Raw genomic sequence first — 117,625 nt, 5'->3', positions numbered from 1 at the left:
ATCTGTCCTATTTTTCTATTCCTTGCCTAATTAGCTAATGGCACTGGTCCACTTCCAGGTCCTGCTTTTCAGCCTCTTTCCTAACTCCCTGTACTCACTCTGCAGGACCTCATCATCTTTCTACCTATGTCGTTTGTAACAAAGTTCACCATTGTGGTGAGTGACAGTTGTTTTATTGAGTCAATGTGTACTATCTACAACACTATCTGCAAAATATCCTGCAGGAATGCATCAGTTAGCACCTTTCAAACTTATCTACCATCTAGAAGGACAAGGGCAGCAGATAACTGGGAACAATATTGCTATTTGATATTGTTTAAAATGTATTGAAGACATAGAAAATTGCTTTGCTATATTGAAGTGAGAATCTACTTATGGAAAGAGCTTAAAGTGGCATCAGTATATTGGCAAGAACAAAAACACATAACAGGAATAAAAACAGCATTAAGATAGTCCAGAATTAAAAAGCTATCAAGTAAGAAGAATAAATAATTACTTTAGGAAGAAATGACAGCAGAAATAATACTGCCTGACAGATTTAAAATCATAGATGGGCCAAAAAGGACTCAGGATCAGATAACTTGGAGAAAACAGTTCTTAAGATGCAAAATTACTTCACACAAGATAACAATTCACAAACTTTAACAAGTAAATACACTGTGGTATTCAATAAAATCTGATAATGTTGTGATCGTCGAGACATAAAGAAAGCATTGTTGCTTCCGGTGATGTTCTATAAGGTTTGGACAATTAATTGAATCTGAGAATGAACAAAATTCTTGAAAGAGCAAGTTTTTACAGTTCAGCATCCAGGAGTATCTTTGGATAATTTAATTAATAATTTTAAATAGCTTAGTGAAAGACTTGAACAACTGAACTTTGAAATCAGAATTCATGAAAGAGAGAAAGGTTGGAATTACTGATTTAAAAAAAAATTCTCATGGGACATGGACATCACTGGCTGGCTAGCATTTATTGCCCATCACTAGTTGCCCTTGAGAAGGTGATGGTGAGCTACCTTCGTGAACCACTACAGTCACGTGCTATAGGTTGACTCACGATGCCCTTGGGGAGGGAATTCCAGGATTTTGACCCAGCGACAATGAAGGAATAGCAATATATTTCCAAGTCAGGATGGTGAGTGGCTTGGATGGGAACTTGCATGTGGCAGTTTTCCCATGTATCTGCTGCCTTTGTCCTTCTCGATGGAAGTGCTCATGAGTCTGAAAGGTGCTGTCTCAGGATCTTTGGTGATTTTTTGCAATGCATCTTATAGATAGGATGTGGAGGTGCCGGTGTTGGACTGGAGTGAACAAAGTTAAAATCGCACAACACCAGGTTATAGTCCAACAGGTTTATTTGGAAGTACTAGCTTTCAGAGCGCTGTTCCTCCATCAGGTAACTAGTCAGGCAGGATCATGAAACACAGAATTTATAGCAAAAGAGCACAGTGTCATTAAAGTAAAACAATATAGAGTCATAGAGATGTACAGCACGGAAACAGGCCGTTTGATCCAACCCGTCCATGCCGACCAGATATCCCAACCCAATCTAGTCCCACCTGCCAGCACCCAGCCCATATCCCTCCTAACCCTTCCTATTCATATACCCATCCAAATGCCTCTTAAATGTTGCAATTGTACCAGCCTCCACCACTTCCTCTGGCAGCTCATTCCATACATGTACCACCCTCTGCGTGAAAAGGTTGCCCCTTAGGTCTCTTTTATATCTTTCCACTCTCACCATAAACCTATGCCCCCTAGTTCTGGACTCCCTGACCCCAGGGAAAAGACTTTGCCTATTTATCCTATCCATGCCTCTCATAATTTTGTAAACGTCTATAAGGTCACCCCTCAGCCTCCGACGCGCCAGGGAAAACAACCCCAGCCTGTTCAGCTTCCTCCTGTAGCTCAGATCCTCCAACCCTGGCAACATCCTTGTAAATCTTTTCTGAACTCTTTCAAGTTTCACAATATCGTTCCAATAGGAAGGAGACCAGAATTGCATGCAACATTCCAACAGTGGTCTAACCAATGTCCTGTACTCAATACTCTGACCAATAAAGGAAAGCATACCAAACGCCTTCTTCACTATCCTATCTACCTGCGACTCCACTTTCAAGGAGCTATGAACCTGCTCTCCAAGGTCTCTTTGTTCAGCAACACTCTCTAGGACCTTACCATTAAGTATATAAGTCCTGCTAAGATTTACTTTCCCAAAATGCAGCACCTCGCATTTATCTGAATTAAACTCCATCTGCCACCTCTCAGCCCATTGGCCCATCTGGTCCAGATCCAGTTGTATTCTGAGGTAACCCTCTTCGCTGTCCACTACACCTCCAATTTTGGTGTCATCTGCAAACTTACTAACTGTACCTCTTATGCTCGCATCCAAATCGTTTATGTAAATGACAAAAAGTAGAGGGCCCAGCACCGATCCTTGTGGCACTCCACTGGTCACAGCCTCCAGTCTGAAAACAACCCTCCACCACCATCCTCTGTCTTCTACCTTTGAGCAAATTCTGTATGCAAATGGCTAGTTCTCCCTGTATTCCATGAGATCTAACCTTACTAATCAGTCTCCCATGGGGAACCTTGTCGAACGCCTTACGTCCATATAGATCACATCTACTGCTGTGCCCTCATCAATCCTCTTTGTTACTTCTTCAAAAAACTCAGTCAAGTTTGTGAGACATGATTTCTCAGGCACAAAGCCAAAGTTCTTCTGCAAAAGAAATTCAGGAAATTTGTGTTCTTCAGGTAATTGTCCAATTATATGGTCTAGTAGGAATGACATCCGAAAGATAAAAGGATCTCCAGTGCAAAGAGACCTTAGAGACCGTGAAGGGTCAAGTACACAATTAAGGTCTCCAGGCTTCAAACCAGTGTCTCACTTCAGATTCTGAACAGACCACAGTCTGATAAATTACACAGCCTTCAGACCACATGAACTAGTAACGTCAGAGACTGTAAGGGAAATGAGGCATTCATAGATGTTTTTTATTAACTATTTACATTAATATATAAATTTTAAACATGGGATAAAAACTGGCTGAGAAAGAGGCAGGAAGAAGATGTTCTATAAGGTAATGATGATTCTGAAAGGGAAAATGTTGGCTCCTCCTGATCTTATGATGTCATAAATTCTTGCATGGGGAAAGGCAGAGCACTTTAGAATCTTGAAGGGGAAATACATTTATCTACAGATCTTCCAATAGTTTTAGTAAGTTTGCTGATCACACAAACTTAACTGTGGGGAACAAGTGTGGCTCAGTGGTTAGCACTGTGCCTCACAGCACCAGGAACCTGGGTAGGATTCCCACCTCAGGTGACTATCTATGTGGTGCTTGGATGTTCTCCCTGTGTCTGTGTGGGTTTCCTCTGGCTGCTCGCTCTGGTTTCTTCCCACAATCCAAAAGATGTGTAGGTTAGGTGCATTAGTCAGGGGTAAATGTAGAATAGTAGGACATTAGATTCCCTACATTAGATTAGATTCCCTACAGTGTGGAAACAGGCCCTTCGGCCCAACAAGTCCACACCGACCCTCCGAAGAGTAACCCAACCAGACCCACTTCCCTCTGGCTAATGCGCCTCACACTATGGGCAATTCATCATGGCCAATTCACCTGACCTGCACATCTTTGGACTGTGGGATGAAACCGGAGCACCCGGAGGAAACCCACGCAGACACGAGGAGAATGTGCAAACTCCACACAGACAGTTGCCCAAGGCTGGAATCGAACCCGGGTCCATGTTGGACCGAAGGGCCTGTTTCCACACTGTAAGGATTTTATGATACTGTGCGTTGAGGAGATCAGGAGGCTGCAAAAGAACTTGGACATGGTTGATGAATTAGGAGATCAGTAGCAAATGGAATACAATACGTGAGGTTATGCACTTTGGTAGGAAGAATAGAGAATAGACTATTTTCTAAATGGGACAACTCTTTGGAAGTCTGAAGTAGAAAAAGACTTGGAGTCCTGGTTCAGGATTCTCTTAATTTAACATGCAAGTTCAGTTGGCGCTTAGCAAAGCAAATGTGATGTTGGCATTCCTTTGAAGATGGCTGGAATAGAGAAGCAGGAATGTATTACTGAGGCTCTAAAAGGCTCTGGTGAGAATGCATTTAGAATATTGTGAGCAGTTTTGGGCCCTGCATCTAAGGAAGGATATGCTGGTTTTGGAGGGGGCATCACAAGGATATTTACAAGAAAAATCCCGAGGATGAAGAGCTTGTCATATGATGCATGGTTGAGGACTCTGGTTCTGTCTTTGATGGAGTTTAGAGGAAGGGGGGGGGTGACCACATTGAAACCTGCAGAAAATTGAGAGGCTTGAATAGAGTGGATGTGGAGAAAGCCTCAGAGTGAAGGGGCAATCCTTTAGAACTGAGATGAGGAGAAATTTCTTCAGCCAAAGAGTAATTAATCTGTGGAACTCATTGCTGTAGGAAGCTGTAGAAGCCATGTCATTGAGTGTACTTAAGACAGAAAGATAGGTTTTTGATTTGTTAGGGGATCAATGCTTACGGGGAGAAGGCAGGAGAATGGGTTTGAGAAAGATATCGAATGGCAGAGCAGACTCAATGGGCCACACGCCCCAATTCTGCTCTTATATATTATGATCTTATAGTAACAGACTCAATGGGCCACACGCCCCAATTCTGCTCCTATATATTATGATCTTATAGTAACAAAGAAAATCTTAGAGAAACTCAGCAGGTCTGGCAGTATCAGTGGAGAAGGAAACAGAATTAAAGTCTGGTATGACTCTTTTCCAGAACTTGCTTCAAAATTAACTTACTAATGCGACTTGATTGCCGTCATTCTATCAACTGATGTCTGTGTTTTGGACATATTTACCAGCTTCTACGTAAACTTATCTTACTTGAATACGCTACATGTGAGAAGAATAAAGGGATCAGTGTTAACTTGCAATTCAACGAAATTTTATGCAAAATACACATAAGACACAAAAGGGGTCCTTTGGCTGAATATTACCCTAAACCCTGCTGTTTCCCAATTCTTACTTTAAATACCCCATCAATTGCAATGTTAGGTTTTGTTGCAATCCTTCTCTCAACTACCGCTGGCTACGGTAGTACCTGGCAGTTAAACTTAGCCAGGCTGCGCAACAAAACCAGTCTCTAATCACTTGGTGAAGTTTCATCTCGCAAGTGGCCATTTTCTCTCTCTGTCCAGGGGGCCAGAGCTGGACCAGTTGGGCCAGTTTGAGTATTTGGTGAGGGAAAGACCATCAGTATCCTTTCTTCCTCCTCCCTGCTGCATCCTTCCAGAATGTTTGACCCACAGCCAAATTGATCTTTTCCAGATCAAGGTCACAGTGTCTAAAGGGATTCCCGATGTCATGTATGGAAGACGCTATCCTCGGCATCCATTCTCCGATGTGTCAAGAGCGTGTTGCCCTCTTATATATGGTCATGACAAGAACCCAGGATGCCAGTGAGTCTGCTTGCTGTACTCCAATACACAATCAGTCTCATTTTCCAAGGCAATTCCTTGTCTGCCTTTGTCTTATGTGAATGTTTTGTGCTTGACCTGTCCTGAATGTCCCATCGGGCCTGGATGCTCAAGTGTTGCACATTCTAGTTTTGGGCCTAGCCATTTAGGGCCATGGGCTATCCAGCCACAAAACTACATATTGTTGAAGATAGGAGCCACGTCTTGGCAAAACTCATGGATGTTTTTTAGTGACCAACCAATCCCTTAGATCCAATCAAGGAGGGAGGATGGTGGCAGCAAACTATCTGAACCACAGGCTGGAATCACAGTATACACAGAACAAATACAACAGGAATAAATATAATGTCAGGACTGAATGGTTTCCATACTAACATTTTAAAGGAAGTGGCTGAGAACATTGCAGGTGCCCTGGTTATAATTTTCCAAAGTTCCATTAACCTTTGAAACATATCATTAATTAGAAATTAATATCACATAAATATAGAAAGGGAAAGCAGGAACGTATGGACCACTTAGCCTAACATTTGATGAGAAAATTGCGGACAAGTTCAGCTGAACAGAAAGAGCCAGAATAAATCAATCAAAGGAAGATCATGTTTGAAAGGATGTAAGGCTTCTTGTGAGGGGGCAGAGGAGATTTGCTATAATGGTTCCAGGAATGAGAGTTATTTCTGACAAAGATTTGATTCAAGAAGCTGAAGCTGCTCTGCTTGGACCAAAAGAAGATTTGTTTAAGGACAACAGATTACAGCAGGATTGGATAAGGGGGACAAAAAAACTGCACCAATAAACACATGGAATAAGGAATGGGGATCATAAGTGAGTCAGTGGAATGCAAGGAGAAAAGTTTTTCTTACAGCAAGTGGTAACGATGTGGAAGTCATTGCCTACAAGGGTGGTGGAAATGGAAAAGATATAGGGTGTAGGTTTGCTCGCTGAGCTGTAGGTTTGATATCCAGACATTTCATTACCTGGCTAGGTAACATCATCAGTGGCGACCTCCAAGTGAAGCGAAGCTGTTGTCTCCTGTTTTCTATTTATATCTTTCTCCTGGATGGGATTCCTGGGGTTTGTGGTGATGTCATTTCCTGTTCATTTTCTGAGGGGTTGATAGATGGCATCTAGATCTATGTGTTTGTTTATGGCGTTGTGGTTGGAGTGCCAGGCCTCTTGGAATTCTCTGGCATGTCTTTGCTTAGCCTGTCCCTACAAACCTACACCCTAAACCTCAACCTGAGCTACAAGGGAAACAGACTTGCCTGGCAATAACATTTATAAGTTGAATGGGTCCTGCACTGATTGGATTACTTTACAGAGTCAATATAGGCTCAATTGAGGCAAGTGGTCTCTTTCTGTTCTACAGTGACTTAATTGTAGGAACTAGATTAGAAAGTCTCATTTATGCAGTGATCTTGGATGTGAGGAGGTCTTAATGATGGAAAAAATTCAGGACTGGGGAAATTATATCGATGGGAATGAGTCAGCTGATGGCAATGTCCCATGAGAGGCAGTAGTTCAGGAGACAGAAAGTGTCCACTGCAGGCATCTGCAAACTTACTAACTACACCTCCTATGTTCACATCCAATTCATTTATATAAAATGACAAAAAACAGTGGATCCAGATCCTTGTGGCACTCCACTGGTCACAAGCTTCCAGTCTGAAAAGCAACCCTCCACCACCACCACCCTCTGTCTTCTACCTTCGAGCCAGTTCTGTACTCAAATGGTTAGTTCTCCATATATTGCATGTAATCTAACCTTGCTAACCAGTCTACCATGGGGAATCTTGTTGAACGCCTCACTGAAGTCCATATAGATCACATCCATCTCCAATCCCTCATCAATCCTCTGTTAAGTTAATGGTGACCTTCCAGAAACAGTAGATGAATACTGGAACCTTCAGGAGATTAAGCCAAATGCAAGTGAAACATTCAAAGCTATCCAATTATGTCAAATCAGCCTACAGAAATGCCCTATCCTGTGTTCTCATCTGGTTTGCAGACCACTCAGCACGGTTGTATGTGATTAAAATGGTTTTTCAATAAAAGACTGACAAGCTGAATTTCTTCCTGTAGACAAAAAACAAAGAACATTACAGTGCAAAAACAGGCCCTTCAGCCCTCCAAGCCTGCGCCGATCCAGATCGTCTATCTAAACCAGCTGCCTATTTTCTAAGGATCTGTATCTCTCTGCTCCCTGCCCATTCATGTATCTGTCTAGTTACATCTTAAATGATGCTATCGTTCTCACCCTTGTCACCTCCACTGGCAACACGTTCCAGGCACCCATCACCCTCTGCGTAAAGAACTTTCCACATTTATCTCCCCAAAACTTTTCCCTTCTCACTTTGAACCCATGATCCCTACTAATTGAGTCCTCCACTCTGGGAAAAAGTTTCTTGTTATCCACCTCTGATGATCTTGTTGACCTCAATCAGGTCCCCCCTCAACCGCCTTCTTTCCAATGAAAATAATCCTAATCCACTCAACCTCTCCTCATAGCTATCACCCTCCACACCAGGCAACATCTTGGTGAACCTCCTCTGCACCCTCTCCAAAGCATCCACATTTTTTTGGTAATGTGGCGACCAGAACTGTATGCAGTATTCCAAATGCGGCTGAACCAACTGTAACATGACCTACCAACTCTTGCACTCAATACTCCGTCCGAAGAAGGAAAGCATGCCGTACGCCTTCTTGAACTGCGTTGCCATCTTCAGGGAACAATGGTCCTGAACACCCAGATCTCTCTGTACACAATTTTCCCCAGGACTTTTCCATTTACTGTATAATCTTGTAAATCCTGTCTTGTCACACTAGCAGGTTGCCTTTGCCAATCCTGAAAATGAAGATTGCTAGTTTCCTTTTGGGGATTTGTCGTTGAGATCTGAGACCATAATTTTTCCAGGGTACAAGTTCTGCTCACAGTCACTGTGTTGAGACAAAACAATCTGATATAAATACACCTGCATAGTGTGTACAGTCTCTATTTTTAACTGGATGTTTATTTGACATCCAGATGTTACAGTACTGAGCAACGAAGCTGCTCTGTCCCTTGTGTGAATGATTATCAGGTTATAAGACCAGTTTGTTGGGAATATTTCAGGCTCCTGGGTGTAAGGAATGTTATACTGGCAGCTCTTTTTTAGTAAATAAACCTGCTCAACAATGGAGAGAGTGTGTCTTACATAATCCAAAAAGGACTGAGTTGTGAAAGATATTGCAATACTAGATACTAGAGCAGGCATGTGAACAAGCAGATAGGCCCTTAGCCCTTCATTGAGTTGTAGCCAATGTAGGGCCAGCTTTATTTTGTGTTGATAGTGAAAAGCTACCAAGAGAAGGCTAGAGTTAATTTTCCCCACTTTAGAATAGAATAGAATCGCTGCAGTGTGGAAGCTGGCCATTTGGCCATCAAGTCCACATCATCCCTCCGAAGACCATCCCACCCAGACCCACCAGCCTAAACCTGCATTTCCCATGGCAAATCCACCTACCCTTGCACATACCTGGACATGAGCGGCAATTTGGCATGGCCAATCCATCTAATCTGCACATCTTTGGATTGTGGGTGAAATCTGAGTACCTGGAGGAAACCCATGCAGACACGGGGAGAATGTGCAAACTCCACACAGACAGTCATCTGAGGTTGGAATTGAACTGGGTCACTGGTGCTGTGAGGCAGCAGTGCTAACCACTGAGCCATCATGCCACTTGATCTTACCTTACCTAGATGATGCTGAACAGTGAAACTCAACACGTCATCACTGAGCTGCAAGCAAGATTTGATTGTTGGCAAGTCATATTTTTAAGAGGTACAGGAAGTTTTTTTTTAAATGAACACTGCTGATAAAAACTGACTTTTATTGTATATCCTCAATTACCAAGTAGTGGTGGACCATGTTCAACTGCTTAATAGGAAAAAGTGAGGACTGCAGATGCTGGAGAGTCAGAGTCGAAAAATGTAGCACTGGAAAATGTGGCACAGCAGGTCAGACAGCACCTGAGGAGCAGGAGAGTCAACGTTTTGGGTACAAACCCTTCATCAGGAATGCGGAGGGGTGGAGGAGACTGAAAGATAAATAGGAGGGTGAGGGTAGGGCTGTGGGGGAAGGGAGCTGGGAAGGTGATAGGTGGACCTATCCATTCCACCCTCCCCACTGAACTATCACAATCACCCCCCGCCACCTGCATCCACCTATCACCTTCCCAGCTCCCTTCTCTCCCATTGATATTAGCTTTATCATTCCAGATTTCTTTTTAATTGAATTTGAATTCCATCAGCTGCAATGGTGTCTCCCACAGTGTTAGCCTGGACCTCTGGATTGCTGGTCTTGAGGTTCACTCTAATACTGTGGGGGACATCACTGCAGCTGATGGAATTCAAATTCAATTTTTAAAAATCTGGAATGGTAAAGCTAATATCAGTCATGGTGACCACAAAACTATAATCAATTATTGTAAAACCCATCCCACCCTTGGCAGGACATACAGAACATGCTAAAATCCAAGTGTGAGGCCTTCAGATCAGGAGACCCACTCGAATATCAGGAATCCAAGTATGACCCTCACAGAGCCATTAAGACAGCCAAGGACCAATACCGATCCAAACTAGACCCGAGGCAGACATTCGGCGACTACGGAAAGGACTGAATGACATCACAGTGCAAGATAGCAGACGATGACACATCCCTCCCAGATCATCTCAACGCCTTCTATGCTCACTTTGGCAGAACTTTAGCGGAAAGGTAGCAGCTATTCTGACAACTGCTGACAAACCTATCCCAACAGTCACTGCATCGAGGTCAGATCAGTTTACCTTCGGGTGAATCCAAGGAAAGTAATGGGACCAGACGGAGTACCAGGCCATGCACATGCAGATCAACTGATAGGAGTCTTCTTGGACATCTTCAACCTCTCCCTGCAGCAGGCCACTGTCCCTGCCTGTTTCAAGGGGGCTCAGGCAGCATGTCCCAGTGATTACCGCCCAGTGGCCCTAACTTCAGTCATCATGAAGTGCCTTGAAAGGCTGGTCATGGCATTAATCAGCTCCAGCCTCCCCACTACTCTTGACCCACTCCAATTTGCCTATTAGACCAACAGATCCACGTCAGATGCCATATCATTTGTCCTTCACCCCTCCCTAAAACAACTTAACACCAAGAACAGCTACAAAAGAATCCTACTCATTGACTGCAGTTCAGCCTTCAACACTATTATCCCCTTGAGACTGATTACTAAACTTAGTGATCTCAGACTAAGCCCCACTCTCTGCAACTGGATCCTCAGTTTCCTGATACACAGGCCACAATCAGTGAAGATCAGGGACAATATTTCATCCTCACTAACATTCAACACTGGAGCCCCCAGGGGTGCGTACTCAGCCCCTTCCTGTACTCACTGTATACCCATGACTGCGTCGCCAAATACCAGACTAATGCCATTTACAAATTCGCTGATGACACCACCATAGACTTTTGAATCTCAGATGGTGACGAAACAGATTACAGACGGGAGGTGGAAGACCTGGAAAAATAGTGCACTGAGAATAACCTCGCTCTCAATGCCAGCAAAACCAAGAAACTTATTATTGACTTTCAGCGGGATGTTACTCATGCCCCCCTACACATTAACTGCACAGAGGTGGAACAAGTGGAGAATGTCAAGCTCCTGGGAGTGGTCATCCACAACAAGCTTCCTTGGACTCTTCATGTAGACGCACTGGTTACAAAGGCCCAACAACATCTCTTCTTCCTCAGACAGCTGAGAAAATTTGGCATGGTGGTGAATACCCTTGCCAACTTTTATAGTGCGCCATCGAGAGCATTCTGTCTGGATGTATCACTGGTATGGCAACTGTACCATTCAAGATCGGAGACTGTTACAGAGAGTGGGGAACTCGGCCCAGACAATCACAAAGGCCAACCTCCCATCTATAGAATCAAGGAAAGACTGCCAGCATTCTCAACGATCCATCCCACCCTGGCGATTCTTTTCTACAACCTGTACCAGCCTGAACATACGCATCAGCCAGTTTCAAAACAGTTTCTACCCCACTATTGTTAGAATACTGAATGGGCTCACAAACTCTTAGCTTTCGCCTGCACCTGTGTTTTGCCGCTGTTTACCTAACATTTCCTTACCTATGTTATTTAACTCTGTGATCTGCCTGTATTGCTTGCAAGACAAAGCTTTTCACTGTGCCTCAGTACACGTGACAATAAATTCAATTCAATTCAATTCAATTCAATCTGGTTCACGGATGCCTGTTAGGGAAGGAAATCTGCCATCTTTTCTAGATCTGGTGTACATAAAACTCCAGAGCCACAGGAGTGTGGTTGACTCAACTGACCTCTGGAATGGCTGTGAAAGCCACTTGATTCAAGGGAAATTGGGGACAGAAACACATTCTGGCTTTGGCAGCCAAATCCACATCAAAGGAAAGGATAAATAGAAACTGCAATTCTTTGTAGTTCCAGTTCAGTAATGTCAAATTTGATTATTGTTTGGCAATAATATGGGCCCTTCACACTTTCTCACTTTCACATTTCCTGATCTTGGCTGAAGCAGCTGTTACAGATCTGAAAATAACCACATTGGTTAATAATTAAAAGATTGTTATAAGGCAGTTGGTATTCCAAGCTGCTTCACAGTAGTATTGACAAACAAATCACACAGTGCCACAGGAGACAGTAGGACAAATGACCAAAGCTTAATCGAAAAGCATCATAAGGGAGGCAAGAGAGGCAGTGTGGTGTGTGGAGGGAATTGCAGAGTTTAGGATTTTGGCAGCTGAAAACAAACTCACCAATGTTTAATGATGACAATCAAGAGGACAGAAGAAGCAAGAGGAGCTTTGAGAGCTCAAAGAGTCTAAAGCTGAAGAAGATTATGGGAAGTCAGAAAGTGGTAGTGTGCAGGAAATGACACGCAGGAGAAAGAGCCAGAACATGGGGACTAAGGACACAAGATTGAGGGACTTAAAGGCAGGGGGGTAGTGAGAGTGCTAGGGAAGGAAGCGGTAGTAGGGTCTGAGGACCAGAGACTTTGTGACAGGGAGCTCCAGTTTGTGTTAGGTTGCTACACATTTCCCATCCTGCTGTATGCTTGGGTATTCCAATATATACGCAACGTTACACTTCATAATAGCAACTCCCAGGCCATAATATTCAACCTAACCAAACTATTAACATACTCTTAACCGCAATACTGATTGCATCCTAAAATACTCATTCTACTATACCTGGGAACAGTGGCATAGACAATTAAAAAAACAGGTCTCTTATGGGTGGCACAGTGGTTAGCACTTTTGCCTCACAGCGCCAGAGACCCGGGTTCAATTCCCACCTCAGGCGACTGACTGTGTGGAGTTTGCACATTCTCCCCGTGTCTGCATGGGTTTCCTCCCACAGTCCAAAAATGTGTAGGTTAGGTGAATTGGCCATGCTAAATTGCCCATAGTGTTAAATAAAGGGGTAAATGTAGGGGAATGGGTCTGGGTGGGTTGCGCTTCGGTGGGTCGGCGTGGACTTGTGGACTTCCACACTGTAAGTAACCTAAAACAAAAGTAATCTAATTGTGACCATGAAACTACCATATTGTTGTAAAACAAAATCTGGCTTATCAAAGTCCTTTAAGAAGTAAAACTTGTTGTTATCTGATCTGGCTGACTTCTCATGCAGGCCTACAGCAATTTGGTTGAACTTCAACTGCCCTCTGAAATCAAAAGTAAAATCGTGCAGGTATCGGACATTAGAAACAAAAGCAGAGAATGTGGGATACAAATCAGGGAAACTGAGTGAACATTTCAGGTTGGTGAGGTTCTAACCCCATAAGAAACAGGAAGAGGAGAAGGACATTTGGCCCCTTGAGCCTGTACCTCCATTCAACATTCCTCACAAACACTTTCCTGCCTTTTCCCCATAAGCCTTGATTCCCTGACTGATCAAGAATCTATCTGGAGCTTAAATATCCACAAGGACTCTCTCTCCACAGTTCTCTGTGACAAAGAGTTCCAAAGATTCTCAAATATCTTTTAGGCAGAGGATGGTGAGACCTGGAATACACTGCCTGGCTGGGGAACAGAGGTGGGAAACCTCAAGTCCTTCAAAACGTATTTGGATGAGCACTTGAAATGTCTGGAAGGCTATAAAATGTAGGGTGAGATGCTGTTCCTCAAGCTCACATTGAGTTTCTTTAAACAATAAGGGAAGCTGATGATTGAGAGCTCACTGTGGGGTTGTCACAGAAACATGGCAGAGGCCATGCAGCCCCTCAAGCCTGCTCCATTATTTAATCAGATCAGACAGTTTCCAGAGGTGTGTACGTGTGGTGATGGGTCTAAATGGGTCTGTGTGGGAGGAGATGAACCTAGTCAGAGTCAGAGTCATGCAACATGGAAGCAGACCCTTCAGTCCAATCTGTTCATGCTGAATATAATCCCAAACAAAACTAGTCCCACCTGCCTGCTCCTGGCCCATATTTCCTCCAAGCCTCTCCTATTTTTGTCCGTATCCAAATGTCTTTTCAATGTTGTAATTGTACCCACATCTACTATTTCCTCAGGAAGATCATTCCTCACACGAACCACCCACTATGTAAAAGCTTTGACCCCCCCCCATGCTTTTTTTAAAATCTCTCTCCTCTCCTCTCCTTTTAAAAATATGCCCCTTGTCTTGAAAGCCCCCATCCTAAGAAAAAGACAACTACCATTAACTCTAACAACTCCGACAGGGTAGTCCTACCACACTAACAGAGACAAATCACAGAGCACTGGGCCAGGATTATCAGCCAGTAGCTCCTGTCAGAAACAAATTGTAATGGAAAGGGGCTTTACATTAATGTCCATTACTCTGACAACTCCTGTGTTCTTGTTTGCCAGAGGCAGTTTCCAGAGTTGGTCAGAAGCAACACATGAACCTGGAATGGTTGTCCACTAATTTTGGGAATACTTGCTATTTGGATCAGTATTCTCTTCGACTGAATCAGAAAATCACAGAGAAGCACAAAGGAAAAATGGCTGTGACAACAACATAAGAGAAGAGCAGATTGAAGTAACATATAATTTCGTCCTAATAAATAGGTTCTCTGCACCACACTATATAACATGATAGCACAATGCTGCCTCACAGCGCCAGAGACCCGGGTTCAATTCCTGCCTCAGGCAACTGTCTGTGTGGAGTTTGCATATTCTCTCCCTGTCTGCGTGGGTTTCCTCCAGGTGCTCTGGTTTCCTTCCACAGTCCAAAAATGTGCAGGTTAGGTGAATTGGCCATGCTAAATTGCCCGTAGTGTTATGTGAAGAATGGGTCTGGGTGGGTTGCTCTTCGGAGGGTCGGTGTGGACTTGTTGGGCCGAAGGGCCTGTTTCCACACTGTAAGTAATCTAATCTAAATCTAATCTAATCTAAACTACTCACACTTGCACCAAAATCCTTCTGCATTAAAATGAGGGCAAAGTCATTTTAGGCAAATCAATGTCATAGTGGGCAAGATGTGACAATTTGATAAATCTACAGATCCCAAACCCCATTCTGAGGAGATGAGAAGGGCTGAATGCAGTCTGGAATGAGGATATTCTGAAAGGGGAGGGTAAGCATCCAGAGGTTGTGATTCATATTGGTACTAATCGCATAGATTAGATTCCCTACAGTGTGGAAACAGGCCCTTTGGCCCAACCAGTCCACACTGACCCTCCGAAGAATAACCCACCCAGATCCATTTCCCTCTGACTAATGCACCTAACACTGTGGGCAATTTAGCATGGCCAATTCACCTGGCCTGCACATCATTGGATTGTGGGAGGAAACCAGAGCACCCGGAGGAAACCCACACAGAGAGAAACAGGGAGAATGTGCTAACTCCACACAGACAGTCGCCCGAGGCTGGAATTGAACCTGGGACCCTGGTGCTGTGAAGCAGCAGTGCTAACCACTGAGCCACCGTGCCATCCATAGGCAGAAAGAGAGATGAGTTCCTGCAAAGAGAGTTCAGGGAGTCAAAAAGTCATTGAACATGGAAACAGGCCCTTTAGACCAACCCATGCTGACCAGGTTTCCTAAACTGAACTCGTCCCATTTGCCTGTGTTTGGCCCATATCCCTCTCAACCTTTCCTATCCATGTACCCGTTCAAATGTCTTTTAAATATTGTAATTGTATCCGCCTCTGCCAATTCCTCTCGTAGCAAGTTGAAAAGCAGGACGTCTCGGGTTGTATTTTGGCATTCCTTTGGCATTACTTCTTGTGTGGTGTGACACGAGGCTAGAAATAGGAAGATAGGACAGTTAAATCAAGGAGATGTCTTCCGGGCAGGTGGCACCTGTACAACCAGGATGGGTTACACCTTAAGGGCAACAATATCCTGGAAGGAAAGTTTGCTACAGCCACTTAGGTGGGTTTAAACAAGTGTGATGGGTTTGTGGGAACCACAGCAGTTGGCCAGCAAGTAAAATAACTTGGGAGCAGTCAGTCAGAGACCAAGGTCAATAGACTAAGAGGAAGAACAGACAGAGACAGGTTACTGAAATGTGGTGGAAATGGTGGTGTGAGGTGTATTTGTTTTATTGCAAAGCATTATGACAGGTAAGGCAGATGAAGTTAGACCTTGCATTAATACATGTAATTATGATGAAGCTATTACAGAAAGTTGGTTGAGAAATGGTCAAGACTGGCAGCTTAACATTCTGGGATTTAGATGTTTCATGTGATGGAGGGCTCATTCAACGAGACCATATGGATAGAGTTTAGGAATAGGAAGTAATCATTTTGATGGGATTATACTGTAGGCCGCCCAACAGCTAGCAGGTGATAGAGGAACAGATTCTGGAAAAAACATAAAACCAGCAGGACTGTTGTGGTGGGTGATTTTAAATTCCCTTATACTGACTGGGACTCGCTCAGTGCCAGGGGCTTGGAGGGGGGGGAGTTTGTGAGGTGCCTCCAGGATGGATTTTTGAAACATTACGCAAATAGTCCAATCAGGGAAGGGGCCAAGCTGAACCTGATATTCAGGAATGAGGCCCGACAGGTGGTCGAAGTTACATTTCGGGAACATTGCCCATAATTCCGTAAGTTTTAAGTTACCTATGGATAAGAATAAGAATGGTCCTCCGGGGAAAGCACTAAATTGGAGAAATGCTACTTACTGCAATACAGAACATTGGTTACCTGAATGAAATGAATTTTGTTCAGATATCTGATCATGGTTCCCATGGCGACGACAATAGCAGGAACAGGGTTTCCGTGGCGACGACAATAGGAGAACAGGGTTCCCGTGGCGACGACAATAGTAGGAACAGGGTTCCCGTGACAGCTGCAATAGCAGGGACAGGGTTCCCGTGACAGCTGCAATAGCAGGGACAGGGTTCCCGTGGTGATGACAATAGCAGAACATGGTTTCCATGGCGACGGCGATAGCAAGAACAGGATTCTCATGGCGATGGCAATAGTTGAACAGGGTTCCCGTGGTGATGGCAATAGGAGAACAGGGTTTCCGTGGCGACGGCAATAGCAGGAACATGGTTTCCATGGCGACGGCAAGAGCAGGAACAGGGTTCCCGTGGTGACCCTGCTCCTGCTCCTGCCAACAGCCCAGGCTGCCCAGTCTCGCTGTGCTTTTATGTAAATTTAACAAAACTTTCACGGGATGTTGAGATCTTTTTCGGATAATCCGAAATTCAGATAATTGATGTTTGGATAACCTAGGTTATTTTGTATTAGGCAGGAACTGGGGAATGTGGATTGGGGGTGACTATTTGAGGTTAAATCTACTTTTGGTATGTGGGACTGTGTTAAAGGCTAGGTGATAAGAGAAATTGTGAGCTTAGTCAAAAAGAAAAAAGAAGCATACGTAAGGTTAAGGAAACTGAAAACAGAGTCCTTGAAGATATCAGGGAAGTCCTCAAACAAGGGGCTAAGAGGGCTAAAAGGGCCATGAAATATACTTGGCAAACAGGATTAAAGAAAACCCCAAGGCTTTTTATACATATATAAGAAGCAAGAGGTAGCTAGGGAAAGGGTAGGTCCACTGAAGTACACAGGACAGAATCTATGCATGGAATCAGCAAAAGGCTTTAGATCCTTTGAAAAGCATTAAGGTAGCTAAGTCCCCAGGACCTGATGGGATCTATCTCAGAATGCTGAAGGAGGAAGTTGAGGAAACTGATGGTGCCTTGTAGGAAATCTCCTTAGTCACTGGAGAGGTTTCACAGAAGACTGGAGAATGGCCAATCTTATTCCTTTGTTTAGAATAGAATAGAGTAGAAGTTTGTCATGTACTTTTACATGAAAAATACAGTGAAAACTCAGCCCCACTACAGCACCAACAGCAATGACAGAAATCATACATAATTAGATTAGATTCTCTACAGCATGGAAACAGGCCCTTCGGCCAAACAAGTCCACACTGACCCACCGAAGAGTAACCCACCCAGACCCATTTCCCTCTGACTACTGACAATTTAGCATGGCCAATTCACCTAACCTGCACATCTTTGGACTGTGGGAGGAAACCAGAGCACCCGGAGGAAACCCACGCAGACACGGGGAGAATGTGCAAACTCCACACAGACAGTTGCCCGAGGCTGGAATCGAACGTGGGACCCTGGTGCTGTGAGGCAGCAGTGCTAACCACTGAGCCACTGTGCCGCCCCATAATAATAAAGAGTAAAATTAAGACAAAGTTCATCATTGTTCAGTAAACAATTCCTACACTTCGGGAAAGCTGATTTAGGAACAATAGAACATATCTGGGAGATGCAGCTGGGACAAGATAGTCACACTGGGCTGCTGGATACAATGCCAAAGAAGAACATAATTCCGGGCCAAGAGCACCTGCCAGGGCATTGGAATACCTGGATGCCGAAGACAAAGAAGACCTCCACACATGGATGAGACCTGCATGCCATGAGACTGCCATGTTGGGCCAAGATCACCTTTCTCCTCTGTCAGACAGCCAGGCCTAGCTGCAGACCTGGAGCCTCAACATAGCCTGTGAATCTGGGCTGAGGGGTCAGCCTGGGTCCTGTCCTTCACTTGCCAGGCTAGGATGGAGCCGTGTCCGGCTTGTCCAGGTGTTGCTGCCTTTGTTGGCGGAGGCTTAAAAGAAAAGAAAATGGAGAGATCCAAGATGGCGGCGACCCAGCAAGTCTGAGTCAATAGTGCTCTGCCCAAGACTCAGGCAAAGTGGGCTGCCTGGCTCCACCACACCTGCCAAACCATTCAAAATAACTTTTATTCAATACGGTTAGTCATTTTGCATCAAACTTGAGCAGTTTGGTGCTTTGTTAAAATGATTAAGGGAAAGAATGCCCGCAGCTCACAGCACACAGGAACCCCTCCCCCAGCTGCAGCAGAGGCTTCCGCAGCCGCCCGGGGGATTTACCTACAGTGGTAAACCTTGTTGCTGTAATTACCAAGCTGGAAGAGAAGATCGACGTCTTCATAGAGGAGTCCAGAAGCAGGTGGGAATTGCTTTTGGTTGCGCTGCAAAAGCATGACCGAGATATTGAAAAAAATCAAACATCGAGTCGGAGGGGCGGAGCTAAAGGCCGCGACCTCTGAGGCTGCTGCAGAATCGGCCGTGGGTCAGGTCCAGACTCTCGAACAGCAGGTCCGGGCCTTAGAAGATCACATCGACGGCCTCGAGAATCGGGGTTGTCGAAAAAAGTTCGTTTGCTAGGCCTTCCCGAACGGGAAGAGGAAGGCCAGCTTGCAGTGGGTCCCTCAGATGTTGAAGCTGGAGGCTGGATCAGGCCAGGTAAGGGTAGAATGGGCCCACCGGGTTGCAATATGCGGGCCTGGGTTGGATCAGTGCCCCGCACGGTCCTGTTCCCGCTTCGGTGTTACAGGGAGAAGCAAATGCTCCTGGAAGCCTCCAGAACCCTTGGGAAAGATCCCCAGGCCATGATATAGAAGGGATCTAGGATTATGCTGTTTCAGGATTTCTCCCCAGCTTTGGTCTGCAAGAAAAGGGCATTTGATGAAACGAAGAAGCGTCTAAGGGACTTAAACATCCAGTACTCCTTACGCTACCCAGTGATGCTGCGTTTTAACCACAAAGGATCCATCTATAACTTCGGATCACCTTTTTTTCCCTTGTTTCCTTTATTGTTTAACATAATCTCCGAGGGATAGGGAGGGGGCCTTATTTGTTCTCCACTATGCGATTTCCTATTTTTATAGGCCGGGTGGTTTAGTTGATTTAGGTGAGGGGGGGGGGGGGGGGTGGGTTTGGGGGCCGTTTGCTTTGTCCTACCTTACTTCTTTCTTTTAGAGCAGGGTTTTTCCCATTTTTTGTGATATTGTACTTAGTTATCACCTGCTGAGACTGTAACTTTATACTTTTATATGTGGTATTATTGTTACTAAATGTATGTAGGTGTTAGTATGGGTGGGGTGGGGGGGGGTAGGGTACTCACCGGTAACTTTAGCTTTATAGTACATTTGAATTTTTCTATTTTATTATGGGTCGAGCGTGGGGCACTGGTTGGGAGAGGATACGATGGGTTTTCAGATAGAAAGTGATGCCCTCTGGAAGCAAGGGGGAAAATCTCCTTTTACATATGTATTATATTTTTTTTATTTAGAAATAGTTTTTTACCATATTGGCGTGAGTGTATTAAAGAATCTCTATTTTTGTGAATTTTCTGTGGTCTATGCTTGGGGTGTTTTGGATGGGGTTCTTCCTCCCGGGGGGTCTCAGACTTAACCGGACGATTATGGTTAGTCATTCGATTAAATGGTGCACCTGAAAATACTATCAAATCTCAAAAAAGAAAGGGTTGATATCACTCTCTTACAGGAGACACATTTACTGGATAATGAGCACTTGAAATTACGACAGGGTGGATTTGATCAGGCCTTCTTTTCATCTTTCAGTTCACAAAGTAGGGGAGTAGTCATTCTTATTCGGAAAAATCTCCCTTTCAAAATCTTAAGTCAGATAAAAGATGAATCTGGACGATACATACTGATTAAAGCCTTATAAGTGGAGAGGAATATAGGATTTTGAAACTTTATTGTCCCCCGGCACATCCTTTCAAATTTATAACGGAAGCCTTCTCCAAACTGATGGCTTTCAGGGCTCATTACACAATTATAGGAGGAGATTTTAATTGCATTATGGACCCAGAGATAGACAGGATACCCAAGAATACTGTGGGTATATCCCCCAGATCCAGGCAATTGGCGGATTTGAATAAAGAGCTAGGATTAGTAGAAACCAAAAGAGAAAATGCTGGAAAATCTCAGCAGGTCTGGCAGCATCTGTAAGGAGAGAAAAGAGCTGACGTTTCAAGTCGAACTGATCCTTTGTCAACTCGAAATGTCAGCTATTTTCTCTCTTTACAGATGCTGCCAGACCTGCTGAGATTTTCCAGCATTTTCTCTTATCGTTTAGGATTAGTAGATGTGTGGAGGTGCCTCTACCCACAAAGCAGAGATTTCTCTTTTTATTCTAGCCCCCTTGACCTTTTTGAATTCCGTATTATCCTGCAAAATAGGTAATATAATAATTTCTGATCACGCTGCAGTGTATATGGAAATCAAGACTAGGAACAATGAGACGACGCCCCGACATTGGCGTATGGATTCTTTCTTAATGAAGGATAGTAAATTTGTAAAATATTTCTCTCAAGAGTTCAAAACCATTTGGAAATGAATTCAGGTACGGCTAGTAACCTGTCGGTGATGTGGGAGAGCATTCAGGCTTATGCGCGGGGTCTGATCATTTCATTCTCGGCGACCCAGGAAAAACTAAAGGGAGAACAACAGCATCTACTTGAGGCTGACTTGAAGGCAGCTGAGACAGCGTACATTGATAGGCCCTCTGTTGCTAAATTACAAAGGATTACAGCCCTTAGGGCAGCCCTGAATATCGCGCTTACCCAAACGGCAAAGAGGGAAATATTATTTGCAAAGCAAAGATTATATGAATATGGCAATAAACCTGGTAGATACCTAGCGTTTCTCGCAAGGAAGAAAAAGGCCCCTCAAGCTATCGTGTCCATCAGGGAAAGTGCTGGTACTCTGACTCACGATCATAAAAGTGCTGGTACTCTGACTCACGATCATAAAAGTGCTGGTACTCTGACTCACGATCATAAAAGTGCTGGTACTTTGACTCACGATCATAAAAGTGCTGGTACTCTGACTCACGATCATAAAAGTGCTGGTACTCTGACTCTGATCATAAAAGTGCTGGTACTCTGACTCACGATCATAAAAGTGCTGGTACTCTGACTCACGATCATAAAAGTGCTGGTACTCTGACTCTGATCATAAAAGTGCTGGTACTCTGACTCACGATCATAAAAGTGCTGGTACTTTGACTCACGATCATAAAAGTGCTGGTACTCTGACTCTGATCATAAAAGTGCTGGTACTCTGACTCTGATCATAAAAGTGCTGGTACTCTGACTCTGATCATAAAAGTGCTGGTACTCTGACTCACGATCATAAAAGTGCTGGTACTCTGACTCTGATCATAAAAGTGCTGGTACTCTGACTCACGATCATAAAAGTGCTGGTACTCTGACTCACGATCATAAAAGTGCTGGTACTCTGACTCTGATCATAAAAGTGCTGGTACTCTGACTCTGATCATAAAAGTGCTGGTACTCTGACTCACGATCATAAAAGTGCTGGTACTTTGACTCACGATCATAAAAGTGCTGGTACTCTGACGCACGATCATAAAAGTGCTGGTACTCTGACTCACGATCATAAAAGTGCTGGTACTCTGACTCACGATCATAAAAGTGCTGGTACTCTGACTCACGATCATAAAAGTGCTGGTACTCTGACTCACGATCATAAAAGTGCTGGTACTCTGACTCACGATCATAAAAGTGCTGGTACTTTGACTCACGATCATAAAAGTGCTGGTACTCTGACTCTGATCATAAAAGTGCTGGTACTCTGACTCACGATCATAAAAGTGCTGGTACTTTGACTCACGATCATAAAAGTGCTGGTACTCTGACTCTGATCATAAAAGTGCTGGTACTTTGACTCACGATCATAAAAGTGCTGGTACTCTGACTCTGATCATAAAAGTGCTGGTACTCTGACTCACGATCATAAAAGTGCTGGTACTCTGACTCTGATCATAAAAGTGCTGGTACTTTGACTCACGATCATAAAAGTGCTGGTACTCTGACTCACGATCATAAAAGTGCTGGTACTCTGACTCTGATCATAAAAGTGCTGGTACTCTGACTCACGATCATAAAAGTGCTGGTACTCTGACTCACGATCATAAAAGTGCTGGTACTCTGACTCACGATCATAAAAGTGCTGGTACTCTGACTCACGATCATAAAAGTGCTGGTACTCTGACTCACGATCATAAAAGTGCTGGTACTCTGACTCACGATCATAAAAGTGCTGGTACTCTGACTCTGATCATAAAAGTGCTGGTACTTTGACTCACGATCATAAAAGTGCTGGTACTCTGACTCACGATCATAAAAGTGCTGGTACTTTGACTCACGATCATAAAAGTGCTGGTACTCTGACTCACGATCATAAAAGTGCTGGTACTTTGACTCACGATCATAAAAGTGCTGGTACTCTGACTCTGATCATAAAAGTGCTGGTACTCTGACTCACGATCATAAAAGTGCTGGTACTTTGACTCACGATCATAAAAGTGCTGGTACTCTGACTCACGATCATAAAAGTGCTGGTACTCTGACTCACGATCATAAAAGTGCTGGTACTCTGACTCACGATCATAAAAGTGCTGGTACTCTGACTCTGATCATAAAAGTGCTGGTACTCTGACTCACGATCATAAAAGTGCTGGTACTCTGACTCACGATCATAAAAGTGCTGGTACTCTGACTCACGATCATAAAAGTGCTGGTACTCTGACTCTGATCATAAAAGTGCTGGTACTCTGACTCTGATCATAAAAGTGCTGGTACTCTGACTCACGATCATAAAAGTGCTGGTACTCTGACTCACGATCATAAAAGTGCTGGTACTTTGACTCACGATCATAAAAGTGCTGGTACTCTGACTCACGATCATAAAAGTGCTGGTACTCTGACTCACGATCATAAAAGTGCTGGTACTCTGACTCTGATCATAAAAGTGCTGGTACTCTGACTCACGATCATAAAAGTGCTGGTACTCTGACTCACGATCATAAAAGTGCTGGTACTTTGACTCACGATCATAAAAGTGCTGGTACTCTGACTCACGATCATAAAAGTGCTGGTACTCTGACTCACGATCATAAAAGTACTGGTACTCTGACTCTGATCATAAAAGTGCTGGTACTCTGACTCACGATCATAAAAGTGCTGGTACTTTGACTCACGATCATAAAAGTGCTGGTACTCTGACTCACGATCATAAAAGTGCTGGTACTTTGACTCACGATCATAAAAGTGCTGGTACTCTGACTCACGATCATAAAAGTGCTGGTACTCTGACTCACGATCATAAAAGTGCTGGTACTCTGACTCACGATCATAAAAGTACTGGTACTCTGACTCACGATCATAAAAGTGCTGGTACTCTGACTCACGATCATAAAAGTGCTGGTACTCTGACTCACGATCATAAAAGTGCTGGTACTTTGACTCACGATCATAAAAGTGCTGGTACTCTGACTCACGATCATAAAAGTGCTGGTACTCTGACTCACGATCATAAAAGTGCTGGTACTCTGACTCACGATCATAAAAGTACTGGTACTCTGACTCTGATCATAAAAGTGCTGGTACTCTGACTCTGATCATAAAAGTGCTGGTACTCTGACTCACGATCATAAAAGTGCTGGTACTCTGACTCACGATCATAAAAGTGCTGGTACTCTGACTCACGATCATAAAAGTACTGGTACTCTGACTCTGATCATAAAAGTGCTGGTACTCTGACTCTGATCATAAAAGTGCTGGTACTCTGACTCACGATCATAAAAGTGCTGGTACTCTGACTCACGATCATAAAAGTGCTGGTACTCTGACTCTGATCATAAAAGTGCTGGTACTCTGACTCACGATCATAAAAGTGCTGGTACTCTGACTCACGATCATAAAAGTGCTGGTACTCTGACTCACGATCATAAAAGTGCTGGTACTCTGACTCTGATCATAAAAGTGCTGGTACTCTGACTCTGATCATAAAAGTGCTGGTACTCTGACTCACGATCATAAAAGTGCTGGTACTTTGACTCACGATCATAAAAGTGCTGGTACTCTGACTCACGATCATAAAAGTGCTGGTACTTTGACTCACGATCATAAAAGTGCTGGTACTCTGACTCACGATCATAAAAGTGCTGGTACTCTGACTCTGATCATAAAAGTGCTGGTACTCTGACTCACGATCATAAAAGTGCTGGTACTCTGACTCACGATCATAAAAGTGCTGGTACTCTGACTCACGATCATAAAAGTGCTGGTACTCTGACTCTGATCATAAAAGTGCTGGTACTCTGACTCTGATCATAAAAGTGCTGGTACTCTGACTCTGATCATAAAAGTGCTGGTACTCTGACTCACGAACATAAAAGTGCTGGTACTCTGACTCACGATCATAAAAGTGCTGGTACTCTGACTCACGATCATAAAAGTGCTGGTACTCTGACTCACGATCATAAAAGTGCTGGTACTCTGACTCACGATCATAAAAGTGCTGGTACTCTGACTCACGATCATAAAAGTGCTGGTACTCTGACTCACGATCATAAAAGTGCTGGTACTCTGACTCTGATCATAAAAGTGCTGGTACTCTGACTCACGATCATAAAAGTGCTGGTACTCTGACGCACGATCATAAAAGTGCTGGTACTCTGACTCACGATCATAAAAGTGCTGGTACTCTGACTCACGATCATAAAAGTGCTGGTACTCTGACTCACGATCATAAAAGTGCTGGTACTCTGACTCACGATCATAAAAGTGCTGGTACTCTGACTCACGATCATAAAAGTGCTGGTACTCTGACTCACGATCATAAAAGTGCTGGTACTCTGACTCTGATCATAAAAGTGCTGGTACTCTGACTCACGATCATAAAAGTGCTGGTACTCTGACTCACGATCATAAAAGTGCTGGTACTCTGACTCTGATCATAAAAGTGCTGGTACTCTGACTCTGATCATAAAAGTGCTGGTACTCTGACTCTGATCATAAATGGATCAACACTAATCTTCAGACGGTTTTACTTTGATTTGTATAAATCGCAGGATTGTGAAGATAGAGCCAAGAAGATGGAGTCCTTTTTTAAAAGCCTGGCCTTTCCGGACTTAACCCCGGAACAGGTGTCGATCCTGAATGCTCCCCTAACAACCCAGGAAATACTTGATGCAATCAGGCAGCTTCAGAGCGGTAAGGCACTTGGCCCAGATGGATTTCAGGTTGAATTCTACAAAGAATTTACAGGAGTATTAGCTGGTCTACTTATGGACAAGTACAACTACTCATATAGTCAGGGCTGCCTCCTGCCTTCATTGAGATAAGCGAATATTTCTCTCATTCTCAAAAAAGAAAGGACCCAGAAGATTGCACATCATACATACCAATATCTTTGCTAAATGTAGATTTTAAAATTCTTTCTAAAACATTAGCATTGAGGTCAGAGAGGGTATTGCTATATATCATAAAAGAGGATCAGACGGGGTTTATCAAGGGCTGTAGATCATCTAATAATATTAGAAGGGTTTTGAATATGATTCAAGTCTGTCGTCAGGAAAGAATACTGGGAATAGTCGTCTCGTTGGACGCGGAGAAGGCATTGGACAGGGTTGAATGGTCATACCTGTTCTATACACTGGAAAGGTTTGGCGTTGGAAAGGTATTTGTTAAATGGGTCTCAACATTGCTTAATGACCCCAAAGCAGCCGTGATCACCAATGGTTTAGGCTCGGATAGCTTCAGTGTGGGTAGGGGCTGCCGTCAGGGATGTCCTCTCTTACTGTTACTATTCACGCTAATAATTGAGCCACTAGCGGAAGCTATACGGGCTGACTCTAATATAATGGCCCCGAGGGTTGGCACGGGTAAACATAAAATTACCCTTAATGCAGATGATGTTCTCCTTTTTCTTAGTAATCCTCTGATGTCCGTGCCCCACCTGATCCAAGTTATTAATTTATTTAGTGCATTCTCAGGTTACAAAATTAATTTCTCAAAATTGTAGGCCATGCCAATGGGTGATCTCGTTAGTATGTCCCACTTTTTGGACAGATCTCATTTTCCCTTTCGGTGGTCTCTGGGGGGTTTTTATATTTAGGTATTTTTTCACCCCAGTATTTGGTCAGCTGTACAAGGTCAATTTTGTGCATCTACTGGACAGGATAAGGCAGGACCTTCAACGTTGGGGGGATCTTCCAATTTCCTGGCTAGGTAAAATAGCTCTACTTAAAATGGGTGTCTTGCCCCGTCTCTTATACCCTATGAGAATGCTCCCGGTGATGCTGCTGAGGCCGGCATTGCGCAAATTATATGGTGGCTTGGTTCTTTCATCTGGAATCATAGACGGCCCCTCATTAAGTTAAAGAAGCTACAGCTTCCCCAAGCAAAGGGAGGGCCGGATGTTCCAGACTTTAGGAAGTATCAGCTGAGTTCTCTATTAAGTTACAAAGCCGATTGGGTGTCGTCTGACCTGCAATCAATTTGGCTGGACATCGAGGCTTCTCAAGCAAAGTGTCCTCTTATGAACCTCTTGTTTTTAGATAAGATGAAAGTCATTATGGACCATTGTAGAAACCCTATAGTATTAAACACAATTAAAGCCTGGAAGATAATGCAGCAAAACGAGGGTAATTCACATAAAACCTCCCCTTATACTCCTATAGTGGGGGCATGGGGTTTTCAACCGGGGCTCACAGATGCCACATTTAAATCCTGGAGGTCCAGGACTATCCCCTATTTAAGGGATCTGTTTGATGAGGGGGTCATGATGTCGTTTGAACACTGCACCAGAAATTTGGACTACCTCATGGAGACCTCTTTCAATACTTCCAAATTCGAGATTTCATTCAGAAGAAGACTACGTTATTAGATATCCTTTATAAATCAGATAGGGAATGAAGAGTATTGTGGCCAATGGGTTTACCCTCGGTCAGCACTCTCTATCATTTATTACATAATGAATTTTCAGAAGACATGGAACAATGTCACAGTGCCAGAGACCCGGGTTCAATTCCCGCCTCAGGCGACTGACTGTGTGGAGTTTGCACGTTCTCCCCGTGTCTGCGTGGGTTTCCTCCGGGTGCTCCGGTTTCCTCCCACAGTCCAAAGATGTGCAGGTCAGGTGAATTGGCCATGCTAAATTGCCCGTAGTGTTAGGTAAGGGGTACATGTAGGGGTATAGGTGGGTTGCGCTTCGGCGGGGCCGTGTGGACTTGTTGGGCCGAAGGGCCTGTTTCCACACTGTAAGTAATCTAATCTAATCTAATCTAAATTGCTTAGAACATGGGATCAGGAATTGGGATTGGAAATATCCACAGAAATGTGTGATGACATCTGGGAAATTGCCAGAAAAATTTCCACCTGTAATAGAACCCAAGCCATTCAGTTAAACATACTCCTTAGGACTCATATAGCACTGGAGCTATTGGCAAAATTTAGGGCAGGAGCATCTCCAATATGTCCCAAATGTAAAACAGAGGTGGGCACTCTCACACACTGCTTATGGACATGTCATAAGATCCGCAAATACTGGGTCAGAGTAGCAAATGCTTTGACAGAAATCTTGGGAGTGGAAATTAGAGTAGATCCAGTATCTCTTTGGGGGTGGCATGGTGGCTCAATGGTTAGCACTGCTGCCTCGCAGCACCAGCGTCCCAGGTTCGATTCCAGCCTCGGGTGACTGTCTGTGTGGAGCTTGCACATTCTCCCCGTGTCTGCGTGGGTTTCCTCCGGGTGCTCCGGTTTCCTCCCACAGTCCAAAGATGTGCCGGTCAGGTGAATTGGCCATGCTAAATTGCCCGTAGTGTTAGGTACATTAGTCAGGGGGAAATGGTTCTGAGTGGATTACTCTTCGGAGGGTCGGTGTGGACTGGTTGGGCTGAAGGGCCTGTTTCCACACTGTAGAGAATCTCTTCTCCTGGGCTTTTCGAACTTGCCTGGATGTGCAAGGGAGGGAATTATTTTCCATTCTCTCCTTTTGTGCAATGAAAAATATCTTAGTAAACTGGGTAGCTGAGGGCCCTCCAGGACTTTCGAATTGGTATAGGTTGGTCATGGAATGTATTCCCTTGACTTCCTTACAAATATGGTGCACCAAAAACTGAATTATTCTATAAAGTATGGCAGCCCTTCCTGAATAAATATAGATACAGATATTTTCAGCCATTTTATTCAAGGGCTTTTATCTAGTTGTGGTAGTGGTTCTGGCTGGTCCGGGGGCCCTTGGGAGTAGGAATCCCGCATGAATACGGGTTTTATTATGACTTGATGTTGATTCCTTCTGAGCATGTACTTCACTATTTAATTACTATGTTATCCTTTTTTTTCTCTTGAGTAATGTAAGATATTTTATTATACGCTCTGGTTAGTTATAGGTTAGATTAGTGGTTAGTTGAGTTTTGTTTTCTCCTTTTTTTTCTTTATCTCTTCTTTTTGTCTGTTAGGTTTTGGTTATTATTTATTTAATATTGAATTGTATATTAATGTTTGTATTTGTGTGTATTATTTTGTAAGTTTGTAAAAACGTGAAATTTTCAATAAAAATATCTATAAAAAAGAAAAGAAAAAGAAAGAAAAAAGAGAAGGGAGAAAGTAAAAAGAAAGAAAGATATTTCTTGAAAAAATGAATTAGCAAGGGCAACAGGGATAATCTTGGAAATTATGGACCAGTGAACCTTACTTAGGGAATTTATTAGAGACAATTCTGAGGGACAGGATTTACTAACTTTTGGAAAAATACAGACTTATTAGCAATAAGCAGCGTGGATTTGTCTCACAAACTTGCTTCAGTTTTTTGAGGAAGTGACAAAGAGTGTTGATGATGGCAGGACAGTAGAAGTTATCCACATGGACTTTAACAAGGCTTTTGATAATGTTCTTCATGGCAGGCAGATTCAAAAGGTGAAGTTACATAGGATCCTCAGTGAGTTGATAAGCTGGATGCAGAACTGGTTTAGTCATGGAAAACAGACAGTAGCAGTGGGTGTTTTTCTGATGGAGACCTGTGACCAGTGGTGTCCTGCATGAATCTGCACTGGGACCCCTGCTATTTTAATACATATGTAAATGATGTGAGGAGAATGGTGGTGGCCTAATTTCTAAGTTGACAGACAACAATGGCAGATGGAGTTTAATCCAGACAAATGTAAGATGATGCATTTTTGTAGATCTAATGTGGGACAAAAGTATAGACCAAATGGAAGAATCCTTAATAGCATCAACGTAAAGAGGGATGTCAGCGTACAGGTCCACAATTCCCTGGAAGCGGCAATATAAGTGGATGAGATGGTCAAGAAGGCATTTGGCATGCTTGCCTTCATTGGTTGGGGTATAGAGTCTAAAAATTGGCTTGTCACGTAGCAGCTGTATAGAACTTTAGTCAGGCCACGTTTGGAATATTGTGTACAGTTCTGGTTGCCACACTATCAGAAGGATGTGGGGGTTTTGGAGAGCGTACAGAAACAGTTTAACAGAGTGTTGCCTGGTTTGGAGGGTATTAGTTATGAGGAGAGATTGGACGAATTTGATATGTTTTCACTTGAATGTCAAAGAATGGGGGTAAATCTCACAGAAGTTTACAAAATTATGAGAGACATGGATAGAATGGATAAGTCAGAGTCTTTTTCCCAGGGTAGAACCATCAATTACTTGGAGACACAAGTTTAAGGTAAAAGGGAAAAAGTTGAAAGGCAATGTGAGAGACAAGTTTTTTTATACAGAAGGTTGTAAGTGCCTGAAATGCACTGCCAGAAGAGGTGGTGGAGGCACGTACAATAGCAATGCTTAAGAGGCATCTTGCAAGATATCAGAGTAGGCAGGGAATAGAAGGAAATGGACCACATAGTGGCAAAAGGTTTTAGTTAAGAAAGGCATCGTGTCAGCACATTCTTGGTGGGCCAAAGGGCCTGTTCCTGCACGGTACTGCTCTTTATGCTTTGTTCTCTTTGTTGTTGAAACCTACCTTGAGATTTCACTGCAGTCTCCAGTATCTGCTGAGAAAAATAAAGTACATGTATTAATAACATAGCTTGATGAATTTTTACCATTTTATCCCCTTCATCAAGAATGTCAGTTTAAGTCAGTACTGGAGAGACACAAATATTACATTACGTATATAGCTTAACCCATCAAATAACTACTCAGGTAAGAGTTGAGTAACACGTTTAAATTTGAAACTTAATTTAGTTAAGTAAAGTAAGGTGTGAATGACAGGGCATGGGGTGTGTTGCAGCTATTGTATATTGGCACTGGTGAGCAAAATGCTCCACAGTAACAGATCAGTGAAAGTAACTACAGTTTGGCTCAAATGGACACTTAAATTTCATACACTATGAAACATCAACGAGGGAAAGTTATCTCTACACTTTGCCGCAGGGGACAGTCCCTTAGGCTAGGTATTTCTGATTTAATTTATTGTCAGGAACAGGAAAGTGCGAAGGCAAATGAGGTATATAAAGGGACGCAAGAAGTAACGAGGAAGAAGCCTCAGCCCTTATAATTATTTGACAGGTTTGATGTTTTTGCAGCATGCGGATGAGAACAAGGACTGTAGGAGTTTGAGCAAACAGGCCATGGAACAATGGTGTATGGAAACACTCACGCTCAGGGAGTTAAAAGGAATGTTAGGGACCAGTTACGGGAATAGGTATAGCTCACTGCAGTCAAGGGCATGAGTCCCATAAGGCCATGCTCCCTACACGGCACTAAGATTAAGGCCTGGTTAGCTCAGTCAGGAGAGTTTGAGATTTTATTTTGGAGCACGTTGAAGCAGCTCTTAATTTCTATCTCCTCCAGCTGGAATGGAATGTGGAGTGACAGGGTAAGAGAAATTTGTTATGATATACATACATAGTGACAATAGAGGTAAAACTAAGAAAGATTCTGCCAAAGGAGTATGAGCATCTACAGCTGGATTGAAAATCAGAACCTCAAAATAATAAGCTAATTAGTTTGGTAATATAACCTGAGTGATGAATGAACTCTGAGTCATACAGCACAGAAACAGGCCCTTCAGCCGACTATGTCTATGCCAAACACCAAAATATACTAATCCCATTTACCTGCATTTGATCCATATGGCTTGGCATTTTAAGTGCTCATCCAGATGCTTTTTTTAAAGATTTTCGAGCTTTTTTTTTAACAAAAATACAAAATTAATACAAAATAGTATATCCACTTTACAGTATAATAGTGGCACCAATATAAAATTAAGAAAACTAACAACTAATCTACTCTACAAACTACCAAAACACAAAATAAGATATAAGAAAGAAGACTATATATAAATAAAAGACCTCAGTTTCGTACATTACTAACAACAAAAAAATCAGAAAAAAAGGTAAACAAATAAATAAATATACATTCAAAATAAAATTATATCAATCATAACAAAACCTGTACTTATATGGGATTCTTCCTCCCAGGGACTCCCAAACCAACAAACATCATCCTCACGGCTAAACAAAAGCCCTAGACAGTATGGCCAATACATCTGCATCGGTGTAGTTCAAAAAGGGTCGCTATGTTCTATAAAATAACTCCATTTTTTGGTGCACCATATTCGTAAGGAAGTCCAGGGGAATATATTACATAACTATCCTATGCCAATTCGAAAGTCCTGGGGGACTTTCCGATACCCAACTTACTAAAATGCTTTTCCTCGCACAAAAGGAAAGGATAGTGAATAGTTTCTTCCCGTATGCATCTAGAGAAGGAATCTCCGTTCCAAAAATCTTTGCCAAGACATTTGCTACACTGTCCCAATATCTACTAATCTTATGGTATGTCCACAAACAATGAGTGAGAGTCCCAACTTCTATTTTACATATAGGGCACATTGGGGATGCTCCTGCCTTAAACTTTGCAAGCTGCTCTGGTGCCATATGAGCCCGATGAAGTATCTTCAATTGAATAACCTGTGTTGTATTACAGATAGTGATCTTCCTGGCATTTTTGCAGATATCCTCCCACATCTCTAAGGAGATTTCCATCCCTAATTCCTGATTCCAGGCTTTATATAGTCTTTCCATGTCCTTCGATACCTTATTACTTAACGAGTGATAGAGAGTACTGACCGAATGTGCACCCATCGGCCAAAGCACTCTCCTTTCCATATCTGACTTGTACGGTTTAGTCATCAATGTGGTCTTTTTTTTGTATGAAATCTCATACTTGAAAATATCAAAGAAGATTCTTCCTCGGCAACCCGAACTTCTAATGCAACTGTTTGAAGGACATCATGACCTCCCCATCGAACAGATCTCCCAAACAGGAGATGCCTCTGAACTCCCAATTTTTAAATCCAACGTCAGTCAAGCCTGGCAAAAATTCCAACGTTCCCACTATAAGAGTAGAAGGGGAGGTTTCTTTGTAAATTATCCTCATCCTATCGCATCATCCTCCAAGCTTTGATTGTATTTAATACAATTAGGTTTTTACAATGATCTGTAATAATTCTCATTTTATCCATAAATAACAGATTGCTGAGGGGACATTTTGTTTGGGAAGCCACAATATCCAACCATATTGATTGTGGGTCACAAGAGACCCAGTCAGCCACATATGATAACAGAGAGCTCAGTTGGTACCGCCTGAAATCAGGAAAATCTAGACCTCCCCTTACTTGTGGGAGCTGCAACTTATCTAATTTAATAAGGGACCGTCTATGATTCCAAATAAAAGAACCAAGCCAACCATACAGCTTACGCAGTGTCTGCCTTGGCAACATCAAAGGAAGCATTCTCATGAGGTATAATAGGCGAGGGAGAATATTCATCTTGATCAAAGCTATTCTTCCCAGCCAGAATATTGGGAGATCTGTCTGTGTGGAGTTTGCACATTCTCCCCGTGTCTGCGTGGGTTTCCTCCCACAGTCCAAAACTGTGCAGGTTAGGTGAATTGGCCATGCTAAACTGCCCGTAGTGTGAGGTGATGGGGTAAATGTAGGGGAATGGGTCTGAGTGGGTTGCTCTTCAGAGGGTCGGTGTGGACTTGTTGGGCCGAAGGGCCTGTTTCCACACTGTAAGTAATCTAACATCTAATCTAAAAATCTTCCCAGCGTTGAAGGTCCTGCCTTATTTTCTCTAATAAATGCATATAATTAACTTTGTATAGCTGACCAAATATAAAAATACCGAAATAGAGTAATAAAAATACCTAAATAGAGAAAACCTCCCAGTGACCACCGAAAAGGAGAAACGGGATCCATCTGGAAAATTGGATATGCTGGGAAGACCTCCCTAGTGACATGGCCTCTGATTTCATAAAGTTAATTTTGTAACCTGAGAACATACCAAATACGTTAACCACTTGAATTAAACGGGGCACAGATATCGATGGATCATTTAAGAAAAGAAGGACATCGTCCGCATAGAGAGTGATTTTATGCTTACCAGATTCTACCTCTGGGGCCGTTATATTAGGGTCAGTTCGGATAGCTTCCGCCAGCGCCTTAATCACTAGTATAAATAGTAATGGCGAGAGAGGGCATCTTTGATGACAATCTCTGCTAACACTAAAGCTATCCAATCTTATGCCGTCATTAACAGTTTGGTATTGGAGAGGTCTTTACCAAGTGGGTTGTTATATAATACTGTGACACACTTGGTAAAGATCTCTCCAATATCAAACCGCTCCATAGTATAAAAAAGATATGGCCATTCTACCCGATATGCCTTCTCTGCATCCATGGAGACGACTAATCCCAGTATCGCTCCTTGCTGGCAGACTTGTACCATATTTAACACTCTTCTGATATTATTAGTAGATCTGCGACCCTTAAAGATCTACCCCAGAGGTAGAATCTGGTAAGCATAAAATCACTCTCTATGCGGACGATGTCCTTCTTTTCTTAAATGATCCATCGATATCTGTGCCCCGCTTAATTCAAGTGGTTAACGTATTTGGTATGTTCTCAGGTTACAAAATTAACTTTATGAAAGGGTCGCAGATCTACTAATAAACCCCATCTGATCCTCTTTTATAATAAATGGTAAAACCCTCTCCAGTCTTAATGCAAACATTTTTGAGAGAATTTTAAAGTCCATATTCAATAAGGATCTAGGTCTGTACGAAATGGGGATTTTCCTTTCTTAAGAATGAGAGAGATATTTGTTTCTCGCAGGGAGCACGGGAGGCTACCTTGACTATATGAATAATTATACATATCTATAAGTGGTCCGGCCAACTCGTCTAGAAACTCTTTATAGAACTCAGCCTGAAATCCATCTAGTCTGGGCGCTTTACCGCTCTGGAGCTGCCTCACCACCTCCTGCACTTCCTGGGTTGTCAGGGGACTGTTCAAAGGCGACACCTGCTCCAAGGTTAAGCCCAAAAGGGCCAAAGTTTTTTAAAAATGACTCCGTCTTCCTCACTCTATCCTCACAGCCCTCCGACTTATACAACTTGAAGTAGAACTTTGTAAAGGCTGCATTGATCTTTTTAGGATCATAAGTCAGGGTACCAGCATCCTCTCTAATTGATGTAATGGATTGGGGAGCCTTTTTCTTTCTGGTAAGGTATGCTAGATACCTGCCCGGCTTATCGCCGTGCTCAAATAATCTCTGCTTTGCAAATAGTATCTTCCTCTTTGCTGTTTGAGTAAGTTGCCTGAGGGCTGTAATCCACTGTAGTTTAGCTGCCTTCAGGTGAGCCTTGAGCAGATGCTGTTGTTCTCCCTTTTGTCTTTTTCGGGTCGCAGAATATGAGATAACCAACGTGCATATACCTTAGCAGTCTCCCACATCACCGATGGGTTGCTGGCCGTGCCTGAATTGATACCCCAGAAAGTTTTAAATGCTTTCGAGAAATATTCTATGAACTTACTATCCTTCAATAGGAAAGGGTTCATACGCCAATGTCGGGAACCCATCTCGTCACCATTAGTCTTGACCTCCATATATACTGCTGCATGGTCGGAAATAGTTATATTCCCTATTTTACAAGACAATATCAAATTCAGAAAGGTTGAGGGGATAAAAACATATTGATTCTGGTGTGACACTTGTGTGGGCTAGAATAAAAAATAAAATCTCTCCCCTCAGGATGAAAACACTTCCACACATCTACCAGTCCCAACTCCCTATTCGGATCATCCAACTGCCTAGATCTCAGAGATATACCCGCAGTGCTCCTAGGTATCCTGTCCACCTCGGGGTCGATAATACAATTAAAATCTCCCCCTATAATTATGTGATGCACCCTGAGAGCCATCAACTTGGAGAGCGCATCTGTTACAAATTTACAAGGATGTGCCGGGGGGCAATATCATTCAAAATCCCTTTCTCCTCTCCATATATTAGGACTTTAATTAATATATATCGTCTGGACTCATCTTTTATCTGGCTTAGCATTTGGAAGGGAAGATTCTTCTGGATAAGAATGGCCACTCCCCTAATTTTTGAGCTAAAAGATGAAAAGATAACTAAATCCACCCTGTTGCAGCTTCGAATGTTCCTTATCAAGTAGAATGTGTGTCCTGTAAAAGGGCTACATCAACCCTCTTTTTTAAGACTTGATAATATCTTTTTCCTTTTAATTGGCGAGTGGTTCCCTTTGACATTCCAGGTGCACCATTTAAAGAATGACTAGCCATGATCGTTCAGGAAAGTCTGAGACCCCCCATGAGGAAGAACCCCACTCAAAAAGCATTGAGTAAAGATCATAAACAATTCATATAAATTTAAAAATACAACCTTTTAAACAACTAAATCAAAACAACTAAGAACTACTCCTAAAAAAAGAGATATAATTCAAAGGAGACTTTCCCCCTTGTCCATAGGGGACAAACATACCTTCCAGTAATCCCTCCATAACACCTTCCAGCTAGAGCCATGCCCTCGGCCCAGACATTACAAAGTAAGATAAACAAATGACAAAGTCTTAGAATACAAGAATTAGAAGTGGGCAACCAACCTGCCCCCTCCATATTATTAAGGAGAAAGTGAGGTCTGCAGATGCTGGAGATCAGAGATGGAAATGTGTTGCTGGAAAAGCGCAGCAGGTCAGGCAGCATCTAGGGAACAGGAGAATCGACGTTTCGGGCATTAGCCCTTCTTCAGGAATGAGGAAAGTTGGTCCAGCAGGCTAAGATAAAAGATAGGGAGGAGGGACTTGGGGGAGGGGCGTCGGAAATGTGATAGGTGGAAAGAGGTCAAGGTGAGGGTGATAGGTCAGACTGGGGTGGGGGCGGAGAGGTCGGGAAGAAGATCTCAGGTTAGGAAGGCGGTGCTGAATTTGATGGATTTGACTGAGACAGGGTGGGGGGAGGGGAAATGAGGAAACTGGTGAAATCCGAGTTCATCCCTTATGGTTGGAGGGTTCCTAGCCGGAAGATGAGGCGTTCTTCCTCCAACCGTCGTTTCACTGTGGTCTGACGATGGAGGAGTCCAAAGACCTGCATATCCTTGGTGGAGTGGGAGGGGGAATTGAAATGTTGAGCTACAGGGTGGTTGGGTTGGTTGGTCCGGGTGTCCCAGAGGTGTTCTCTGAAACGCTCCGCAAGTAGGCGGCCTGTCTCCCCAATATAGAGGAGGCCACATCGGGTGCAAAGGATGCAATAGATGATATGTGTGGAGGTACAGGTGAATCTGTGGCAGATATGGAAGTTTCCTTTGGGGCCTTGGAGGGAGGTGAGGGGGGAGGTATGGGCGCAAGTCTTGCATCTCCTGCGGTTGCAGGGGAAGGTGCCGGGAGTGGAGGTTGGGTTGGTGGGGGGTGTGGATCTGACGAGGGAGTCACGGAGGGAGTGGTCTTTACGGAATGCTGATAGGTGAATTGACCGTGCTAAATTGCCCAAAGCGTTAGGTGCATTAGTCAGAGGAAAATGGGTCTGGGTGGGTTACTCTTTGGAGGGTCGGTGTGGACTTGTTGGGCCGAAGGGCCTGTTTTACCATCTTCCCTGTTTTTACTGAAGTATCTAAATCCTGGAACCTGCAACACCATTCCTGTCTCTGCACTATCAATGTCTCCGAAATGGCCACAACATCGAAGTCTTAGGTACCAACCCATGCTGCAAGCTCCCTTATTCTGAATGCTCCTGGCGTTGAAGTAGACACACTTCAAACCTGTTTGCCGGTGAACTCTTGAGACTTTGAAACCTAATTTCTGACCTCACTACTCTCAAACCCCTGGATACTGGAACTACAATTTAGGTTCCCATTCCACAATTTAGGTTCCCATTCCCCTGCTGCATTAATTTAAACCCTCCCAAAGAGCATTAGCAAATTCCCCCCACTCCCTGAGGATATTGGTACTTGCTGGTTCAGGTGTAGACCATCCTGTTTGTAGAGGTCCCATCTACCACGTGTTCAACTCCTCTCTCGCCCTATTCCTTGCCTCGCTAGCACATGGCACGGGCAACAAACAGAGGTAATAACTGTTTGTTCTAGCATGAAGCTTCCACCCTAGCTCCCTGAATTTCTGCCTTAAATCCCCATCCCTTTTCCTAACTATGTCCTTGGTGCCAATGTGAACCTCTACTTGGGACTGCTCCCCCTCAAGGATCCCAAACACCATGATCAGAGACATCACGAACCCTGGCACCGGAGGGGCAACAAACCAATCCCGAGTCTCCCTTGTTCCCACAGAACCTCCTATCTGTCCCTGGGGCAGCTCGGTGGTTAGCACTGCTGTCTCACAGCACCAGGGTCCCAGGTTCAATTCCAGCATTGGGTGACTGTCTGTGTAGAGTTTGCACATTCTCCCCATGTCGGCGTGGGTTTCCTCCCACAGTCTAACGATGTGCAGGCCAGGTGAATTGGCCGTGCTAAATTGCCCAAAGCGTTAGGTGCATTAGTCAGAGGAAAATGGGTCTGGGTGGGTTACTCTTTGGAGGGTCGGTGTGGACTTGTTGGGCCGAAGGGCCTGTTTCCACACTGTGAGGAATCTAATCTAATGTAAATCCAAACAAAAACCTATAGAGTTCCCCAATGACTAATGCTCTGCTCCTCTTGCCCCTTCCCTTCTGAGCAACAGTGACAGACTCTGTGCCAGAGACCTGTATCCCATGACTTACCCCAGGTAAGTCAAACCCCAAACAGTATCCAAAATGGTATACTGTTATTGAGGGGAACGGCCACAGGGGATCCCTGCACTGCCAGTTCTCATTCCGTCCCCTGACTGTAACCCATTCTGCCTTTTTCTTGTGCCTGAGGTGTGACTACCTCTGTATAACTCCTCTTAAAATAACCCCCTCCGCCTCCCGAATGATCCGAAACTCATCCAGCTTCAGCACCAAAATAGAGGCAACTCTGGTAATTATAGATCAGTGAGCCTTACTTCGGTTGTGGGTAAAGTATTGGAAAAGGTTATAAGAGATAGGATTTATAATCACCTAGAAAGGAATAAGTTGATTAGGGATAGTCAACTGGAATCTGCAATAACCATTCCTGTTCCTTTATCAATGTCTCCAAAATGGCCACAACATCTAATTTCCAGGTACTAATCCATGCTGCAAGTTCACCCACCTTATTCCGAATGCTGCTGGCATTGTAGTCACACTTCAAACCATCTTCCTGCTTGCAAGTGAACTCGTGACCTTGAAACCTCATTTCTGAATGGTTGGTGAAGAGTAGGTCATGCCTCACAAACCTTCATTGAGTTCTTTGAGACAGTGACCAAACAGATCTTGATGTGGTACATATGGATTTCAGTAAGGTGTTTGATAAGGTTCCCCTTGTAGTCTACTGCACAGGTTACAGAGGGATGGGATTGAGGGAGATTTAGCATTTTGATCAGAAATTGGCTAGACGAAAGAAGACAGAGGGTGGTAGCTGAAGGGAGATGTTCATCCTGGAATTTAGTTACTAGTGGTGTACCGCAAGGATCTGTTTTGGGTGCATTGCTGTTTGTTATTTTTATAAATGACCTGGATGAGGGTGTAGAAGAATGGGTTAGTAAATTTGCAGATGAGACTAAGGTTGGTGGAGTTGTGGATAATCATGAAAAATGTTGCAGGTTACAGAGGGACATAGATAAGCTGCAGAGCTGGGCTGAGAGGTGGCAAATGGAGTTTAATGCAGAAATGTGTGATTCACTTTGGAAGGAGCAACAGGAATAAAGAGTGCTGGGCTAATGCTAAGATTCTTGGTGGTGTAGATGAGCAGAGAGATCTCTGCGTCCATGTCCATCGATCCCTGAAAGTTGCCAATCAGGTCAATAGGGTTAAGAAGACATACGGTGTGTTAGTTTTTATTGGTAGAGGGATTGAGTTTCTGAGCCACGAAGTCATGCTGAAGCTGTACAAAACTCTGGTGTGGCTGCACTTGGGAGTATTGTGTACAGTTCTGATCACTGCATTATAGAAAGGATGTGGAAGCTTTGGAAAGGATTCAGAAGGAGATTTACTAGGATGTTGCTTGGTATGGAGGGAAGGTCTTATGAGGGAAGGCTGAGGAACTTGAGGCTGTTTTCGTTAGAGAGAAGGTTGAGAGGTGACGTAATTGAGACATACAAGATAATCAGAGGGTTAGATAGGGTGGACAGTGAGAGCCTTTTTCCTTGAACGGTGATGGCGAGCATGAGGGAACATAGCTTTAAATTGAGAAGTGATAGATATAGGACAGATGTCAGAGGTAGTTTCTTTACTCAGAGAATAGTAGTGGCATGGAACCCACTGCCTGCGTAGTATACTCGCCAACTTAAAGGGCATTTAACTGGTTATTGGATAAACATATGGACGAAAATGGAATAGTGTAGGATACATGGGATTCAGATTGGTTCCACTGGTTGGTGCAACATTGAGGGCAGAAGGGCCTTTACTGCGCTGTAATGTTCTATGTTCATGTACCTTGGTTTGATGATAAACACCAAGATTATGCCCCAGAACGAAATCCAGGTTAGATCAACTGTGGCAAGAAGACCGACAGCGTGCTGATTGGGATTTATCTATCATTTTGACTTCAAACAAAAGTTTTGGGCTAATCTTTCTCCTGCATTCCCTGTGGAAACATTTTGGCAAGAAGTCTCTTGCCAACCAATCAGCAGCCTGTTTGTTATGCAGTGTAAATTGTTTTCCTTTCAAAATTTGGAATTTTGCTTGTGAAAAGCTTTTCTGACAAAAAACTTCAACAGCACCTCTATACTTAAGCTCCACACACCAAAGTAACTAGATGTTCTTATTGTTTCATAACCTGCAAACAAGAATTAGAATGAGATCAAAGACTATAGTGCACATCTATATGTGATGGGTGAATGAGTTCATGTCTGACATCCTATGTTTTAACAGAGACAGTTCTAATATCCATGTAGGTTTGGGTTATGACTAGCATGTGAATATTAAGGCAAGTGAATGAATTAATAAATGACCTTTCCTTAGCACCCACCCCTTTCTAGCCCTCAGATGCCATCACTTTCTGATCCCCTGAAGCCACTCTCCCCAACCCAACCGTTGCCGTACGTTCACCACCCCTGCTGACTTTTCCTGCTGAGACTTAACGTACTAACCTCAGCAAAGGACTCAGCTTCATACCTTCACCTTAATGAATTTTTGGCTTGTCATTACGTTGAACTGTTTTTCTGCTACCTCCATGTCTGTGCAGGATGACAATCCACCCCCAACCCCCCACATTCAACTGATCCATTCCCCTGCCTCTAGTATTCATCCTCCACTTGGGCCTCTTCCCCTGGTCTCTTACCTACCCTTGATCTCTTCATTGAAAACTGCTGATGTGACATCAATTTCACTGCTCCTCTACCCCATCCCCTTCTAAAATTGCCACACTTCAGTCTCTCAGGTCCAAACCTAACTCCAACTGGGTTGTCTCCCAAGCCCAGACAGCCCGCTTCGACCTCTTTCTGAAAATCCATAAAGCAGACTGCCTCGGTAGGCCCATTGTATCGGCCTGTTCCTGTCCCACTGAGCTCATTTCCTCCTACCTTGACTCCTTCCTCTTGCCAGCTGCCCAGACCCTGCCCACCTATATCCGCGATTCCTCTGATGCCCTCTACCACATTGACAATTCCCAGTTCCCTAGCCTGAACTGCCTCCTGTTGGCCATGGATGTCCAATCCCTCAACACCTCTATTCCCCATCAGGATGGTCTGAGAGCTCTCAGCTTCTTCCTCAACCAGGTCTGAAAATTCTCCATTCACCATCACACTGCTCTGCCTGGCTGAAGTTGGTCTCTCACTGAACAATTTCTCCTTGAATTCATCTCACCTCTGCCAAGTCAAAGGAATGTCATGGGTCCTACTTATACCTGCCTCTTTATGGGGTACGTGGAACGATCCTTGTTCCAGTCTTACAGTGGTCCCCTCCCACAACTTTGTTTTTTCACTATATCCATAACTGCTTTGCTGCTGTTTCGTGCCCCCGCCAGAACCTTTTGCCTTCACCCAAATATAATTTTCGCATCGTCCATTTCCAACTTTCCTTGATCTCTGTCTCCATTTCAGGAAATAAATTGTCCACTCCCATCCACTATAAAGCCACCGACTCCCATAGCTACCTTCACTACAGCTCGTCACACCCCATGTCCTGCAAGGATTCCATCCCATTCTTCCAGATCCTCATCACATCTGTTCAGATGATGCCACTTTCCAAAACCGTGCTGCTCACATGGCTTGCTTCTTCCATGACCATGGTTTCCCACCTACTGTGGTTGACAGGGCCCTCAATAGCAGCTGATCTTTCACCTGTGCTTCTGCCCTGGCCCCATTCCAATCACTCACAACAGCATGAGTAGGTTCCTCTTGGCCTCACTTTTCATCCCACCTGCCTCCGCAATCAAAGGATCATTCACCATGATTTCAGACAACTCCAGCACAATGCCACCACTTACTCACCCCACCTGCCTTTCGCAGGGATAGTTTCCTCCAGGATACCCAAATCCATTCCACATTCAACAAAACCAACCACGCTTCCCACAGCACCTTCCCATGTAACCGCAGAAGGTGCAACACCTGCCTCTTCATCTCATCCCTGCTCACCATCCATGGGCCTAAACAGTCTTTTCAGGTGAAGTATTTCACCTGTACCACCTCCAGTCTTGTGGATTGTGTTCCCTGCATCCAGTGTGGCCTACTCTACGTTTGAGAAACCCAACGCAGACTGGATGACCACTTTGAGAAACACCTTTAGTCTGTCTGCAAGCATAATCATGACCTTTCTAGCTGGTCATTTTAACACTGCGTCCTGCTCACACGCCAACATGCCTGCTTTGGCATGCTGCAATGCTCCAGTTGCACTGTGATTCACTGGAGGAACAACAACTCATTTACAGCCTTCTGAACTTGAGTTCCACACCTTCAAATTGTGAACCAAGGACATCCGAATGTCTGTCCTTTCAAGTTAGACACACCATTGTTCTGCTATTCTCACATTCCAATCACTTCATCTGAACTATCAACATCGTTTTTTCCAACAGTACTCTTTACCCACCTGCATCTCCCCTCCCCCCCACCACAAAACTACAACATAAATACTGTGTCCTCCACACTTCACTTCAGCTCTGACAAGAGTCACCTAGACTCAAAACGTTAGCTTGCTCTCCCTCCACGGATGCTGCATGACCGGCTGCGATCTCTAGCATCTGTTGTTTCCAGTGAACGAATGAATTACTCTACATTTGCTGCATTAGCTTGTAATTCTAGGCCAATTAGATATATAATATCAAATATACAGGCATGTACAAGGCTTTGGTTAGGCATCAATTAGAATGTGTCCTGAATGGCTCCCTCATACACTAAGTTTCAGGTAGATGATCAGTTGACCAATACAGACTTTAAAGGCCTTTATGTATCAAAAGAGGCTGAGGGGCGTCAGGCTTGCAATCCTAATCAAACTGAAATGTCTTGAGTTTATTTTTGAGATAACAAAAGCATCAAACTTAATAAAATATAGGGAGTTGAGTGTAAGATGTAAAATCCTGAAATGAGTTTTAAAATCACAAATAAGCTTAAAAAAATCTTTATTTGAAACTCTAAAACTATATATTAAAATAAAGAATGAAGTTACAGTTATATACAGTACCTTTCAATGAACCAAAGAAAACACAAAATGAATCACTTTTCAAATTAACTTGGAAAACAGACCTTGCACACAAAGATTTGTGAAAATAGCAATAAGATGAAGAATGAATTTTTCAAAAGCTGGTGTGTTGGTTTTTACTTCCAAAGCAGGAGGACTACTTATTTTTGAGTAGTGTCACTGGAGTTTTTTGCATCCACCGGAACAAAAACGTTGGGATCATACTCAAGGTCTCATTTTTGTGGACAACTTCAATAATGCAATGTCAGCCAGGCTATAAACTCAAACAACAAACCTTTGTCCTGAGAGAAGTAGCAACAGTTAAGCCACAATGACCGTGCGATCACACCATAAGATCACATAATTCACAACATAGCAATAATATGGGATAAGAAAAGCATTGTGTCAAGTCCATACTCTGGAGCATGCACCAAACTTTACCCCCAAATCGGCTTCACTTGCCAAATAGATATTCAGCTCCCTCAAATATACAAACACAATCGCAAAGCTGCATCCAGTCTATTACATACATTTCAACTATAATCAATTAAATTCTGACAACACAATTCTGAGGTGAACTGTGGCTTCCATCATCATATACAGAGGACCCTCAAATATCCGAAGGACACTGGTGGGGAGTATTTTATTCAGTTAATCGAATGTCGGATAATCGAATGCTGGATAACATAGTTAGCCAAGCATTGGGACCTTGCGATCTTGTTCAGATAATCCAAAATTCGGTTAATCGAATGCTGCACGATCGAGGTTCCTCTGTATACTAAAATGGCTTTCAATCAAATTAGCACCGTGGGTACAGTGTCACTTCCCAAGACACCTTTTCTGCACACGTAAATGGAAATTTCCAGCATATGCATTTTATCAGAAAATATCACCCTTTCCTTCAAAATTTACTGAGATGGAGACTTGATAGGCGCAGAGTAGTATTTCACTCTGTACTATGCTTCAGAGTGCCACTTGAGGCCTTATAAGCCTGTGCTCCTGTTCAAGGTGTGAGATGAGAAAACTCCAATGCAGAGATAGCCCCTTCTTTGTGCTGCTTCTAACATAATATGAAAGGTTTGCGCACCAATCAATCAGCAAGTTCTGTTACAAAACAGATGCTGCTTTGACAATTGAGTGGTTCTTAAGTGATACTTTTTGTTAAATGGACAATTGCCTTTCTCATTGAGTGGATGAATGCATTTACTCCAATGTGATGTTAAGTCACACATATTGAAGAGTAACCTCAATTTCCAATCTGGGCTGAACTACCATCAGAACAGGAACATTTTAGTGACTGAACTATATTCAGTATTCTGGAACTTGTAACTCATACTATTCATCATAGAAACTGGAGTCCTGCACCAGCCCTCCACACAGACAGCTGGCCGCTCCAACCCAACGCACAGACAGCTGGCTTGGCCGCTCCAACCCCACACACCGACAGCTGGCCACTCCAACCCCACACACAGACAGCTGGCCGCTCCAACCCCACACACAGACAGCTGGCCGCTCCAACCCCACACACAGACAGCTGGCCGCTCCAACCCCACACACCGACAGCTGGCCGCTCCAACCCCACACACCGACAGCTGGCCGCTCCAACCCCACACACAGACAGCTGGCCGCTCCAACCCCACACACCGACAGCTGGCCGCTCCAACCCCACACACCGACAGCTGGCCGCTCCAACCCCACACACAGACAGCTGGCCGCTCCAACCCCACACACAGACAGCTGGCCGCTCCAACCCCACACACAGACAGCTGGCCGCTCCAACCCCACACACAGACAGCTGGCCGCTCCAACCCCACACACAGACAGCTGGCCGCTCCAACCCCACACACAGACAGCTGGCTTGGCCGCTCCAACCCCACACACCAACAGCTGGCCGCTCCAACCCCACGCACAGACAGCTGGCCGCTCCAACCCCACACACAGACAGCTGGCCGCTCCAACCCCACACACCGACAGCTGGCCGCTCCAACCCCACACACAGACAGCTGGCTTGGCCGCTCCTACCCCACGCACAGACAGCTGGCCGCTCCAACCCCACACACCAACAGCTGGCCGCTCCAACCCCACACACCAACAGCTGGCCGCTCCAACCCCACACACAGACAGCTGGCTTGGCCGCTCCAACCCCACACACAGACAGCTGGCTTGGCCGCTCCAACCCCACACACAGACAGCTGGCCGCTCCAACCCCACACACAGACAGCTGGCCGCTCCAACCCCACACACAGACAGCTGGCCGCTCCAACCCCACACACAGACAGCTGGCCGCTCCAACCCCACGCACAGACAGCTGGCCGCTCCAACCCCACACACAGACAGCTGGCCGCTCCAACCCCACACACCGACAGCTGGCTTGGCCGCTCCAACCCCACACACAGACAGCTGGCTTGGCCGCTCCAACCCCACACACAGACAGCTGGCCGCTCCAACCCCACACACAGACAGCTGGCTTGGCCGCTCCAACCCCACGCACAGACAGCTGGCCGCTCCAACCCCACACACCAACAGCTGGCCGCTCCAACCCCACACACCAACAGCTGGCCGCTCCAACCCCACACACAGACAGCTGGCCGCTCCAACCCCACACACCGACAGCTGGCCGCTCCAACCCCACACACAGACAGCTGGCCGCTCCAACCCCACACACAGACAGCTGGCTTGGCCGCTCCAACCCCACACACAGACAGCTGGCCGCTCCAACCCCACACACAGACAGCTGGCTTGGCCGCTCCAACCCCACACACCAACAGCTGGCCGCTCCAACCCCACACACCAACAGCTGGCCGCTCCAACCCCACACACAGACAGCTGGCCGCTCCAACCCAACGCACAGACAGCTGGCCGCTCCAACCCAACGCACAGACAGCTGGCCGCTCCAACCCCACACACCAACAGCTGGCCGCTCCAACCCCACACACAGACAGCTGGCCGCTCCAACCCAACGCACAGACAGCTGGCCGCTCCAACCCAACGCACAGACAGCTGGCCGCTCCAACCCCACACACCGACAGCTGGCCGCTCCAACCCCACACACCGACAGCTGGCCGCTCCAACCCCACACACCAACAGCTGGCCGCTCCAACCCCACACACAGACAGCTGGCCGCTCCAACCCCACACACAGACAGCTGGCCGCTCCAACCCCACACACCAACAGCTGGCCGCTCCAACCCCACACACCAACAGCTGGCCGCTCCAACCCCACGCACAGACAGCTGGCCGCTCCAACCCCACACACAGACAGCTGGCCGCTCCAACCCCACGCACAGACAGCTGGCCGCTCCAACCCCACGCACAGACAGCTGGCTTGGCCGCTCCAACCCCACACACCGACAGCTGGCCGCTCCAACCCCACACACAGACAGCTGGCCGCTCCAACCCCACACACAGACAGCTGGCCGCTCCAACCCCACGCACAGACAGCTGGCTTGGCCGCTCCAACCCCACGCACAGACAGCTGGCCGCTCCAACCCCACACACAGACAGCTGGCCGCTCCAACCCCACACACAGACAGCTGGCCGCTCCAACCCCACGCACAGACAGCTGGCCGCTCCAACCCTCCACACAGACAGCTGGCCGCTCCAACCCCACACACCGACAGCTGGCCGCTCCAACCCCACACACAGACAGCTGGCCGCTCCAACCCCACACACCGACAGCTGGCCGCTCCAACCCCACACACCAACAGCTGGCCGCTCCAACCCCACACACCAACAGCTGGCCGCTCCAACCCCACACACCAACAGCTGGCCGCTCCAACCCCACACACCGACAGCTGGCCGCTCCAACCCCACACACAGACAGCTGGCCGCTCCAACCCCACACACCAACAGCTGGCCGCTCCAACCCCACACACCGACAGCTGGCCGCTCCAACCCCACACACCAACAGCTGGCCGCTCCAACCCCACACACAGACAGCTGGCTGCTCCAACCCCACACACAGACAGCTGGCCGCTCCAACCCCACACACCAACAGCTGGCCGCTCCAACCCCACACACAGACAGCTGGCCGCTCCAACCCCACACACAGACAGCTGGCTGCTCCAACCCCACACACAGACAGCTGGCCGCTCCAACCCCACACACAGACAGCTGGCCGCTCCAACCCCACACACAGACAGCTGGCTGCTCCAACCCCACACACAGACAGCTGGCCACTCCAACCCCACACACAGACAGCTGGCCGCTCCAACCCCACACACCGACAGCTGGCCGCTCCAACCCCACACACAGACAGCTGGCTGCTCCAACCCAATGTGAACAGGATGCTGATACACCAGGAGTCTGAAGCCTCTGTACCACATTGTGTTAAGGTCAGCTGCCTTGAAACTAAACCTGTAACACCATCAAGCAAATCAAAGAAATCTCAAATTAACAAACACAAAAACTGAAACAGATCATCACACCAAGCATCTCTTTTGAATGCGCAAGAGTGCTGCAAACAAATGCAAAATATTACATATAATGGCAATCAGAAATAAAAACAGTGGTGCTGGAAAATCTCAACTAGTCTGGCAGCATCTGTGGAAGGAGGGAAACAATTACCATTTTCAGACCAGAACCTGCAGAATGTCATATTGAACTTGAAGTGCTACCTTGATTTTTCTCTTTCTTGCTTTCTCTCTCCAAAATCTGCCAGACCTTTGTTTTAGACTTGTGGAGATTTATAGTTCAGGGAAAATCAAAGTATCTCCATTGGATGTCCTGAAAAATTGCTTCCATCCCCACTACTCTTACAGGAATTGACAAAAGAAGAAACAAAAAGAAACTGAGTGAAGTTTAACAAGCTTGACTAACCATTCAATGTGAGCCATCCTTCACTCTGAAGAAACAAAGTAGAACATGACATCCTCTGTCTGCCTCGCAGCAACTCTGGCAGAAACACATTATATTATTTGGTGATAAATAAATCATACCCTATGGTGGATCACATGCTACTGACACAATCAGACCCCACACTTAAACAATGTGGTGAACACTCGATGAGAAAATGTTAGCCAAATCGCAACTGATTTTCTAAGCCATAAATCTTGGCCTTCAGATTCTTGAGCTCTCCTTGGATCTGCCTTGACTGACTGACTGTTCGACGCACCTCATGAAGGATAGCAAGATCCTGGTCAGGCCCGATTCCAAGTGTTACCTGCAGAGAGAAGGTAAAAATATAATATAAACTATACTTCAGCTGAAAGAAAGCAATGATGCGGAGTCAAGGAGAGAGTGGATCAATCATCTGAATAAGAAATGCACACTGAAATGAGAGAGAGTTAGGTTATCAAAATTACAGAAGCTTGGAAATAACAGGGGAAGAACAAAAATCAGCTTTTCTACTTCTCAGTTGAGGGAGAATTTTGGTATGATTGGCAAAGACATACAAATAACCAGTATTGAGATAGCAGAAAATTTAATTCATTCTCTATGACTCTATTCCTGGATGATAATCAAATCTTTGCTTTTCTCAATCTATTGTGTTCTGTAGCTTTAGTTTCCCTTCACCATGCAGTAAAGTTAACTTTTAGGCTTTGATTTTTGAAACTATTTGAGCAGTATATAAGAATCATGTCCCTGTTCAAGAGGGTACATCAGTTCTAACTTGCTGTACTTCTTGTCACAGTTGAAAACCTCAATTCTGTGCCCCTTGACATTCAATGACATTATCATCACCGAATCCCCTTTAATCAACATCTTGGGGAATACTATTTGACTAGGTACTGAACTGGACTCACCAAAAAAAAAATGAAGTGGCTGCAGAAGAGGTCAGAGACTAGGAGTCTTGCATTCAGTAACTCACCTCTTCGCTCCATCATCTTCAAGGCACAAGATAGGAGAGTGATGGAATACTCCCCATTTTCCTGGACAAGCACAATTGCAACAGTTTGAAACCATCCATGCCAAAACAAACCACTTGATTGGTATCCATTCCCTACCTTTAACATTGACTTAATCAAACACTGCAAATCTTGACTGATCAAACAAAGCACACTGGAAATTCACCAAGGCTGATTAGAAAGCATCTTCCAAACTCATGACTTCTACCATCTAGAAGGACAATGGCAGCAGATTCACCAGAACATTATCAGCTGCAAGTTCTCGTCCATCCATTCATCAACTTAAGTTGGAAACAGATTGCTGTTTCCTCACTGTCACTCAGTCAAAACCCTGGAACTCCCTCCCTACAGCATTGAGTGCCCTAAACCAAAAAGGCTGCAGTGGTTCAAGAACATAACTCACCACCTTCTCAATGACAATGACAATGAGCTGGGCAATATATAGTAACAAAGTCCACCTGCCTGAATGAAATAAACAAAAAATTATGGGAACAGCCTCTGTTTATTTTATTTACATTTATCATAATCTTGTATGTCTCTGTTAAATCTCCCCTCAATTCCCTTTGCTCCAAGGAGAAAATCCTTAGCTTTTCTAATCTACCCCTGGAGCTAAAATCCATCATCACTGGAAACATTGTAGTAAATGTCCTCTACATTCTCTCAAGGACTGTTGCATCCTTCCTAAAGTGTGGTGAACAAAATTGGCCTTACTAAAGCTTTATAAAAAATTAGAGTACATTCCCTGTTTTTGTACTAAATGCCTCTATTTGTGATGCTCATGATTCCCTATGATTTGCTAACTACTTTCGCAATATGTCATGCCACCTTCAAAGATTTAAGCACATTGACTTACAGGTAGTCTGTACCTGCATCTATGACCTTGCCTCTTCCTGATCCACTAAAAGCCATCACTTCATACCTGTCTCCATTAAATTCCATTTTCCACTTGTCTGTTTATACCTTCACTATTTGCTATGGCATCCTTGGCAAATTTTGAAATTTTAATCTTTAATCTAAGTCTTTCATGTATCTTAAAAATGTAGCAGTGTCAGCACTGACACTCTGAAACTCCACTGTCTACCCTTCTCCAGTCTGAAAAGTAACCATTTACCTTGTTGCACTGTTCACTGTCCTCAAGCCAATATTTTATCAAAATGACAGAGCCTCATCTGAACACAAATCAGAACACCTTTGGTGTAACCCAGTGATGCACAGCTGAATCTCTTATATTCCATCAATACACAGTGCTAAATCATATAGTAAACCACCTATAGATAGTTTGGAGTCTCTTCATGCACCCTCATGACATAAACCAGAAGATATCAATAATATATATGGATATAAAATATTAAATACAGGTAGTTCACCAAAATGCGCATTTATTACATGCGATTTGGGAATTGCTAATTTTTAAAAATAATATAAAGCGAACTCTTGTTTGTTGTTACGCAATTCCATCCAGGCACTACCTGAACAGCAACACCCAGCCTCATGATCCTCTGTCCGCAAAATGCAAATGTAGTGTGTTCAGCTAAAACAGGAATATGATGAGCTCTGCAAACCTTGAAACTTAGCTTGAAACTGGGAATTGTAGGTCTACATTTAGAAGGAACTTTATTTCAAACTGGGGGAAAATCTTAAGGACTGGACTTCCACATCGGTACCATGTGTTCAGTCAGCTCGAGCACTTTCTGATGCAGAGGTTCGTAAACGGTACTGTGCTGTAGTCAGTGACTGAAAATGTGTTGCTGGAAAAGCGCAGCAGGTCAGGCAGCATCCAGGGAACAGGAGAACAGAGTCCTTCTTCAGGACTTATGCCCGAAACATCGATTCTCCTGTTCCCTGGATGCTGCCTGACCTGCTGCGCTTTTCCAGCAACACATTTTCAGCTCTGATCTCCAGCATCTGCAGACCTCACTTTCTCCTGTAGTCAGTGACTGTTAAAATGTCAAATTTACTGCATTATTTCATTAAAATATATGATTCAACAATTTAGTTAGACTGTGCTATAGTTTGTGTTAGGCTACTATTTTTGTTTTTTTTGATTTTTACTGATACTTTTCCTGGTTTGCCCTTAACCTGGTTTTTCCCGTTATTCGTGTTGCGCGATTTTCTTTAACATTGTGTTGCACAGGAATGCAACTACCATGTTATAGAATCCCTACAATGTGGAAACAAGCCATTTAGCCCAACAAGTCCACACAGACCATTCAAAGAGTAACCCACCCAGACCCATTCCCCTACCCTATTACTGTACATTTAACCCTGACGAATTCACTGAACCTACACATCCCTGAATACTATGGGCAATTTAGCATGGCCAATTCACCTAACCTGCATATCTTTGGACTGTGGGAGGGAACCGGAGCACCCAGATGAAACCCACGCAAACATGGGAAGAATGATCAAACTCCACACAGACAGACAGTCGCCCAAGGCCGGAATAGAACCCGAGTCCCTGGGGAACTGTGAGGCAGCAATGCTAACCACTGAGCCACCATTCACAACTACTGAGCCATGTTATAGAACAACTATGTGTATGAAGGACAGGTTTGTCATCTCATATTCGGTATGCAGTTTAAGGGGGAACTTGAATGAATTGTCGACTTCAATTGGAGTTGGTGTGCTTAATTTAGTAGCCATTTCTGAGATATGGTTGCAAGGCAATCAAGAGATCAGGTTATAGAGTTAGGGCAGAGTAGAGGAGTAAAAGTCAAAAGCGGAAAGGAAAGACGGGAACCAAAAATCACTTTTCACGATCATCAGATTTTTGAAAGCATTTGGCAATGAAATACTTTGAAAGAGTTTTCCACGTTGTAACAGACAAAACAATCTCTCAGAAACAGCAAAAGTCACATGCTCTGCTTCTGAGGTGCTGAATATTGGTGAGGACACCAAAGATCAATTCTCCAGCTCGTTTGAAAGAGAGCCATGGGATCTTTTATACCTACCTTAGAGGGCAGGCATGGTCTCTGTTTAATGTCTCATCCAAAAGATAGCATCTCCAGCAGTGCAGCACTCCTTTCGTACTGCATTGAGATGTCTGTTTTGATTTTGTTTTCCAAGTCATCAAATTGGTCTGACTTACAGGTGAGTCTGTGACCAATTGAGCCCACAGTAGATGCAAAAACCTTCATAATTAAGCATGAAACAATTTCAATGTAAAAAGAGGACAAAATTATTGGGATAGAGGTTTCTTTGTGGGTTGAATTAGGAAATAGAGGTTTTTAAAATACTACTTGGAGCTATCGATGGACACCCTAATACCAAGCGTGAAGGAGGGATAGAATCATGAAATCCCTACATGGTGGAAGCAAACCATTTGGCCCATTGAGTCCAAAGCAGCCCACCCAGACTCATTCTCTCTCCTATCCCTGGAACCCTGCATTTCCCATGGTTAATCCACCTAGCCTGCACATCCCTGGACATTATGGGCAATTTAGCATGGCCAATACACCTTACCTGCACATCTTTGGACCGTGGGAGGAAACCGGAGCACCCGGAAGAAACACACACAGACACAGGGAGAATGTCTGCGTGGGGTTTACACGACCGCCTGAGGGTGGGATTGAATCCAGGATCCTTGTTCTGCGAGGCAGCAGTGCTCACCATTGTGCTACCATGACAGATAAACACAGGGAAGGAACAAACACAAGTAAAAGTTTGGTGGTTTTAAAAGGGACCTAAAATTTCATATAGACTGGGAGGAACAGACCCTTTAAACGTTAGAGAGTTGGTGAATTTCTCATGACAAGGATGGTTTCATGCAACAAAAAAATATACTCGATCCACCAAAGGGGCAAGAACATTTGATTTAGACTTGGAAGCTCCACGGATCACAGTCCAATTGTCCATGAACATTTACTCAACACAAACATAGCATGATAAAGTTCAGCTTTGTGTTTAAAAAGGAACAGCTACTAACATTATAGATGTTGTAGATTTAAGCTGACTTCTATATAATGAGACAATACAATTAAAGGATCCAATAGCCAAGAGATACTATCACCTAACTATTAATCTAGAAATTCAGCTAACGTTCTGGGGGCCCAGGCTTGAATTCTGCCGCAGATGGTGAAATTTGAATTCAATTTTAAAAATCTGGAATTAAGAATCCACTGATGACCATGAAAATATTGTCGACTGTCAGAAAAACCCACCTGGCTTTCCACCATCGACAAGGCACAAGTCAGGCGTGTAATGGAATACTCCCCACTTGCCTGAATGGGTGCAGCTCTGAAAACACTCAAGATGATTGACACCATCCCAGACCACCACCCATGGAGGGATTTAAACCCAGATTCCCAGAGCATTTGTTTAGTTTCCAGATTAATAGTCTGCCAATGATAGCATGATGGCATCGCCTTGCCATAATACAGTATAAAAGAAAAAAAAGTATACTAAGTTGCAATTACATTAGTCCTGACAAATACAAAGAACAATAAAAGGGTCACAAAACACTGCTCCCTCTTCCCCACCTATACATTGCCCAGTGATATCCCATCTCCCGCCACTCCACCATACCCAATCTGCATACCATTCCCTCTACCCCAAAACACCCCTACTCGCAGTACCCCACCTACACACACACACTCTAACTTGCGGACAGAATGCTTCTTGAATCTTGCACCTTGCTATTCACCAGTCCCTGACTGGATTGCTACTTGACTCATGGTTTGTCTGAGCACTTGAAACGAGTATTGTGTTTTATCCAACAATGTCACCTGGCGACTGAATGGGTAAATGCACTGAGTAATATTAAAAGCAGTGAAATTGGCAGTGACTTCAGAACAAATCATGATCAAGTTGGGTCTTGAGTCAAAATGGAAAGACCCAATGTAATCCAGGGGGTTGTTAATGCTTCAGCTCACCTTGAACAGCTGCCTCTCCACATCCTTCAGTCGCTGTCTCAGCAGTTTGATGTCATTTTTAAAGCCTTCTACTTCCATCCCTCGTCGCTTCTCTAGGGCCTCATATCGTTGTGTCATTAGTTGAAGACGCTTCACTGTTTTATCAGAACGCTCCTAAGGTCAAAGCAAAACACTTTCAGAATTAAGTTCAGACCCTCAAATACTATGCCAGAAAACCTGGAAATGGTTGAACGTTTTGATTCCTTGCTTTTCTTGTAATAAAAGACAACTAATCACAGTTAGACCTCCCTGGGTATGTTATCAAAGGAATGCACAATGTCAACTGTTTTAACATGGCATAAGTGTAATAATAGAGTGAATAGTGTGAGCTATTGCAATTTAAAAGAGAGAAAATGTTATACATTTAGAGGTAAGGAATATGGAAAGAAGTTGACAAGATCTAACAAGAGTTGAGAATGTGGTGTTGGAAAAGCATACCAGGTCAGACAATGTCCGAGGAGCAGGAGAATCGACATTTCGGGCATAAGCCCTTCATCAGGAAACAAGGTCTAACAAGATCTAAGATCTGCTGAAGCATGCAAGTGTTTTAGAATGGTACCAGAATTATAGAAAGCGAAATATTTCCATATTAGATTTAATGGATTGGAGGGGTTGAACTAAACGAAGAGTTTGAATAGGTTGAGACTTTTTTTCCCTGAAACGTTGGAGGCTGAGTTTTATAGAGGTTTATAAGATCATGTGGGCCATGGATAGGATGAATAGCCAAATTCTTTTTCCCAGGGTAGGGGAGTCCAAAACTAAAGGGTGCAGTTTTAAGATAAGAGGGGAAAGATTTAAAACGGACCTGAGGGGTGCCAGAGCAGGTAGTGGAGGCAGGTATAATTAAAAGAATATTAATAAGAATATACCAATCCAGATGTCTTTGAGGGTGACACGGTGGCTCAGTGGTTAGCACTGCTGCCTCACAGCACCGGGGACCTGGGTTCAGTTCCAGCCTCAGGCGACTGTCTGTGTGGAGTTCGCACATTCTCCCTGTGTCTACGTTGGTTTCCTCTGGGTTTCCTCCCACAATCCAAAGATATGCAGTTTAGGTGAACTGCCCATGCTAAATTGTCCTTAATGTTAGGTGCATTAGTTAGGGATAAATGTAGGGAATGTGTCTGGATGGGTTATTCTTCAGAGGATCAGTGTGGACCTGTCGGGCCGAATGGCCTATTTCCACACTGTAGGGAATCTAACCTGATAGGAAGGGTTTAAAGAGACATAGGCCAAACGCTGGCAAATGGGACTAGATCAAGTTAGGATATCTAGTCAGTGCAGGTGACTTGGACCAAAGGGTCTGCTTCCATGCAGTCTAACTCTACTACTCTGCAGTCCTGCCACATCCAATCGTGAATGGTGGTGGGCAATTAAACAACTCACTGGAGGAGGTGGTTCCACAAATATCTGTCTTCAGTGATGGCTGAGAATTCAAACAATCGTCAGCCAGAAATGCCAAGTGGATGATCCATCTTAGTCTCCTCCAGAGGCTCTTAATTAACAGAGGATACTAGAGTTCATTCAAATTGCATTGACATTTGCAGTTTTCATCAAAAGGACTTGTATCAGCTGTGTCTTCAGACCTGTCACTTATTTGGCCTTATTTTGGTCAACCTTTTTGTTTCACAGCAGATAGAAGTTCCATGGTTCATTTTAGGTTCAAAAGTGCAACTTTTGAATTAATTGAACATCTCAAGGGAAGCAATGACAGTCACTTCATCAGAGGTGGGTTAGCAATTCTGAAAAAGAAATTTCCAGCTTCAAAAAGTTCATTATATTGTCAATACTAACACCCAAGCTCACTTTGTCCCATATTTGATTTGACCGTCCCAAAGATGTTGATCACAGTTATTAATATTGCACAAAATATGCTGGTTTAGCCTTGATGTCCAATTCTTTAGAAAAAAAAAAGTCAAACCATGGGAAGGAGTGCAGAAAGGATCCACAAAAACAGTTTTTCGGGACGGAAGACTTCAGTTATGTGGATAGATTGGAGAAGGTGGGGCTGTTTTCCTTCAAGAAAGGAAGGTTGAGTGGAGATTTGATGAAGGTGCTCAACATAGCGAGTGGTATAGACAAGGTAGACAAAGAACAAGTGTTCACAGTAGAAGAATTGTGAACCAGAATACACCAATTCATTCTAATTGGCAAAAAAAACTTCAGCAGCATGTGCAAAAATCTGTGCAGCAAATGATAATCATGTAGAAAGTATTGGAAAGCACCTGGAGAGAGAACACTTGCCAGACTTTGTGAAAACGGTGTGGGAGGGGACTGAGTTATGGGGTGGCCAAGCTAGCTCGCTGAAGATTGGCTTGCTCTGTGGAGGTAGCCAGGAGGTGTCAGGTAAACTAGTCCTACTTCACTCAATTGCCATTCACTGGATAAAATACTGAGAAATGCTCTTTCTTTTTGCCAATGTAACACCACCTGTTTAAAAAAAGAGGGAGGCAGAAGACAGGAATATGTAAGCCTGTTGGCCTGATTTTGGTCATTGATAAGGTTATACAGTCCACTAACAAGGATGAGAATGGGGAGTGTTTGGAAGTGCATAGTAAAGTAGAGCCGAATCAGCATACCTTTGTCGTGCTGACAAACTTGTTACAATTCTTTGAAGGCACAATGGGCAGGTCACACAAAGGGAGCCAGTGGATGTGATCCACTTGGATTTCCAGAAGGCCTTTGACAAGGTGCTGCACAGGAGGCTACTAAATAAAAGTCAATGGTGGTCGAGGCAAGGTACTCGCATAAACTGAGGATTGGCTGACTGGCAGAAGCCAAAGAGTGAGGACAAAGGGGTCTTTTTCAGGTTTACAGCCAGTGACAAGCGGAGTTCCACAGGGGTCAGTGTTGAGACCACAACTAATCATGTCATAATTAAAGATATGGTTGGTACAACTAAGGGCATTGTTGCTAAGTATGCAGATGACACAAAGAAAGGTGGAAGGACAGGTAGTGTTGAGGAGGTGGGGAAGTTGTAGAAGGACTTGAACAGGTGAGGAGAGTGGGCAAGGAAGTAGCAGATGAAATACAATGCAGCCAAGTGTGAGGTTATGCAATTTGGTAGGAAAAATAGAATTCCATACTATTTTCTAAATGGAGAAAGGCTTTGGAAATCTAAAGCATAAAAAGACTTAGGAGTCATAGTTCAGCCTTTTCTTAAGGTTGTTAGTGAAGGAGGCAAATGAAATGTTAGCATTCATTTGAAGAAGGCTAGAAAACAGGAGCAGAAATGTACTTCTGAGGCTGTATAAGACTATTCACAGACTGCGTTTGGAATATTCTGGACAGATTTGTGCCCTGCACCTAAGAAAGGATGTGTTGGCCTTGGGTCAAAAGAAGGTTTACAAGAATGATCCCAAGGATAAAATGTTTGTCATGTGAGAGGCGGTTGAGGACACTGGGTCTGCACTTAATGGAATTCAGAAGGATGTGGTGGGGATCTGATTGAAACGTATGTAATACTGAGAGGCCTGGATCGAACGGACATGGAGAAGATGCCTCCACAAGTAGGAGAGACTAGGACCTCAGGGCACAGCTTTACAGTGAAAGGACAACCCTTTAGAACTGAGATGAGAGGGCATTTCTTCAGCCAGAGGGTGGTCAAGATGTGGAATTCATTTCTACAGAAGGTTGTGGAGACCAAGTCATTGAATGTTGTTAGGACAGAGAGAGTTAGGTTCTTGATTAATAGGGGAATCAAATGTTATGGGAAGGTGGCAGGACAATGGAGTTGAGAAACATGTCAGCATGATTAAATAGTGGAACAGTCTTAATAATCCAAATGACCTAATTCTGCTCCTTTCTCTTATGGTCTTATGGCTTTAGGTCCTCCACATGCTGGATGCCAGTCTTCAGCTAATTAGATTAGTTCCATGTGATATCAAAAAATGGCTGGAGACACTGGATACTGTAAAGGCTATGGTCTCTGACAACATTCTGGCAACAGTTACTGAAAACTTTGTGCTCCAGAACCTGCTGTGCCCCTAGCCAAGCTGTTCCATTAAAGCTGCAAGAATGGCATCTATCTGACAATGTGGAAAATTGCACAGCTACTGCATATACTTGTGTACAGATCAACCTTGTGTATAGGCCTGTTCTTGGCCAGAAATTCTGGTATTTTTCATATACATTTTTAAGTTGACTCTAGTTTTTCCAAGGGTCTCTTCCTGACCATATATACAGCCGTAGAGGGCATGATTTGCACATTGTTGATTCAAACACACATTTTTGATTCAATACCTGCGTCATCACATGTTATACGCAACAGTATATATTTGCGCAACACAATTTTCAAATAGTTAAACTGCTAATAACTGTATGCATACTGTACATATACAGTGTATATAAAATTATGTAATATTTACATATATTTGACCTGTGCATATAAATACTGGTATCTACAGTGTGGCAACCCTCAACCTTGTCTTCCCACTGTTGCCTCAATTTCTCAGAAGTAGGTGTCACATACAATTGTGTTCTGAACTTTTGGAAAACTCTCCCACATTTTTCTGACAAAATGGCATCACAAAGAAACACATATACAGCACAGTTCAAACTAAAAGTTATTGAAGTTGCAGAGAAGAACAACAATAGCGTAGTTGCAAGGGAGTTCTGTGTTCCTGAAAAACGTGTCTGAGATTGGAGGAAAAAAGCCACCAAGTTAAAGTCTATGCCAAAACAGAAGTATGCCAACTGAGCAAAGTTGAACAAGCCACAACTAGAAGAAAAGATTGCTGACTGGGTAATTCAGTGTTGTCAGAATGGAAGCACAGTGACTCGACAATGTAGAAGGATACGTGCCAAAAATGAAGCAAAAAATGATGGAGTCAGTGATTTCAAAGCCAGTGCTGGATGGTGCAGTAGGTATTTGAAAAGGTACGATTTAGTGCTAAAACAGAAAACCAAGATTGCTCAACATCTACCAGCAGAGCTTAATGACAAGTTAATAGGGTTCCAACGCTTTGAAATCAGAAGCCGGAAGAAAAACGGGTAGAGATTCTCATGCATCAGCAACATAGACAAAACCCTAAAGAACTCTGATGTGCCAAGGAGCCGAACTGTGAACAAGATTGGAGCAAAAACTGTTTTAGGTAAGACTACTGGCCAGAAAGAAGTCGATTCAATGTTGGTTGTATGGCAGATGGAACAAAGTTAAAGCCTATGGTGATTTTTAAGTGGAAAACTCTGCCCAAACAGAAATTTCCAAAAGGCTTTGTTGTCCTTGTCCATGAAAAAGGGTGGAGTGATTAAGGTCGCTGCAAGATTTGGCTTCGGAAGGTCTGGAATATGCGACCAGATGGACTAAGAAAGGAAAAAAGCTTACTGGTTAGGGATATGTTCAGATCACACAGAGTGAAGTGCTTAGATTAGATTTAGATTAGATATCCTACAGTGCGGAAACAGGCCCTTCAGCCCAACCAGTCCACACCAACCCTCCGAAGAGTAACCCACCCAGGCCCATTTCCCTCTGACTAATGCTCCCAACACAGGGCAATTTAGCACGGAATCCACCTAACCTGCACATCTTTGTCACCGTGGGAGGAAACCGGAGCACCCGGAGGAAACCCACGCAGACATGGGGAGAATATGCAAACTCCACACAGTCAGTCCCCCTAGGCTGGAATCGATCCTGGGACCCTGGTGCTGTGAGGCAGCAATGTTAACCACTGAACCCCCGTGTTAGCATAGAAATTAAAGCTAACAATACTGACATTGCAATGATTCCTGGAGGCTTTACGGGCACTGTGCAGCCACTGGATGTTAGCATCTATAAACTTTTTAAAGATAGTACAGAAGAAATGGGACCTTGGATGCAAGAAGGGGGGGAGAAAAAGCTTCACAAAGGCTTCACATATGTGCTCCATTACTTGCAACTATATGTAAGTGGATTGTTGAGTCCTGGAAGGAGATGAAAACTGAAATTATTGTGAAAGCCTTCAAAACAATGTGGAATTTCTAATGCTTTAGATGGTTGGGAGGATGACAATTTATCGTCAGATGGAAGCGATGACAAATCAAATAATGTTCCCCTTCAGAGTTCAGATGAAGATGATCCATACAATGATGTGCTTGCTCCAGACGACTGGAATGAATTATTCAGTGGTGCAACAGTGAATTTGAAGTATTGTAATGGACTTCTGCATGTACCAGTAACTTTTGTTTTAAACACTATCCCATAATATTTGTGATGTAGGGAGAGAAGAGTATTTTGCTGTGAGTATCAGTTTTTTGATGTAAAGTTTTAAAATAGTGATGGAAAAGGATAGACCAGATCTAAAAGTTGAAGTTCTAAATTGGAGAAAGGCCAATTTTGACGGTATTAGGCAAGAACTTTTGAAAGCTGATGTTCGCAGGTAAAGGGACGGCTGGAAAATGGGAAGCCTTCAGAAATGAGATAACAAGAATCCAGAGAAAGTGTATTCCTATCAGGGTGAAAGGAAAGGCAGGTAGGTACAGGGAATGCTGGATGACTAAAGAAATTGAGGGTTTGGTTAAGAAAAAGAAGGAAGCATATGTAAGGTACAGACAGGATAGATCGAGTAAATTCTTAGAAGAGTATAAAGGAAGTAGAAGTATACTTAAGAGGGAAATTAGGAGGGCAAAAAGGGGACATGAGATAGCTTTGGCAAATAGAATTAAGGAGAATCCAAAGAGTTTTTACAAATACATTAAGGACAAAAGGGTAACTAGGGAGAGAATAGGGCCCCTCAAAGATCAGCAAGGTGGCCTTTGTGTGGAGCCACAGAAAATGGAGATACTAAATGAGTATTTTGCATCAGTATTTACTGTGGAAAAGGATATGCAAGATATAGACTGTCGGGAAATAGATGGTGACACCTTGCAAAATGTCCAGATTACAGAGGAGGAAGTGCTGGATGTATTGAAACAGGTAAAGGTAGATAAATTCCCAGGACCTGATCAGGTGTACCCAAAAACTCTGTGGGTAGCTAGAGAAATGATTGCTGGGCTCCTTGTTAAGATATTTGTATCATCGATAGTCACAGGTGAGGTGCCGGAAGACTGGAGGTTGACAAACGAGGTGCCACTGTTTAAGAAGGGCGGTAAGGACAAGCCAGGAAATTATAGACCAGTGAGCCGGACCTCGGTGGTGGGCAAGTTGTTGGAGGGAATGCTGAGGGACAGGACGTACATGTATTTGGAAAGGCAAGGACAGATTAGGGATAGTCAACATGGCTTTGTGCGTGAGAAATCATGTCTCTCAAACTTGATTGAGTTTTTTGAAGAAGTAACAAAGAGGATTGATGAGGGCAGAGCAGTAGATGTGATCTATATGGACTTCAGTAAGGTGTTCGACAAGGTTCCCCATGGGAGACTGATTAGCAAGGTTAGATCTCATGGAATACAGGGAGAACTAGCCATTTGGATACAGAACTGGCTGAGGGTGGTGGTGAAAGGAGGCCTGTGACCAGTGGAGTGCCACAAGGATCGCTGCTGGGTCCTCTACTTTTTGTCATTTACATAAATGATTTGGATGCGAGCATAAGAGGTACAGTTAGTAAGTTTGTAGATGACACCAAAATTGGAGGTGTAGTGGACAGCCAAGAGGGTTACCTCAGATCACGACAGGATCTGGACCAGACGGGCCAATGTCTGCTGAGAAGTGGCAGATGGAGTTTAATTCAGATAAATGCGAGGTGCTGCATTTTGGGAAAGCAAATCTTGGCAGGACTTATACACTTAATGGTAAGGTCCCAGGGAGTGTTGCTGAACAAAGAGACCTTGGAATGCAGGTTCATAGCTCCTTGAAAGTGGAGTCGCAGGTAGATAGGATAGTGAAGAAGGCGTTTGGAATGCTTTCCTTTATTGGTCAGAGTATTGAGTACAGGAGTTGGGAGGTCATGTTGCGGGTGTACAGGACATTGGTTAGACCACTGTTGGAATATTGCGTGCAATTCTGGTCTCCTTCCTATCGGAAAAGTGTTGTGAAACTTGAGAGGGTTCAGAAAAGATTTACAAGGATGTTGCCAGGGTTGGAGGATTTGAACTATAGGGAGAGGCTGAACAGGCTGGGGTTGTTTTCCCTGGAGCGTCGGAGGCTGAGGGGTGACCTTACAGAGGTTTACAAAATTATGGGGGCCTGGATAGGTTAAATTGGCAAAGTCTTTTCCCTAGGGTCAGGGAGTTCAGAGCTAGAGGGCATAGGCTTAGAGTGAGAGGGGAAAGATATAAAAGCGACCTAAGGGGCAACTGTTTCACGCAGAGGGTGGTACGTATATGGAATGAGCTGCCAGAGGAAGCGGTGGAGGCTGGTACAACTGCAACATTTAAAAGGCATTTGGTTGGGTGTATGAATAGGAAGGGTTTGGAGGGATATGGGCCAGATGCTGGCAGGTGGGAATAGATTGGGTTGGGATATCTGGGGGTCTGTTTCCATGCTGTACATCTCTATGACTCTAAGTGTTTACCATATATTGTTAACAGTTTCATGTGGTTTCTTAAAATAAAATACTATCAAACTCTTTTTTGTTGTTTTTACTGCTCCTCTGTTTTTATTTCATGAATTGTGACTGGAGGACAGCAAATGTTGCCCCTTGTTGAAGAGGAGGAGTAGAGACAACCCTGGTAATTATAGGAGAAAGTGAGGTCTGCAGATGCTGGAGATCAGAGCTGAAAATGTGTTGCTGGAAAAGCGCAGCAGGTCAGGCAGCATCCAGGGAACAGGAGAATCGACGTTTCGGGCATAAGCCCTTCTTCAGGAATGAGGAAAGTAACTCATTCCTGAAGATGGGCTTATGCCCGAAACGTCGATTCTCCTGTTCCCTGGATGCTGCCTGACCTGCTGCACTTTTCCAGCAAAACATTTTCAGCCCTGGTAATTATAGGCCAGTGCAATTGTGGGTAGAGTGTTGGAAAAGGTTCAATAGGATTGATAATCATAGAGTGAGGAATAAGTTGATTAGGGAGAGTCAGCACTGTTTTGTGAAGGTAGGTAGTGCCTCACAAACCTTATTGAGTTGTTTGAGATGGTGACCAAACAGGTGGATGAGGGTAAAGCCATTTATGTGGTGTATATGGATTTCAGTAAGGCGTTTGATAAGGTTCCCCACGGTCGGCTATTGCGCAAAATACGGAGGTATGGGATTGAGGGTGATTTGGTGGTTTGGATCAGAAATTGGCTAGTTGAAAGAAGACAGAGGGTGGTTATTGATGGGAGATGTTCATCCTGGAGTTCAATCACTAGTGGTGTACTGCAAGGATTTGTTTTGGGTCCACTGCTGTTTACCATTTTTATAAACTACCTAGATGAGGGCATAGAGGATGGGTTCGTAAATTTGTGGATGACATTAAGGTTGGTGGAATTGTGGATAGTGCTGAAGGATGTTGCAGGTTACAGAGGGACATAGATAAGCTGCAGAGCTGGGCTGAGAGGTGACAAATGGAGTTTAATGTGGAAAAGTGTTAAATGATTCACTTTGGAAGGAGTAACAGGAGTACAGTGTACTGGGCTAATGGTAAGATTCTTGATTTGGAGATGCCGGTGTTGTACTGGGGTGTACAAAGTTAAAAATCACCACAATCACCTGATGAAGGAGCGTCGTTCCGAAAGCTAGTGTACTTCCAATTAAACCTGTTGGACTATAACCTGGTGTGGTAAGATTCTTGGTAGTGTGGTTGAGCAGAGAGATCTGTGTCGATGTTCATAGAGCCTGAAAATTGCTGCCCAGGTTGATAGGGTTGTTAAGAAGGCATATGGTGCATTGGCTTTTATAGGTAAGGGGATTGGGTTTCGGAGCCAAGAGGTCATATTACAGCTGTACAAAACTCTGTTGCAACTGCACTTGGAGTACTACATGCAATTCTGTTCACTACATTATAGGAATGACGTGGAAGCTTTGGAAAGGATTCAGAAGAGATTTGCTAGGATGTTGCCTGGTATGGAGGGAAGGTCTTATGAGGAAAGGCTGAGGGACTTGAGGCTGTTTTCGTTAGAGAGCAGAAGGTTGATATGTGACTTAATTGATGCAGATAAGATTATCAGAGGGTTAGATCGGGTGGATAGTGAGAGCCTTTTTCCTCGGATGGTGATGGCCAGCATGAGGGGATATAGCTTTAAATTGAGGGGTGATAGATAGAAGACAACTTTAAGGGTATTTAAATGGTCATTGGATAAACTTATTGAAGAAGATGGAATAGTTAAGGTTGGATGGGCATCAGATTGGTTCCTCAGGCCAGCGCAATATCAAGGGCTAAAGAGTCTGCAATGTGCTGCAATGTTCTATGTGTTGTACAAATACCTGCAGTAGACGACCTGACCACCTGGTATGCCTATTAACTTTTGTACATGTGTAGACCTACATGCACTTTACAGCACTACTACTACAGCAGGCAGAATGGAGACAGTTATTTTGTAGATCAATATTTAATAATGGCCATAATTCTTTTTCCTTTTGTTGTTTATTATTTGAGAGAGAGATCTGGCTCTTGTTTGTCCATTTTATGACACATGCCAAGCATGAATTTCATCCCCTTGAAAACAATACCTCGTGTCTAAGTTGACTCCCTAATTTCAGCCCAAAAATGTCTTCAAAACTCGACCTATCCACGAGTATATACGGTATATCCTAAACCACAAAAAGCAGGATAAATTTAACCTGTCTAATTTCCACGGTGGCACAGAGGTTAGCACTGCTGCCTCACAGCGCCAGAGACCCGGGTTCAATTCCCGCCTCAGGCGACTGACTGTGTGGAGTTTGTATGTTCTCCCTGTGTCTGCGTGGGTTTCCTCTGGGTGCTCCGGTTTCCTCCCACAGTCCAAAGATGTGCAGGTCAGGTGAATTGGCCATACTAAATTGCCCGTAGTGTTAGGTAAAGGGGTAAATGTAGGGGTATGGGTGGGTTACGCTTCGGCGGGTCGGTATGGACTTGTTGGGCCGAAGGGCCTGTTTCCACACTGTAATGTAATCTAATCTAATCTAAAAAAATCTAATCTACTCTCAATTGTCAGTAAGGTGATGGCAGTGCTATCAAGCAGCATCTATTCAGCGACACCCGGTTTGGGTTCCACAAGGGCCACTCAGCGCCTGATCTCATTATAGCCTTTGTTCAAAAATGGAAAAAAAGTAAGCTTAGAGCTTAAAACAGTACAATGCAGGAACAGGTTCTTTGGACCACGATATTGTGCCAAACATGACACTAAATTAAACTAATCTCTTCTGCCTGCTCATGGGCCATATCCGTCCATTCCTTGCCTTTCCTCTTTCTACACCCAGCCCCACCCCCCAAACTTCCTCTAACACCAGTTGTGCTGCTGGGGATTATGCTCCAGAATTTTGGCTCAGCAACACTGATGTAACAACAATATTTCTCCAAGTCAAGATACTGAGTGGCTTGGAGGGGATCTTGCAGGTGGTGATGTTCCTATATATGGAGTGGTGGAGGGAGTGAATATTTGTGGATGTGGGACCAAATAAGTGGATTTCTTTTCCCAGGATGCTATCAAGTTTCTTGAGTGTTGGAGCTCTATTCATCAAGCCACATTAGAGATTTTCCATCATACTTCAGACTTTGCCTAATCAATAGTGGGGAGTCAAGTGGTGAGTTCTTTGATACCTTCCACTGTTTAACAGATGATTCAGAATAGACTGAAGGTGCAGCAAGTAGCTGGTTTTGATTTATTCTGTATTCATGTACAAGGTGTGCTTGGACCATTTTCCACATTGTCATTGCAGAAGCCAGTCATGTACAGGAACTGCTTGACTAGGGCATAGTGGGTTCTGTAGCCCAAGTCTTCAGACTATTACTGAATGTTGGATTAGTGGTGCTGGAAGAGCACAGCAATTCAGGCAGCATCAGAGGACAGGCAAAATCCGAGGACAGGCAAAATCGACGTTTCGGGCAAAAGCCCTTCATCAGGAATAAAGGCAGAGAGCCTGAAGCATGGAGAGATAAGATAGAGGAGGGTGGGGGTGGGCAGGGCCCATAGACTTTAAATATCCAGTGCCTCCAGCCATTTCTCGACATCATTTAAAGTGAATCAAATTGGCTCAAGATTGGTATGAGAGATATTTGGGAACACTGGATGAGGCGATGTTGGATCATTTACTCGGCACCTCTGGCTGGAAATCGTTGTGAATATTTCAGCCTTATAGAGTCATCATCATTGAGGATTGGGATATTTCTGCAGCCTCCTCCTCCAGTACTTTTTTTTTTAAGAATTAGAATCCCTACTGTGGAAACTGGCCCTTTGGCCCAGCAAGTCAACACTGACCCATTCCCCTATTACTCTACATTTCCCCCTGACTAATGCACCTAACGGTCACACCCCAGACACTATGTTATGTAATTGTCCACCGCCATTCATGAGTTGTTGTAACAAAGCTGCAGAGCTTTGAGCTGATGACCCAATGACCTAGAGTACATTCTGCACTTTTGCCACCCATAGCCCTTCCTTCGAGTGCTGTTCAACATGGAGGAGTAGCAACTCATCAGATTTTTGGTGACGGTGGCAGTAGGGGTTGCTACTAATGAGGTTCCATTTCAACTGCTGCTCTTGTTGTTTTTGGTGGTAGAGATTGGGGATTTGGATGCTTTTTGAAAAGCTTTGTTGAATTTTGTACACAGTACACACTAGTGACACTTCTTCAGTGGTGAATGGATTACATGTTGAAAATTGTCGATTGGGTGTCAGTCAAGTAGACAACTTCATCCTGATAGTGTTGAGCTGAATGTGTTGACTGTGGCGTTTCTGCTGATAGTATCAATTTGCAGACATCAAGTATATTTCAAAACTTAAAATGAATCTTTTGGGTACTGGAATACTAGTAGGATTGTTTTAACAAAACATCTCTACCCTGACTGGAGGGTTTGAGTTGCAAGGAGAGGTTGAATAGGTTGGGACCATTTTCCCCCAGATTATAGAGACTTGTGGCTAAACTTGTAGAGTCTTATAAAATCATAAGGTAGATAGCAAACAGCTTTTCCCCATGGTAGGAGTATCTAAAACTCGAGGGCATAGGGTTAAGATGACAGGGAAAAGATACAAAAGGGTCCAGAGGGAAAACTTTTTCACATAGAGGATGATAAGTGTCTGGAACAGGCTGCCAAAAGTAGTGGTGGAAGCAAGCACATTTTCATCATTTAAGAAACATTTAGATAGGTACATGGATGGGATAGGTATAGAGGAATATGGACCAAACGCAGGCAAATTGGACTCATTTAAATTGTGAAAACTGGGCTGCATGGGGAAGTTGGGTCAAAGGGTCTGCTTTCATGCTGTAGACCTCCATGACTAAATGTATTAAGGACTTGACTACTGTACTCCAGTTTAATCATATTCTAATTTAAAATCATCTCCACGATGGTGGGGTATTAATACAGATTAAACCAAACCTTCGGTACCTTGGCTTGTGTACCATTAAGTTGGAAATCAACATAAGGCAGCATGAGAGAGTGGCAGTTAACAAAATCTTGTGAGTGAAAACCTCAGTAAGTGAATGCAGAAGTGGAAATTATAGTAGAAGTAAGTTTCTAAAGCAAAATGGGAAAAAGAAGAGACTAATAGTCTGGAATGGTTATTCAGGCACTGTAATTAAATGGGAAATTAAAAAGTTTAAAATAACATCTGCACGGTGGCTCAGTGGTTAGTACTGCTGCCTCACAGAGAAAGAGTTTGATGCCACTCGCGGGTAACTGCGTGTGGAGTTTGCACGTTCTCCCCTTTTCTACATGGGTTTCCTCTGGATGCTCCAGTTTCATCCCATCATCCAAAGATGTGCAGATTGGATGGACTGGCAATGCTAAGCTACCCACAGTATCCAGGAATGTGCAGGTAAGGTGGATTAGCCATGGGAAATGCAGAATTACAGGTGCAGGGTGGGTCAAAGTGAACTCAATAAGGCAAATGGCCTATTTCTACACTGCAGGGTTTCTATGATTCTAATTGAAACTGGACTAGAGAGAGAAATCAAACAAATGGAACTAAGTTATTAAAGCTGAAAGGCTGGTTAAGGCACGTGATCTTTCTTCAGTGTTGTTTATAGAAATGAGTATAGGTAACACATTCAATGAACTGCAGTTGTAAATACACTTCAGCAATTATGTTAAGGTCTCCATACTGAGAAATGGAGGAGGGCGGGGGGTGGTACAGTGAGTCAATGGTTAGCACAGCTGCCTCACAGCACCAGGTACCCAGATTCGATTCCAGCCTTGGGTGACTGACTGTGTGGAGTTTGCACATTCTCCCTGTGACTGGGTGGGTTTTCTCCAGTGTTCCGGTTTCCTCCCACATTCTAAAGATGTGCAGGTTAGGTGAACTGGCCTTGCTAAATTGCCCATAATGTTCAGGGATGTGTAGGTTAGGTACATTCAGGTAAAATGTAGATTGATACAGTTGGGGAATAGGTCTGGGTAGGTTACTCTTCAGAGGGTCGGTGTGGATTTGTTGGGCCAAATGGCCTGTTTCCACACTGTAGGGATTCTAAGAGAAATGGCTGTGACATACTGATGTCATTTGTTGCTCAAAAAACAAATTATACAGATGTACTGTACATATGCAGCTCTGCATTTTCATAGCTGAAATCATTTGGAAAATAAAATAAATCACTGAACATAAAAGCAACATTAAGTACTTCAGCTCCCTTCCTTGTGGAAAAAAAAATTTAAAACATTATGGTGAAATGGTGTACATTCCTAAATAACTACAGTCAGAAATCTCAGATGCTGCCTGAACTGCTGTGCTCTTCCAGCACCACTAATCCACAGTCAGAAATCAGATAGCATTAGAATATAAGAGAAGTAGAAAATCTATTCTGCCCCTCAAGCCTGCCCTGTTGCTCAATAAGATTGTGGCTGATCTGCTCCAGAATCTTTTTGTGCCAGCTTCATTTAGTCCTCAACTCCATGATGTTTCAAAAATCTGCCTTCTTCCTCTTTAATGACTTCCGCTGACCTATCTTTCACAACACTCTGGGATACAGAATTCCAGGCATGTACGAACCTCAGTTCATATCTCAGTTTTAAATGATTGTCCCTTTATTCTGCAACTATGACTCTAGCTTCAAGTTCACGCACTAGTGGAGACATCATATGTACATCTAAAAGTGGGGAAAATGCTAGAATCTATTACAAAAGATGTGAATATCTGAACACTCGTAAGCATTAATGGGAATCGACAAAGCTGGCATGAGTTTACGAAAGGGAAATCATACTTAACTATTCTACTGGAGTCTTTGTGAGGAAGGAACTAGTCAAAAAGGAAGAACCAATGGATGTGGTGTATTTGGATTTCAAGAAGGTCCCACATAAGAAGTCAGTGGAAAAGAAATTAAAGCACACAGATTGGATTTATGATATTGGCATGGATTGAGAATTGGTTGACAGACTGATACAACGAGTGGGAATAAATGGATCTTTTTATGGATGTAGGTTGTGTCCAGTGGCACACCATAGCAATCAGTGGTGGGGTCCGAACTATTTACAATATATATAAATAACCTGGATGAGGAAACCAAATATAACATTTCCAAGTTTGCTGATGACACAAAACTAGCTGAGATTGAGAGGTTTGAGAAGTATGCAAGGAGACTTCAGACTGATGTAGACAAGATGGAAGCGTGGGCAAACAAAGGACAGATGCAGTAAAAATGAATATTTATGAAACTTTGGTGTGAAAAACAGATTATTATTTAAATGGCAATGTATTATGGAAATCAGATGTACAAACTGATCTGGTTGTCCTTGCACAGAAGACAATGAAAATAGACAGACGAGTGCAGCAAACAATTTGGAAATCAATATGCTCCATGAGAAGAGATTAGTTTAACTGAGCTTGTATTGATGAGATAAAGTGTTAGTAGCAACGGAAAAGTGGACTCGGGCATCCCAGAGGAATGCTGACAAGGGAGGGAAGGGCTAAGATGTGTCTTAGTGGTCGCATCCTGCTGGAGGTGGTGGAAATGGCAGAGAATCATCCCTTCGAATGCGGAGATTGGGGGTTAGGTGGAAAGTGAAGATAAGGAGAACCTTCCTGTCGTTTTGAGAAGGGGAAGGTGGCTAAGAGCCTTCTCAACTACAGGGGAGGAGGGAATCCTTGGTTGAGGATTAAGGACAACACGTCAAAGGCATCCCTATGACAAGTGCCTTCATTAGAACAGATGCAGCAAGGTCAGAAAAACTGGGGGAATGGAATGTAATCCTCACAGATGTGAGGAAGTGTAGTTAAGCTAACTGTGAGTCAATGCATTTGCAGGGCTAATGGTGGACAACCTATCTCCAGAAATGGAAACAGACATGGGCACGGTGGCTCAATAGTTAGCACTGCTGCCTCTCAGAGCCAGGGACCCCAGTTCGATCCCTTCCTCGGGCGACTGTCTGTGTGGAGTTTGCACATTCTCCCAGTGTCTGCATGGGTTTTCTCCGGTTTCCTCCCACAATCCAAAGGTCAGGTGAATTGCCCAGTGTTAGATGCATTAGTCAGGGGTAAATACAGGGTAGGGGAATGGGTCTGGGTGGGTTACTCTTTGGAGGGTCAGTGTGGACATGTTGGGCCGAAGGGCCTGTTTCCACACTGTAGGGAATCTAACCTAATCTAAAGTCAAGGAAGGGAAGGAAAGTGTCTGATTAAGATGAATTAGGGAGAAAGATGTAAATTGGCAGCAAGATTGATGAATACTATATTTCCAATTCCGAATGACAACAGGAAACAACACTGATGACATCACTCAAGTTGTAGAGAAAGAGTTATTACAGAAAGCCATGAGTGGAACTGGAACAAGGACTGATCCACATACCTTACAAAGAGACAGGTAAACTAAGACCATTTTGCATATTCTCAGGCACACCTGTGTCTTAGAGAAAATAGGATGAGTTAAAACAGAAATTTTCAAACTAAGGATAGGCAAGGCAAGGCAAAGCAGAGGGTGGTGGTGGTTGGGGACTGCCCAAGATTCTTTACAAGAAACTGAGCCTTCAAACCATCTTGTTGGGGAAATGAATGTGTGGAAGTATTGCACATCCATTGTGAAGGGGCAGCAACTGAAATCAGTAAACTGGAAATTATGAAAACGACGCAAAGCATTAGGGAATTATAAGCGGCAAGAGACTGGATGAGAAGAAAATAGAGTCAAGGCAGGAAGAAATAAGCTTGGTGGAACAGGGACATGATGGACTTGCCGTGGTAACCCTGTTTATGGATTTTGGGAGTAAGTGGGCTGTATGGGTTTGGGGGATTGCAAGATGGGAATCTGTGGAGGGAAATCGAAAGAGATGACGTCAGTGACAATCCTGCGAACAGTCCTGTCACTTTAAAGCTGTATAATCTCATTCGTTACCTCCTTGCCCCCATACACTGTCGCTGTTCAAGCCTAAATTCCATCCAGTCTCATGTAATTTATCCACCACTGGAATAGAGTATCATTCTTATCAAATTCCTCTATACCTGCCCCTAGACCTTTTCATCTTCTCCAATACATAGTGTTCGCAATACGAAAGCTAGCTACTGCTTTATGAAAGACGAGGTGGAGTTTACCTGCTTTTATAATCAATATCCCTATTTTTAAAGTTTGCGATTTCTCAACAACTTGTCCTGCCATTTACTACTGCAACCTTAAAATTGATCCCTTTAGTTGTTATTGTCTCACCTTTTCCTTCTTCCCACATTCCATCACTTCATACTTATTTGTATCAAATTTCACCTGACATGCATGTTCCTTGTCTGTCTCCAAACTTGAGTTTCTTACTCATTCTTCATTTCTGAATTCACATTTGAAAACCTTGTAAATTTCAAAATTATATCCTATTTATACAATCACAGGAGATAAATATGTCAACCAATGGCCCAAATACTAACCCCTGGAGGGTGGCATTGTATGCCTCTCTTCAGTCAGAAAAACACAGTCATGCACCACTACACTCAGCACCTACTGTAATCTACATCCCACGTCACTTAATTCCATGGGATCCAATTCACCGACAAATCAATTATGTGGTACTTAGTCAACACCTTTTGAAGTAGAAACAACATCCAACCATTTCAAGAATGTTAAAAGTATTTCAGGTGATTTGCAGTCTTACCTTAAACAGTTGACGGCCAACATCCCCTTCTTCCCGAATTCGTGCCAGATCGTTCTCAAGTGTCACACACTGCTCTCTATACATATCTGCCAGTCGATGTGCTTGGTTTACTTGCTCCTCGAGTGACTAGAAAAGATTATTACAGTTAGAGGCTGTATTGCAAACAGACTTTAGAACTTCAAATGACCAAGGCGACCTTCAGGGAAAAGATGTTCCTGGTACATGGAATAGTACCTTACCTCTAGGTATAGAGGTAAGGATAATAGACAAGTGAACCAACAGCAGAAATCCTTGGAGGACGATACAATATGAGGAATCACAGGAAACGTATTTCATAGACCATGTACATCCTTCAAATGAAAAGAAAGCCAAATACACTAAGTTAGAGAAGAGAAAATGGAAATAAGAAAGGCCATGACAGAATTTGAGAATTGAATAGCAGTTAACAGAAAGGAACCAAACTATCTTCCAGATGAAGGATGTAATGTATGGTTAGAAGAGCAAGGCAAAACTAGAAAACTCAGTACTTTGTATGAATATTTACTCAGAATATAAAATATCAATTGCCCAGCCCTAATTGCTCTCAAGAAGATGGTAGTAAGCTGCCTCTTTAAACAGTGTCCATGTGGGGTAGGGATACCTACAGTATTATTAGGAAAATATTCCAGGATTCTGAGCCAGTGACATTGAGGGAGTAGATAATACAGTTTCAAGCGAGGATGGCATTTGGCTGTGCCCATGCATCAGCTGCCACTATCTTTCTCAGTAATGGAGGTCAGAGCGCAAAAACTGACATTGAAAAGGTGCTCAGCCTATCTGATTTGCTGTACTGGAGGGCTGATTAGATTGTCTGGTCGGGATGACTTGTATTCGAGGTTGCTAAGTGGGATGTGGCCAGTGGAAGGGCCTGTTAATATTGTCTCAATACAAAGACGACAGACAGCAAACTTTGTTCAAGAAACTGTGTTAAGAACCAGCCCAGACCCCCTCAAAACATTAAGAAGATAGCCCAGACCCTAACTTTTCTTGATGTTTTAAGCAGGTGTCCAGTGGATATAACAAGACTACTGAATGAAACACATAAAAGAAAACAGAATTTAGAATAACGGAACCTATCTGAAAACCCAATCAACTGTACCACAACTTAATGATGCTGCTCCAAATTCCTGCAACATTGCCATAAACATCCCTTTGGCAAAAAAGTAAAACCAAACACAGGTTCTTACAGGAAAGACGAGAGTGAGAGGGAGAAGCAGCATGGAGCTGTTTCTTTGACCAGCAGCCTCAAACAGACTCTTTGCTAAAAACCAAACCAAACCCAGAAATAAGCCAGAACAGGGAGAACTGACCACTTCATCTTTCATTGTACAGGTGATTAAAAAAAAACCTTAAAAATGTTTTCAAGTAGATATACTTCCAGATATATCAGAATCTCTGCCTTTACGACCCCTCTGAAAGAAACCAAGGACAGAATAACCTTGTTAAAAAGAGCAGCATCGTCACACCTCCCCCCCCCTTACAGAAAAGAACCATCAATATCCAAAGATGGCTTCATTTTAAAACCCCTCAATCTGACCTTGTTAGTACACTACGACATACATATATATGACAATGACTATAACCATGCAAACATGCACTCCTACATTGTATTTCAGCCTGTTTACTCCTATCACCAAACAGCTCTGTTCCTCATCCAAGTCTTGACAATGTGTGGGCAATCACATTTTACCATCCTGCCACACGCACAATTTTCAAATTGAATGGCTATAACAACAAGCTCCATCTAAACAGCCTGGAATTTTTGCTCTTAAATTTCTCCACAAACTTTAATGGGCAATGATCAGTGTAGATGATTGTCTCAGATACATTACTGGTAACATAAACATTGAAATGTTGTGATGTCAACACCAAGCTCAAAGTTTCTCTGATTAGATTACTTACAGTGTGGAAACAGGTCCTTCGGCCCAACAAGTCCACACCGCCCCGCCAAAGCGCAACCCACCCATACCCCTACATTTACCCCTTACCTAACACTACGGGCAATTTAGCATGGCCAATTCACCTGACCTGCACATCTTTGGACTGTGGGAGGAAACTGGAGCACCCGGAGGAAACCCAACTGTTGAATATTTCTGCTGATGAATATTCAATTTCCTGGAGAAACATGCAATAGCTCTTTCTGTATGAGCACAGCACTAACACCCACATTGATAGCCACGTTGACTGGCTTTGTGTAATTAGGTATGGCTGATACTGGGGTAGTAGTTAACACAGCTTTCAGGCTGTCAAATTCCTTCTGACAGTCCGCTGTTCACTGAAACGTCTTGCCTTTCCTTAGTAATTCAGTGAGTGGAGCAGCCACTCTGCTAAAATTTGGTATGAATTTCCAATAAATCCACTCAATTCCAGGAATCATAGTACTACTCGTTTTGTTGATGACATTAGAAACTCCCCAATTACCTTTGCTTTTGCATTCCGTGGGGCCCTTTGTCCATGTCCAATAACATAGCCTGGGAAGGTGACTGGAGGTCTTGCAAATTCACTTTTAGCCAGTTTTATCACCAAGCCTGCCTCCTGAAGTTGATCAAATTACTTCGATAAATGGTGCAAATGTTCCTCCAGTGTGTGACTAAAAATCACCAGGTCATCAATATAAACTACACAATTGGGGAATCAAGAAATGATCTTACTGGTTAATCATTGAAATGTGGCTGGCGCATTTTTCATACCAAATGGCATGACTTGAAATGGATATAGGAGAAAGTGAGGACTGCAGATGCACGAGATCAGAGCTGAAAATGTGTTGCTGGAAAAGCGCAGCAGGTCAGGCAGCATCCAAGGAGCAGGAGAATTGACGTTTCGGGCATGAGCCCTTCTTCAGGATTCCTGAAGAAAGGTTCATCCCCGAAATGTCGATTCTCCTGCTCCTTGGATGCTGCCTGACTTGAAATGGATATAGTCTATTTGGCATTACGAATGCCGAATTTGTCTTTGTTCTTTCGGACAAAAGTACCTGCCAGTATCCTCCGAGTAGGGCAAACTTCAAAATATAAGTTGTTGTCCCAACTTTTCAATACAGTCTTCCAAACGTAGAATTGAATATGCAGTCTTTGTTACTGAATTAACTTGGCGATAGTCCACACATAACCATTGGGTAACATCTGGTTTGGCACCATTACTATTGGTGAGCTCCAGTCACTGTAAATCACTTCAATTATGTCATCTTGGAGCATGGGCTCAAAATCCTTTTGAACCGGTGTCAACTTTAGAGGGTTAAGCCTAAAAGGTTGTTGCTTAATCAGAACAGCATTTCCTATATCCACATCACACATAATTAGGGTTAGTACTTCCTAGCTTATTTCCACATATCTCCCCATGCGATAGCAATAACTCTTTCAGGTCATTTTGATTTTCCTCTGGAAGGTAACTCAATAATTTATCACAATTTTTGACAACTTCCTCATTGTCCAATTTAATTTGATTAATGTCCAATTCAGAACCCCCTGAACTTAGCTCTTCACTCTGTGTTGCAACTGCTAACATCTCTTTTTGCTTTCCTTCCCTGTCAAAATACCCTTTAAGCATATTCTCATGCCACACTCTTATGAGATTTCTCTCTGTCTGGAGTCCTTATCAAATAGTTCACCTCACTCAATCTCCTTTTGACTTGAGAAAGTCCACTAAACCTTTTAAAGTTTCACCTATCACTGGCAGTAACACTAACAGTTTATCTCTGATAGCAAAATTGCGAGTTCATGATTTCTTGTCTGGCTTGTTTCATTGCAAGTTATGATACTTTTAAATGCTGTCTAGCCAACTCCCATATTTAATCGCTCCCTAAAATTTTACATATAGTCCAAATATGTGGTTCTGAATTATGATTTACTAATTTCTCCTTAATCAATTTTAGCAGTCCTCTCACTTCATGCCCAAAAACTAATTCACGTTGGCTGAATTTGGTCAATTCATTTGGTGCATCTCTGGTGGTAAAAAGTACAAACACAATTCCTTTATCTCTATCATCTGGATAGTCTTGAATAGAAGCCTTCAACATGGTCTTTAATGTTTGATGCCACCTTTCCAGCCCTCCTTGTGATTCTAGATGGAATGTATCGTTTTATTCCTAAGCTGTCCAAAACTTCCTTGAATAATTTTGGTGTAAAGTTTGACCCTTGATCGATTGTATCTCTGTGGGTAATCTGTATCTAGTGAAAAATTTGAGTAACCCCCCCTACAATCCTTTGAGGACAGAGAGAGAGAGACAGAGAGCTGGCGACAGCCCAGGTGAAATTAGTACAATGTGAAAATCAAGTAACAGGAGAGAGTGTAAAGGAAACGTCAGGAATCCTACTTCAGGCTATGGCAAACTAAGTGCACTGACTAAACTGCAAGAGAGAAATATTAAACAGGTGAATAAAACATCGGTGCTAAGGGACAGGTTAGAATATACGGTCTGAATGGCATTCAATATATAAATGCACAGAGCATAAAGAAAAAGTTAAATGAACTGTAGGCAGATATTCAAATCGGAGATTATTATATAGTTACCATCACTGAGACATGGCTACAGCATGGTTGGGAAAGGAAACTAAAACCAAATTATAAGGTCTACAGTATAGATTGGGAAAATAGTAGAGGAGGTGAAATAGTCTTGCTGATTAGAAACAAAATCACCTTGTTTGAAATGCAATGCTATTTGTGGAACTCAAACATTTTTCCCACTCTCTTAGCCAACTTTCACTAGCAAAGTTAACTCACTGCTATTTGAATATCATACTGCGAGCAAAGTGTCTGCTCACAAACTTGCAACGGTTATAGTTCCCTTTCCCAACTTTCAATGATGGTGACCACATCACAATTTGTACTTATTCCCTGCACTTGAAAATAAATTAACTGTTTGTGAAATAAGTAATTTGAAATACGTTATAAAAAGCCAAAGCAAATTTTTTTTTAAAGTAACACATATAATCATTTGAATGTGTCTGAGAAAGCAGAATAAAAAATGCTCGAAGATAATTATCACGGAAGTTGTACATTTGCAACCTTCTTCACTCCTCACACACCTTTATTTCTTCACTCTGTATCCTTTGTATCTCATGTTCCATTGGTGACTCTCGATGAAATTGCATTTCAGAATCACCACCTCCGTTTCTCAGCTCATTGTGTCTGTCCAGCTCCTGTAACAGACGATCCTTCTCAGCCATCCAGACTTTCTCGGCATCTCGACCCTCAAATTTTAGCTGAAGGAAGTCTTTGGTACTCTCATAAAGTAGATTCTGAGTTTTGTGCAGTCTGGGGGAAATGCAAACCATTTGACACTTATAGTTTCATTTACCTCTACTCTATTGTCAATATATCCAAAGAAATTGCCTAAATTCAAGTACTTGAGCTGTAGTTCACTTACAGTCACTGAAATACGATAAAATTCCCCAGATATCCAGTTCCATTTAATACTCAATTCCCATTTCCAGTTCAAGAATCTCCTAACCAAATCAACACCAGATCCCTTCACAAATTACCTCCACACTTAAGGCCTCTCAAAGAAAGGACTCTTCCCCCAAGTGATGCTCACAAGCAGATCTCTGTGTAGGGAGATCCAAGTTTTCCTCTAGAACAAATGATAATGCAAAGTCAGAAGAAGCCTGGGGATAAGTCCTTATCTGACCAAACATAGCAGTAATGCAGGTCAGCATCAAAGCAGCCATCAACCACCACACGGAGAATAAACAAAATTCGTCAAGTTGACACAGGTTTTCCATAGAATATTGCTGTGAAAGGTTTTTGCATCCCCATCAGCACAGCAATAACTGATTCTTCTTTCAATCCTGCAGCACTTATGATAGCAGGCAGTTCAAAGTTTCCTTGTGATTAATTTGAACTAACCACTGCTAAATTTATTCTTCAAAGTTTTACCTTACAAAGTCCATGTTTGCTGTCTTTTGTCACAACTGAGGATCACTGAAGATTGATCTATAATTCTACTTAGCACTGTCAACAGTAATTCCATATTTCACTACAAACTCAGTTACCAAAGTCAGACAGTTCTTGTTGTGGTGTGATCAAAGCTCTGTACTCTATTACATTACTACCCTTCATTAGTTCCCCATGTTAAGCCTGCTATCTCCGCAGTCTTTTTTAATTTCACTCGCTAGTTCAACATCATTCAGGGTATTTCTGTGATGTCCACTGGTTTGTCCCATGTATCAAACTTCCAACCAGCCTAGAGTAAACCCCATTTACTATTTATCATTTAGTTCACATTGTACCTGAATCACTTGGTCAATTCTGTGTGGCTATCTCCACTCTGCCCAGTTTAACGTCTTACGCATAGTTGACCAATTTTGATTAGATATCAAAAACAGGCTAATTGAAATAGATCACAGAAAGTAGTAACTTTATCACCAGCATCACCCTCTGTAGCTCCCTAGTCCCATCAACCTACCAACAAAAACCTCCTCATTCATAGGGGAGTGTTGGTTAGGTCATCCACAATTGATCCAGGCTGATCCAGAGTTGCCCTTGAGAAAGTGGTTAGTAGCCTTCGTGAACCATGGTATTCCTTGGGGTATTGGTACACACATAGGAGTGAGTTCCAGAATTTGTACTGAGTGACAGTGAATGAAGGGTGATATAGTGCTACATCAAGATGGTGTTTAACTTGAAGGGGAACTTCCTAATTGTGTTCCCAAATGTCTCCTAATTACATTCTTCTAGGTGGTAGAGTTGCAGGCTTGAAAGGTGCTGTTGAAGGAAGCTTGGTGACTTGCTGAAGTGCATCTTCTACATGGAACACACTGCCAGAACTGTGTGTTGGTGGTGGAGTGAGTGAAAGTTTATCATGTGAATGAGGTGATAATAATGCTGACTCCTTTGTGATGAATGGGATCAAGCCTCTTGGGCATTCTTGGGACTATAATCGTCAAGCCATGTGGACAGTATACTGTGCTTTTCCAACCTCTCCCCCCGACACTCCCCCCACGGCTCCCAGCCTCACTCCTGATGACAGGATTTTACCTGAAACGTCAATTTTTCTGCTCCTCAGATGCTGCCTGACCTGCTGTGCTTTTCCAGCACCACACTCTTGACTCTAATCTCTACATCTGCAGTACTCATTTTCGCCTAGTATACTCAGTTCTGCCCTCTTGTCCACTTCAATTTTAATTAGCTCAGTAGGACTAGCTGTGGAATTCTCTTGCGAAAAAGTTCCCTCCTCGCTGCTCCCACTTTAAAATGTTACCTAAATTCTTGGGGCAAATTTTGTTCAATAATACTTGAGATATCTCCAAACATTTGCAATATAAAGGGCTATAAAAATACAAGCTTTTGGATCTATTGTCTCAGTCGATATCACTCAACAGAATCATAGAACCTTTATCGTGGTGAAGGCGGCCATTTGGCCCATTTAATCCACACTTTCCCTCTACACTATCCCTGCATTTCCCATGGCTAATCTACTTAGCTGGCACATCCCTTGATACTGTGCAATTTACCATCACCAATGCACCTAACCTGCATATCTTTGGATTGTGGGAGGAAACTAGAGCACCCGGAGGAAACCCATGCAGAGAGGGAGAATATACAAACTCCAAATAGACTGACACCCAGAATGGAGTCAAATTTGGATCCCTGATGCTGTGAGGCAGCAGTGCTAACCACTGAGCTATTAGGTTGCCTTAGCCTGCCACCAATAAATGGATCCTGTGATATTTACTATATGACTCACAAAGTCAAGGAAAATTCCACTTGAGACATCCCATTTGTGACTCAACATTGTTCCACAGTGCACCCTATTCTGATCACAGAGCTGCAGCAGATTAAGTAACATGTAGGAATTAAGCACTGGTTCACAGCAATTACTGACTGTTGTACTCTGCATTAACTGACTTCTCTGCCAGAGATTTGATTTTGTCTTTATCCCGTTCATGCTGCACGTGTGCCTCCTCCATACGAATCCTTCGATCCTCCAACAATGCATCAGTTTGCTCTTTCGCCAACTGTGTCTGCTCCTGCAACTGAGACTGCAAGGCTTCAACCTTGGAGAGTTGGATGTTGGGAAGAGAACAATAAAAGCAAACAGTAAGAAGAAATGTCCTTACCACAAGAAGCTGTAGATCAACAATATAACACACAATGTGATATATGGAAAACTTTGGGCATAGGGCTCAAAACACATAGGTGGCCTGGACAAATTTTCTCTCAAAAGCCCTTGAAAATTCAATGATTAACCAAAAAATGCAAGAGAATGCACGCTACCCTGGTACATAGAAAAGGCAGAGTTGCTTCTCCTGTACGTTTTGCTCCAGCTCCTCTAATTACAGATTTCCTCAGTCATGCTTTTGTTGCTTCTCCAGATACAATCTTAGAAAATGGAGGAGCAGCAATGCAAGAAAGTGGGAACCTGAGATTGGAGGAGAACCGCACGCCAACACCTTCCCCTCTAACCAGAGAAGATGCAACACCTGCCCATACACCACCTCCCTCATTCAGGGCCCCAAACAGGTGAGACAGAGGTTCACCTACATCATCTCCAACCTAGTCTACTGCATCTAGCACTCCAAATGTGGTCTCCTCTAGATGGGTGAAACTAAACATAGACGAGGTGGCCATTTCACAAAGCATCGTCACTGGACCCTAAATGGCCAGCCTGACCTCCCTACCACCACCCAGTTCAATTCCTCCTCCCACTGCCCCTACATTGCTGCAGCGAATCAGACGGCAAATTGGAGACAGAACACTTCATCTTCCATCGGAGCAGCCAACAACCCAGACGACTTAACATTGAGTTCTCCAATTTCAAATAACCTTTCCACCTATTCCCTGGCTCCCCTTCCAGCCCCGTCTCCTCCCTTCCATTCCACCTCCTCCCTCACTAGGTTCACTGTCTCCCCACCCCAATCTCATTCCACATCCATCTCTTACTATCCATCTTACCTCCTTCATCTGACCTTACCTGACAATCTTCCTTCCTACCTATCTGCTCCACCCATCCCACTGACCTATCACAATAACACCCCCCACCTGCGTCCACCTATCGCTATCACACCTATCTTTCCCCCAGCCCCACTCGCTCCCTATATTTATTTCTGAGCACCCTCGCCCTTCCCCCCATCCTGATGAAGGGTCTTGACCCAAACATTGACTCCTCCACCTCCTGATGCTGTCTAGCTTGCTGTGTTCTTCCAGTATCCTGTTTGTGTACTGAGTGCTGGCTGGGTCAGGTAAAGATGCACCAGTTCACAAAACTATCGACCAAGAGTTACCCCACATCATTTTTCCAGTACATATTCTTTGAACTTTAAATACTTCAAAATTGTGAAATTTCACTCGCTAGGAGTTGGAAATGTTTTTGTTACTGAAAACTGATTTTACTTATTCTAGTGGTAGCATGGCCACTGATGTGGCCTGAGCTTGTGTGCAGAATGTGAAGCAGCAATAAAGTTAGACTAATCAAACAACTTATTTTTATCATGCTTTGTTTAAAAACAATAACAGAATTTGGGCTCACACTGCAATATCTCGATACAAATGCAAGAGTAATCTACATATCTACAAAAACACAGTCTGGGTCTCACTGCACCATGCATATGTACAGCTGCCAAGCTTGGACCAGTGTGGCAACACTCTACGTACCTGTAGTAGCAGAGTTTGATTATCTCTCTGATAGTTGTCTGGGATAGTTGGACTAACAGCTCTGGTCACTTTTGATGGTACTTTTTTAAGACCTTTTTGAAGGCAAAACACATCATAAATTTTTCAAAATCACAGTAGCCATAAAACACAATTATTGATATGATATATTTAGCTTCTAAGAAAGTAATGTCTCACATTAATAATGCTGAAATAAGAAATTTTAAAAATAGAATTGCAATTATAGTTCAAACAATTTCAAGAATTATTCCAATTAATGCACACATCAGTTTCTGGAGAAAAGGAATGATGGAGAATGAGTTCTTAAACCGATCATACCAGTTACACAACCGAACATGTAGTTATTTACTAATGACCCAGACTGGCAGCTACTAATTGACTTGTTCAGATGCAGAATTCTCCTAAGTGTTTCAACTTTTCTTTCTCCTTCCCCAGCATGGTTCCTTTCGGTCTCCATGCACTCTACTCACTGCACTATTCAGATTATTCCAAGACTGGGTACTGTGATATGAGAAAGGACTAATTAACAAATGTGGTTGTGTGGGTCCCTTCCTGGGGCAAGGGTGACCATATTATGATAGAATTCTTCATTAAGACGGAGAGTGAAGTAGTAGAATCCAAATAAGGGCCTGAATGTAAATACTGGAAACTATGAGGGTTCAAGGCATAAATTGGGGAACTTTACTAAAACTTCCTGAAGAATGCCCGAGACGTCGATTCTCCTGTTCCCTAGATGCTGCCTGACCTGCTGCGCTTTTCCAGCAACACATTTCCATCTCTGATCTCCAGCATCTGCAGACCTCACTTTCTCCTCAGAACTTTACTAAAAACATTGACAGTGGATAGCCAAAGGTTAATATTTCAAGAATGCATGCATGAATTACAATAATTATTCATTCTTGTCGGGCACAAAATTAAAATAGGAAATGTGGCCCACTCATGTGGCTCAAAATTAAATATGGGATAGTATTAGATCCAAAGAGGAGACAAATAAAATTGCCAGAAAAAGTAGCGAGTCAGAGTATTACGAACATTTCAAAATTCAGCAAAAGAGGGCAAGAAGTTTGATCAAGCGTGGGAAAATCAAGTATGAGAGTAAATTTTTGTTTCTTGCAAAGTTAAATCATAAAAGTTTGATAAATATATGAAACAAAATATTAATAAAGACAAATTTTGGTAGTTCATTTATAGTTAAAAACTGTGGAAATTACAATGGAAACAAAGAAATGGCAGAAGAACTGGAGCTATTCAGCTTGGAGCTTGGTGACCAGCGATGTTTCGCAGAGATCGGTTCTGAGACTGCTGCTCTTTGTGATTTTCATACATGATTTGGATGAGGAAATAGAAGGGTGGGTTAGTAAGTTTGGCGATGACACGAAGGGTGGTGGAGTTGTAGATAATGTAGAGGGCTGTTGTAGGTTCCAACAGGACATTGACAGGATGCAGAGCTGGGCTGAGAAGTGGCAGATGGAGTTCAACCTGGTAAAGTGTAAGCTGATTCATTTTGGAAGGTCGAATTCGAATGCAGAATACAGGGTTAAATGCAGGATTCTTGGCAATATGGAGGAACAGAGGGATCTTGGGGTCCATGTTCACAGATCCCTCAAAGTTGTCAGCCAAGTTGATAGGGTCGTTAAGAAAGTGTATAGCGTGTTGGCTTTCATCAGCAGGGGGATTAAGTTTTAAAAGCCGTGAGGTCAGGCTGCAACTTTATAGAGTCCTGGTTAGACCACACTTGGAATATTGTCTTCAGTTTTGGTTGCCTCATTACAGGAAGGATGTGGAAGCTTTAGAGAGGGTGCAGAAGAGGTTTACCAGGATACTGCCTGGACTGAAGGGCATGTCTGATGAAGAGAGTTTGAGGGAACTAGGGCTTTCACATTAGAGCAAAGAAGGAGGAAAGGTTATTTTCCATAACTATTTTAAGATGAATAGAATTATGATCATCGGCTCCAAAGTGCTCCCCCACTGACACCTCAGTCACTTTCTGTGCCTTATTTCCCAAGAGAAGGTCATGTTTTGTTCATTTTCTAGTTGTAAATCTGCATATTGAAACTTTTCTTGTGCACACTTAAATTCCCCTCCATCCAAACCCTTAACACTATGGCAGCCCTAGTCTGTTGGGAAAGTTAAAATCCCCTACCATTACAACCCTATCATTCTTACAGAGAGCACCTTACAAATTTGGTTCTCAATTTCCTACTGATATTAATAATGAGGGGGGAGCTGTTATGGTACAATCCCAATAAGGTGATCACCCCTTTCTTATTGCTCACTTCCACACAAACACCTTCACTAGATGCATTGCCAGGAATATCCTCCCCAAGTACAGCGATCTAGGCAGAGGGCTGTGAAAATAGGGCTTGGGGTAGAGATAATTGAGACAGGGTGACAGACATTAAAAAAAAGACCAAAAGTGGGGGCAGCACGTCGCTCAATGGTTAACATGACTGCTTCACAGCGCCAGGGGCCCAGGTTCAATTCCAGCCTCTGCCAACATTCTCAGTGTCTGTGTGGGTTTCCTCCGGGTGCTCTAGTTTCTTCCCATAGTCCAAAGACTATGCGCAGGCCGTGCTAGATTTCCAATAGTATTCAGGGATATGTTGGTTAGGTGAATTGGCCATAGGAAATGCAGGGATAAAGTAGTGGGGTCACTCTGGGTGGGATGCTCTTCAGAGAGTCAGCATGGACTGGTTGGGTCGAATGGTTTCCATACTGTAGGGATTCTGAGATTCTATGAAGCACAGCTGTAACATTATCCTGTACCAAAAATGTCACTCCACCTCCTCTCTTGCCCCCCTTTCTATCCTTCCCATAACATCAATACCCCAGAATATCAAGCTGTCAGTCCTGCCCTTCCCTAAGCCATGTTTCTGGAATAGCAACGACTGCCTAGTTCAATGTTCTCAACCATGCCCAGCTCATCTACCTTACCTGATAGGTCTCTTGCATTGAAATAATTGTAACTTAATTTATCAGTCCTACTTCATTGACTTTCTTGCTCTTGCCTGCCTGGAGTAATTGACTTGCTCCTCTTCTCAGCTGTTCCAGTCTCCAACTTATCTCTTTTCTCATTATCTGTCTGGGTCCCACCTCCTCCCCCAAACAGGTCACTTCTACCTCAGATGAGATTCCAATGATCCAAAAATACAAATCTGTGTCCCCTGCACCAACTCCTCAGCCATGCATTCATCTGCTCTATCCGCCTACTCCGACCCTCACTAGCATGTGGAACCAGGAGTAATCTAGATATAACAACTCTTGAAGTCTGACTTTTTAACCTCCTGCCAAATTTCCTCTACTCCCACTTCAGAAGCTCGTCCCTTTCTCTTCCTATATTGTTGGTACTGATGTGTGCAATGACCTCCTGCTGGTTACTCTTCCCTTTGAGAATATTCTGCACCCTCTCAGAGACCCCTTTGATCCCGGCACCAGGGAGATAACACATCATTCTGATATCTTGCTGTCAGCCACAGAAACATTCCCCGGAGAGTCATAACCCCTTTTATTTCCAAAAACCGCATACTGGCTTGAGACGGGGATAGGCACAGGAGAATCCTGCACTACTTGCTTACCTCTCCCATGTTTTCAAGCAGTAACCCATCTAGCTGATTCTTTCTGCGGTTTTGCAACCTGCCTGAAACTGCCATTCATCACAGTCCCTGGTTCCTGTAAATTCCTCATTGACACTAACTGCCACTCTAAATGATGCATGCGATCTGATAAGATTCATAACCAAACACACTTCCTGCAGTCATAATTATCACGAACATCGAATTTCTCCCTAATCTCCCACATCCAACAGGGAGAGCACATAATTCTAAAGGCCATCTCTGCACCTTAATCTATAGACCCAGAAAGTAGCACAGATTTACTCATCTAAAAATACTGCTCTCGGATAACTTATTACTTATGTTTTATGTTAAAAAAATTTAATCAAGAGACATTCAGGAAAACATAAAAAAAAAACCCTCGCTCTCCTCTATTAGAGGTTTACAAAAACACAAGGATTAAGGTATAGTTTGATAAATCCCAAATACAAACACTTCCTGCTTCAGGCTGTGAACCTCAGACATTCTCAACTCTCTGAATAACTCTCTGATTTTTCCCAAATTCCATATTAGATTTACTAGTGATTATTGTGGATTATGGCTCTGAAGTTTCCACTCATCCACAAACAGAAATGTTTTCCCTTTGTCCATGCTATCCAAACTACTCCAAATGTGTAAGGATTCCATCATGTCACTGCCATCCCACTCCAATAAAAAAAACAGTTTAATTCAGAAGGTTCAATTCAAGAAAAATTCAAAGCAGAGAAAAACTTCTTATCTCTTCGAGATTCTTCCCCTGCTCAGTAATTATCGTCTTCACCAGTAATTTTCCTGATGTACCAGACAATTCTGGCACAGTCCTTTTCCTTCACTTTTCAGCAAAGTTCACACTACAATGGAATTCCACATATTGATTTAAATACTATAACTAACAGGAAATATTTTGGCTGAGTGGAGACTGGAATTAATTCTAAATCTTATTGCAGATGGTCACTGTAAAAGTTGCAGGATGCCAGGTTAAAAGTGCTGCCACTCGAATAATGACACTTAAAATGTAGTCCAGAGAAAGGCTAACGTTTTGTGGAAATGCATTCAAATCCATCCATTGCATCTAGTTGAGTTTAAATTCAATTAATAAATTTGGCATACAAATTCAGGTTCAATAACGGTGATCAAGAAAGTATGATTGATTTGCAAAATTGCGTCAGATTCATTAATGTCCTTTCGGGAAAGAAATCTGCAGCCCTTTCCTGATCTTGTGTAGATGCAACTCCAGACTGCAGTAATATCACTGATTCTTAAATATCCTTTAAAATGGCCTAATAAGCCACTCAGTTAAATGACAAATTAGAGATTGACAACTAGTGCTGGCATGCCAATGATTAAAGATTAGATTAAAGAATTTAATCTACATAGCCTTTCAAATCCAAGATGTATTCTTTGATGGACTGACAATCCACATTCTTAACCTTATCAAATATTCGCAATTCTTCATTAGGGTTCCAAACGTCATCCTTCTCGTCAACTCTGCCCACAAATTATGTTAAAATCTCCAAACCCTCTTCACTATCCAGGTCAGTTACATCTGGTTCCATAAATACTATACTCTCAATATCTTTTCTTCCTGGTAAGGATAAAACCAAAGCCTTACCACCTTGACAAAAATCAAAAGAACTGCGGAAGCTGGAAATCTGAAATAAAAACCAGAAATATCTGGAGAAATGCATCAGGTCTGGCAGCATCTACAGAGAGAAAATGTATTGGGTCCAGTGATCCTGCTTCAGAACAAGATGTTTGACAAGGTATTTGCCAAAATTCGCTTCCACAGCGACCTTATGTCCCTCAATAATTCCTCTAGCTCAGAGTTACCCCACATGAATTCCAGCTGAAGCTTCATCCTTTGTGTTTCGAATTCACCCAGGATCACAGGTATCTCCATGATGTATAACGCTCCTCACTCAGCTGTTCTTGATGCATCCTATCACAGGGCCATGCGCCACTACATGCATACTCTCCATCTCTCTCTCTCTCCATCAGTGCCATCTCACTCTGTCTCACAGTTGCCCTGCCGCCACTTCCACCTCATTTTTGGGATGGTTCGACATTCTAACAAAGAACTCATCCTCTTCTTTTCAGGCGTTAGGGAACACAAGCTACAACAACTCAGGGATACCCAGGCTCCTCTGGAACCTTCCTCTCCTCCTCTTTCCACTGTCTCCATCCGTTCTCCTTGCCCCCACCTCGTCAAGTATTTCCTATCCATCTGACCTTCTGGTCTCACCTGCTGAATGTTCTGTATTCAGAAAGGGTCTTAGTTCTTTCCCTCTGTGCACCCATCTCAATGAATTTCAGGCACAACATGACATTGAACACTTCTTTCATTGCTTTTGCTTCTGTGTCTATTTGTTTGGACAAGAGTCCTCACCTGCCTCCAACGCTCTCCCTTCACCTACATACCTCCCCCTGGCCTTTTACCGGCAAATGACCTGTTCATTGAGAATTGTTGATGTGACCTCTAAACAATCTTTGGACCTGAAATATTGACTCTTTCTCGCCACAGATGTTGCCAGACCTGTTGAGTTTCTCCAGCTAGCTGCGTTTGTATGACAATACCACTTGGCTTCATCTTGTTTAGAGAAATCAGGATTGAGTTTAAGAGCCGCGAGATTATGCTGTAGTTCTGTAGAGTCCTGGTTAGACCACACTTGGAATATTGTGTTCAGTTCAGGTTGCCTCATTTTAGGAAAAATGTGGAAGCTTCAGAGAGGGTGCAGAGATTTACCAAGATGCTGCCTGGACTGGAGGGCATGTCTTATGAAGAAAGTTTGAGGGAGCTAGGGCTTTTCTCATTGGAGTGAAGAAGGATGAGAGGTGACATGATAGAGATGTACATGATGATGAGAGGCACAGATAGAGTGGATAGCCAGAGACTTTTTCCCAGAGTGGAAATGGCTATCATGAGGGGGCATAATTTTAAGGTGATAGGGAAATGTCAGAGGTAAGTTCTTTACACAGAGAGTGGTAGGTGCATGGAATGTACTGCCAGCAGTGGTGGTGGAGTCAGATACATTCGGGACATTTAAGTGACTCTTGGATAGGCACATGGATGATAGTTGAAGAGTATGTGGGTTAGTTTGATTTTCGAGTAGGATAAAAGGTCAGCACAACATTGAGGTCCGAAGGGCCTGTACAGTTCTATGTTCTAAGTCAGTCCACACTGCCAGCTCATTTTTCCATAGGTCATACGGCTCCAATTGTGAAAACACAAATGGACATTCATAATTTGTGACTCTCACATTTCACTTTAAAAAGCCACCAGGAGATTTGCTTTGATCAGAATTAGAGATTACCTCCTGCTTTATCTTCCTGTCTGCACAACACAAAGCTTTTTAAATTAAATTCTAACTGAACTATTTTTTTTCTCTTTTTTCACGTTTGTGTTTCCTACACTTTTAACATGCTTTATTTCAATTCAGTTCAGAAATGTTGTTGCTATCATTGCATGATCGTGTGTGTCAGCAAAGCCAGTCTAAATAGAAAATCCAACGAGCGTAATATACTCCCATACAACTCTGGATCAATTCTGGCTTACCTTTAAAAGGAACTGCATTTTTGACACTGAGAAGCTACATACCATTCGGATTTGGAAATGTATTGCCATTTCTTCATGTTGCTGAGTCAATTCTTGGTATCCCCTTCCAAACAGCATTGTAGGTAAACCTATCCCAATCAGCAGTATTTCAAGACTAAAACTCCCAATCTTGGGCATTTATGGGATGTGCAATAAATGCTCACCTAACAGTTTCGTCACAACTTTGAGTGCTATATCTAGTTATCGTCACCACACTTAAGGGTCCTTGAGAGGACCTTAAAATTTGCTAGAATGGCTCCAAAGATTAAGAATTTTAGTCACAAGGTTAGAGTATGGAAACTAGGCTTGTTATCCTTGGAGCAAAGGAGATCAAGGGAAGAATCGGCAGAAGCAAACAAATGTATCATAGGTTTGGATAAAGAGGACAGAAAAGTGCTATCACCAGTAGCTGATAATGCAATGATTATTGGGCATATATTTAAGGTCTGGACAAGTAGTGCAGGGGAATGTGAAAAAAACATTATTTAAATGACCCAGAACTATAGCACACAAAGATAGTGGAAATGGAAAAATGGAATATTTACCCTTCTTTGAAGACGTAACTTCAGTGTGGCCATGTTGTACAGTACGTTGTGGAACAGTGACCTGAAAAACAATTAAATTAAGTGACTGGATGATGACTGTCGTATGTTCAGAAAAAGGAGAGATGGATATACCATACAGGCCAATCGGTGGTCATTACAGTAAACTAGTCTAAGCCTGAAGTTATTTTTCAGTTGGAGATATGTTAAATGGGAAGAGCCAGCACAGATTGGATGTGACTTCTTCAATGAAATAATGGGTTAAAAAATTATGGAGTAATCACAGCACAGGCAGAGGCCAGTCTGAAAGTGCCATACTATTGTTAACAGGAGCACAAGTCTCCTCTGACCCTCCCTCATTTAACTCCATGAACAATCCATCCATTCCTTGCTCTCTCATTCTTTTCCCTGAAGTTTATTCCAGCTTGCATTTCATGTGTCATAAGCTCCACATTCAACACCATTCTGGAGTTACTGCCTAGTACATATTGCCATTTTTGTCTTACATGTGGAAACATCCTCTATATTTATCCTACTACACGTTTTACATAACTTAAAACTCTCCCAATAGTTGCCTCCATTTTCTCTCCTATCAAAGAAATGCTCCAAGCATGCTCAATATTTTCTGACAGGCATAACAAGTCCTCTTTCAAAATTTTAAGCAAGCTGCAACTGTGTTAAACCAGTTTATTTGAGTTCTTTAAAGGAACAGCATGCACTGTGGATAAAGGGGAATCTGGAGACAGACTTAGATTTCCAGAAAGCATTTGATAAGGTCCCACACCAAAAAGTTATTGCATAAAGTAAAAGTTTATGGTTAGGAAATAATACATTAGGAAGAGCTGTCTCAATTTTTTTCAAATGACATTGATGATGTAGAAAAGGAGAGTGAAAGTTAGATTCATAGATGACAGCAAGATGGGTAAGAAAATATGTTGTGAAGAAAACACAAGGAGTTTACAGAGGTAAATGGATAGGTTGAGTGAATGGGCAACAATCTGGAAACTGGAAAATGTTCATTTTAACAGGAAGAATGAAAAAGCAGAGCATTTCTTAAATGGAGAATGACTGTAGAATTCCAAGGGGGTCACTCATTTAAGACAGGTGTTCTGGACCAGGCTAAATCCCCTCAAAATATTTTAAGAAGGTAGGCTAGACCCTAATTTTTTCTTATTTTAAAGACAAATGCGAAGTGGATGTTCCACGTGTGATGCAAAACAGAATTTATTTAAACACTACATTAAACACCAACAAAAGAAAACAGAATTTCGAATAACTTAACTATTGGAAAACCTAATCGACCTGACACAGCAACTTAACTATGGAACTGTTCCAATCTAGCAATATCCCATAAACACATCCCCTTGGCAAAAAGGAAATTTGAAACACAAATTCTTACAGGCAGGAGAGAACATCAAAAGAGATTTCAGCAAGAAAAGCAGTCAAGAATCATCTGAAGCTTGAAACCTTTTTCTAGACTTCAGCATCTTGTGATTTCTACAGCTAAAACAAACTGGAAAAATCCTGAACTGGGAGAACTGGCCACTCCCCTGCCATTGTTAAACTAGACACTTCAGCCTTTATGATGTCTGTTGAAAAACCAAGGACAAAATGACCTTTTTAAAGTGGCAGCATTGTCACACAGGGAAGAAGAGAAATGTTTTCTTGCAGTCAGTCATGAGTCCCTCAAAAGGAAATGGAAGCAGAATCTGAGCATTTGTAAGGCAGACTTGGATAGATTCTTGGGAAGCAAGGGGAGAAATATAATCATGATTGGCAGGAATGTGGAGTAATCAGATCAGTCATGATTTTATTAAGTATTAGAGCAGAGTTAAGGGGCTGGGGCATTTTGCTGCTCCAAATCAAATATTTGTATGCTTTAGGCACTTGCATCCTTATCCTGTTGTCTTTAACCATTGCAGTATACTGATCCCCATACCCAGTACACGGTTCATTTTGATGTCTGATAATCATTGAGCTCTCCATTTTTCATAGCACCATAGAAATGTTCACTTGTTTCATAAAGGCTGAAGGAAATACCCATTTTCCCAAGAATGTTTTTAAGGAAGTAGGCATCTCATTCAATAAGGTCTCCCACTGAGGATCGAGCACCAGTTTGAACCAGGTACCTGTCCCGAGGATACAGCTGGCACAATCCCGCAGTCTAAAGGTAAGTATTTGTTGAGAGATACTCAAATTGTATTTTGGGAACAGTATGTTGGACAGAGTATTTTTTAAATTACTCAAAGATAAATAAGGAGTGAAAAATAAAGTACAAAAATTTCTGAAGCGGACAATTAATCTCCATTTTGATCGGGGTAGTCAGGATGAGTTTGTCAGATCTAGGTCATGTCAAACAAATCTTAAAGAGCTTTGTGAGGATGTGACCAAGCACATAAATGAGGGCCGTCCAGTTAATGTAGCTTTAATCAAATTCAGTAAAGCCTTTGACAAGATCCCACATGGGAGACTGATCAAGAAGGTAAAGCCACATAAAATCCAGAATAATCTGGCAAGTTGGATTAGAAACCGGCTGCCTCACAGCACCGGAGACCCGGGTTCAATTCCCGCCTCAGGCGACTGACTGTGTGGAGTTTGCACGTTCTCCCCGTGTCTGCATGGGTTTCCTCCAGGTGCTCCGGTTTCCTCCCACAGTCCAAAGATGTGCAGGTCAGGTGAATTGGCCATGCTAAATTGTCCGTAGTGTTAGGTAAGGGGTAAATGTAGGGGTATGGGTGGTTTGCGCTTCGGCGGGTCGGTGTGGGCTTGTTGGGCCGAAAGGCCTGTTTCCACACTGTAAAGTAATCTAATCTAATCTTTAAAAGCTGACTGGGGGCCAATGTTCCCAGGTAAAGGGACTACTGGAAAATGGGAAGCCTTCAAAAATGAGATAACCAGAGTCCAGAGGCAGTATATTCCTGTTAGGGTGAAAAGAGAGGCTGCTAAGTGTAGGGAATGCTGGGTGACTACAGAAATTGAAATTTTGGTTAAGAAAAAGAAGGAAGCATACGTCAGGTATAGATAGGAGAGATAGAGTGAACCCTTAGAAGAGAATAATGGCAATAGAGTATACTCAAGAGGGAAATCAGGAGGGCAAAATCAGGACATGAGATAGCTTTGGCAAATAGGGTTAAGGAGAATCCAAAAGGTTTTTACAAATACATGAGGGGCAAGAGGGTATCGAGGGAGAGAATAGTACCCCTCAAAGATCAGCAAGACAGCCTTTGTGTGGAGCCGCAGGTGATGGAGGAGACCCTAAATGAGTATTTTGCATCAGTGTTTACTGTGGAGAAGGATGTGGAAGATATAGAAAGTGGGGAAATAGATGGTGACATCATGAAAAATGCCCATATTACAGAAGTGGTAGTGCTGGACGTCTTGAAACACACAAAAGTGGATAAATCCCCAGACCTGATTGGGTGTACACTAAAACTCTATGGAAAGCTAGGGAAGTGGTTCCTGGGCCCCTTGCTGAGACAGTCACAGCTGAGATGCTGGAAGACTGGAGGTTGGCTAATGTGGTGCCACTATTTTAAGAAAGGGTAAAGAAAAGCCAGGGAACTAAAGACTGGTGAGCCTGACATTGGTGATGGGCAAGTTATTGGAGGGAATCTTGAGGGACAGGATTTACATGTATTTGGAAAGGCAAAGGCTGATTAGGGACAGACAGCATGGCTTTGGCGTGCAAAATCATGTCTCACAAAGTTGATTGAGTTTTTGAAGAAGTAACAAAGAGGATTGATGAGGGCAGATCTACAAGGACTTCAGTAAAGCTTTCAACAAGGTTCTTCATGGGACACTGGTTAGCAAGGTTAGAGCTCATGGAACACAGGGAGAACTAGCCACTTGGATACAGAACTGGCTTGAAAAAAAAAAGAGGGTGGTGGTGAAGGGTTGTTTTTCAGACAGGAGGCCTGTGACCAGTGGAGTGCCACAAGGATCAGTGCTGGGTTCACAACTTCTCGTCATTTTATATAAATGATTTGGACGTGAACATAGGAGGTACAGTTAGTAAGTTTGCAGATGACACCAAAGTTGGAGGAGTAGTGGACAGCAAAGAAGGTTACTTCAGTGTACAACGGGATCTTGATCAGATGGGCCAGTGGGCTGAGGAGTGGCAGATGGAGTCTGATTTATATAAATGCGAGATGCTGTATTTCGGAAAAGCAAATCAGCAGGACCTATGTACTTAATGGTAAGGTCCTGGGGAGTGTTACTGAACATGGTGACCTTGGGGTGCAGGCTCATAGTTCCTTGTAAGTAGAGTCACAGGTAGATAAGGATAGTGAAGGTGGCTAGGAGAAAGTGAGGACTGCAGATGCTAGAGATCAGAGTCGAGAGAGTGGTGCTGGAAAAGCACAGCAGGTCAGGCAGCATTCGAGGAGCAAGAGAATCGATGTTTTGGGCACGAGCTCTTCATCAGGGATGAGGCTTGTGGGTCGGGGCTGAGAGATAAATGGGGGGTGAGGTTGGGGGGGTAGCTGGGAAAGCGATAGGTGGATGAAGGCAAGGGAGAAAGTGATAGGTCAGGGGGGCAGTGATGGACGGGTCTGGAGGGCTGTGCTGAGTTGGAGGCTTGGGACTGGGATAATGTTTGGGGGGGGAGATGGGAAATGAGGAAGCTGTTGAAATCCACATTTGTCCTGTGTGGTTGCAGGGTCCCAAGCCTCCAACTTCACACCACCCTCCGACCCGTCCATCACTGCCCCCTCTGACCTATCACCTTCTCTCTCACTTTCATCCACCTAGCGCATTCCCAACTACCTCCCCCCAACCTCACCCACCCTCCTCCCATTTATCTCTCAGCCTCAACCCATAAGCCTCTTCCCTGATGAAGGGCTTATGCCCAAAACATCGATTCTCCTGCTCCTAGGATGCTTCCTGACCTGCTGTGCTTTTCCAGCACCACACTCTCAATAGTGAAGGCAGCATTTGGTATGCTTTCCTCTATTGGTCAGAGCACAGAGTATAGAAGTTGAGAGATCATGTTGCGGCTGTACAGGACATTGGTTAGGTCACTTTTGGAATACTGCGAGCAATTCTGGTCCTCCTTCCTACCGGAAGGATGGCGTGAAACTTGAAAGGGTTCAGAAAAGATTTACAAGGATGTTGCCAGGGTTGGAGGATTTGAGCTATAGGGAGAGGTTGAATAGAGCTGAAAATGTGTTGCTGGAAAAGCGCAGCAGGTCAGGCAGCATCCAAGGAGCAGGAGAATCGACGTTTCGGGCATGAGCCCTTCTTCAGGAATCTTATCTCCAACATCTGCAGTCCTCACTTTCTCCTAGAGGTTGAATAGACTAGGGCTATTTTCCCTGGTGAATCGGAGGCTGAGGAGTGACCTTATAGAGGTTTATAAAATCGTGAGGGGCATGGAAAGGATAAATAGACAAGGTTTTTTTCCTGGGATGGGAAGAGTCCAGAAATAGAGAACGTAGGTTGAGGGGGAGAGGGGAAAGATATAGAAGAAACCTAAGGGGCAACCTTTTTTGTGCAGAGGGTGGTGTGTGTATGGAATGAGCTGCCTGAAGAAGTGGTTTCAAAGGCATCTGAATAAGTATAGGAATCGGAATGGTTTAGGGGATTATGGGCCAAATGCTAGTAAATAGGAATAGATTAGGTTAGGATATCTGGTTGGCATGGATAAGTTGGACTGAAGTGTCTGTTTCTGTGCTGTACATCTCTATGAGCCTGTGACCTGATGGTCCCTGTATAAGATTACGAGAGGCATGAAGCGGGTAGATAGAAAGCAAGTGTTCTTCTTAGTTGAAGGGTCAATAACAAGCATCAATAACATTTTTAAGATGAAAGGCAGGAGGTTTACAGGGGACTTATTTCACCCAGAGTAGTAGGTATCTTGAATCCACTGCCAGGAAGGGTATTTGAGACAATTTGCCTACTACTCAAAAGTGAGACTACTGGAGTTTGAACAATTATTTTGTGTCAGTCTTCATGAGGACACAAATAGCATCCCGGAAAAAGCTGTTAATCAGGACTTCAACTGGAGGGAGGAACTCAAAAAAATTACAATTACCAGAGATATAGTACACAGTAAATTGTTAAAACTACAAATTGATAGATCCTTGGGTCCTGATGGATTTCACCCTATGCCTTCATAAAAGTGAGATAGTTAATGTTTTGGTTTTAACTTACCAAAACTCATCATATTTGGGGAAGGCTTCTTTAAATTGGGAAAAAAAATGGCTAAAGTGATTTCTTAATTCTAAAAGGGAGGGAGGCAGAAAGCAAGAAATGACAAATAAATTAGTTCAACATCTGTCATAGGGAAAATGATAGAAGCTACTATTAAGTACATTATTACGGAACACTTGGATAGGTTCAAGTTAAAGAGGTAGAGCCAACATAGTTTTGTCAAAAGCAAGTCACGTTTAACTAGTTTGGTGGAGCTTTTTGAAGAAGTAGCTTATGCTGTGGATAACCAGCATTGGATTTAGCAGGCATTTGATATGGTGCCACATTAAAAGTTAATGTGCAGGGGGAAGCAGTGACATGAAGAGAGTATTGGCTAGCTAACAGGAAACTTGAGAGTAGGAATAAATAAGACTTCTACAGGCTGGCAGAATGTTCTGTATGGTGTGCTTGACCATTTATGCAAATGATCTGAGTGAAGTAATTGAATGTATGGTAGCTAAATTTGCTGATGACATGAAGATAGGTAGAAAAGGGAGTTGAGAAGTTGACATTAAAAGCTGACAAAGGGATATAGATAGGTTATGTGACTGGGAAAAGATCTAGCAAATGGAGTACAATGTGGGAAAATATGAAATTGCCATTGGCCAGCAAGAATAAAAAGACACATTATCTAAATGGTGAGCGGTGTCTGAATGGACAAATTACAGAAAGTTAAGTGTGCAGGTAATTTCTTAACATTCATTCACAAGATGATGCTGTCACTGGCTAGGCTAGCATTTATTACCTATTGCCAAAGCACAGTTGAAAGTCAACTGAAGGAGATGTGGAGTAACAAAGCTGACCAGGGAAGGAGGGCAGTTTCTTTCCCTAAAGGATATTAGTGAACCAAATCAGTTTTGCTTGACAATTGACATTTTGGAAAGTCAAATCAAGGTAGGAGTTTGATGGTGAATAGTAGGACCTTAAAGAGTGCAGAAGAACACAGGGCCCTTGGAGTTCAGGTTCACAGTTCTCCGAAAATGGAGTCACTGGTAGACAGGGTAGTGAAGGCGGCTTTTGGCATACTGGCCTTCATCAGACAGGGTACTGAGTATAGAAGTTGAGAAGTTATGTTGCAGTTGTACAGGGCATTGGTGAGGCCGCACTTGGGAGTACGTGTTCAGTTTTGATCACTTTGCTCTTGGAAGGATCTTATTAAACTGGAATGAGAGCAGGAGAAATTACAATGATAACCACTGGACAAGCTAGGACTTTTTCTTTAGAGCATAGGAGACTGAGAGGGAATCTTATAGAAGTCTATAAGATCATGAGAGGCATGGATAGGGTGAATGCACTCAGTCTTTTTCCCAGGATTTGGGAATTGAGAACTAGAGGGCATCAGTTTAAGGTTAGCTGGCAAAGAATAAAAGGGAATCTGAGGGACAAGTTTTTGGATAGTGTGTACATGGAATGAGCTGGCAGAAGTCGTTGAGGCAGGTACATGAACAACATTTAAAAGGCATTTGGACGAATACATAGATAGGAAAGGATTAGAATGATATGGGCCAAGTGCAGGGAAATGGATGGACATTTTGGTCAGCATGGACCAGTTTGGGACAAAGGGCCTGTCTCTGTGCTGGAGGTAAAAACAATAACTGCAGATGCTGGAAACCAGATTCTGGATCAGTGGTGCTGGAAGAGCACAGCAATTCAGGCAGCATCCAACGAGCAGCGAAATCGACTTTTCGGGCAAAAGCCCTTCATCAGGAATGAGGGCTTTTGCCCGAAATGTCGATTTCGCTGCTCGTTGGATGCTGCCTGAATTGCTGTGCTCTTCCAGCACCACTGATCCAGAATCTGTGCTGGAGGTCTCTATTACTTTATCATTAGACTCTTAATTCCAGATTTAAAAAAAATCCAAATTCTACCTGCTGTGGTGGGATTCAAACCCTGATCCCTAGAAGATTACCTTAAATGTTTTATGTTCTATGAGTTTCTCTATTGATAGCCTAGGTATTATCACTGGCCTATCATTTCTCCTAAGAGAAATGAGGTAAGTTAATATAATGTGATGGTTTATTGTGAGGAAAATGAATGCGAGAGAGGTTATGCTTTAGTTTTACAGGGCTTGGTGAGGCAGTTTCTGGAATATCATGCACAGTTTACTTAGGGAATGATGTTAATGCATTAAATGAAGTTCAATGAAAGTTTACTAGAATAATAGCTGGAATGAGCAGATTACCTGAGGAGGCAAGGCAAGAAGGCCACATCCTACAGAGTTTAGAAGAGACTACTCCTAAAGAGCCAGAGATTACTTAATTGAAACATATAAAATCCTGATAGGCCTTGAACAGGTGGATGTGGAAAGAATGTTCCCTCTTGTGGGAGAATCTAGAAATAAAATCAGAGGTCACCCTCTTAAGACAGAAATAAAGGAATACAATTCTCTCAAAAGGCAATGGATGCAGAATCTTCAAATAATGCAAAAGCAGAGATAGACAGATTCTTGATTACCAAGAAACAAAAGATTATTGGTGCCATGCAAGATTGTCGAATTGAGGTTAAAATAGATGAGTCAGGATCTAATTGAATGCGGAGCAGGCTTGAAGGGCTAAGTGTCCTATTCTTGTTCTTATATTCAATCTTTTGGACAAGCCTTAAAAGTCCAAGTCAGACTTCATTGAATGGTCATCTTGATTTCAAAATCCACAGCAGTTCGTTAACCCCCCAGATGTTAACAGTGGGCTTGGACTGATGATGATGTCTGGTAAAAGTACATCTGCCATAAGTCCCAAAGCACCATAGGGCTGCTCCCTTATTAGAGAGAGATGACTAGTGGTGGTTTAGCCTGAGGATCAGGCAAGGGAGGAGGTTGAGAAGATTCATGGTTACCTCAGCCACTACAGGAATTTAATCCACAATGATGGTAGTAATCGACAGTATTTTTGGCAGATGCGATCAAGGAAAACCACAAAGCATTTTATAAGTATATTAAGAGCAATAGGATTACGAGAGAAAGAGTGGGACCTTTTACATACCAAAAGGACAACCTCTGCATGGAGCAGTAGACATGGTGAGGTCTTAAATAAATATTTCTCACTGTATTCATAGAGGAGAAAGACATTGTAGCTGGGGATTTCAGTCAAGAAGGTGACATTCCAGAACCTGCTTAGTAAAGAGGACATACAAAGGTACATAAATCACCAGGGCTTGATGAGATGTACCCCAGGCTAAAGGAGAGACTGCTGGGGCCTTGGTGGAGATATTTAATACTAAGCTGGCCACAAGTGAAGTATGAGATGACTGGAGGATAGCTAACATTTCTTTTGTTCAAGAAGGGCAGAAAGGATAAGCCAGGTTTAGTCTTAGGTCAGTTGTAGGGAAATTACTGGAAAAATTTCTGAGGAGCATGATTCATCAATATTTGGAAAGGCAGGGATTCATCAAGGATTAACAGCATGGATTTGTTGGATGGAGATCTTGTCTGACTAATTCAAGTTTTTTGAAAAGGTATCTAAATATATTGATAAAGGTAGTGTTGTTGATGTGGTTTGCATGGACTGCAGTAAGGCCTCTGACATTGTCCCAAATGGAAGGCTGGTCCAAAAGGTAACAGCCCATGAGATCTCAGGCAAGTTTGTAAACTGAACCCCAAATTGACTTGCAAATAGGAAGCAAAAGGTGATAGTGGAGGGTTCTTTCTATGTTTGGAAGCCTGTGACCAACAGTGTATCACAGGATCAATGCTGGGATACTTGATGCTTATGATGGATACTGACAAGTTGGATGTGAAGATAGAAGATATCAGTGGTAAGTTTGCAGATGACATGAAAATTGGTGGTATTGTTGACAGTGCGGATAGTCTCAGGTTCCAGTCTGATATCGATTAGCTAGTAAATTGGCAGAGCAATGGCAGATGGAATTTAATCCCGATAAGCATGAGGTGAAGAATTTTGGGAGGTCGAATAAGAATGTACACAATGAATGGTAGACCCAGAGGTTCCTACTGAGGAACAAAGAGATCTTGATATATAGATCTACACAGGTAGACAAGATGGTGAAGGCAGCATACTGACCATTAACTAGCCTGGACACAGAATATAGGAGCAACTAAGTCTTATTGCAACTTCAAGAGCATTGGTGATGGTTCTGGCTGCCACAATATCGAAAGGATTCAACTGCACTGGAGAAGTTGATGAGGAGATTTGCCTTGGATGAAAAGTCTCAGTTATGAGGAGAGGCTGGAGAGATGAGTTTATTTTCCAGGACCAGGAAGCTGGACGGGGATCTGATTCAGGTATACAAAATTATGACAGGCTCAGATAGAGTAGATAGTGAACAGACCACTTGAGTTTAAGGTGAACAGCAAGTAGTTCAGAAGAGATTGGATTTTTTTTTAAAAATGAGAGAGTGGTAGAAATATGGAACCTGCTGCCTGAGAGATTGGTGGAAGCAGGTACCTCTCCCAACATTTAAGAAGCACCTGGATGAGTACTTAAAATGCCAGGACATAGTAGGCTATGGACCAAATGCAGGTAAATGAGATTAGTGTAGTTTGCATTTATTGGTCAGCATAGACCTGGTGAGCCAAAGACCCGTTTCTATTCTGTATGACTGCTCTTCTCGAGTACAGGAGGCCATTTAGTGGTTGGAGTGAAAAGGAGCATAGTGGTGGTCAAGAGCCATTCAGACAGGGTATATATGTATACATACAACACTAATTTAAATGAGAAATCAAACTTCACAGGAAAAGGAATCCACCTGCTGCTTGAAAAAAGAAATTCAGAGTAGTATTAAGATAAGAGAAGTTTAGAATATTGCTTAGAGCTGTAAACTTGAGAATCGGGGATATGTATGAAACCAGCAAAGAAGGACAGAGGAAGAAAATGGAATGAGAGAGTAAATCAGCAAGAAATATAAAATATACTCAGATGTCTTCTATGAATATGAGAATGGGAAAGGAACATCAGCAGTAATACTGGTTCATCAAAGCCAGGACTGGAGATAACTGAAGAAGGTCACTGGGCATGAAACTTTCTCACCACAGATGCTGCCTAATGTGCTGGGCTTTTCCAGCAATTTCTGTTTCAGATCTCCAGAATCGGCAGTTCTTTCTTTAAATTAAGTTGACATCATAACAGGCAAAACATTAATTGAACAACCAAGTGAGAAACTTCTCAAGTAATTAATATTTGAAAAGTAAAGTTTGCAGAAAACTTAACGGACTGGAAGGCTGAATATCTCAAAAACACCCAAATTCTCAAAACGAGATGGGCAGAGAAAGCCTGATTGTGACCTTCTAAAATTTCCGAGATAAAATTTTATCTCTCTCTCTCTCATATATATATATATATATATATTCAAGACATAGTTGGACGGGTTTTTGCATGGTAGGGGAATGAAGGGTCATGGGAATATCGCAGATAGGAGGAGCTGAGACGATGGATAGATCAGCCGTGATCTTAATGAATGGTGGAACAGGCTCGACGGGCCAAATGGCCTTCTCCTGCTTCTATTACTATGAAACTATCAGTGGCTGGATTGGAAGGAAGCAAGTGTAATACTGCTAGTCAGATTTTGAGATCAAAAATGATTGGTGTGGGATAGAGGGAAAGAATTACAAACAGGGCATAAACCAAGGATAAAGGCCACTGCGGAACCACAGACCATCCATGCAGTGGACCCATGCCTCAGTTAAATCCCTTTCCCACATAATTTTGAGGTATTATGCATTTTTTTGCTAAGCAAGATTACAAGAAATTTACTTCCAGAATACCTCTGTAACTGGATGCTATGAATACAAGAACGAAGAGGAGCTGTTCCTTCACTCAGACTATGGATGAACTACATACCTTATGTGGAGGCTCCCTGTGAAAGTAAGTGACTGTTTCAGCTTCAGGGCCCACAAGTGCCAAGAGATGTTGCATCTTTTTCCGATCTTCCAACTCCCTGAATTACCAAATTTGACAAAATGTCAGCATGACAACAAAGAGCTTTGAGATTATTCAGTTCTATTTTCAGTAGGATATGGCTAACTTGTGATAGACGCTTCCATTCACATCTCCCTCTAACTACAGTATTACTTTTTAGTAGATCTTTTACTCCATGCAATTACAGTAACTTATTCAAAGCCTGTTTCTCACCTGATTTTTAGCCGGTCATTTTCAGCATAGAGTCTCAGTGCGTGCTCACGTTCCTGAAAAAGGTAAACCTGCATGTCGCTAAGTGCTTTCTGCAGCTCCTCAATTTCCTCTTCCCTCTGCCGCATCTCCCATTGGAGTTTATGCTGAGAAAATAAAAACACCACAAACCATCAGAATACTTAAGCACAAAACAGCTCTGAGATTGAGACAAAGGTCAGCAACGTTAATCAAGAGTTAGTTAAGCAACTGTTGGTAAAAATGAAAAGTCAACAAATTCATGCATCATAAGCATTGTGACATCTTTGATTTTTGACCTGGAGCTTAATGTTGCAAGCTATCATATTCGCTAAGACATTCCCCATTACTGACTGAAGAATCCATAACAGTACAAAAACATCCATCAATATTTTAATTGATTCTTACTAAAAAAAAGTGTCCAATTTGTTCAACGCCCCTAGACTTTCTCCAGAGCCCTTTCAATTACATAGACACTTTCAAAACAGACTTGGCTATTAAATTTGATTCATTACCCAATCTCTCTCTCACTCTATTTGTTGATATGGCCAGACTGTCCCTGGTCTCTGTTTGGACCAAAGATTGCACCTTAGCCAATGGGAGCTCTTCCTGAGTCTCTCTCTCGCTACCTCTCTCCTCCACTGACTTCCTGCCTCCCTGTCTCTCCAACTGACTTTCTGCTTCGCTCCCTCTCTCTGATCGTGTTTTCCGGGTCCTTAAGGGGGAGGGGGAGCAGCCTGAAGTCGTGGTCCACATTGGCACCAATGACATAGGTAGGAGGAGTGCTGAGTATATTAGACAGGCTTTCAGGGAGCTACGTTGGAAGCTCAGAGTTAGAACAAACAGAGTTGTTGTCTCTGGTTTGTTACCCGTGCCACGTGGTCAAGAGTCGAGGAATAGGGAGAGAGAACAGTTAAATGCGTGGCTACAGGGATGGTGCAGGAGGGAGGGATTCCGGTATCTGGATAACTGGGGTTCTTTCTGGGGAAGGTGGGACCTCTATAAACAGGATGGTCTACACCTGAACCTGAGGGGCACCAGTATCCTTGGGGGGAGGTTTGCTAGTGCTCTTGGGGGGGGGGTTTAAACTAACTCTGCAGGGGCATGGGAACCTAGACTGTAGCTTTAGGGTGCAGGACCTGGAGTGTAGGGAGGTTAGGAACATGTCATCAATCTCAAACGAGGGTGCCTGTAAACAGGAAAGTGGCTTGAAGTGTGTATACTTCAATGCAAGAAGTACACGAAATAAGGTAGGTGAACTTGCAGCGTGGGTTGGTACCTGGGATTTCGATGTTGTGGCTATTACGGAGACAGGGTAGAACAGGACAGGATTGGCTGTTGCAGGTTCCAGTAGGCCTCATGGGAAGGGCACAATTGATATGTGGAGCTTGTTCAAGGAGCAACTATTGAGTGTCCTTGATAAGTATGTACCTGTCAGGCAGGGAGGAAAGGGTCGTGTGAGGGAGCCGTAGTTTAATAAGGAATTGGAATGCCTTGTTAAAGGGAAGACGGCGGCCTATGTAAAGATGAGGCGTGAAGGTTCAATTGGGGCGATTGAGAGTTATAAGGTAGCCAGGAAGGATCTGAAGAGAGAGCTAAGAGCAGCAAGGAGGGTGAAATTCTGGAAAGGGTGAAAAGTCCTTAGTTGGTACGATTAGGGAAAACCCAAAGGCTTTCTACAAGTATGTCAGGAATAAAAGAATGACTAGGGTAGGAATAGGTCCAGTCAAGGATAGTAGTGGGAAGTTGCGTGTGGAGGCTGAGGAGATTGGGGAGACACTGAATGAATACTTTTTGTCAGTATTCACTCAGGAACAGGACATTGTTGCCGATGTGAATACTGAATCACAATTAATTAGAATGGACGGCTTTGAGGTATGTAGGGAAGAGGTTTTGGAAATTCTGGAAAGGGTGAAAATAAATAAGTCCCCTGGGCCTGATGGCATTTATCCTAGGATTCTCTGGGAAGCAAGGGAGGAGATTGCAGAGCCATTGGCCTTGATTTTTATGTCCTCGTTGTCTACAGGAATAGTGCCAGAAGACTGGAGGATTGCAAATGTGGTTCCCTTGTTCAAGAAGGGGAGTAGGGATAACCCTAGTAACTATAGGCCGGTGAGTCTCACTTCTGTTGTGGGCAAAGTCTTAGAGAGAATTGTAAGGGATAGGATTTATGAACATCTGGATAGGAATAATGTGATCAAGGATAGTCAGCATGGTTTTGTGAAGGGCAGGTCGTGCCTCACAAACCTTATTGAATTCTTTGAGAAGGTGACTAAGGAGGTAGACCAGGGTAAAGCGGTAGATGTGGTGTATATGGATTTTAGTAAGGCATTTGATAAGGTTCCCCATGGTCGGCTACTGCAAAAAATATGGAGGTATGGCATTGAGGGTGAGTTGGAGGTTTGGATTAGGAATTTGCTGGCTGGAAGAAGACAGAGGGTAGTAGTTGATGGTAAAGGTTCATCTTGGAGTGCAGGTACTAGCGGTGTTCCGCATGGATCTGTTTTGGAACCATTGCTGTTTGTCATTTTTATAAATGATCTGGAGGAGGAGCTAGAAGGTTGGGTGAGCAAGTTTGCGGATGATACGAAAGTCGGTGGAGTTGTTGACAGTGAGGAAGGATGTGTCAGGTTACAGCGGGATATAGATAAGCTGCAGAGCTGGGCAGAAAGGTGGCAAATGGAGTTCAATGTGGGTAAGTGTGAGGTGATTCACTTTGGTAAGAATAACAAAAAGATGGGGTACTGGGCTAATGGTCAGATACTTGGTAGTGTGGATGAGCAGAGGGATCTTGGTGTCCATGTACACAGATCTCTGCAAGTTGCCACCCAGGTAAATAGTGCGGTGAAGGCGGCATATGACGTACTGACTTTTATTGGTAGAGGAATTGAGTTCCAGAGTCCTGAGGTCATGTTGCAGTTGCATAAGACTCTGGTGCGGCCGCATCTGGAATATTGTGTGCAGTTTTGGTCGCCATACTATAGGAAGGATGTGGGGGCACTGGAACGGGTGCAGAGGAGGTTTACCAGGATGTTGCCTGGTATGGTAGGAAGATCATATGAGGAAAGGCTGAGGCACTTGGGGCTGTTTTCATTGGAGAAAAGAAGGTTTAGGGGTGACTTGATAGAGGTGTACAGAATGTTTTTCCTGTAAGGAAGAGGTCATGAAGAAGACAATATAATTTTAAAGTAAGAGTCTGTTAATTCAGAATAGTTTATAAATCTTTATAATGTACCAAATGGCCTCTTTTTACACTATGTATGCACCAGGTCTCCAAATACTATTTCACTTAGCATCATCCACCCACCTTCCTCTAACACTCCACATTTTCCTTTTTCACATTTTTGTCTGATACTCTTTTGAAAGCCTGAGTGATCCTGTCTCCACCACACACTCAGGCAGTACATTCCAGACCTTAAACACTCATTGGGTGGAAAATAAAATCACTTTGGCAAATTATTTTCAATCTGTGCACTTGTTTTTGTGATCCTTTGATGAATACAGCAAATGTCTTCCTATGTACTATTGAAACCCTTTTGATTTTAAATACAATCTCTAAGCTATCCCCTTGTTGAGGAAGACAGTCTTAACTTCTCAGACATATCTTAGTATCATCCCTGGAAACATTCTTGCAAATCTTGCATGATCAAATGAGTTATATCCCAGGCTGCTGTGGGTGACAAGGAATGAAAACATAGGGGTGCTGACCCAATTTTAAGCTCTCTCCAAGCCACTGGAGAAGTGCCAGGGAGCTGGGAGACAGCTAACATTGGTCACTTTTCAAGGAAGGTGATTAAGTTAAACCAGGGAATTACAGAACAGAGAATCTCATCAGTGGTGAGGAAACCAATGGTGCATTCATCTCCATTTAGAAAAGTAAGATTTGATCAGGGATAGTCAGTATGACTGTCAGAGGAAGGTCATTCCTGACAAATTTTGTAGAACTTTTCAAGGGGGTGACCAAGTGTTTGGATGAGGGTCGTCCAATTGATGCAGTTTATATGGATTTTTAGCAAAGCCTTTGATAACAAAGGTAAAACCACAAGAGATCAAGGGTAACTTGGCAACTTGGATCCAAAAAATGGCTTAGTGAATGAAGGCAAACAGTGATGCTAGAACGATATTTCTGTGACCAAAGACCAGTGTCCAATGGTGAACCATGAGGATCAATGGTGGATTCCTTATTGTTCATGATATATATGTATATATAATGTAAATAAGAGTGTGGATCAGATAAACAGTCAGTGTGCATATGAAACAACGAATAGTCAGATGGTTGTCACTGAGGAAGAAGATCTTGTGTTAGTGGAGGACATAAATGGATTGGTGAGATGGACAGATCAGTGACAGATGTGGTTGGACCTGGATAAACAACTCTGGGGTGATGCAAGTTTATAAAATGATGAGAGGCACAGATAAGCGAGCTTTGAGAAGATTTGTAGCTCGGGTTGAGGTTCTGGATGTAGGTTTGCTCGCTGAGCTGGAAGGTTCATTTCCAGATGTTTCATTTCCTGTGGCAATGTCATTTCCTGTTCTTTTTCTCAGGCAGAAAACTAGCCACCAGATACATGAACATCAACTAGCCACAAAACGACATGACCCTCTCTCACTAGCATCCTTACATCCAGATAAGGAAGGACACCACTTCAACACATCCATCCTAGGACAAACCAAACAGAGACACGCACGAGAATTCCTAGAAACATGGCAATCCAACCAGAACTCCATCAACAAACGCATCGCGTTAGACCCCATCTACCATCTCCTGAGAAAAAGGATAGGAAATGACATCACCACAGGAAATGATGTCACCACAGGAAGTGACATCACCGACCCAAAAGAAACCCAGACATATAAACAGAAAGCAGGACTTATCAACAGTGCTTCGCCTGGAGGCCCACTGAAGATGTTACCTAGTACGGTGACAAAATGTCTGGAAATGAACCTTCCAACTCAGCGACCAAACCTACATCCAGGCATAGACAAGATGAAGAGCAAAGGCCTTTTCCCCAAGGGTAGAGGAATTCAAATTAGGGGGCAGATTTTTAAGGTGAGAGGTGAAAGTTTTTACAAAAAGAGAGACTGTAGGGGCAATTCTTTCACACAGAGGATGGTTCTTTTGTGAAATGAATTGCCATAGTAAGTGGTAAATGGAGGTACAGTTACAACATTTAAAAGACATTTGGACAGGTACAATTGGAAAGGTTTAGAGGGACATGAGCCAAATGCAGTCAAGTGAGACTGGTTTAATTTGGGGAAACTTGGTCAGCATAGACATGTTAGACTGAAGGGTCTGCTTTCATACTGTATGATTACAAGTACCAAGTAAGAGAGTACTCAATGAATGGCAAATCACTGAGACATTAAGGCAGGAAGTCAGGAGGGAATTTGAGGCAAGTGTATTTTTTAAGCCAGAGGGTGATGGGGGTCTGGAATGCACGGGTTTGGTGGTAGTTGAGGCAGGAAACCCGAAATCCTTTAGGAAGTAATTGGATGAGCACTTGAAGTGTCATAATATTCAAGACTAAGATAAAAAGGGAGGCAAGAGAGGAGGGGGAGTGGCATTTTTGATAAGGGATAGCATTACAGCTGTGCTGATGGAGCATATTCCTGGAAATACATCCAGGGAAGTGATTTGGGTGGAACTGAGAAATAAGAAAGGGATGATCACCTCATTGGGATTATATTATAGACCCCCTAATGGTCAGAGGGAAATTTAGAAACAAACTTGTAAGGAGATCTCAGCTATCTGTAAGAATAATAGGGTAGTTATGGTCGGGGATTTTAACTTTCCAAACATCGACTGGGACTGCCATAGTGTTAAAGGTTTAGACAGAGAGGAATTTCTTAAGTGTGTAACAAGACAATTTTCTAATTCAGTATGTGGATGTACCTACTAGAGAAGGTGCAAAACTTGACCTACTCTTGGGAAATAAGGCAGGGCAGGTGACTGAGGTGTCAGTGGGGGAGCACTTTGGGGCCAGAGACCATAATTCTATTTGTTTTAAAATAGTGATGGAAAAGGATAGGCCAGATCTAAAAGTTGAAGTTCAGGTTTAGACAGGATAGATTGAGTGAATCCTTAGAAGAGTATAAAGGAAGTAGAAGTATACTTAAGAGGGAAATCAGGAAGGCAAAAAGGGGACATGAGATAGCTTTGGCAAATAGAATAAAGGAGAATCCAAAGGGTTTTTACAAATATATTAAAGACAAAAAGTTAATTAGGGAGAGAATGGGGCCCCTCAAAGGTCAGCAAGGTGGCCTTTGTGTGAGCTGCAGAAAATGGGGGCGATACTAAGTGAATATTTTACATCAGTATTTACTGTGGAAAAGGATATGGAAGGTACAGACTGTAGGGAAATAGATGGTGACAACTTGCAAAATGTCCAGATTACAGAGGAGGGATGTCTTGAAATGGGTAAAGGTGGATAAATCCCCAGGACCTGATCAGGTGTACCCTAGAGCTCTGTGGGAAGCTAGAGAAGTGATTGCTGGGCCTCTTGCTGAGATATTTGTATCATCGAAAGTCACAGGTGAGGTGCCGGAAGACTGGAGGTTGGCAAACGTGGTGCCACTGTTCAAGAAGGGCGGTAAAGACAAATCAGGGAACTATAGACCGGTGAGCCTGACCTCAGTGGTGGGCAGGTTGTTGAAGGGAATCCTGAGGGACAGGATGTATGTGTATTTGGAAAGGCAAGGACTGATTCGGGACAGTCAACATGGCTTTGTGCGTGGGAAATCATGTCTCTCAAACTTGATTGAGTTTTTTGAAGAAGTAACAAAGAGGATTGATGAGGGCAGAGCAGTAGATGTGATCTATATGGACTTCAGTAAGGCGTTCAACAAGGTTCCCCATGGGAGACTGATTAGCAAGGTTAGATCTCATGGAATACAGGGAGAACTAGCCATTTGGATACAGAACTGGCTGAGGGTGACCAGTGGAGTGCCACAAGGATCGGTGCTGGGTCCTCTACTTTGTCATTTACATAAATGATTTGGATGCGAGCATAAGAGGTACATTTAGTAAGTTTGCAGATGACACCAAAATTGGAGGTGTAGTGGACAGCGAAGAGGGTTACCTTAGATTACAACAGGATCTGGACCAGACGGGCCAATGGGCTGTGAAGTGGCAGATGGAGTTTAATTCAGATAAATGCAAGGTGCTGCATTTTGGGAAAGCAAATCTTAGCAAGACTTATACAATTAATAATAAAGTCCTAGGGAGTGTTGCTGAACAAAGAGACCTTGGAGTGCAGGTTCATAGCTCTTTGAAAGTGGAGTCGCAGGTAGATATCATAGTGAAGGCGGCATTTGGTATGATTTCCTTTATTGATCAGAGTATTGAGTACAGGAGTTGGGAGGTCATGTTGTGGCTGTACCGGACATTGGTTAGGCCACTGTTGGACAATTCTGGTCTCCTTCCTATCGGAAAGGTGTTGTGAAACTTGAAAGGGTTCAGAAAAGATTTGCAAGGATGTAGCCAGGGTTGGAGGATTTGAGCTATAGGGAGAGGCTGAACAGGCTGGGGCTGTTTTCCCTGGAGCGTCGGAGGCTGAGGGTGACTGTACAGAGGTTTACAAAATTATGAGGGGCATGGATAGGATAAATAGGCAAAGTCTTTTCCCTGGGGTCGGGGAGTCCCGAACTAGAGGGCATAGGTTTTGGGTGAGAGGGGAAAGATATAAAAGAGACCTAAGGGGCAACCTTTTCACGCAGAGGGTGGTACGTATATGGAATGAGCTGCCAGAGGATGTGGTGGAGGCTAGTACAATTGCAACATTTAAGAGGCATTTGGATGGGTATATGAATAGGAAGGGTTTGGAGGGATATGGGCCGGGTGCTGGCAGACGGGACTAGATTGGGTTGGAATATCTGGTCGGCATGGACGGGTTGGACCGAAGGGTCTGTTTCCATGCTGTACATCTCTATCACTCTATGACTCTGACTACATTTCTAGTGCTGGGACTAGTATAGATTCAGAGTAGTTTTCACCATTGTAGACTTTTGGCAAATCAAGGGGGCCTCCTCTATACAGTATAATTCTATTTTCTTTACACTCTCCACTCACATCCTTCCTCAATTCTGGTGCCCAGAACTAAACATTATATTCCAGCTGAGACCAAACTAATGTTTTATACAAGTTCAGCAGAACCTCCTTGCTCTTGTACTCTATTTTCCTATTCATAAAACATCCTAAGAGAACGAGATCTTTCTGGACAAGACCTTCAGCGAGGTTATTACACCGACCAAACCAGAAGAGAGCAGACTATGAGGAAGGCAGAGAGGAGACAGGTGCAAGAGACCCCGGGGGAAGTACCTGTCAGAAACAAGTTGAATCTTTTGGAAACAGTAGAGACAGATGATACTGCCAGTCCGCGAGGCGGCCAGGTCTGTCAATCAAAAGTTGGTGTGGAGGCAGAGCGGAAGAGTCGGACATCACACAGAGCCGTGGTAATAGGGGACTCCATAGTGAGAGGAACTGACCGGGGTTTTTGTGGCAGCAGGCAGGACTTAAGGATGGTGTGTTGCCTTCCTGGTGCCAGGGTTAAAGACATCACAGACAGAGTGCAGGAAATTCTCAAGGACCAAGGTGAAAAGCCAGAGGTGGTGGTACATGTCGGCACAAATGATGTCGGGAAGAAGAGGAGGAACATACTACAGCGGGACTTCAGAGAACTAGGAAGAAGGCTGAAAAGCAGGATGTCCAGGGTGGTTATCTCTGGTTTGCTTCCAGTTCCTCGGGCTGGAGAGGCCGGAAATAGGGAGATAATGGACTTGAACGTGTGGCTGGGGAACTGGTGCAGGAAGCAAGGATTTAAATTCTTGGATCACTTGGGTATGTTTTATGGTAAACATAGGTTTTACAAGAGAGACGGTTTGCACCTTAATAGGTTGGGGACCAGCATTCTGACAGGCAGGTTTGCTACTGCAACACAGCTACGTTTAAACTAAGTAGTGAGGGGGAGGGCACAAACTGGATGTTTAAGAAGGAAGTTGAAGGGAAAGTTAGAACAAGGGAAGTCAAGAAAGACAACTGTATCAATGAAGCAGAAAACTCAAAAAGGGATCATGCTGTAAGGTTGAGTGAAATAGGAGTTGATGGGAAGGGTGAGGGCAGTAACAAATTAAAAATACTATATATGAATGCACGAAGCATTAGAAATAAAATGGATGAGCTTGAGGCTCTTTTGGAAATTGGCAGATACGATATTGTGGGGATAACTGAGACGTGGCTTCAAGTGGACAGGGCCTGAGAAATGAATATTCAAGGCTACACGTGCTATTGTAAGGACAGACTGACGGGCAGAGGGGGTGAGGTGGCCATTCAGTCCCTTGCGCGGGGGGACCTAGAATCAGGGGATGAAGAGTCAGTACGGATAGAGCGGAGAAATTCTAAGGGTAAAAAGACCCTCTTGGGAGTTATCTACAGGCCCCCAAACAGTAGTCTGGATGTCGGATGTAAGTTGAATCAGGAGCTGAAATTGGCCTGTCGCAAAGATGTTACCTCAGTTGTTATGGGGGATTTCAACTTGCAGGTAGACTGGGAGAATCAGGATTGTATTGGACCTCAAGAAAGAGACTTTGTTGAGTGCCTCTGAGATGGATTCTTAGAACAGCTGGTGCTGGAGCCGACCAGGGAGAAGGCAATTCTGGATCTGGTATTGTGCAACGAACCAGAATTGATCAGGGACCTCGAAGTGAAGGAGCCATTGGGAAGTAGTGACCATAATACAATAAGCTTCAATCTGCAATTTGAGAGGGAGAGGGTACAGTCGGAAGTGACAATATTTCTGTTGAATACAGGGAACTATGGAGCTATGAGGGAGGAGCTGGCCAAAGTTCAATGGTGCAATACCTTAGCAGGGATGACAGTGGAGGAACAATGGCGGATATTTCTGTGTATAATGCAGAAGATGCAGGATCAGTTCATTCCAAAAAAGGAAGAAAGATCCCAGGAGGAGGCATGGGTGGCCGTGGCTGACGAGGGAAGTTAAGAAACATATAAAGTTAAAAGAGAAAAAATATAACATAGCAAAGATAAGTGGGAAAACGGAGGACTGGGAAGCTTTTAAAGAACAACAGAGGATTACTAAGAAGGATTTGCGCATAGAAAAAATGAGGTACGAAGGTAAACTGGCCAAAAATATAAAGGAGAATAGTAAGAGCTTTTTTAGGTCTGTGAAAGGCAAAAAAATGGTTGACTAAAATTGGGCCCTTGAAGACAGAAACAGGGGAATCTATTACGGGGAACAAAGAAATGGCATAAGAATTAAATGGGTACTTCAGATCTGTGTTCACTGGGGAAGACACAAGCAATCTCCCTGAGGTAACAGTGGCTGAACTTAAAGGAATTTATATTTGCCAGAAATTGGTGTTGGAGAGACTGTTAGGTCTGAAGGTTGATAAGTCCCCAGGGCCTGATGGTCTACATCCCAGGGTACTGAAGAAGGTGGCTCAAGAAAGCGTGGATGCGTTGGTGATTATATTCCAGAGTTCGATAGATTCGTGATTGGTTCCTGCGGACTGGAGGTGGCTAATGTTGTATCACTTTTTAAGAAAGGTGGGAGAGAGAAAGCAGGAAATTATAGACCAGTTAGTCTGACCTCAGTGGTGGGAAAGATGCTCGATTCTATTATAAAGGATGAAATTACGACACATCTGGATAGTAGTAACAGGATAGGTCAGAGTCAGCATGGATTTATGAAGGGGAAATCATGCTTGACTAATCTTCTGGAATTTTTTTGAGGATGTAACTCTGAAGATGGACGAGGGAGATCCAGTAGATGTAGTGTACCTGGACTTTCAGAATGTTTTTGATAAAGTCCCACATAGGAGGTTAGTGAGCAAAATTAGGGTGCATGGTATTGGGGGCAAAGTACTAACTTGGATTGAAAGTTGGTTGGCTGACAGGAAACAAAGAGTAGTGATAAACGGCTCCATTTCGGAATGGCAGGCAGTGACCAGTGGGGTACCGCAGGGATCAGTGCTGGGACCGCAGTTTTTTACTATATATATATATATATATTAATGATATAGAAGATGGTATTAGTAATAACATTAGCAAATTTGCTGATGATACTAAGCTGGCTGGCAGTGTGAAATGTGAGGATGATGTTAGGAGATTACAGTGTGACCTGGACAGTTTGGTGAGTGGTCAGATGCATGGCAGATGCAGATTAATGTGGATAAATGTATGGTTATCCACTTTGGTGGCAAGAACAGGAAGGCAGATTACTACCTAAATGGAATCAATTTAGGTAAAGGGGCAGTACAGAGAGATCTGGGTGTTCTTGTACACCAGTCAATGAAGGTAAGCGTGCAGATACAGCAGGTAGTGAAGAAGGCTAATAGCATGCTAGCCTTCATAATAAGAGGGATTGAGTATATAAGTAAAGAGGTGCTTCTGCAGCTGTACAGGGCCCTGGTGAGACCACACCTGGAGTATTGTGTGCAGTTCTGGTCTCCAAATTTGAAGAAAGACATTCTGGCTATTGAGGGAGTGTAGCGTAGGTTCACGAGGTCAATTCCTGGAATGGCGGGACTACCTTACGCTGAAAGACTGGAGCGACTTGGCTTGTATACCCTTGAAAAGACAGAGGGGATCTGATTGAGACATATAAGATTATTAAAGGATTGGACACTCTGGAGGCAGGAAACATGTTTCCGCTGATGGGTGAGTCCCGAACCAGAGGACACAGCTTAAAAATATGAGGTAGACCATCTAGGACAGAGATAAGGAGAAACTTCTTCACCCAGAGAGTGGTGGCTGTGTGGAATGCTCTGCCCCAGAGGGCAGTAGAGGCCCAGTCTCTGGATTCATTTAAGAAAGAGTTGGATAGAGCTCTCAAGGCTAGTGGAATCAAGGGTTATGGAGATAAGGCAGGAACAGGATACTGATTAAGGATGATCAGCCATGATCATATTGAATGGTGGTGCAGGCTCGAAGGGCAGAATGGCCTATTCCTGCACCTATTGTCTAAGAGTCATGCTTTATACAACTTGTTGTGCTACCATCAAAAATGTATGTGTATATACCTGGGTATCAATGCTATTATCTTTGAGAGAAAGTGAGGGCTGCAGATGCTGGAGATCAGAGCTGAAAATATGTTACTGGAAGAAGGGCTTGTGCCCGAAACGTCGCTTCTCCTGTTCCTTGGATGCTGCCTGACCTGCTGCGCTTTTCCAGCAACACATTTTCAGCTATCAATGCTATTATCCCCAGTTTGAGTTGCAGCCTTTATTCAATATCTCTCCACGTTCTTCCTAACAAAATGAATCACTTATCATTTGTCTATCTCAGACTAAATCTACTATCTGTCTACACATTTGTTTCCAAGCTTAAGGGGTTCTACACCAGGTAACGAACACATTTTCATGCAAAAGGTGTGAAGGTGCAGGTGTTGGACTGGGTTGGATAAGGTCAAAATTCACTCAACACTAGGTTATAGTCCAACAGATTTATTTGAAAACACAAGCTTTCAAAGCCTTGCTCCTTCTAGCACCTGTAGGAGGTGTGAGGCTCCATAAGTTTGTTTTCAAATGAACCTGTTGGACTATAACCCGGTGTCATGTGATTTTGACCTCATGCAAAGGTGGTAGAAGTGTGAAGTTTTCACCCACAAAAATCAGTTGATGCAATTCTAATTCTGTGATCAATAGATTTTTGATTGTCATGTGCAAAGAAGGTATACCAATGCAAAGCAGGTGGACACAGTCAAAGTACAGATCAGTTATGATTTCATTGAATGGCAGATTTGGTACAAGTAGCAGAAAGGTATATTCCAGTTCCTATTCTCCAAGCAGAAAAACTGCTATTTCTCTAGTCTCTTCACAGAACTGGAGTCTTTAATCCCTGGCTACATTGTGGGTAATCTCTGCTGTACTCCCTGGAAACCTTGGCACCCGTACCTTGCACTAAACTGGTGTACATGCACATATATATTTCCCATTCATCTTTACTTGAAGATTAAATGCACTTCGTCTCTAATTGCAGTGATTCTGCACTTATAAAATGTGACAGAAATAATCAATTTGATTTAAATAGCCCTTTGACTCACTGGTTACCTTGAGCCAAGAATCAGTTGAAACGAGTAATCCAAAACCCCAAGTTAATTCATTTTGAAAAGAAAATCTGGAATAAAAAAATTACTTGTGACCATGTAACCAATTGTTGTAAAAACCCATCTGGTTCACTAATGTCCTTTCGGGAAGCAAATCCGCCCTCCTTACCTGTCTGTTCTACACGTGAGTCAGAGTCATTCAGCACAGAAACAGATGCTTTGGTCCAACCAGTCCATGCTGAACATAATCTCAACTTCGACTGGTCCCACCTGCCTGCTTCTGGCCCATATGTCTCCAAACTTTTCCTTTTCATGTACTTATCTAAGTGTATTTTAAACATTATAACTGTTCCCAACTCCACTGCAATTTCATTACTAGTTACTAGGATTCTTACCACCTAACCCCCTAATGCTGCTCTAACGGAGTTCCAATCTGTTAAATTGACTTGAATAAATTGATATAAATCCCAGATGTAATCTTACGCATAGGACTGCACTTCGGGACAGCAGCAGAGAAGAGAGATTTAAACTGCTAACTCCTGTTTAATTAAACGTTTGCACCATCCTTCAAGTATTATGAAATGTTTCAGCATCTTTTGTTTCTTTTAAATATTTCTAACTGTTTAAATATTCAACATTATTTAACAATTCTTAGTGAATGTGGGTGAGGGGCAAAAGTGGGTAAAGTGGCATCGAGATGGGATAGTATTGGGCAGGAATTAGGTCAGTGAGTTGGTTAGGTTTTGTTGGGTCACAGAGGTGTTGCAGCCAGTGAGTGGGAGGGTGTTGGAAAGTGGGATATCAGTTTTAATGGTAGAGTTGGAGCTGATTTTAATCCTGCTTACATTTTGGGTAACTGTTCAGATAAGCATGTTGGTAACCCCTCAAAGTTTCCAACTTATCTTTGGAGACATTTTTGTAAAGATCCCAGCTGATTGCCCTTTGGTAGTTTAAACTTGACAGATTATTCCAGTGTAGTCAGGTGTATTGAGATTTCAGCATGGTCCTGATGTTCATCTCCTTGTAAAAATGACTTTATTCCTTTACTGGTTCAGACATTTTAGATGTACGACACTGGAAATGAAACCTAGCATATTACACTTAAATTTGCCCTGGAAGGTGTTTTGCAATCTTATCTATTGAGGAGCCAATCACTGTGTTTGATGAACAAAAATAGAATATTTGTCTGGCAGCATTGAAGAAATCTTGCAGTTTGACAGATACAATGCTGCTCCTACTCCTTACACACCCACCTGCTCTTCATATGTGGCCTTATAGCTCTCTAGTCTTTTTAAGAGGGCTTCATGCTCTTCATCAAACTCTGCAATCTTTTTACGGTAATACTCAAGCAGCTCCCGGGAAGGACGGAGGAAAGCTAGGCGCTCATTTACTGACGGAATCGGCGGGGAGCCATCTGTTTTAGGAACCGGTCGTTTTCCTGTATAAGCTGAATTACGGCCCATTGCTGACCTATAAGGCAAAAAGAAAATATTTCTCAGAATGATTCTTGCTAACTAACCATATTGCAAATGTGCTTGCAACAGTTCAAAGTAGTTAGTTAGTAGGGAAGGTATGCTGTGCTGCCATAGTATGATATTCAGGACCGATGGTTAATTTTTAAAAAAAAACTTTAGAAGAGAACAATAACTATCGAAGCATATTGGTGAAGGATGGCACAGAGGCTGATCAAAACTGTGGCCCTAGGTTGAAGGCATGATGTCTACTCTCAGTCCTATTGGGCAAGTTTGGCAAGGGGGTAACACCCAGCTGTGGAGAGATGATATTTACCCACAGTTTAGGAGTAGAGGTGGGGTTTTTATTGTTCCTTGCCCCAGACAGTGACACAGGGTATTGACTGCTGGTCCCAGCATGGGGCGGGGTTAGGTGTTCATCCCTCTCCAGCGTCCTTTGACATCTGTCCCCTGGTCTGAGGCTGAGGGTGGGTGTATTTACCACATGGCCACACTCCCCGGCTGAAGAAGGGGCTTTCTGCCTCAGTGGGCTGAAGGAGGAGCTTAGTTGCACTCTGGCATTATTACTATTATTATTATTTTCCCCAGTTACGGGCTGGGGGTAATTGAATCTGGGCTGAGGTGAGGGATGGGGATAATTTCCCCGCCGTCACGGGTCAGGGAAGGAGGGAGGGAGTGTGCAGGGTCACGGGGGTAAAGGGGGGAGGGGGTCATTCCCGGGCAGGGAGCGATCCAGGAGGGAGCTGGGTACTCTCCGGGGGGGGGGTGAAGGGTATGTCGGAGGAGAACTCCTTTCGCCACTTACCCGCTCCTGCGCGCGCCGCCAGCGTCCATCCGGGTCTCCTTCAACAACAACAACAACTGACATCGGCGCCCCGACCACGCTCACCTCCGATTGGTTAATGAAATATCAGACGATCCAATCAGAGAGAGAGAGACACACACACTCAGAATCGCGACAGTGTGGAAGCAGGCCGTTGGGACCATGAGGTCCACAGCGACCCTCAGAAGTGCATCCCACCCAGACCCATCTATCCTCTCCTTGTAACCCTGC

General features: G+C 43.2%; 1 protein-coding gene across 2 annotated transcripts; it reads right to left on the bottom strand.

Moving 5' to 3' along the window:
• Positions 1-47,777: 47,777 nt before the first annotated feature.
• ccdc77 (coiled-coil domain containing 77) lies at positions 47,778-117,405 on the bottom strand. 2 transcript variants are annotated; one of them, XM_043708904.2, is made up of 11 exons: positions 117,377-117,405; positions 116,353-116,569; positions 102,024-102,166; positions 101,733-101,829; positions 89,755-89,815; positions 82,010-82,101; positions 80,264-80,412; positions 77,443-77,671; positions 72,380-72,505; positions 54,311-54,463; positions 47,778-48,754 (listed from the first exon to the last, which is right to left on the bottom strand). In XM_043708904.2, the coding sequence occupies exons 1-11, from the start codon at positions 117,403-117,405 to the stop codon at positions 48,608-48,610; spliced, it is 1,443 nt and encodes a 480-aa protein (XP_043564839.2). In that variant the 3' UTR covers positions 47,778-48,607. The 2 variants fall into 2 exon arrangements, with proteins under 2 accessions (XP_043564839.2, XP_043564838.2); XM_043708903.2 differs by lacking the exon at positions 117,377-117,405 and adding an exon at positions 116,888-117,104 and having other exon boundaries at positions 47,779-48,754.
• Between the last annotated feature and the right edge of the window lie 220 nt (positions 117,406-117,625).

This window comes from Chiloscyllium plagiosum, unplaced genomic scaffold (assembly GCF_037043375.1).
Source record: "Chiloscyllium plagiosum isolate Xiang-an unplaced genomic scaffold, Cpla_swu_hap1 HiC_scaffold_19, whole genome shotgun sequence".
Lineage (NCBI taxonomy): Eukaryota > Metazoa > Chordata > Chondrichthyes > Orectolobiformes > Hemiscylliidae > Chiloscyllium > Chiloscyllium plagiosum.
Note: the sequence above shows the minus strand (reverse complement) of the source record. Positions and strands in the feature narration are given on the sequence as shown.

What these genes read in the sequence shown, in the direction of transcription:
- ccdc77 (XM_043708903.2), bottom strand. Translation starts at nt 116,970, where the DNA reads ATGCTGGGACCAGCAGTCAATACCCTGTGTCACTGTCTGGGGCAAGGA. An exon ending in TACAGAGTGAAGAAATAAAG is followed by an intron (nt 72,506 to 77,442) that starts GTGTGTGAGGAG and finishes AATCTTTTCTAG; the next exon opens with TCACTCGAGGAGCAAGTAAA. An exon ending in TTGGCCGTCAACTGTTTAAG is followed by an intron (nt 54,464 to 72,379) that starts GTAAGACTGCAA and finishes CTTTGACCTTAG; the next exon opens with GAGCGTTCTGATAAAACAGT.